At 44.6% G+C, this 139,791-nt stretch overlaps 2 protein-coding genes across 2 annotated transcripts in view; both read left to right on the forward strand.

The window, feature by feature from the left end:
• Positions 1 to 17,541, forward strand: part of LOC112114282 (protein farnesyltransferase/geranylgeranyltransferase type-1 subunit alpha) — a 17,870-nt gene extending 329 nt beyond the window's left edge. Inside the window, 8 exon segments of the mRNA XM_024210927.3 lie at positions 779 to 864; positions 1,900 to 2,014; positions 3,081 to 3,185; positions 6,258 to 6,384; positions 8,530 to 8,678; positions 13,365 to 13,427; positions 14,732 to 14,903; positions 17,181 to 17,541. Coding sequence (XP_024066695.2) covers positions 779 to 864; positions 1,900 to 2,014; positions 3,081 to 3,185; positions 6,258 to 6,384; positions 8,530 to 8,678; positions 13,365 to 13,427; positions 14,732 to 14,903; positions 17,181 to 17,309 — 946 coding nt within the window. The 3' untranslated portion in view covers positions 17,310 to 17,541.
• Positions 17,542 to 34,399: 16,858 nt separating this feature from the next.
• On the forward strand, positions 34,400 to 106,465 carry LOC113409455 (E3 ubiquitin-protein ligase KCMF1). The gene is made up of 7 exons (XM_026663380.1): positions 34,400 to 34,594; positions 63,901 to 64,068; positions 81,050 to 81,189; positions 93,564 to 93,665; positions 96,600 to 96,774; positions 98,332 to 98,614; positions 105,839 to 106,465. The coding sequence occupies exons 1-7, from the start codon at positions 34,579 to 34,581 to the stop codon at positions 106,098 to 106,100; spliced, it is 1,146 nt and encodes a 381-aa protein (XP_026519165.1). The 5' UTR covers positions 34,400 to 34,578; the 3' UTR covers positions 106,101 to 106,465.
• Positions 106,466 to 139,791: the final 33,326 nt, after the last annotated feature.

The following is a 139,791-nucleotide window of genomic DNA, read 5'->3' on the forward strand; positions in this document are numbered from 1 at the left end:
GTGAGGGGGCGGGGAGCGAGGAGGTGTAGGGGAGGGGGGCAGTGAGGGGGCGGGGAGCGAGGAGGTGTAGGGGAGGGGGGCAGTGAGGGGGTGGGGTGGGAGGAGGTGTGGGGGGGGGGGGGCGGGGCAAGGTGCTCACACCTCCTAGGCCACTGGGTTGGGCTGGTGTGCCCGTGTCTCATTGCTGGGTGTCAGTGGAGACATCGTTCAAAATGGGGGCGGCCCAGCGCGGGGGGAGACCCTATCGGAAAGGAAAGACACAGTAAGGGGGGGTGGGAGCAACAGAGCGCTTCCCAACTGGGACCTTATTACATGCCACCAGATACGTTTGCAAACGTACCTGCCAATGATTTGGGGTTCTGGGGTGGCTCGTAAAGTAACCCTCATTAGTCCAAACATTGAGCTGTGTTGAGAGTACAGCATTTGAGTTTGTGCAATTTGTGGTCGAAACTAATGACAGAGATGAGCAAGGTCAATGGACCCGAAGAAGAGCTCTGTATAAGCTCCAAGTTTCACTCTCTCACCAACAGAAGTTGGTCAATAAAATATATTCCCTCACCCACCTTGCTTCTCCAAGATCAAGGAACATAGTTGCTCTCTAGGCTACATGACCAGCTAATATGACTTTTACCGTATCGCTTATGTTTGTATCATGCAATTCTATGGCAAAGATAATGACCACCATGTAGAATGGTGCAACTGAAATACATGTGTTTTTTGGGGGTGGCTTCGGTAGTTTTTTCTAATAAAACATTGAAAAGAAAATGTAAATTTACAGGCACAGAAAAGAATGGGCTGACATCGAACCAGTACCTCAAAATGATGGGCCAAATCCTGTGGTTCAGATCATCTATAGTGAAAAATGTAAGGGTTTTTTTTTTTTTTTTTTTTTTTTTTAAGATGTTAAGTATAATTAAACCTTGGTAAGGTGAAAACATCTGTGTAATATGTCAGTGGCACCACTGAAGCTAGACTTTAGTTTTCAATAATATACGTTTTTGTGCTGGATGTCACTGCTAGTAACTATAAAAACATGAGTTGTCTTTACGGTTCCTGTAGTCATCTAGAAGTGAATTTTAAATGTTGGGAATTTAATATTAAAATGGTAAATACACCAGATAAAATTACCATACACATTTATTTTTTGAGAATTTATTTGTTGTAAACCAACTTGAGCCTAGAACAAAGCTTAGGTATTTCACTTTGTCATAATTACTGGGTATTGTTGAAACTAAAAAAACTGAAGTATGGAAATGGCCTTAATACTGTCCCTGTTTTTAAAGGAACATTTCCATAAACTTGCATTTTTCTAGAGACTGGAGAATCTTGAGTTTCTCAAAGCTCCAAAGATAATGTTTGCCTGCTTTACAACCTTCACATCCTGGAGTGCCCACACTTTTAAAAACAAAAACAAAACCCTCCTGTTTCTTTTCAAATTTTCAGAAATGATCTTTTAAAAATTACAGAATTAAGTTTAAAAAGAATAAAGCGAGTATTAAAACTACTTGGTAGGCAGCCACGTTCCAGGTAATGCAAGCAATTAGGATGGTGCGGCTAGGCCTAGAGGAAAATGCAATAATGGATCTCAGGAATGTAGAGAAATAGCATGACTCATAGTGCCCTCATGACTCATAGTGCCCTCATGACTATTTTGGACATTATCTAGATGATCTGTTGAAAGATGTTTTAGGAGGTTTCTAGTCTGAGCGCTGTAAAGCATCCCACCAGAATGGTTCTAGTGAATTGTGCTATTGTATCAGTATGCAGACTGTTAGGACCAAACACCTTTAGGGAATAGTATTTGACACACACAAAGTAGCATCAATGGGTTGCCAGTCTTAAATCCTCTATTCAGGATTTCTTCTAGTTGTTTTGGGTAATATGCTCTCCTCTATCCAGTCAGAGATGTCTATGATTACTTTCGGGCTGTTCTGCAGCGGGATGAAAGAAGTGAAAGAGCTTTTCAGCTAACCGGGGATGCCATTGAACTGAATGCTGCAAATTACACTGTGTGGTAAGTAATAGTCATGACAATTATCTGATTAGATTACCTGATTTCTCTTTCAACTATCCTGACCGTGTATTATTCAAAATATGACTGGCCTTGCTTGCTTTCTGGGAGGCTGAGGATTATTGGAAGCTGCAGCGAGCTCTTAAAGTAAGATTTTGATGCAGTATCGCTAATTTCTGGGAAATGCTATCTGATAGTCTAAACTTTCAAACAAGATTAGGACTAGCTATTAGAAACCACCACTGATTAAGGTGACATGACAAATCATATTGAAAGTGTCTCTCTGATGACACACATTCCTAGTGAAAAGATTGGAACCATTTCCTGCTTGTTTCAAAGGAAGTTCTTATAATATCTAAATATATTAGCTGCTAGTTTTTTTTTGTAGTAAATATTACTGAAGTAATTCTATAATCCCCTTTGTAATACCTGCCAGTTTAATTTTCAAGTAAATACTAAACTTGTAAGGCCTTCTGAATTCACAGAACTAGATTTCTCAACCAATAGGTACTGTCATAGAATCGTAGAATATCAGGGTTGGAAGGGACCTGAGGAGGTCATCTAGTCCAACCCCCTGCTCAAAGCAGGGCCAATTCCCAACTAAATCATCCCAGCCAGGGCTTTGTCAAGCCTGACCTTAAAAACCTGTAAGGAAGGAGATTCCACCACCTCCCTAGGTAACCCATTCCAGTGCTTCACCACCCTCCTAGTGAAAAAGTTTTTCCTAATATGTCAAATACTTCCCTGTGTATTTTTCCTACTAATATGATTGCATTGATTTATACCAGTTATTTTCATATCAGGTAGACGATGTTCAGTGACATTGGAACAGGTGTGGGGTAGACAAGTCTTCAGTAGAAACTTAAAGTTGACAAGATCTTGGATATCAATATGTTTGTAACCTTACCTATTTTGGTTACTACCAGCTACCCAATAATGAATACATCTTCAGAATTAGTTGTGTTCTTAAAAATTGCTTTAATTCTTAAAGTACTTTTAACTGAATTTACTCCAGCTTTTAAAAAAAAAAACACCTCCTAAATGGTGTGTGTGTTTTATTTTTCTTTAGGCATTTCCGGAGAGTCCTCCTGCATTCATTGAAAAAGGACCTTAATGAGGAAATTAACTATATTACAGCTATCATTGAAGATCAGCCAAAGAATTACCAAGTCTGGTAAAATCTTTTTGATTTCTAGAGACACTGTCTTACCTTTGACCATCTCAGAAATGGACATGGCTGCCAGTTCTAAAAGTGTGGAGGTGAGGGTTCTCCCTTCCTCCTTGGATGGAGCCCATTTCAGAGGGGTTAAACAGGACTGCCCCCAGGCAGAGGTCTCCATAACTCTCCACTCCAATGCTATGAGTACTAAGTAATGTAGGTAGGCATGTGAAAAGCTTTAAAACTACCAAACTTATTCTGACACAACAAAAATGAAGCAATTACAAATGAAAAATTTTAGCTTTCAGCAGCTCTTGGGTGTTGCTTTTTTGTTGTAAAAATCCTCCCAAATGAAATACATAAAAATGGCTACTTTAATAGAGGGTGCGGGGGGAAATGCAAGGAATCCACAGGCCTGAAGGGATCACTCTTTAGCTCACGAAAGACCAAACTGAGTTTTCTTGTTGGGTATTTCATACATTTGGGTGGACTGGCCAACTGCTCTGAGAAATATTGATATGAAGATGAGTGAGGCCTGTTGGGTTCAGGGAATTGAGGACATGTCTTATTGCTGTAGGATGAATGTCTAAGGGCTGAGCCAGACCTATAGCCTTGATTTTATTCATAGGGCGTATCTGTGATGTATTCCAGTTTTATGCAGGGTGACCAAATTTTCAGTGTAGCATTGTGCAGATCTTCCCCAGATCCTAGGACTTTGTGGCATGGTAGAGTGCATGGGTAGGCAACCTATGACACGAGTGCCGAAGGCGGCACGCGAGCTGATTTTCAGTGGCACTCACACTGCCTGGGTCCTGGCCACCAGTCCAGGGGGCTCTGCATTTTAATTTAATTTTAAATGAAGCTTCTTAAACATTTTGAAACCTTATTTACTTTACATACAACAATAGTTTAGCTAATATATTATAGACTTATAGAAAGAGACCTTCTAAAAAGGTTAAAATGTATTACTGGCACACGAAACCTTAAATTAGAGTGAATAGATGAAGACTCGGCACACCACTTCTGAAAGGTTGCCAACCCCTGGTAGAGTGCTTCCTGGACATCTGTATCCGGACCAGCTTAGGGCTATTTAGATTGAAGGCAAGTCTACGCTGCAGCGCTATATATTCACCCCCTTGAGCAATGTAAGTTATATCAACTTAGGCTGTAGTGTAGAGCTGTCCAAAGAGAGAGACTTTGTGGTGAGCCTTAGCCACAAAGGAAAGAAGAGGGAAAATACAGGTGAGGTGCCTGGGGCAGTGTTAGGACAAGGAACCCACTGCTCTTAGTTTTTTGTGCTTGAGTCTTGGAAAATCAACCATGAGTCTTTGCATTGAGCTTTGATGCAAATGAATCAAACTTTGGGACTCCCCATAGGACTACTAACATATGAGAACATGTTTGAGATCCTACACCACCTAGTAAGGTTGTCCAGGTTTAGTGATACTTTGATGTGAAAGTATCTCACTCCTTGAGTGAGTAAAAGAAGTTGCAGCTGAGCCTACTGAAAAGGAAACGTGTCATGTTTCTGGCGCCTCCCTTTTCACATGTGCTGTGGTCAAGGAGTTGTCTGGTATGAGTAGAAGATGTTTCTCTGACTGAGGAGTGGCCTCTGAGAAAGAGCAAAGGTAATTAGTGAATCCTGCTCCTCTGTCCAGGAAGACTTTGGGTGCAAGTGTCTGTGCTGAACGGAGAAAAAGCCAAGACTAGCTGGAGAGATGTATGAAGGAAGACAACTAACCAGTCCCTTGGAGACAGGAGTTGAAACCCTTGGTCATTTTATTTGCCCACTCTTTTCCTGAGATTTTCTGGTACTCTGTACCTTCTGCTTCCCTCCATTTGAGTAGTGTGGGAAGGAGAAGCTTGTATGCTGCTCGAATAGCATATTTGTTATGGAGGAAGTCCATCTGCCTATTCGTTTTAGCCTCTGAAACTGACAGCTGATGAGGATTGGATAAATTAGGGTCTCACTGGCACCTCTGTCCCCAGATACAGAGGAGGACATGTTGCAGGAGCAAGCAGAACATTTGCAAGCTTTTGTGCTCTCATCTTTAGCTGGAGACTGCCCACCAATATGAATGCCTGAGCAAGCAGCAAGAAACTAATTGGGTGTCACCTCTGCCAACCCTGACCCAAAGGGTAGTTAAATGTTGCCATGAAGAGGCCTCTGAAATCTAAATGCTGGCTCCCAAGAAAAGGAAAAACCATATTAGAGCAACGGAGTAATAGGCGTCTCTGAAATGTTGTTCACTGCTTGACAGAGGCCAAAGAATTGAATTGGATAATTCATGCTAGGGTGATCCTTGCTAATGTTAAGACTGGCTCTGCTTTCTGACATCATTTGAGAAACTTTGGTTTGAAACTAGTACTCGTGTCCTTGCTCTGGTTTCCCAGAAATGAAGTGGTGAGCCAAATAAGGCATTAGTAAAATGTTTACAACACTTCCTTTAGAGGTAGACTATGGGCAGGTTTTCATGTGTACTGGAACATGTTGAATCTGAAAGCTTAGGAAGGCATTCTAAATTCAGTGACAAATGACAATGTAAAACAGACGGGGAAAATATTTTTAAAAAAATAAGTGATCGAGAGAACTTTGCAGTGTTCATAGGGAAACAATGAATGGGTTGGGGGGGGGGGGCGGTTCTATTAGAACGATGGGTCTAGCCGTGAAGGTCACTTCTTGGCAATATGGCAAGTTTCTAAGTGTGATACTATCTCAAGTACGACCCATCTTGTGTACTCAAACTCAGTTCTATTTAAATTATTATACCCTCCTTCTGCATGGCTTTTCTCACCCACTTCTCAAGCATGTCAAACATAGCAATTATCCTTCTTTAAGAGGTTGTATACCAATATGTAGATACATTTCTGGCATTTTCTTGTTGCAAGTTTACACTATAGCAGTCTCTAGAAAAGCTAGGTGAAATGTTTCATGGTTCTTTTAAAAAGTACTACTCTGGTGATGGGGTGGTGTCTTGGTATTTTTTTGGTGGGTTTTTGTTTGTTCTGGTAAGTATTTTAATAAAGTCTAAAGTTCAAGCAAATATTGGAAGGGAAGCTTTTTAAATTCTTGTACTTTGTCTTTAGGCACCACAGACGGGTGTTGGTAGAGTGGCTGAAGGATCCATCTCAAGAGCTTGAGTTTATAGCTGAAATTCTTAACCAGGATGCCAAGAATTACCATGCTTGGCAGCACAGACAGTGGGTTATTCAGGTATTGTATCCAGGTCTGCTGCTTTCTCTGGAGGGAGAATCCTCCCAAAATTGTAGAGGTTTGTTTCTTAAATTGAACTTTACACGCTGACTTGTGTAGATGGAGTGAAAACAATTACGTGGGTGTCAACTCAGAATTCAGCTGTAAACTAACCTTTCAGCTAACCAGTTCAAAAATTTGCTGCTGGGTACTTGCCTTTGTGCCTTTTGTTACAGGAAGCACTAGTACAGGGGTCGGCCACCTACGGCACACGTGCCAAAGGTGGCACGCGAGCCAATTTTTTGATGGCACGCGGCGCCGGCTGAGCCGCTCAGCCCGCCACCACTCTGGGGTTCCCACTGCCGGCTCCTGCCAGCAGGGGTCCTGCCGCCGGTGCAACTCAGCACCTGCTGCTTGCCTGGGGGAAGGAACCCCAGGCTGGCAGCGGGCTGAGACCCCCAGCTGGCAGGAGCCGGCAGCCGAAACCCCGCTGGTCCCACTCAGCACCCACTGCTGGCCTGGGGGAAGGAACCCCAGGCTGGCAGCGAGCTGCGACCCCCGGCTGGCAGGAGCCGGCGGCCGAAACCGCTGAGCTGCTCGGCCCTCCGCCGCTCTGGGGTTCCCGCCAGTCCCACTCAGCACCCGTGGCTGGCAGCGGGCTCAGACCCTGGCTGGCAGGAGCAAGCGGCCGAAACCCCAGATCTGGGGGTCCAGCCACCGGTCCCACTCAACGCCCACTGCTGGCCTGGGTGAAGGAACCCCAGGCTGGTAGTGAGCTGAGACCCTCGGCTGGCAGGAGCTGGCGGCGGAAACCCCAGAGCAGCGGTGGGCTGAGCTGCTCGGTCGCTGCTCTGGGGTTCCGGCTGCTGGCCCCTTGCCAGCCGGGGTCCCCACCTCCGCAGCCCCACTCACCTTGCTTCCCGTTGGAGTTCCAGCGCGGGCCCCCTGCCAGACAGGGTCCAGGCCTCCGGCCCTGCTCGGCCCTACCAGCCACCCGCTCCACTCGCCTCAGCTGCTGATCTGGGGTTCCAGCCGCTGACCTCCTGCCAGCCGGGGTCTGGATCTCCAGCCTTGCTCAGCCTGCTTTCCGGCCTGACCCTAACCCTAACAGTAGTTTGGTTATATATTATAGACTTATAGAGAGACCTTCTAAAAAACGTTAAAATGTATTACCGGCACGCGAAGCCTTAAATTAGAGTGTATAGATGAAGACTCGGCACACCACTTCTGAAAGGTTGCCGACCCCTGCACTAGTAGCACCCTCTATATCCGCGTTTCTCAAATGCTGCCACTAGCTGCTTTTCTTGTGGCCACAGCCTCCTGGGCTGTGATTGGGGGGAGGAGGGGCAAAGCAGCGGCCCCTCCCACTACATGTTGCTCCTGGATGCATCGCCTTGGTGTTGTCTGCTGGGGCTGCAAGCAGGGATGGGGCCCTGCCCCTCCCTGGACAGAGTTAGGGCATAAAGCTGGAGGAGCAGGCAGCCAGTGAGTTTCCCAGCTTCCCTGGGGTGGTGGGGCAGCAGGCTGCCGTCACACAGCTTCAGACTCCATCCCCGTCTCCTGGCCACGAGGCTTTGGGCTCTGGCTACGGGGCTTTAGGCTCTGGCCCCCCATTGTCTCCCCCCGGACTGCCCCCAAATCTATTGCCCCTGGCCCCTACTGCCTATCCTGACCCCCTCATCCAGAGCTTAATTTGTCCCCAGGCTTGCCAGGGCTGATAGTCTTTTGTGAAAAGTGATACTTTTATGTCTAATATCACTTTTCACAAAAGACTTAGTATCTAGCAATAAATATATTACACTGATTTGGACGTGTATATGTGCATATTTATTTGTTTTTCCTAAAGCTAACTAAGTATTTTAGGAAAAAATGTGAGAGCAGCCACCAGCAAGAGTTCATGGCCGCCCTCCGAGGCCACAAAAAAATTTGTCCTGAGAACCCCTGCTCTATATAATGAGGGTTGCCTACCGCTTCCCATTATACCTCCTGTTTTTCCCCAAAATTTACTAATTTCACAATTTACTACATTGATTTCTTCAACTAGGTCTAATCACTATGTGAAAAGTTAGGTTGGAATTCTTCAAAGGAAGAAGGAAGTAACTAGAATTTGTTAAAACGTTTAAATGCGGGGGGTTTTATTTTGTTTTTCTCTTCTCACCATTGTAGGAGTTCAAGTTGTGGGATAATGAACTGGAGTATGTAGACCAGCTTCTGAAAGAGGATGTGAGAAACAACTCTGTCTGGAACCAAAGATACTTTGTAATTTCCAACACCACTGGCTACAACGATCCTGCTGTTCTAGAGAGAGAAGTCCAGTTAGTAATACTGTGCACAATTACATTTGGTGCCCTCCATTTCTCATAGGCAAAAGAAGTGAGGCATGTGCTTGAATGCTTCAGAGACTTCAGCTCCCCTTGACCTTTCCCTGTTAGGGTACAGAATAAAAGCTACAGTGCTGGCATTGGTAGAAGATTTAGAATAATAATCAGGAGCTCAAGCATCCATGCTCATGTTAGATCTATCAGATGCCTTTGATACCGTTGATAATGAGGTGATGACTTGTCTGCAAGCTACGTTTGGGTTGGAGAAGCGGATCTTGAGCGGCTCTCTTACTTGCTGAGCATTCTGAAAGGTTGATAGTGGGTAACTTCTTTTCCTCCCCCAGAGCACTCATGAAGGGTTCTATCTTGTGTTCCCGCTTGTTGAATGTATATCTAGGTCCATTGGGACGGTTAGTGTAGAGATATGGATTGCGGTATCCTAAGTATGTGGATGACACTCCGCTTTGCCTCCATTTCCTCTGACCAGAGTAAAGCGGTCAATGGACGCACCTAGTGCTTGGTTGAGATTGGGGCATGAATGAGAACTAGGTGGCCAAGACTCAGGCGAGGTGATGTTGGTCATGAGAAGAAAGCAGAAAAATGTATGGTGATATCTGTCCTTCTGTGTCTTGTTTGTTCAAGTTTGCAACCTAAGGGACTTGTTAGATTCTCAGATGCCACTGGCTGATCAGAGATCAGCAATAGCCAGGATGGCTTTTGTGGGGGTCCAATGGGTAGCACCTGTTTCTTGATGCAGACCTTACTACTGCTTTCCATGCCTTTGTCACCTCCAGGTTACATTACTGCTGTGCAGTTTATATGGAACTATGTATTGAACCCATCTGGAAACAGAAGTTGGTGCAATATTTGGCAGCCTGCTAGTTTAAGCTAAATATCCTGTGCTGTGAGCATATTATGGCAGTGCTCCATGATCTGTGCTGGCTGCTTATTGATTTCTGGGTAGAATTTAAGGTATTGGTACTAACCTATAAAGCGCATTATTACCTAGGGCCCCATCTCCTTGAGAAAGCGTATCTCTCCCCATGCAGTACTGCCATGAGTATGATCAGCACGGATGCTTGCCTGGAGCCCCCTGTATAAACCAGTGAGTTTCTGGATATGAGGGCCCCTCAACTTTGGAATCTCTTCAGAAATAGCACTGGTGTAACTGAGGTCCTGCTTTGGTTTTCAGAAGTGTCTATTACTGAAGATGGTGCAAGAAGGAAAGCACCAGCTTGACTTTCAGATCCCAAGGGAGAAGACGGGGCTAACAATTATAAAAAAAATGTTGTTTCTGCCTAAACTAAGCACATTGCAATAAGGAAATATTTGGGATAAAACCTGGATGTTTTAAAAAAACAAAAAACAGATTGGTTTATTTTTTAAAAGAAAAAAAATATTTGAAATTGACATCCTACATTAAGGGCTAGACTTAGTATAATCTCTTAAAATCAATTACATCAATTAAACAAAAAATTCAAGTAGAATATGTTTGCTGCTGAAGTTTTAAAGAAAGTCAGACCACTGAACTGAGAGAAGTTGCTGACTGAGCACCTGGAACCAGCGTTTGAGTCCTAAAGCAGCCTTTGGTAGAAATAGCTACTTCTGCAAGTGCACGGAGAATATTTTCTTTTCAGTTTGTTCAACTAGTTCAGCTCAATGACTAGCTCATTTGGAAAAGTGACTGGGCGTTGAAAAAGCAGGAAAGCTCTTCCAATCTATGAATAAAAACTAGGGGTGAGAGGAGGAGATGTACTAGTTCTTAAAATCTTGAAGGACACAGTGACTAGAAACAATCAGTTTGATTGACTAACTACAGATAATACTTCCTTTGGTTAATAAATCAGTTCATTTTTAAATGCAAAACAAGTTTTGATAAACTTACTGTTTTATTATGTGTCTAGCACATTTAAGGTAATTACCCTATATACTTAAGCCGACCCCTCCCCCCCCAAGACGGATAAGTAAAAATGGAAAATTTTTATAACCCGTTCATAAGCCAGCCCTATAATTCAGGAGTCAGCAAACTTTGGCTCCTGGGCCATCAGAATAAGCCACTGGAGGGCCGAGATGGTTTGTTTACCTCGAGCGTCCGCAAGCACGGAAGTAAACCCTAAGTAAACAAAGTGTCCCGGCGTGCCAGCTGCTTACCCTGACGGGCCGGGACAGCAACTGGTGGGGAAATTTTTGGGGAGGGGAGAAGCTGGGAGTCAGGGGAGTAACCCCTGTGACCACGCCTAGCCCGGGACCCCCACACTCTCCCCATCTATCCCTTCCCACCTTATCTGGGGAGGGCTAGGGGAGGATGTCACCGGCAGGCTGGGCAGCGCGGCCACAGCTTGCTCCGGCGGGCCAGACTGGGCGGCACCACCGCAGCAAGTTCCAGCGGGCTGGGCTGGGTGGCACGGCCACAGCGTGCTCCAGCGGGCCGGGCAGCTCGGCCACAGCCTGCTCTGGGGGGCGGGGCCAAGCGGCATGGCTGCCGCTGCTTCGGAGGCTGGGGGGAGAGCAGCGTGGCTAAAGCGGAGAGACTCTGGCCCCGCCTCTTCCCTTCTGCTCTGCTGGCTGTGCTGCCTCTCCTTGCTCCCTCTGTTGGGGGGAGGGGCTGCGTCCCACCTCTCCCTCTCTATACCCGTTCATAAGCCCACCCCCTTCTCTGGTGCTTCCCTTTTTTACTAAAAAAATTCAGCTTAAGAACGAGTATATACGGTATATTTAATTAGTGGGAAAACAATTTTAAAAGAATTCCTATTGCCGTCCAAATAGAGCTTGACACACATCATGAGTAAAAAAAATTAGTTTAGTAAATAAGAAGTTAGTCATTCACCATTTTCTAACATAAAAAAATAAAAATTTACCATATGGGTAAATGTATGTTAAGTTATATAATAGTGTAGTCTCCTGGTTAACAAAAATAAATACCAAATTTAGTGCAAAGACTATAGTTAGTTGCAAATCCAATATTTTGTAATGGTTACCAACCAATGAGAATCAACCCCTCTTTAGGAAAATAAGTAAAAAATACAAATGCAAAACAAGATTAAAATTAAGGTTTCCTTCTTTCTGATTTAATTCATAATTAACATTGGTGATAGAAATCATTTTGATTTCAATCCGTTCACTCTGTGTGGAACGACCCAATGCCTCTTCAGAGCACAGCATAAGCCCTTGAGGCAGTCCAATTGGGCGGTCATCAAGAGGGTTGAAAGACTTTAAATGAAAGCAATAAGAAAACCCCATTCATTTTTGTTTCCTCCTATAGTTCTTCCTTGAATGTTACGGAATCTGTACCACTTCTATGACTTGTGAGACTAGGCATTTCCAGATTAATTCTCCAGAGCTAGGGATTGGACACCTTCCTAGATCTATTTGTGAAGAATGACCCTGTGTTCAGAACTCAAATTGAGATAGGTTTAACCTGACTCCTACTCCAGAACCAGACTTGAAGGGTTAATCTTTCTAGATTTCAGCATAGACCTTAGCCTACCTGCTGTTGCCAAGATCTCTAATGGCAGCGGTAAGCTCTGTTCCTCTGCTAGTGACTGTAAAAAGGCTGCTCCAGAAGGGCAAGGCGGCTCAAATATTTTGAGATTGAAAACTGGCTGCAAACTGCTTGCTGCTATCACCCGTTTCTGGAAACGAGTCTCACTGCTTGGGGATGTAGTGGAGAGAGAGGAATGTGAAGGCTTTTTTTTTTTTTTTGGTAGAGACATAACATTTTCTTTAATACTCTGCTTGGTGGGTGACCCTCCTGACTGTGCGCTTGGAGAAGCTGCCTCTGTGCTCCTTCTCTTCACTTTAACTCTGCCACTAGTCTGAGCTAGGAAGGAACAGCCCATGTCCTCATTGGCACCAGTGCTATATGCCTCCAGTGAGTTTGCACAGGTGCAACTGATTGGCCTTGTAAGTGGAGTTTTGCAAACAGTGCTGTGGATGCACACAAAGAAATGGAATCCAGCATCTGTGGATTCTGCAGTCCTAGCATGTGCACATGCCAAAACTGAGTAACTCCATGCTCTTAGTGCTGGAACTTTTTCCTTCCTTCTGCCTTCAGAGCCGATCGTTATAGAGCACTTGGAGAGTAAATGTAACCTCTCTTCCACGTACCATCAAATTGTGTATTATGTTATAGGCTTCTTATGTCGTACTGTGTGGGAGTTAGCCTCTCCTGAAATAAACTCCTACAAAATACTTGTAGGAATTCATATATTGTAAATTGAAGACAAGTGCCTCCGGGCACATAACCGCTATCCTGCAGTGGCTTGCCCTGTCATAACAACTGCAGTTAAGTTGCCTGGCAGTTGTGTTTTATGCCACCACCTCAGATGAGCAGAAAAATGTCTGCTTTAGTCTGTACACCTCTACCCCGATATAACACGAATTCGAATATAACGCGGTAAAGCAGCACTCCGGGGGGGCGGGGCTGCGCACTCCGGCGGATCAAAAGCAAGTTCGATATAACACGGTTTCACCTATAACGCGGTAAGATTTTTTTGGCTCCCGAGGACAGCCTTATATCCGGGTAGAGGTGTATTTTAAAAAGCCTGTGCAGAGGAGGGTTGAGAACAGTGAGATAGGGAGGAGGCTGCAAAGGAGATCTGAGTCTGGGTAAAGAAAACATGTTTCTCTTTTTGGCTCCTTGACCTCTGACGGAAGTGTAACCCGTGTTTTCCCTCACAGGTACACTCTAGAAATGATCAAGACAGTGCCACATAATGAGAGTGCATGGAACTATCTAAAAGGGTGAGGCTTGTATTTCATATCTGTGGGGTGAGGGCTTCTGATCAGGGGGCTTGTTGCAGGTTGGTGTTACTTGCAGGCCATTTCACTTTGAATGTTTCATGCCTAGACGTGTGAACAGCTCTGGGGGAACAACTGGAAAGCAGTGATCTAGATGAGCCTGAGGTTATACCCACATAAAGGGCTAATATAGTAACCTAATCTCCTGGCCCACTTTCCGCATAATTACTGATTGGGTAGCTTTGGCAGGGGGATCGTCAATACTTTTCACATGTGAAAGTGTGCAGCAGGTTGTTTCTATTTACTAGCTCAAAAAATAAGTCTTAAAATACCATATAACTGACTTTATTCATGGAGTGCCAACAGTGTGCTAGCCCCTCTGCAGAAGATGGTGCTTTGTAAAGAAATGAAAAATCTTGGAAAGAGAAATGATAGCTCATAGCTAGTTGGTTGACTGGAGTCAAGCGTGTCTCTTTTTGGGCCTCATCTGAATGAGGTGGGTGGCATAGTCAGCTTTCTGATTCTTTTTATTAGAGCATACTGACGGTGTCTCCAGAATCCCTGTTAAAGATGCTGTAAAGAGAAGCTGACTTTCCCCTGACCTCGAAGGGTTAGAGTTCTGCATTACATAGTGCCACCCTGCTCCTATCATCACACACATGCTTTCCACCTCTCCTTCCTAGCTGTGCTGACACTGAATTCAGTTTCTCAGATGGGGCTGGCGATAGGAAGGAGATGGGACTTCAGAGTCCCAACAACTTAAAATATGTTCATAGTAGTAGAGGAAAGCAGTTTATAACCTTTTTGCTTTATCCTGCTCAACTCTCTGTGAGCCATACTTAATAATGGAAGGATATGTGGCATAAAACCACCAAAAGTTGACTTTAAAAAGGGGGAGGAAGGGGGCAAAATAATAGTATTAGGCTACACCAGCTATGCGCTAGGAGGTTGTTGATTAAAGGCACCCTGCCTCATGTCTCCCTGTGCACTTGAGATGTTCATCAATAGCTTACTGCAGCAGTGGTTTTCAACCTGTGGGCCCTGGGGGTCTGCAGACTGTCTAAGATTTCCAAAGGGGTCTGCACCTCCATTTGAAATATTTCAGGGGTCCGCAAATGAAAAAAGGTTGAAAACCACTGCTACAGCAATGCTGACTTGTTGCTATATTGAACTACATCTATTACCCTCTGCCTCTTTTATATTTATAGCTCCTATTAGATTAAAATCTTCAGATACATCTATCAAAGCCAAAACTTGCTTAATTCTTTGTCAAAGCTGCCAGCAGTACTTACTAATCTCTGTTTTAGGATTCTGCAGGATCATGGTCTTTCCAAATATCAAAATCTATTAGAGCAACTGCTGGATTTACAGCCAAGCCACAGTTCTCCCTATCTGATTGCCTTCCTTGTGGATATATATGAAGACATGCTAGAAAACCAATGTGACAACAAGGAAGAAACACTAAACAGAGCATTAGAGGTGAGTTGTGAGAGCTCACTTTTTCTACCTCAGGGAGTTTGCTTTGTGTGGCAATAGCTTCAGCTAGACAAAGACTGGGTTATTTTAATGGAAAAGCTCTCTTGTAAAATAGAGTTGTACATTAATTGCACAGTTATTAGGAGATGATGACAGCATTAAGTAGTTGTTTCCATTACTGTTACTGTGCACCGTGGTTAATAAATTGTTACTGTGCAGTATCCATCTACTACTTCTCACTATGCTGAAGAGAAATCCTCTTAGCCACTCAAAAGTTCAGGGATGTTGGTGAGTTTTTTCCCTGCACTCAGAAGGCATTTGACTTCCATTAGCAATGTCCTGTTCTTAATAATCATACAGTATATGAATCCTCGGCCTCTGACTGTCAACCAGTCTACATGCAAGAATTTTCATAGTAGCTTGCCAGCAACAGAGGCCACCTCTGCTTCACCGACAGAAGTGAAAAGCAGAAAGATCCCAAACATTACTTATTGGCATTTCCTCCTTTTCTTGCATGTAAAGAAAATAAATGAGCTTTCAAATTGCTGAAAGAGCAGTTTTTTTTTTTTTAAAACCTTTGTGTAAGTTCCTAACATGCTCTTACTTCCCTCTACCTAGTTTAGCGGAGGGCTCTTATCCTCAAAATAACTGATATATGTATAGGGAGAATCCCTTAGCTTCCTGGTCCACAAGACTGGCAGAGCAGAACTCAATATGGCTCTTAAAGAGCTTTTTTTAAACCTCTGAGGGTAACAGTAATGGAATTTAGCATGAGGTAGATTGATGGACCTGTCCTGCATGGTTCTTTTTTGAACCGTTATAGTCTCGGCCTTCACAACATCCTCTGGCAAAGAGTTCCACGGGTTGACTGTGCATTGTGTGAAGAAATACTTCCTTTTGTTTTTAAACTTGCTGCCTATTTTCATTTGGTGACCTCTTGTTCTTGTGTTATGAGAAGGAGTAAATAACACTTCCTTATTTACTTTCCCCACACCAGTCATGATTTTTATAGACCTCTATCATATCCCCCCTTAGTCGTCTCTTTCCCAAGCTGAAAAGTCCCAGTCTTATTAATCTCTTCTCATATGGAAGCCGTTCCATACCCCTAATAATTTTTGTTGCCTTTTTCTAACCCTTTTCCAATTCTAATGTATCTTTTTTGAGATGGGGCAACCAGATCTGCACGTAGTATTCAAGATGTGGCATACCATGGATTTATACCATTCATCCTTCACAGTCCACCAGCACCAAAATTTGCCTTGACGCCTTAAAATTTCATGCCCCTTAAGTGTCAGCACTGTTCTGCTCAGCATTGGCTCTTCAATATGTTGGGGGCCTAAAGTTGGTGGTACTAAGATGAGCTCTGGCTCATCAAACAAGGCGCAGTGTTCTGCTTAACAAAAAGAACTGAATGGAACATTTGAAGGGCAATATTTATACCCAGGGGATGGAGCAAAATATCCAAATGTCCTGTAAGGTGGTGAGGGGAAGATAGCAGGGTGCAAAGAAAGCTATTAGAGTTAGCCTAGAACTGGAGAGTCACAGGAGACAAACTTCTAGGCAAGCAGCATTCAGGGAATCTTTGTGCTGCCCCCAGCGCCAGCTCCGCAGCTCCCATTGGCTGGGAGCTGCAGGGGCGGCACCTGCAGGCATGTGCAATGTGCACTGCGCAGAGCGGCCTGGCCCCTCCACCTAGGGGCTGGACATGCCGGCCACCTCGGGGAGCAGAGCAGCACAGAGCCAGGGCAGGCAGGGATCCTGCCTTCGCTCCGCTGCGCTGCGGACCAGGAGCCTCCTGAGATAAGCGCCTCTGGGCTGGAGCCTGCACCCCCTGTCCCAGCCCAGAGCCCCCTCCTGCACCCAAACTCTGTCCCAGCCCGGAGCCCCCTCCTGCACCCAAATTCCCACCCAGAGCCTGCACCCCGAACCTCCTGCCGCACCCCAACCTCCTGTCCCCCCAGCTAGAGCTGCACCCCAATCCCCATACCCAGCCCTGAGCCCCCTCCCGTACTCCGAGCCCCCCAGGCGCCCCACAAAATCTAATAGCCCCAGGCCCACAGGAGAGTTAATCCGGCCCTGTTGGCATCAACTATAGAGATCATTGATTTCCTTTTAGGAAGATGCATTTATCAGATGTCTATGGATACTAGTGCAAAACTTGTGGCTGAAAAGCCATGCGTTGCTCGCTGAAGAGAAGGCCGTGCTTAATGTGTGTTTGTTTTTAAGGGTTGTTAAGCTTTTGATTGATTATATTACAACTTTGTAACTTTTCCTTCTTAGTTATGTGACATTCTGGCTAACGAAAAAGACACGATCAGAAAGGAATATTGGAAGTATATTGGAAGGTCCCTTCAGAACAAGCACAGCACAGGCACTGAACCAGACTTGCCGACAGATCAGCAGCAATAACTGCAAGTGGCAGAAGATGGTGTCAAGCTCTAAGATACTTATAAAGGAACTCCAAGTAGGGGGGGACAAGCCAGTATAAACTTAGATGTACTGTTCCCCTCTGCCTGAGTGTGATGTAACTATATGTGCACTGCACAGGTGTTGCTTTTAACAAGAACTGAGTGCGAAGAGTTCAGTATAACACAGTCCCCTTTGGTTACTACTGCTACTGACAATAGCTATCGGTAGATCAAGTAATTAAGTCTTAAATTCATTTTAGAAGTATGCCAAATAAAGGACTTATTTCTTAATAGGAAATACATAATGCTCGGTTTGCTATTTTTAAGGCACTGAATAAATTTCTCACACTCTAGCCTAATCCACTCCACGCCCTCCCCCCTTCCTAATGCAGAATTTATAAGATTCATTGCAGATAACTTGTATGTAATGGTTATAAAGCAACTTAATTTTAGTTGCTTTAAGCGGGAAATGCAATTGTTGCCATAGGCCAGAACAGCTCTGCAGCAGCAACACAATTGTGCTATTATTGTACCCAACTAATGCCAACAACCTGGTTTTGTAATAAAAGTGTAGATATATTTCAAGTACTCGTATGTGTTTTAGAACGTTTCTCTCTTCTATACACAATGTCTTGTAGCACCAAGACATTGCTTGCTGTCATTAACCATCTCTTACCATAAATTAAAAGACAGGCCTAGGAGGTGTACACACTCCAGCACACGCATGCTTTTTAGGTGTCAATCCCTGGGTTAGGCGTTTTAAACTCCCATGTTGCTTTAATGTATCTTGTGTCTTGGAATATTCTGATCAGGACAGAACCGGGGAGCTTTCATCATACTTGACGTAAAAAGCAGCCTTGAGTTATTTGTATGGGACGGCGACAGTGGTGAGTACCTTGAACTTCTCAGAGAGCCAACCAAACCCTCTCAGTAGAACATTCAGACCCGTCTTTATTTCAAAATCAAAGTGTCTGGGTTTTTTTTCCCCTCCAGCTTCACCCAACCTCAGCTTTGTGGCAAACGGAGGAGCAATTTTGCATCACATAGATCAAAACAAATGTAATCAACATAGTGTAGCTCTTATCTTAAATAAATCTGGATGGGCTGAAGAAATGTTCTTGTTGGTGGCCTTCCTGCAGAAAAATACCCAGACCTGTTCCTCCTTTACCCTTCCTCCACACTTACATTTCACTCCTTTAAAACAACCATTCCCCTACCAGCTGAAAAAATACAGTGCAATTAAAGTGCAGAACAGCTAAAGATTTGTGTATTTGTTAAGAGGGATCTAAAATCTCTTACTTTTCACTAATTGTTCTGTTTGCAATAATAAAACAATGAGTTAACACCAGATGTATATCAGATGGAGGCCTTGTGTGGCATGAAATCAGTGAAACACATATTGTACCTCACAGATAGGCACAAGTATCCAAATAACGATTGCTATTTCTCCTGTAACTTGAACATGTTACATGCTAAAAATTGTTTACTTTATCTATATTATAGGTGTGTTGGAGTTGCTGCCAGTGTTAGACTGCATTGAAATTTACATTTGTGAGACAAAATTTGTTCTACGATTTTATTAAATTTATAGTCTCCAAATTTGAGAGTTCTTTAGGGGGCAATAAACTTACTTTTAAATTTTATTTTAAGAAATGCTTTTTAATGTATTTTTCAACAGAGGGGAAAATAATTTTCATAGGAATCTGATAGGGTCCCTGAAATCAAATTATGAAAAATGACATCATCAGAGAGACTTTATATGCAAGTATTTCCATCAAGCTTGATGTTCCATCAGAGATTTAAAACTTTTACCTTCTCCTGGCAGTTAAACCATTTCCAACGATAACTAAACTACAGACTAAATGTGGAAAGTTACCTGGACATGAGTAAGTCCAGGGTTTTCAGGGCAAGTAGTAAATTTGTCTCTATCAATTTAGGAAAACAAATATTTGCGTACGCATACATGAGCTCTTGTCTAATGCAATCCTTGGCTGTATGAACAGCTGCATAGCGCGTGTGAGAACAAAAGTGATATTATTTCTCTATGGTACTGATGAGCACTCTCCTGGCCTATTGTGTCCAGTTTTGATCACACTTCAAAGAGTGTTTTGAACAATTGGAGGGAGCTCAGAAAAGAGGTACAAGAATGATTAAAGGTCTGGAAAACCTGCCTTAAAGTAAATAGACTGAAGTGCCTATCAAGGAGAAGGTAAGAGGTGACTGGATCAGCCAAGAACACTATCCATACAGAGTGCTCCCATTTGGCCTGTTGACACTGACACACACACATGCACACACCCCAGTGTTCATGAAGGCGCTCTCAGTGATGGCATCCTACCTGAGACAGCTGGGAGTCAGTCAGTCTTTCCCTTCCTGGATGACTGGCTCCTTTGAATTTCATAAGAGAGGCTTGTAGACCGCAATAAACAAAGCTCTACACTTGTTCAAGGGTCTGAGGCTAACGCATCTTGAACTCCAGTTACTTCTTTTAACGTGGGCAAAACAATGTATTTTTCCCTAATCTTGTTCTCATAAACAGCTTAACAATTTTAACTGAAACGTAAAAAATCAGCCTAAAACAGATACCTGCCCTAGGTACACCTCTACCCCGATATAACGCTGTCCTCGGGAGCAAAAAAATCGTACCGCGTTATATTGAACTTGCCTTGATCTGCCGGAGTGCGCAGCCCCGCCCCGCCGGAGCACTGCTTTACCGTGTTATATCCGAATTCGTGTTATATCAGGGTAGAGGTATAATTTCAACCCCAACAATTAGTTTGACAAAGTGATAAGCAACTAAAATAGGGTCTTACCATGTGTGGGGTAACCTTTGCTATATGTATTGCTACCCCCTCTGCCTATAATCAAATGAAACAGGAAACTGATCGGCCACTCAGGGCTTTTCTACAGCAAGAAGTTTACCAGGAGCCTAATTATACTGGTATAACTGCCCATATGGTCACTCTTAGGCCTTGTCTACACTTACAAGTTAGAGCGCATTAAGTCAGCCCCAGGCACTCTAACTCCTGAGGTGTCCACACTGGCACGGCATGTAGAGCACCCGGACTCCGTGGCTGGAGCGCCCCTGGTAATCCACCTCCACGAGAGGCATAACACTTGGTGCACCCTGGCTGGAGCACTGTGGTGCCAGTGTGGACGCCCTGGTCTATTAATGCGCTCTGATCGGCCTCCAGACGTGTCCCACAATGCCTGTTCTAGCCACTCTGGTCATCACTTTGAACTCTACTGCCCTGCCCTCAAGTGACCAACTGTCAGACCCGCCCTTTAAATTCTCTGGGAATTTTGAAATTCCCCTTCCTGTTTGCTCAGCCAGGCGTGGAGTGCTCTCAGCGCATCTTTCCAGGTGACCATGCCTCCACGCACCAGGCAATCCCCAGTGTGGAGCAATGGCAAGATGCTGGACCTCATCAGTGTTTGGGGGGAGGAAGCTGTCCAGTCTCAGCTGCGCTCCAGCCGTAGGAATTACGATACCTTCGGGCAGATATCAAGGGACATGATGGAAAGGGGCCATGACCGGGACGCACAGCAGTGCAGGGTTAAAGTGAAGGAGCTGCGGAATGCCTACCACAAAGCACGGGAGGCAAACCGCTGCTCCGGTGCTGCCCCCACGACCTGCCATTTCTACAAAGAGCTGGACACAATACTTGGGGGCGACCCCACCTCCACTCCGAAGAGCACCATGGACACTTCAGAGGCCGAGGCAGCCCAGAGTGCAACAAGGCAGGAGGAGGAAAGTGGGAGCGAGGGTGCTGAGGAGGAGGGGGGCCCAGAGCCAGAGGACAGCCCGGCATCCCTAGACGCATGCACCCAGGAGCTGTTTTCAAGCCAGGAGGAAGGTAGCCAGTCGCAGCGGACGGTGCTTTGGGAAGAACAAACAGCAGAGGAGGTGCCCAGTAAGCGGCTTTTATTTTGGGAAGGGAGTTGTTCTGTGCAGGCTGTTGGGGCAAGGAGGGTTGCAGAAAGAAAGGTTAGGGCTGCATTCATGCCTAGATGCGGAATAGGGCATTGATGTGCTCTCTCACATCGCAGTAATTGGCCTCAGTGATCTCATCGACGGTCTCATGCAGAAGCTGGGAAATCTGCTTGCGCAGGTTCCTTGGCAGAGCTACTGTGCTCCTTGTCCCAGTCAGGCTAACATGTCCGCACCACTGTGCCGTGACCATTGCTGCACACAGGCAAGCCGCATATGGGCCAGGGCGGAAGCTGCATTGTAGTAGAAGACCCTCCCTTGCTTCCCAGGTCACCCTCAGATGCAAGATATCTTCCAGGACGAACTCATCCTGTGGAAACTGTGGGGACAGTATTCAGAATAGGGGCCCCCTGCAGCTGTTGCTCTTCCCAAGGCACAGAATCCCAGAGGTTAGTACGGCCCTGAAACAATCAGTCCTCCTTGCCCCTGTGTTTACTCACCATTTTGGGGCTCCTGTGGGTTATGTGTGCTCGTTTTGGGACCGGCACCCTCTGCTATTGTGTAGACTGTGCTTGTCTTTAAGTACAGCCGAATCATTGCTCTGTCTAGTGTGAACAATGCTGCCTCTGTTAAGTGTTGCATTTTGGCTTTACAGATGCAACCTTGAAATCCCAGCCGTCCTTGTTATCAACGGCCGAAAGGCTGCAAAGAATCAGGAAGTGTCCGCGAAGAACCAAAGAGGACCTGCTGCATGAAGTCATACAGCAGTCCCTTACTGAAAATCAAAAAGTACAGGAGTGGCGGGAGACTGAAAGGAGGCTCTGCCAGCAGAATGCGGATCGCCGGCACCAAAGCACGGAGCGGCTCATAAGCATTATGGAGCGCCAAGCGGACTCGATACAGGCGCTCATAGCACTGCAGATGGAGCAGATGCCCATTCCACCCCCTGCAGCCCTTGTCCCAAAACTCTTTCCCTTGTGCCCCCTGTCACTGCCAACCCACTTCCCCCAACATCCAGTTTCATACTGCCACCAGCTGCCTCCAACACCTGTAGCTTCACCACCCAGCCCTGCAAACTACGACCCTTACCCACTGCACTCAACCCCCATCACCATGCATTTTAGCCAGCCTGAAGTGCAGCACTCATTGTGCAGCACTCCAGACAGGAAGGCTGAATATGATAACAGGACATACGCAAATCTGTGATTGTCACGTTCCACACCCCGCACCCAGCCTCCTCCCACACAGCACAGATATGTCATGCCCTTTCTGTTTCCCCAGCAGTTGATCTTTTCAATAAATGATTTTTTTGGCTTTGAAAAAATTCTTTATTGCATTAAGTAAAAGATACCGTAGCCCAGGAAAGCAACAGGCACAGCAAGTCAGTGCATCATACGTAGCAAACGCAGATTCCTAGTAGCACTGGAATGACTGCACTTCACTCCCGTGCAGGGCACCAAACGTTACTGGTGGCTTTCAGCGTCCAGTTGCTCCCTCAAGGCATCCCTAATCCTTACAGCCTTGCGCTGGGCCTCTCTAATAGCCCTGGTCTCTGGCTATTCAAATTCAGTCTCCAGGTTTTGAACCTCTGTGGTCCAGGCCTGAGTGAAGCTTTCACCCTTCCATTCACAAATGTTATGGAGGGTACAGCACGCAGCTATAACCGTGGGGATGTTGTCATCGGCCAGGTCCAGCTTCCCATACAGACAGCGCCAGCAGCCCTTTAAACGGCCAAAAGCACACTCAACTCATTCTGCACCAACTCAGCCTGTTGTTGAACCACTCCTTGCTGCTGTCAAGGCTCCCTGTGTAGTGTTTCATGAGCCACGGCATTAAAGGGTAAGCTGGGTCTCCAAGGATCACAATGGGCATTTCGACTTCCCCTACGGGATCTTCTGGTCTGGGAAGAAAGTCTAGCTTGCAGCTTCCTGAACAGGACAGTGTTCCAAAAGATGTGCGCGTCATGCACCTTTCCAGGCCAGCCTGTATTAATGTTAATGAAACGCCCACAGTGATCCACAAGCGCCTGGAGAACCATAGAGAAATACCCCTTCTGATTTATGTATTCGGAGGCTAGATGGTCTGGTGCCAGAATTGGAATATGCGTCCCATCTATCGCCCCTCCGCAGTTAGGGAAACCCATTTGTGCAAAGCCAGCCACAATGTCATGCACATTACCCAGAGTCAGAGTTCTTCTGAGCAGGATGCGATTAATGGCCCTGCAAACTTGCATCGACACGAGACCAACAGTTGACTTACCCACTCCGAACTGGTTAGTGACCGATCGGTAGCTGTCTGGAGTTGCCAGCTTCCAGATTGCAATAGCCACCCGATTCTCCACCGGCAGGGCAGCTCTCAATCTCGTGTCCTTGTGCCACAGGGTGGGGGCGAGCTCAGCATACAGTCCCATGAAAGTGGCTTTCCTCGTCCGAAAGTTCTGCAGCCACTGCTCGTCATCCCAGACTTGCATGACGATGTGATCCCACCACAGTGCTTGTTTCCTGAGCCCAAAAGCGGTGTTCCACGGTGGTGAGCATGTCCGTGAATGCCACAAGCAATCTCGCGTCGTCTGCGTTATGTGAGTTGACATCATCGTCGGACTCATCGCTGTCACTTTGTAGCATAAGGAGTAACTCGACTGCAATTCGTGACGTGCTGGTGAGACCCATCAGCATATTCCTCAGCACTTCGGGATCCATTCCCACAGACCGAAAGGGAAGACAGAGCGCGCAGTACAAAAAACGTTGAAAGATGGCAACAAATGTGGACGGAAGCACAGGGATTGCTGGGATGCGAAGCGATGCATCATGGTGCATTGGGACAGGACCCAGAATGCCTCGCACCTCCTCTCCCCTTCCCACAAGCCACAGCACCAGAATGGGAAGAGGTGCTCTGTGGGATAGCTGCCCATAATGCACCACTCCCAATGCCGCTGCAAATGTGGCCACGCCACTGCGCTTGCAGCTGACAGTGTGAACACATGGCAGCGCTTTCCGTGCTGCATTGTCCGAGAGCTGGTTTAACTCACAGCACTCTACATCTGCAAGTGTAGCCATGCCCTTATTCTAGAAAGAGTATCTTTTTCCAGTTTAGCTTATATTGGAATCAGTGTCTACACCGGGAGTTATACCAGTATAAACTATAGAGATATAATTATACTGGTAAAGTTCCCCTATAGACAAGCAATGAGTGTTTGAGTGGGAAAAATCAATATAACATCTTCCTTTACTAGACCTGTTTTTCCCAAGGCAGGGGAGGACGAACAGGCAGTGCAAAGGTGCAGTGGTGACTACATATAGATGAGGATGAGTGTCCAGCCAAGTTAGTTGCTTTGCAGCAATGTGCAGAAAAAATGGGGTTAAAGAGATGTAGAATTTATTCTTTCTCGTGACAGTGGTGATAAGGTGGATTAGCAAATCATTTGTCCATTGTTAATGAACTGGTCAGATTCAAAATAGACATGGGAGCAGCTGCAACTGTTATGTTAGTCTACATATAAAAGTCTATCAGCCTGAGGTAAACCCTCAAAATCCTGGATTGCTGGCGGGGCGGGGGACAGGGGAAGAAGGGGGAGGGAACGAACTGAAACATATGCCATGGAAATGCTGCTTTTCAGCATAGATTAATGGGAGTTCTGAGCACCCATCAATTTAAAGTCAACAGGGGCTGATGGCCACGTGTGAAAATCAGGTCACTTATTTAGGAACTTAACAAGATCTTAAGGTCTCTTGTCATATGTTTAGATGTAAGCTCTATGGGGCAGGGACTGTCCTCTTCTTGTCTCCCTGATTGGGGCCTCCAGCTGCTACCGTAATACAAATCAAAACAATGCTGTTAAACTCCCATTCTTTAATCTTTGCCTCAGTCCCAGATTTGTAAAGGTGATTAGGTGTTATTGCACTCAGCATTGCAACACCAGACTGATTTAGGAGCCATATTGCACTTTTAAAAGGGATTTAGGAGTTTAAATTTCATCATAAATTGTAGGATTTAGACTCCCGAGTGCTTAAATCCCTTCTGACAATGAGATTAGGCTCCAAAGTTTCAACTATGACTGCAGCAGATTTTAAAATGTGGTCCATAGTGTTTAATTGCAATTTTCCTTGCTGAAAAATCTTTGGTATCATCTCTGCATTAATTGAAACGTGTGTGTGTGTGTGTGTGTGTGCGCGCGCGCGCGGGGATTCATTGTTTAAAGTTCCCTGCCATATATTACAAAAACACTAGATAGCAGTGTGAAAAATCATCATTCCTTAATTCATGCCTGGGCAAATACAATATACGAAAGGCATTAGTTCATCTGGTCCCCATTCTAACCAACTGGTTTCACGCTTGCTAGCTAAATTGCAAAGAGCAGCTGCCTGTGAGTCAGTGCATACCTCAACGTAACCTATATGCAAACTCCCTGGCAGGGTCTTTATGTGTAGTAATCTTAGTTAGAAACTCACAATGTTAAGCAGAAGTGCAGTTTTTAATTAATTGATTAAAACTTTGATGCATATCCTGGCACTTCTGAAAATCCCAAAAGCCCCAGCACTTCCAAAAATTCCAAAACCACAAGTCCCTGACACTTCAGAAGATCCCCAAAGTCCTGGCACTTCTGAAAATTGCAAAAGCCCCAGCATCTCCAAAAATCTGATATGTCTGGCACCTCCAAAAACCAAAAAAAGACCTGGTTCCTCTGAAAAATTGTGAACCCCTCAGCACCTCTGAAAATCCAGAAGCATCGGCACTTCCAAAACTTCCAGTACCTCCAAAAATCCCAAAAGCCCCTGTACCTCTGAAAAAGCCAAAAGTCCCAGCACCTCCAAAAATCCTGAAACCTCAAAAGCCATGGCACCTCTGAAAATCCTCAAACCCCCCAAAACCCCAGCACCTCCAAAAATCCCCAAATCACAAAAGCACCAGCACCTCTGAAAATCAAAATAGCCCTCACTCCTCTGAAAATACCAAATTCCAAGGCGCCTCCCAAAATCCTGAAAATCCCCAAAGCCCCGGCAATTCTGAAAATCCCAAAAGCTCCGGCACCACCCAAAATCCCAAATCCTCAAAAGGCACGAAACCTCTGAAAACCCCCAAAGTCCCAGCACCACTAAAAATCCCAGGTACCTCTGGAAATCCCAAAACACAAAAATCTCTGACACCGGTGAAAATTCTGAAAATCCCCACAAAACCAGCACCTTCAAAAATCCTTACAAATCCCAAAATACCCAATGTCTCTGAAAACCCCAAAATCTCCAACACATCTGAAAATCCCCAAATCCCCAAAACTCCGGCACCTCCAAAAACACCCTAAACCCCAACACTTCAAAAAACCCCTAAAGCCCCAGCATATCCAAAAAAATGCAAAAGCCCCACACCTCCAAAAAACCCGAAAGCACCGGAATCTGAGCAAATCCTGAAAATCCCAAAAGGCCCGGCACCTCAGGAAATCCCAAAAGCCTCATGTGATGGGGTGTTCACCCCACACGAGAGTGGAGGGGACTAATGGAGGTCTTGTGGACCTGCTACACCCCATCACAGAAAGGAGCAGTGGAGTGGAGGTGAGTCCTCCAAGCAGCCTAGTGAGTCTGTGCAGGAAGCAGCCAATTGGGGGAGAGGCTGCACGGAGCAGCCAATCAGGCCCAGCAGGCTAATACAAAAGAAGCTGCAGGGTAGAGCAGGGTTAGTAGCTGTGTATTTGGTAACTTGGTGGGTAAACCTCTTAGAAAAAGACAGTCATCTCACAATAAGAAGAAGCTCAGAAATATTAGGAAAGGATAAAGGCCTTAAAATTCCAAATAAAGAATTTGTGGTGTATTATTTGGTGGTTCTTTCTAGAATTTCTGTATTTTAATAGTAGACCTATAATAGATGATACAGAATGGATAGAAAACCCTTGGATCCTGTTTCTCTGGTGCCTTGCTGAAGGAGCTCCCACCTGGTTCGCTCACAAACAGCCTTCCAGCATGCCAGCCACACCCTGAGTGTCTGTGTGTAACTGCAGCCTGCCAGCCACACACAGGTTACACTCTGGCTCTGACCAGCCTTGGTTATCATTACAGGGTGACCCAACACACCCCCAGTCTTAGATTTTTCCATCCAGAAATGTATGCCCTGTACTGCCCAGCCCTCTTCCAGACAATACAAATTATATTGTCTGTTATTCCTTTAAGAGAATAATATGCACACAACTTGTCACCCCAAATGGAGTTACCCAGACACTTCAGTTTAAAAACACTGGATTAGATGAAACAAGCTTACTAACTACAAAGAAAGATTTTAAGTGAGTAGAAGTAATGAGGCATAAAAGTCAGAATTGGTTACAAGAAAAATAAAGATAAAACATTTACTAATACCTAACTTAACAAACTATATCAGATTCAAGCAAAGTTTCTCCCCATATGTTCTCAGCAGTCTTACTGACCAAACCCTGTAGGCCAAGATCCCTTCCCCAGAATCCAACAAATGCTTCCTTTGTCCCATCAGATGAAATGAATGCGGTAGGCAGGAGATACAGAGGGGGGATCCTTGGGGTGTTTGCCCCTCCTTTTTATCGTTGCAATCCCCCTCTTGAAAACTTTTCCAGATGGGAACCTTCCTCCGTGGCAACGATTGAGCTGCCGCCGAAGACAGTGGCGGGACTTTGGCAGCAGCTCCTTCAGGACATTGCGGGGCCCTTTTAGGGGCGCGGGGCCCGATTCCGGGGAATCGGCTGAATCGCCCTAAAGCCGACCCTGCATTTGGAACATGTGTTACTAACCCCATACAGGGGAAGTTGCCACACTGACTAACAAATTATGAGTTTTCCAATGATGCCTTAAAATACATGCCTTGTACAAAAATTAATACAATCATCTGTAGGGTGTGAACACAGGGGTCATTCTGTTACACCCTCAAAGCCCAGACACCTCCAAAAATCCAGAAACCCCAAGCATCTTAGAAAATCATGAAACCTGAAATCGCCGGCACCTCTGAATTTTGAAACAACAAAAGCTTGTTGACATTTCAGCTTTGGCGTACCTCTGGGCAGAGATGGGGGGGCGAATGTAGGGTGGTGCCCCCAAACTCTATACCAGAGGTTTCAGGGGGGTCGGGGGGCAAGTGGCAACACCAGGCAGCTCGAGCCAGTCCTGCATGGAGGGGCTGCTTGGGCCGGCCAGCCCCATGCAGCAGGGCTTGGGGAGGAAGCACCACCTCCATCCCCTGACTCACTCATTGAGTGCACAGTAATTTAAGTACCACTAACCATCGGTAAATCCAGAAGTTAGACTTATACCTATGATTAACAATATTAAACTCCCCCCGCCCCCCAAATAGAGAAGTCAAACTATGCCTACGTTGGAGGGAGCCCTTTGGCACAGCACCGCTCTCCAGCCCCAACCATGGTGAGTATGGCCTGCCAGGGCCAAGGGGGGGATTTCAGTCCCTATGCCATGTGCATGTGTATAGGGCAATGCAGTACTGGCACTGTTTTCCACAGGTGGTGGTGATTTTAGCTGATATCTCACTCCTGAGGGTTACAAAGGCATAAAGAAGTCAGTTGCTACTGGCGTCCCAAAGCTGCCCCGGCCTCTAGCCTATTTACTGCAATGGTTCCTGCTGAACTCACGGCAGAGTGGTGTGGGAAAATGTCCTACCATGGAGGACAAAATAAGGCAGCCATCCCTAGAAACCTTTGGGAGAGAATTACAGAGCATCTCCATGAAAGTTTCATCGAGATCTCTCAGCCCTCTGGACATAAACTGCTTTGCATGCCCCACTTCCCACCTAACCCAACAGGGGAATGAAAAGCAGATGCCAACTCTGTGTTTGTACCTCTACCTCTTCTTGAACGAGTAAAACAATGAAAAGTTGATACCTTTGTCTTGTTAGCTTGGGGTTGGGCTGGGCGCCATCTTTACATGTAAACATTGTAAGGAAAAATGCATTTACACACTTACCAGAGTTCCTTTCCCGTTCATCAGGTTTATCCGTGCCCACCTGGCAGGACTGGCTAGACTGGCAGAGTCTCAAACAGATCCTGGTTCTCAGCATAACTGGAGTCCCCTGCCGTGTCTCCCTACTTCTCCTCCTCCACTTCTCATTATTCATGGTGGGGATCTCTGTCTTGGGCTCCTCCAAGGTATGCACAATGGTCTGCGAGGTGCTGCCAAGTATGGCACGCGGCTTGTTATAGAAGTGGCATGTCTGCAGGACAGCCCCAGATCTATTGTGCTCCCTGGCCTTGTGGTATCCCCGGCGAAGTTCCTTCGCTTTCATGTGTCACTACTGCTGATCCCTGTTGTACCACTTTGCCTATGGCCCCTGTGTAAACTGCTTATAGATGCCCTCCTTTCTACACTGTGTAACTGTGCTTACCAGTCTCTTCTCCCTCACAGGCCCAGGAGATCCAATACCTCCCGTCTACTCCAGGCAGGAGCGCATCTAGTATGAGTACCTCTGTGTCCGTGGAGCCAGCACGTTTTGTTGGGAAGTTGCACACAACAAGGGAGAGCTGCTAGGTTTGCTCGCTAATGAAAAAAAGACATTTCAAAAACACGCAGTGGGCTTAAGGGGGTGGACTTCTCTGGCCTGTGGGCAGTGTGAAATTTAAAATTGTGACCAGAGCAGTCACTGTTGCAGGGAATGCAGCATTGTAGGACAGCGTCTGGAGAACTGTTAGGGTTGACACAGGTCATGCATTGTCTACGCTCAGACTGCATTGACCTTGGTAGGTTGGCTGTAAATCTACACCGTTCGGGGAGGTGGAACCAGGCACTTACAGTGGCTGGAGACAAATTTGAATGCAGATACACACACAGGTTGACACAAGACTCTACCTAACTTTGTAGTATAGATCAGGCCTTGGTGACTTAGGAGCACTGCAAACCCAAATTGAATAGTGTAGCCCGGTCGAAGCATTTCGGCTTTCTTGACTTGTGGATGTTCAATATAGCCAACGGTGGTGTTGGTTGCAAATATAGCACAGGCTAATTGCTGATTAGTTTTGGTTTTGTGCCGTTCTCATAGCAAGGCTGTTAATGAACCCCTGAACCTGTCTTTGGGGATCTTATGCTCTAAATGTGAAACCTCTTAGTACAGAAAGTCTCTGTGTAAAAGCTGACGTTCTACTGACAGTTAGAGCTGGCTCCCCTTTGATTTAGGAGAGGAGGTTGTAGTAGAGCATTCTGTGTGGGGCCCTCAGCTCTGGAACAGTCTTCCCCTCCTGGTTCAAAATAGTTCAAGTCTATTGACGGTCAGAGCAAGATACTTTTCTATGTGATTTGCTGCTGGGGCCGCTTTGTGTGGTATCAGAGGTGCGGGTCAGAAAGAAATGTGGAGTTCTGTGAGCAACTTAATTTTGTTTTCATAATTTATGGCAGGGGCCTCTAGAGCCTTGTGCAGGCGCCTCTTTATTTGTTCTTCTTAATAGATTTATACAATTAGAAAACTAACGGGGCTGTTTTGTACTTCTTTCCTTTAGCAATTTAAGAAACTAATGAACTAGCAACATGCAAATAATCAATTTAAATAAAAATATTGTAATAGAAATGAAATTGTTTAAAATAATATTTAGCACTCTGCCTAAAATAGCCAAGATACTGCCATGAGGGCAGGAAAATGTTTTAACGGTATCTAACAACACTAAACCGAACTACTGGGATTAGAGAGTTTAAATTTCAGAATCTTCACCAGGGAGTGGGGTGGACATCACTGAGACCTAGTTTACACTAGAAAATTAATTTGGTTTAAATACATCTGTTAGGGGTGTGAAAAATCCACACCCTTGAGCAGAGTAGTTAAATTGACCTAAGTCCCTGCGTAGAAAGCGCTAGGTGTGGTTGCAGCATTTTAAGCATAGACAAGCCCTGAGTTCTGATGCAGGTGGTGAGAGGGAACTGAATGGTGGATGGGGCTTCACTTTCCTTATGCCCCTGGGTGGGGTGTGAGGACAGCTCCACTGGACACTGCTGGCCAAAAGGTTCTCTGGACCCACACACGAGGTGGGTGTGTATGTATGTATATATGTATGTGTGTGTATATATATATGTGTGTGTGTATGTATGTATGTATATATATATATATACACATCATGAGTGGGATCCACATGACTAGTACTCAAAGAGGCAGGAAGGATTATTAACCCCCATTTTACAGATGAGGAATTGAGGCATAGAGAGATTAAATGATTTGCCTAAGGTCACGTAGTGAACCCGTGGCAGAGTCAAGAACTGAACCCAAATCTCCTGAGACTCAATGCAATGTCTCGGCCACAAGACTATGTAAGAGATACATAGAGAGCAGCTCCTTCAGGTGGCCGATGGTTTACAAAATGTAGGACAAAACACCATTTGATGTAAAATTGACAGAAATGGGTCCTGGAATCCTGGTTTTGAAGGGACGTCCTCTTAGCCCTGAGCCATGAACTCTCATTAGTGTGTGTGTGTGTGTGTGTTAAGTTCTCACAATTTACTGCAGGGTTCTGGCAAATTTTTGCCTTTGACAGGGGCCATCGTCTCCCATCATTTCAAAGAGCACTGAAGCCTGAGGCTGCCCTCAGTCAAAATGGCCACCATTTCCCTTCAGCTTCTGCATGTGACAGTGAGGTTGCCCCTAATAAAGATGGCCACCATTCTGTCCCTCTCTTCCTCCCCCCACCCCCCTTGTTTTCAGTGAGACTGAAGCTAAGCTACCTTTAGGGAGGATGGCCAGTAGGGTGACTGAGAATACAGAAGGGAGCCCAGGAGAATGAATAGGAGGAAGGGGGGCGGGGGGGGCGGGGGGATAGGGCAGATTGATGGGCATTGCTGGATGATGTGGGGTGTAGGGGAAAAACTGAGGGGAGTTGTAGGGGTATTCAGGGCAGGAAGTAAACAGAAGGAACAGGAGAATGTGAGGAGGTTGACTGGGGTGCCAGGGAATGTAGGGTACAGGAGGGAGACTGACCAAAAGTACAGGGGGACAGGAGCAAAGAAGGAGACTTTGAGGGAACATTTTGGGGCAGATGGCTATAGGTGTAGTGGGGGAGAATGTAGAGGGTGGGAGATGATCAGGGAAGGGCCAGAACAGAGAGAGAGACAGGACAGTGCTAAAATGGGGAGGCTTGCATTTCTGGTTGTATTTTTAAAAGTTGAATTGTATGTCAAAGTTTGAACATGAAATGATCGTGCAAATTAAGGGTAAGTGCCTCCTTCTAAAGACAAAGTGATTATTATAGTTTAATTTTTGCAAGCCAATTATTTTTGGGGGGCTAAGTCGTGACTTTTTAATGTTTGGGGTTGGCAATATGTATTTAATTTAGAAACATTTGAGATATTCAGATTAATGCATAGTGATACATGACCATGGAGGACAAGAAACAGTTAAAAAACGGTTTTGTTTTTGGAGATGGCTGACAGAAAGATGTTGTGAGCAAAATGTTTCACAGTTCTGGCACCCCTTTCGCTCCCCCCCCCCACACACTATGGCTGGCCCTGTGTCCTTGACCAAGTGTAATTAAAAATTGGTTGGAATGAATAATAAAATTAATAACTGATTTAAAAAAATCAACGTTGAGCATGCTCAGTAGTATTGGCTTTTTTTTTTTTAAAGCTAAGATTAATGATTCCCCACCCTCTTTGTGACATCACTGCCTATTTCACTGCTCAAGAGTCAAGAAAGAAGACTGGCAGAGTAGGCACAAGGACACAGCTACTCTCAGGCTGTTGCTTTACTGAGGTGGATTGTTTTGTGTGTATCAATGAGATGTACAATTATCCAAAAATAATGCCTTACTAGCAGGGAAAGAAGGAAGTCAGATGTGAAAAAAATGTGGGTCTCACAATTTGGGGGTTCATTTTTAACTTCTCCAGCATTCTGCAAATTCTAACTTTTTTTTTATTAAAAAACAACAACAACAACAACAACAACGTTTCCGTTCCCGAGATTGGAAACCACCTCAGGGTAAAGGGATGTGTTGCTGCCCTGTTAGTTTTCTGCAAAGCTGAGTTGTCTCCAAGTCCAAATCTGAACCCACCCACCCTCCCCTTAACAAAAGGTCACTTTACTAAAAGTGTCAATGCCCAGTTTGAATTGTTGATGCTACTGTTAATCCCAGGCGTGTTCCTTTTCTCTGAAAAATGTAAAATGAAAAGCAAAAGCGCTGTTAAGGTAACAGGAAAGCTGCTCAGCGGCATTATTTTACAAAAACTATCATAACAGGCCACCGTTAAGGTTGCTGCGGCCACAGCCTATGTACTGGACGATGTCCAGCTAACAAACAGAAATGCTGTGAGCCCCATAGTTGAGAAAAACAAAGATACTGGGCTTGTCCTAGGGGCAGCATAGCCCAGGTAACAGGAGCCTCAACTTTCCCCCCTTCTGGCTTTTTAAAGGTTAACTTTACATTGCATCAGCCCAGGAGCGGGGCTGGAAGAAAGAGCCAAGTTTCAGGAAGGGAGCCATGTGGGTCGGGGGGCTCCACCTGCACTTCCGGGGGTGCACTAGGGCGGCTCAGACTTCCCGCGGGCTGGTGCTATCCCATGGCGGGGCCGAACAATAATGGAAAGTACAAGACCCCCGACCCTGTCCCGACCCCTCTCGCTCTTCTCCCCCCCCCAACGCCTGGCTGTCGCCCTGTCTCACGCTGGGCTTTATGGTTCTCTCTTCCCAGCCCCCGCAAGCCCGGACCGCCTGGCAGGGGCGGCTCTGCAGCGGGCGCCCCGGGTGGCTTCGGGCTGGGACCTTCTCCAGCCCGTGCCCCCGGGCTTGCGGCAGGAGCGGGCAGGGCGGCCCGGCTGGGCCCAGCCCCCTTGTTCCCTCTGTGCAAGGGGAATGTGCCCCGGCTGGGGAGCTGCAGGAGCCGGAGGGGGGGCTCGGACGAGGCTGCTCCACCCCGGCCGCCGCCCTGGGGCAGGGACGGAAGCTGGCCCCGGGCGGGGAGCTCGGGCTGTGCCCCCTCCCCGGCGGGGCGGTGCCGCGCTCCCGGCCCCCCTCGCTGCCGTGTATTTCCTCTTCCTCCCTGCATGCAGCAGCAGCGGCGGCCGCCGGGCGGGGGGAGGGAGGGGGCTGGGCGGAGGCGGCGGCGGCGGAGCTGTGGCCGGGAGCGGGAGGCGCCCAGACCCAGCCCGGGGACTTGAGCGGCCGCAGCGGAAGCGGGGGCCAGGGGAAGGAGGCGGGGGGCGGCGCTAGGAGCCGGCGGGGCCCGACGAAGTCACCGTGTCACGGCGCCCGGGAAGCTGCTGGATCCGCCCCCTGGAGAGGCCGGGGCCGCCGCAACCGACCCCCCGCGCCCGCCGCCTCCTGCCCGCGCCGGGCTTAGCGCGCGGGGCCCAGGCCGAGCGGCGCCGAGCAGCCAGGGGAGCCCGGGACGGGCCTGGGCCGCCGCCTCTGAACTAGGATGTCCCGACATGAAGGTGAGGGCCGGGCCGGGGCCTGCCGGCGGAGGGCACCCGCCGGCCAGCGGGATCGTCATGGCGGCGCCGCCGAGAGCGGGGGGGCCGGGGCCGGCGGCGGAGGAGGCCCCGGGGGGGCCGGGGCCAGGGCGGCGGCCGGGCAGCTTTGCAGTGTCATGGGGGAGGGGGCCGTGTCCGTTACGGGCAGGCCCCGGCCCCGCGGCCGCCGGCGGCTCCTGGCCCAGCCCAGGGCAGGCGGAGGGCCTGCCGCGGCCTAGCGCGGTCCGGCCGGGCCGCCAGGAACGGGGCTGGGGCTGGTTCCCCCCGCTCCTAAGCGGAGCGGCCTAGGGCCTGATGGGGCGAAAACTCCTTGGCTGGGGTTTGATCCCGCCTCGCTGTGCTGGGACGGGGCGGGGGCTGGCAGCCGCCTGGCGGTGGGGGGCACACGCTGGGCAGGGAGAGGGGACGTAGGTGCGGGGGCATTATTATGGGTGGGGGTGGCTGGATGGGGAACATGGGGGTGGGGGAGTGGGAGGGCGCAGATGGGGCTTGGGGGGTGTAGGTAGGGGGTGGAGATGTGGGGGTGCGTGTTGGGGTCGGTAGGGCCCTGTGGGGGTGGTGAGTGTGTGTGCAAGGTGTGTGGATGTCAGAGGAATTGTGGGACTGTGTATATGGTGTGGGGGGTTGTATGGAAAGGCAGGGGAAGGAGTCACACATGGCGTGAGGTGGGGAGACAGAACTATTCATGCCTATGTCATAGTGGGAAGGGTCCAGGAGGAGGAGAGGGGATGTGCCGCATGTGGCTCAGAGGAGGGGAGCAATGTGTCAGGGTGGCAGCTTCTGTGAGGAGGCTGAGGGGTGTTTTGGAGATGTTCGGAGAGTGTTTTCTTGTGAATGTGAGGGGTGGAAGATGAAGAACAGGTTCATGCATATGTTTGGTGCAGGGAGAGGTCTTCATGTATTGTTCTGCATTGGGACTAGTGTTTGGGGGGATTGTTAGTAGTTGTGGTCTTGCTTTGGGACGAGCGGACATTTTGGCAACTTTGGTAGGTTGTGAAATTTTAATATTTTAATCTTTAATGTAGAAAAGGAGATGAATGCAAATGTGTTAACAAATCACTGCTAACATTTTGAAAGGTTAAGAAAAGTTATGTGCGTAAGTAGAGAAAATGCTTTAGATACGTACTCTTGTTGCGCTGTATTTTTTATTGCTATAAGTGAAGTAAGAGGATAGTTAAGGATTAATCAAAAGCAGCAATGAGAAGGAAGGAGACAAGAACACAGAAGGCAAAGCAGGGAATGTATCTAGGAAGAAAAGAAAAATGTAATAGCGTTGATGTCTCTATGGAGAGGTTTTTTCTCACTTTGGCAAGTGAGATAGTTGAGTTAGAATGTAAGATCTTGTAATAAGAGATTTCATCCAGGTTATTGTTTCTTGAGGGGATAACCTCAGCACCTAACATGGCAAAAAGTTATCTCCTATCTCCCTTTGCTTAAAGAAGGATGATCTTTGTTTTCCCAGTGATATAGAAGTAATCTTTTCAAATTAGATGGATCTCTGAAGATATACTGGAATAGAGGTGTCTACATCTAGTCTTGACAGACACAGGCAACATGGTAGGAAAGTTCAGAATTTGGGAAGTAAGGTTATAGGCTTCCAGCCAGAGGGTAGGTAATTTTGATGCAGGACTAGATTATGTGGGATGGAGATTGGTGTCCACACTCCTCACTGTGCCTTAAGGTTTGCTAATTTAGCTGAGTAGTCTTACGGGAGTCCATTAGTACTGAGTTTTTTTATTTTATTTTAAGAGGATGGATTGTTAAGCACTGGAACAAATTGCCTAGGGAGGTTGTGGAATCTCTGTCTTTTGAGGTTTTTAAGAACAAGTCAAACACCTGTCAGGAATGGTCTAGTTATTATGTGGTCCTGCATTGGGTGCAGGCAGGACTAGATGACCTCTCGAGGTCCCTTCCAATCCTACACTTCTGTGATTCTATGATTGTTGCTGAACTTTTAGTCTGTCACACCAGACCCTAGCTCAGTCTCCTCGTGTGATAGAATAAATTCCTCTTATCTTTCTCTGGATTTGGGTGGGTTTGTATAGAAGTAATTAAGCAAACAGCAAAATGAGGGTTAATCTCAGAGTTGCTTTGTGTATTGTATTTGTTGGAGGATATCTGCTGTAAATTGGTTCTCAAACTGTGGTGCATGCAGGTTTAAAGTATAGTATCAGGATAAGAACTCATAATTGCACTGATTAAAATTGCAAAGGTGGTATGCCAACTGCTTTTGAATTTTATTTGTTACACACTAGGTCTTAAAGTGAGAAATATTGTAAATGTTTGTAATATTTGATAAAAAGGTATTTCACTCTTGGAGTTAGTATTTTACTGGAGGTCAGGAATTTTAGAAACAGAATTTTTATAAGCATGTCTCTTGTGGCGTATATTGTGAATTTCCTAAGCTGGAAAGAACATGTATGGAAGAACATGTTATTTTCAACGTGGGATTTTGGTGATGAGTATGGAGAATTATTTTAACTAAACAAGGTTAATATTTGGTTTGTACGGTTTTAAGAAAATCATAATGTTCCTTCTTTCAAGTTATACTGGGTTAGTTTTGAAAATGGAAACTCACCTTTTCCTATTAGGTTGCAGAGTAATGTGAGGTTTGGTAACTTCACATTGTGGATGTATTCTTTCCAAAGTAAAACCAACAAGGTAAAACAGGGGTTCTCAACCTTTTTCTTTCTGAGGTCCCCCCAACATGCTATAAAAACTTCACGGCCCACCAGCTTCACAACTGTTTTTCTGCATACAAAAGCCATGGCCAGCATTAGGGGGTAGCAAGCCCGGCAATTGCCCAGGGCCCCATGCCACAGGGGTCCCTATGCCACAGGGGTCCCCACAAAGCTAAGTTGCTCAGGCTTCGGCTTCAGCCCCAGGTGGCCGGGCTGGGAGCTCTGGGCTTCAGCCCTACACTGCAAGGCTTCAGCTTTCTTGCCCTGAGGCCCAGCAAGTCTAACACTGGCCCTGCTTTGCGGCCCCCCTGAAACCTGCTTGCGGCCCCCTAGAGGACCCTGGACCCCTGGTTGAGAACTGCTGAGATAGAAAATGCTGCTGCTGCTGCAACTTGGTATGATACATTTTATAGGAACCTGGTTAGTCTTTTAGTCTTTCTATTGGTTGTCCCTTTATCCAGGACTTCACACAATGTATTCAAATTGTTTTATTATATGTATTATATAATATATATTGATAGTCCAAATTAGAAATTAGTTGTAGGATTGAAAATAGTGGATTTCTTTTTACTATATTACAGATTGAGACTTGAGACTTGCCTTGTAAGCCTGATGTGACAGTACCACCCCCTCCAAAATCCTCAAAAAATGTCATTCCCATTTCAGATCTTGCATGTGTGGTCTGTGGTCAGCAAACATTTTTGGTCCAAATTTGCGTTGAGTGAAAGAAGCTGTTTTTGAGTTATAAGACTCAGGATAAAACAACAACCAAGGCTTTAATCATGTTTAGAAAATTATATCTTTGCTGTTTTCTTTTCAGAATCATTTTGTACTAGAAATTTCAAATGAGATTTATTTGAGAGATCTTGGTGAAATCTAGAACACTAATTCTGAAATGGGGAAGGGCATGTTAGGGAACTAGATGCAGTAGAACATAGAATGTCAGAATGGTTTGCAGTACATTCATAAACAATGTAAATACATAAATCCCAGACATACCAACTTTGTTAAGGTTAAGGACATACCAGTAATTTAAAGGTAAACAAATACATTTTAAAAAAACACACTGTGTAGCTATTTTTTTTTTTAAAAAACCACACTATTAGAAATTGAAGAAATGTTAAGATTAAACATATACAATACCCCAATATAACGTGACCCGATATAACACGAATTCGGATATAACGAGGTAAAGCAGCGCTCTGGGGGGGCGGGGCTGCGCACTCTGGCGGATCAAAGCAAGTTCAATATAATGCGGTTTCACCTATAACGCAGTAAGATTTTTTTGGCTCCCGAGGACAGTGTTATATCTGTTATATCTACAGCGTAGAGGTGTATTTGAAAATGTCCGAAGGCATAGGTGAATCATGACCAGAACAATCTTAACTGGTTTGGGACAACCAGAAACGTTGAGACAATTAGGTGCTCAGTTTGGTCAGTGTGGTATAAAAGCATAAATAGATCTCTTCTGTTGGAGATAACAAGAACTGGAATGGTTTCCCTTTATTTGTACAATGGCTATACCATACACAATCCACAAAAAGACTTTACAATTCCTGACTAGACAACTAGCACATTGGAGGCAAGAAATCTCAAGACAGAGCAGAGAATGACATGTGCCATCAATTATACAAATGTCATTAAACACAGAATTAATGTACCTTTGTATGCAAATCTCTGAGACCCAGATAAGGAATCTATAGCAATTTATATAAATAAGGCAAATCTAGTGTGTTGAAGCATCAGTTTGCTAACAGAGACATGTATGCATGAAACCAATTGTAAAATCGGTACTTTGTGGTGCACATTTTCAATTCTTCACTTACCTACCTCTTCCTCAAATATAAGATTGTTATTCCAGAAGTACATCTTCCCCAAATTAGCCATATAGCCTGCAAATTTCTTAAAACCTTTTTGTAGGGAAATTTTAAGAGATGAGGATAGAAGTTATAAAGCCACTGTATTAGTACAGTGACTTTTCCAAATTTAATGGTAATACTTAGCTCTTAATTAGTGTTTTGATTTATATATCTCAAAATACTTGATATTGGTGGGTTAATGTTACTCAGTGAGAACAGGTTTAGGCCTATAATCAAAGTTAAGTGCAGTATCTAAAAATGGGTCAGCATTGTAGTTCAGGTAATGAGAATTATGGTTGGGGCAGAGATAATGTAGTGCTAAACCTAAATAATTACAAAATAATTAAAAATACGGGAAACAGAATAAGTTGCTATATAATAAAAATGTTTGCGTTCAGTGGAAAACTGAATCAGCTTTGGAAATATACGTTTGACAAATGCATTTGCCAATAATATTTTCATTGGCAGGTGGGCCTTACCCTTACCCTTACAGAATTTAAGCTTTTTTTAAAAAAATCTACATTTCTGGCCCTTTTGGTGGCACAGAAAACTTCTCAATGTGAACCAGTGCAGTGTGGTCTTCCTGAATCTGCAGAAAGGGACTTAAAATAACAGAGGGCTGTGAGAAGACTTTCTTTCAGATCTGGGGTGAGAAACAAAGTATTGTCATGGATCAGAAGCTGGCGAGGAGACTTTTGTACTGGTGACCCCTTTCGCATAGCAAACCTCTGAGTGCGACCCCCCCCCCCCTTTAAAATTAAAGCCACTTTTTAATATATTTAACACCATTATAAATGCTGAAAGCAAAGCAGGGTTTGGGGTGGAGGCTGACAGCTTGTGACCCCCCATATAATAACCTCATGACCCCTGAGGGGTCCCAACCCCCAGTTTAAGAACCCCTGGATTAAATGGTCAATTTTCATGCTAGCAAAAGGTTAACAGCAGAGTGCCTCAATGTTCCCTACTAGGTCCAGTGTCGTTTAATGTACTTATGAATGATCAGGGAAGGGGAATGAGTAGTGAGGAAGCAAAATTTTCAGGGGAGACAACATTGTTTAGATGAGTTAAGAATGGAGCTGTCCCAGAAGAACTTGAGTGAGACCTAAAGAAGCTGATTGAATGCATAGCGTTATGGCAAATGAATTCAGTACCAATACATGAAAAGTAATGCACAATGAAGGGGGAAAGTTAAGCTACTAACGCACCTTCCAAGGTTCTAAATTAGTTGTATCAACTCCGGAAAGGGACCTGGGCTTCATTGTAGATAGCTCAGGGAAGATGTTTGCTGTGTGGCTGTGGTCAAAAAAGCAAACGATGCACAATGAATGGGATGAAGAATAATATGGAAAATATTACACACAAACACACACAAATCATTACGGTAGCAAAGTCAGCACTCGGAAGTTAGGAACTGCCAGATTTCAAGTTGACTGTGCAAGCTTGTCATCTTCTTTGTGTAAATTAATTAAGATAGTCTTTAATTACATGATGACATCCTACTTTTTCCCCAGGACCCCTGCCTCATTGAATGCACTGGATAGGTGGTACTCACTGAATGAACAGCTAGCTAGTATTTTATCCTCGTTCAGTGTGTGAAACCATACTTTATTTAGTGCACACCATCCAAACCCTGCCCTGAATGCAGATTCGTTTCCTCATTGGCTTTCTCTATGGCACTCATTACTAAAGTATCTGAGTTGTTCACGAACATTAATGAATTTATTTTCACAGCACCCATATGAGACGAGGTGGTGGTATTATCCCCATTTTACAGATAGTGTCTGAGGCACAGAGAAATTAAGGCCAAAAGTTATGATGTGAAGAGCAGTTGAAAAGATTGGGATTGTTTACCTTAGGAGTGAGATAAAGAAGAGGGAGCATGAAAAAGCATGTAAAATGAATGGAATAGAGAAGGTAGATCAGGAGCTTTTGTTTTTCCTCTCTCATAACATAAGAACAAGGGAAACATTCAATGAAATTAAAAAGTGGCCAATTCACAACTGATAAAAGGAAACACTTTATTCGCACAACATGTACTTAAACTATGGAACTCAGTGCCCCTGGAGGTCACTGATGCCAAGAATTTAGCAAGATTCATAAAGGGATTGGGCATTTTATATGGATAACAAAAGTATCCAGAATTATTATAATTATTTTTGAAGGGATATTAAGCCTCATGCTTCAGGGCTTAAGCCAATCTCCAACTATTAGAGACCAAGATGAGTCCTAATGTGGCAGCAGACTATCCCACCTCTGCCTACTGTGGAGTTCTTATGCCTTCCTCTGAAACATTGGGTGCTAGTCACTCTGGGACAGGATGCTGGATTGGGTGGACCTCTGGTCTGATGCAGCATAGCAATTTCTATGCTCTTGTGTAGATGTGGAGCTTGCTTATAGTTATCTGTGCCTTTGGCACCTGTGGATGGGATTACTACAGTGCCCTCCATTTGACGGTGCTATGGAAGACTGCTTAGAAATTTCAGTTGATGCAGAGCATGATGGCCTGCTCAATACTCTTATTGGCTTCAAACTTATTTTTAGGTGCAAATCAAGGTTTTGGTTTTGACCTGCTGTATAAAGCTGTAAATCACTTGGTTTCTAGCTACTTCCTCAGTTGACTTCAGCTAGTGGTGATGTTCAGGCTGACAGCCTCCTAGTTTAAATGGCAAGGCATTATCACTGAAGTGCCTTTGAGTCCAGTAATATTTTGTATCACTTATATAGTACATCTGTAGATCTCAAAATTGCTTTTTAAGGTGGCCAATTCACAACTGATAACAGGAAATACTTTATTCGCACAACATGTACTTAAACTATGGAACTCAGTGTACACATTATTGTCCTCATTGGATAGATGAGAAGCTGAGGCCCAGAGAATGTGTTCATTTTGTTTATGCTCAATAGTGAGCCAAAATTTCTTGGGCCTTTCAGGGCCCTCTGCAAAGCTCATCTAGTTTCTCAGGCTTTCTCTGAGGGACGTAGATAGAGTTGTTCTGGGGAAGAGTTCAGGTTGGGTGTATGGAGGGGTTTATGTTGATATATCTTCCAGTTAAATTCTTTAGTTTGTATATTTTAAAAATTAAATTGTGCCTAGACTGTATCTTGGCTAGGCATGTCGTAGAAACTCTCATTCGTCTCAATGTAGTAGTTTTTATGCCTTGTTCATCTCAATGTGGTGGTTTTTACTTCCTTATTCATCTTATTGGGATGGTTTTTATGTGTCTGAATTGTTTCCCTCAAAACTGCTTTGTTTAGAACTTCCAGGAGACTTTGGACCTTTTCCTCTTCTCCATAAAACTTGCTCCCACTTCTTGAGCGCTGGTGGACAGCAGGGTAAATCTTTTATTATTTGCATTGTGGTGGTGCCTAGAGGTTGTAACAGACATTTGGGCCCCCGTTACGGTAATCACTGTACATATGCATAGTAAGACACATTCCCTGTCCAAAAGAGCTTGCAGTGTAACCAGACAAGACAGACCAAGGATTGGAGAAAGGAAGTAGTATTATTCCCACACCGTTTTATTTTTGTTTTAACAAATGGAGAATTGAGGCACAGAGAAATTAAGTCACTTGCCTGAGGTCACACAAGGGAGTTGGTGACAGAGCTAGGAATTGAACCCAGATCTCTCAAGTCCCGGTGCAGTGCATTATAATCACTATTCCGTGCTTCCAATGTCCTTTTTCTAATTTCAGTTGTTACTTCATGCAAACCTACTTTACTATTAAGTATTTTAGATTTGGAATCTACTTTTAGTAATAACTTGGAGCTTCAGATTTTGGTCAAAATAGTGTTATGCGACTACGGTGATCAAAACTGAATGCACTCACCATCCAAAAAACCCCACCCCAATAAAGAAGAGGGCGGGGACATGTAATTTCAGTAATTTGTCAGAGTGAGTGCATCCTACCAGTAACAAAGTAGATGACAATACTCGGTCTGGATTGTCATTCCATTTTTTTTTTTCTTACCTCAGGTCAGATTTGGTCCTCCTCCATCACTTTCACCATTTCCTGATGCCTGAATTGTCTTTTGGGAAGGCAACATTCCTTGTCTTGAGTGACAAGAGGTGCTGTCTCTGATCCGATAAATTGTCATCTTTTTCTTTGATCTCTTCTCTTGCCTCTTGTTTTCCCCAAATTGCCTTTGCCACTATCCCTTTTTCCCTTCCTCTCCTTTGCTGTGCTCCCACTCCCTCTCTTTCATCCCCACAAGTTCTTCTAAGGTGGGGTTTTCAAAGGAGCCTAAGGGTTTTAGGCTCCTAAGTCCCATTGAAATTCAGTTGGGCCCCTTTGAATAGCTCTGCTAGAAGCACAAATAAACCTGGTGTACATTAGGAAATGTCACACAAAATGTTCCTAAGGTTCCCCTGTCCCCTGTTTATAAAATGGTTTAAGTACTAGTATGGCCTAGAGAAGATGGTGTTAGTGTTGAAAAATGTCTTCTAGTTTGTAGGAATTATTTTGATGAAAACCATTTTCAGCAATAGATACACTTCCTAGCATAGACAAGGCTCCTGGACCTCACCAATGTTAGCCTAATGAGAGTAACACAAATAACATTTTTGGCTAAACCTCTGTTGACCAACTATCTTAGACTTTGCGTTTGAAAATTGAACGGGTGAGATAGAAACTGTCTAGGCACAAAAAGTTCAGTATGTCTGATTAGTGTCCTGAACCATTTTAGTTTTGTCCCACATCTAGACTAGTGCTCTTTTAAAGAGTTTCAATTATAACCTTCTGTGGGTGCCTATCCCATATTTACCAGTACAGCTTCCAGAAGCAATGGGTTCTTGGAGATTTCAAAGTCCATAGATGTATTGAGAGATAATAGTGGGAGGACTGTTGAACTGTTTGTGCTATTATGCCAGTAACTTCTGTCTGCACTGGCAAAGAAATGGCTCTGATGGAAACAGAATTCAGATTTGCTGGCTATTTTTGGGAAACTTAAAAAAAAACCCAAAACCTCCCACTGGTTTTAACACCTGTTCATCTGAATTGGAATTAAAACTGCTGGGAGCCCTAGTGTAGACAAGGCATCAGTGGTTGGATCTGTTTCTGTCACCTTTTTAGTGAAATCTGCTGCAAAGCAATTCTAATTACTGCTATGGTTAAAAACAGGCCTGGCTGCTTGAGCCAGTCTACATTAGGGTTTCCAGCAGTTTTACCTCCAGCTCAACAAAGCTGGTGTTAGGATTGTTGAGACTCTTTAATAAACTTTCCCAGTGTAGACAAGCCAGGCTAATCCAAACCCTATTTGGCACATGTCTGCATCGTTTGAAGTACTTGTATGTGGATGCATATGGTGTTTTACCAGCATGTTGGAGTAACCATTGGTTTTTCAAGTGATAAATATCTCTAGTGTATGCAAGACTTTAATGAGAGGGGGGACAGACTTCTGCCTTATTGGAGGCTGGCAGAAATCAGGCCTATAATTCACCAGTAGAGTTCTTCCAGTGGTACCTGTGGTGGAATCTACTGTAAACAGGGCACAGGTGTGTTATCGTCATGATGTAAAACCCTCTCTCCCCCATCTTCCACATGCTTATAGACAGGGTCAGTGAGCATTTCAGTTGTTGTTTCCTATACCCCCAGTGCCATTCCCCTCCCATGGATTGATTAGGGTAGGTATGGGATTCAGTATGCAGAGAAATATGGAAAGAAATTTTAAAGGAATTGTTAGAGGGTATAATTCAAGACCAAAAATAAACTTTAAGATGTAAATGGGTATTGATGACTTAAGGACACTGAAGCTTTATAAAGAAAACTTGAGAGCAGTAGCTATCAACCTTTCCAGACTACTGTATCTTTTGCACGAGTCTAATTTGTCTTGTGTACCCCAAGTATCACCTCACTTAAAACTACTTGCTTACAAATTAGACATAAAAATACAAAAATGTCAGTCACACTATTACTGAAAAATAGCTTACTTTCTCATTTTACCATGTAATTATTAAAATAAATCAATTGGAATATAAATATTCTACTTATAGGCCTGGTCTACACTCTGGGGGGGGGAGGGAAACCGATCTAAGATACGCAACTTCAGCTACGAGAATAGCGTAGCTGAAGTCGACGTATCTTAGACTTAGAATCACTTACTTCGCGTCCTTGCGGTGCGGGATCGACGGCCGCCGCTTCCCCGTCGACTTTGCTTCCGCCTCTTGCTGAGCTGGAGTTCAGCAGTCAACGGGAGAGCAATCGGGGATTGATTTATCGCGTCTACACTACACACGATAAATTGATCCCCGCTAGATCGATCGCTACCCGCCGATCTGGCGGGTAGTGTAGACGTACCCTTAGTGTATAGTGTATATAGAGCAGTATAAACAAGTCACTGTATGAAATTTTAGTTTGTATTGACTTCGCTAGTGCTTTTTATGTAGCCTGTTGTAAAATTAGGCAAATATCTAGATGAGTTGATGTACCCCCTGGAAGACCTCTGCATATCCCCAGGGGTACATGTGCCCCTGGTTGAGAACCACTGCTTTAGAGAGCCATGAAATTCTCTGTTATATCTTAAAATTTTTGAAAAGTATGGAAATACAATTATGATACCTCAAACAATCCTAACTTGGTTCCTGTCCACTGCCATTGTGGGCATTGTCTGCAAGATGAAAATACCTATGCAAATTTGATATCTCAAGCACTATATATCTGGGTGATTTCAGTCACAAACTATCGCTTCTGCTATTGACTGTAACTATCTCTTCCTCTGTTTTAAGAAGTTTGTATTTGTAAACATCTTCAGTTAGTTCCATTGTGGATTTAAGTTGCATGATGTATGTAGTTGAATTGCAAGCTGACTGGTCCCTGGTATAGGTCACTCACCAGGGCTTTGAGTATATTTTCCTGCATCCTGCTCTCAGTTCTTTGGTATCTGCAGCTTTAGAACAATCTGAGTGAAAACGCTTCTTGGTCTGCACCAGTGGATAGAGAAAGCAGAAGAACGAGTGCTCTGGGCTGCAAAATATACTCTTCCAGGTCTCTTGAGATGCGGGTAGCAAATTACTAAATTATTATGGCACAGTATCAATATGCCCTGTAGGATGCTGTTTCCCCCATCCTAGATGCCTTGCATGAGGAGCAGGAAAAGGCCGCTCAGGACTTTGTTATATAGAGGATTGTTTGTAGCAAAGGATGCCCTTAGAGCATCTGATACTTCTGATTCATGGGCCAGGCCAATAAGGATAGGCATTGTTATAAAACACCATTCCTGCATTCTAGACTGTCATCTGAAACTCTGTCAGAAGTAGAGGATTTGCCTTTTGAGGGACGCCTCTCTTCTTGAAGACTGAGTGAAACTGAAAGTTACCAGTGCCACTCCTGGGGTTTGCTCCTGGGGACTTAGAGTCTGCTACAACACAAGAGAATTTGCCTGTCCTGCTTTTAGGTATTATAGGTAGTTACCAAATACATCAGAGGTTCTCTTTCTACTATAGACCTCAAAACCAGCCTTGTCGTCCGTATCCCTCCAATAAGCAGGGATAATCCAAGCAGGGCCACTGGAGTTTTAGCTCAGGAGCTCATCAGTTTCTAGAGCTCAGATCTGATGGGATTATTGAGAATCCTGGGCCATGAGTCTTGTTAATGTTGCACCTCTTCCACTGCTGTGTCCCTTCCCTTTTCAAGTTTCATTTCTCAGCATTAAGGTGCCTGGTATCCAATTACTTAAGATTAATGAGTGTTGAATATTGTTTGCAGTGGTTACATTCAATTTCACACCAAATCTCCTTCAAAACCCACTTCTTCATCCCTCTTCATGGATCCTTCTCACAAGATAGAGATTTTGGAGAAAGCTGAATCTCTCCTTAACAAAGGAGCTATATGGGATGGTGCCACAGGACCACCAGATCTTTCCTAAAAGATTTTGAAACCTGTTGGATGCCACCTGAGTTAACCTCATGTCACTTAACACTTAGAGACTATGGCTATAAGGGAGGTGTGGACCCTCACAGCTGCCTCAGTTTCTTCTAGCAAACCCAGGAGCCTTAGGAGAATTGCCAGGACTGTGAGGAAGTGGGGAAGGTGAGCGTGGATGTGCAGAAGCAGCACCCTAGCAGGGCCAAATATATATATATTCTGTGCCAAAGTAGAAGTTAAAATCATGGGAGGCTAGAAGAGCCAAGTATGAGAAATGGTGTTTGGAAACCTTTTGTTGTGCTGTATGTAGATAGTGCTAAAAGTGCTGCACCATGACCTATGCCACATTTGTACCCCATTTTTCTTGACCATTTAAGGCAGGATTACAACTGTTTGGGTAATCTATAGACATGGTATGAGCTGCTGGGCTGTTTACTGTTGCATTGCTCTGTGAAGAAATACTGGCAGCACAGTAAGGTGACAGGCCACCCTAGCACATGCATGGAGGATCCTGGGAAGAGAAGAATTTGGCTGTACCATTTCCTGCAGATACCAACTATTTGGAATGCCTGCTGGCATATGCAGGTTGGCGGTATGAGCTGATCAAATGTGGTCACATTGCCCACCAATTATTGTTGTTCTGTCAAAAAGGATATTTTGTCTGACAAAATCTGATCCCATACATCAGTACTGCTTATTCTATAAACGTAGCTAAATTTCTTGTCAAACCATCTGTGTGGATGTTGACTTTTTTCTTAGAAATGCAACTGTACCTGTTAATACGAGTATAATGATCCCATGCAGTGTTGGTGGAAGTACTTACTGATTGTTGCCCATTTTTTTTTTCTTTAAACAAACCAGTGTCTTGCTTGCTTTGCGCCAAGATTAGCCCCATTATCAAGTGTTACTTAATTAAACTAACCCAAAATTTTATTTTGGGCTCTCAGTCCATGTTGTCAATATATATTTCTTTGCTAATGTTATTAGGAGATCAGCATTGGCTCTTCTCTTTTGCACTGTTTGCTTGTGTGATGGGATGTACAAATCCCACACTGGACACTAAGGGGTTAAGGAATTGCTCTGGGCCCAGGCAGCCCCACCCCACCACACCTGTAGCAAATGCACCAACTGGAAGAGGAGTTAAAAGGCAGGGGAGCAGGTCATTTGGTGTCTGCTCAGGGAAGAGAGCAGACCTGCAACCTGCAGCGCCAGGAGCAAAGAGCTAAGGAAAGGCAGAATCCCTCCCTAAACAGCTGCCAGTGATCCCTCCCTGAGGTGAAGGGAGGACCTGGTGCAGAGAGAGCCTGAGAGGGAAGCATTCTCCTCTCCCTTTCATACGAACTCTGGACTTGGTTAATCCCCCTTTATTTTTGTTCAAACTACCTGAGCAGGGGAAAGCCCTTGGCCTAAGCTGGCCCAGGAGGCTGGGCCATACCGCCAGAGGAGGCAGTTCCTCCCCGAGAGAGAAAAGAGAGCGACGTCACTACATTCAGGTGCCAGAAGGTGCCTTTTGGTGAGCAGACATCCCTCACACTGCCTAAACCCAGACAGTGACTTTCAGACAATTGCAGGGAGGTGGTAGGAAATGGCCCAGAGAGAGTGGGCAGTCCTGGCTGTCAGAGCACTGACAGCTCTCAAAGGGCCCTGGGTGAGAGCCCGGTGGAGTGGCGGAGCCCGGGCTCCCCTACAACACCGCTTGCATGTCAGGGGCTAAGCCCCGACCACTAGGCGATGCTCCCCTAACAACCACCCTGAGTGAGGACTGTCACAGCTTGCTTGTAAGATGTATAGATATCTATGAGCTAAGATCAAGCGTAGTATCTGTTTCTATATACCAGTGGTGCGCAAACTTTTCCAGTCGCCATTACCCTCCTCCCCCAAAAGGAATCTGTCTGTCTGCCACCCCCCACCCCCCCCAATTACTGCACAGTCATGGCTTCCTCAGCAGTAGAGCTTGGGTTGAAGGCAGAGCTGGGAATGGAATTGAGGATGAGGAAGAGCTGGGGCTAGAGGTGGAGCTGGACTGTGGGGGAGGGGGAATGAGGGCAGAGCTGGGCTGGGGGCTGAATGGGGTTGGGGGAAGAGCAAGGCTGGGGGTGGAGCAGGGCTGGAAGCATCGTGCTCCCTTCCCGCCCCCTATGGGGGCTGGTACGGGCCCTATAGTGACCCCCTCCGACTGTGGGGCGCACCCCCTGAGGGGGTGTGGAGGAACAGTTTGGGGACCATAGCTATATATGTTCCAGAGAGCTTTGTGAGTAAATGGCTCTTTTCCCCTAATGTGAATTACAGTTAATATCTTTCTCAATAAATAAAAGAAAAAATTCAGCTTAAAGGATCCCATGAGTAGAAAAAGGGGAGTCCTGTTAGAAAATGTGTTTTGAGTGTCACGCTAATTTCCGCAGCTGTTCTGTCATCTTATTCTGATTAGTAGTTTGAATGATATTGCACAAGACTCCTTCAGGCGTGCTGCTAAAATCCTCAGCTCCTCCAAACTTGCTCATTGAACTTCCTGGATTTGCCAATGAGGGTGTGATATTTTGTCTGATAGCTTTTCTCTTCAAAATGGATGTAGTATTTTTACTTTTGTTTTTTTCAATAGAGTTGAATCTGGGATTCTCAATCTGATTTGTCAGGAAATGTAGTTATGTAGGATTATAGGCCATATAACGATCCTTGATCAAATGCAGAGGTTTATTTCAGTAAAGAGAGACTGTCAGTACTTTTTGGCTTATTAACTGTCTAGGATGTCTAGGAAGCATTTTAGAAGCTGGAAACTTCCTGACTGAGATAATTGAATAAGGCCAAAATTATCAGAAGTGTTCATTAATTTTGTGTGCCTTGTTTTTTGAGAGCCCAACTGGAGGATCCTCTGCCTGATTTTCAGCTACAGACACACAGTTACACTTAAGGAGCCGAACATTTCTGAAGATTTGGCTGTAAATCGATAATAAAGAATCATAGAATATCAGGGTTGGAAGGGACCTCAGAAGGTCACCTAGTCCAACCCCCTGCTCAGAGCAGGGCCAATCCCCAGACAGATTTTTGCCCCAGATCCCTAAATGGCCCCTTCAAGGATTGAACTCACAACCCTGGGTTTAGCAGGCCGATGCTCAAACCACTGAGCTATCCCTCCCCCCACAAGTGATTGTGCATCCCTTTCCTGGCACACCATAGGAAAATATAAATTAAATGTTGATAAATGCTAATCAGAATTAGACTCCTGTAGTGTGTGAATGTAGAACATTCATATGAATTCACTTGGGAGTAAACAGATAAAATATTAAATACTTCTATAGGTGACAGTTAAGTAATATGGTGACATGGGTAGGTTCTTATGATAATGAGCAGCACAACATCAGCAGTTTAGCATCTAGATCTTTGGATCAGGCTCAATTAAACTGAAACGAGCCTTGGTTTTTCTTCTTTTCTTTTAAATGTCACCTGCTTTGTCACATAAAATAAGAACTGTATTTCCTGTAAATTACAAGTGGACACTGTATATCATTCAGCTGGAGTTCCTGTTGCATAGTACCAATAAAATGCCATCTGCCTCAGCTGACAAACCATTCATAATTAGGGAGCTAGTGAAACAGTGTCGTGTTTTTAAGAACATTTAAAAAAAAAAAGTATTAAATCTTGGTGATTTTCATTAATGGTTGTGGAGAGGCCCAGAGTGTGCTTTAGCATGTTTAAGAGGTGGACTTTGTGCTTGTGACATCATGCCCGTTGCTGGCCAGTCTGGCAGGTGCTATATTATGCACAGGGTCTGCATGTTACACTGGCTAAATCCCTGAAACATGGCTGCTTTGAGATCCTTGGATGAAAACTGCTGTAGAAGTGCAGAGTTACTATGTTTTTATGATTGTTTTTGTTGGATTCTGAGTTGCTTGCTGCTCCAGAGAAGAATGGTCGGGCCAGGCTGTTCAACTCTTCTCACTTCTGCTGCCCCAGTAGAAAGTCTTGAGTTAGAAGAATATGTAAGATTCAAGTGAGCCTTTAAAGAGGGTCACTTGTTATGCTGCATTACTCTGTCAGGTGGTTCTAGGGAGAGCAGCTACCATTGCTTTTGCAGTGCTGAGGCCTGCTGCAGGAGTCAATTAGATGAGTATCTTCAGGCTGTGCTGTGGGGGGAAAGAGAGAAAAAAGAGGAAACAGACTGAAAACAACTCAAGAAAAGAGACCCCATGATCTGCATTAGGAAAGAAAATCAGAGTTAAGCTGGGAAGACACAAAAATGAGAGGCGTAATAAGTAGGATTGGTAAAAAGTACACAGTGAATGCATTATTAGGTTTTATTTGACAAATACTGTTTTTGTATTATTTAACCAACTCTGGAGCCAGTCATGGCTTTTGGCAAACACATTGTTGGATAAAATACATATGTAATTAATCTAATGTGTTTTAATATTTTTCTGCTGTTTGGCCAGCCCTAATAGGTACACTGTCAGACGGCTTCCATTTAATTACACACAAAAATTCTGTTAAAAACATTAAGGTTGCAGAGCCAAGCACTCCAAAGTTAGGAAATTCCAGAATTAAGGTTGCCTGTACAAGCTTAATTTGTTTTCCTTCAGTGTCTGCATTATGCTACTGTCTTTAATTACATGATCACAGATAATTTTTTCCAAAGGACCCAAGTTTTTTTTAGTGCACAGTATGGATAGTGCTCACTTAGTGAGCAGCTATTCAATATTTTTATTTTCTCATTGTTCAGTGTGTGGCCCCAGGCCACAGCGCACTATTCAAAACCTGCTCTGAAGACAGAATTATGAATTTCCTCATGGGCTTTTCTGTGGTGCTCATCACTACAGTATTTGATTGCTTCACAACAATAATGCATTTATTTTCACAACACCCCTGTGAGGTGAGGGGGATGATATCTTCATTTTACAGGTGGAGAACTGGGGCACAGAGATTATGGCCAAAAGTACCCACTAATTTTGGATGCTCAATTTGAGACAACCAGGAGCTGATTTTTCAGAGTATTTAACATCATATAGCACTTCATTATATGTTCAAAGCATGGCTCCCATTGACTCCATTTGCAGCTGAGAGTACTCAGCACTTCTGCAAGTCAGACCCCAAGGTTGCAAGTCAGGCACCCAGAAAATGAGGAACATGAGTGACCGTTATGAAAAGTTTGGTTTTAAGTGACCTAGCAACACTGGCACTGATAAAATCCAAGAGCCTCCTTTCTCTTCCTGCAGTCCCAGGCCTCATTCCAACTTCTGCAACAAATGAAGCATGCGTTCTCCAAACAACACTCTCCTGTTCTCTGAAAATATCTTCTCAGTGTGCAGTGGCAGTCAAAAAAAGCTAACGATGGTAGGAACCATTAGGAAAGGGATAGATAATAAGACAGTAAATGTAAAGCCACTGTGTAAATCATGGTATTGAATACTGCATGTAGTTCTTGTTGCCCCATCTCAAAAAAGATATATTAGAATTGGAAAAGATACAGAGAAGGGCTACAACAAGGATTAGGGGTCTAGAAGAGCTTCCATATGAGGAGAGATTAAAAAGACGGGGACTTTTCTGCTTGGAAAAGAGACAACTAAGGGGGGATATGATAGAAGTCTAAAATCCATGAATGATATGGAGAAAGTGAATGGGGAAATGTTATTTACCTCTTCACATCACACGAACTAGGAGTCACCCGATTTAAATTAATAGGTAGCAGGTTTGAAACAAACAAAAGGAAGTACTTCTTCACACAACGCAGTGTCAGCTCTGTGGAACTCGTTTCCAGGAGATGTTTTGAACACCAAAAATATAACTGGGTTCAAAAAAGAATTAATTAAGTTCTTGGAGGATAGATTCATTAATGGCTATTCGCCAAAATAGTCAAGGATGCAACCCCATGCTCTGGTTGTTCCTAAGCCTCTTTCTGTCAGCTGCTGGGACTGTATGACAGGAAATGGATCACTCGATAATTGCCGCCTGTTCTGTTTGTTCCCTCTAAACGGTCTAGCATTGGCCATTGTTGGAAGACCGTATACTGGGCTAGATGACAATACTGGGTCAGACCAATGGTCTGTCCTTATGTTCTCCTTTCCTACACAGCCCTGATTCATCCTCAGAGTGGGTCCATCCTGTGCTGCGGGGAGAGTCCTGTGTAAAAAATAGTCTTTAATTACATTGTCCTATTCTATCACATATGCATAAGGGGGCCGAATTAAGGTTGCACGGACAACCTTAATTCTGGCATTTTCTAACTTTGGAGTGCTTGATTTTGCTAGAGCTTTTCAAAGAAAAGGTTACCAGAATTTTTTTTTAACACTGTAAACCTATTTTTCTCTAGCCTAGTTCTCTGACATGGCTGAATTGTTTTGGCTACAATTAAAAAACAAACAAACAAACACCCTTCAGCCTGAGGCAGACATCCAGCATGGGAAATTTCAGCCCAGTGGTTAACATTTGGTGATGTTATAAGCAAATAAAAACAGGGTCTTTTAAAGGGAAGTATCAGGGTAAATAGGTGCTACCAGCCATGCCTACAATATTCTCCAGAATGTAACATTTAAATGCAATTCAGACTTGTGTTTTTTGCAGGGTTGTGGCTTTGAGGGGGCAAGCCCAGCACAGCTATTTTTTTTTTCTTTTTTTCAAATTCTGGTTTGTAGGCTTATGCTAGGATAGTCAAAGGGGCCTGAGGGAGTTTGGTGGCCAACTCCTATTGAATTTCAAAGGGATTTGGCCACCCAACTTGCCTTTTGAAGTGCTCAGTCTTAGTTCTTAGGTTAGTAGATGTCAAGTAAACTTGTCCAGCACCACATATAACTCATGAAGTAAAGCTGGTGTAAATGAGCATCTTCATTCTAAAGAAGGGAATGCTGAGAGAGAAAGATGGTTCTACTCGTATGTAAAGGGATACTAGGAGGACAAGGATTCAATTACCCTCATTAGTTGATACAGACAGAGGAAGAGGTTTAAGCGGTGCTTCAGTTTTGTCCAGAAGACTAGCTCTTATAGCATTGTCAGTTATCAAACGTTAAAATAGTGAGGGTACCCACAATCATCACTGCTGCAATGTGCTATTAAAATTAAGGGGCTTGCTCACCCTGGACTCTGCCAAGAAAGCAGTATGTTAGTTTTTCCATAACCAGATCTTGCCTTCATTACACTTGACAGGCAAGGAAAGCTTTCTAGCTAAGTACTTCAGCCACAGGAGTCATGTCCATTATAAATGGTTTACAGGGATCAGTAGAGGATCTTTTCTTTGGTGGGTTTTTTTTTAATAAATGGGCTCTTTGCATCCCCGAACATTGCTGAGTATCTACTATTTAATACCAGTTGAGACAGAGAGCAAGAAGCCCTACTGCAGTGGTCCCCAAACTGTGGGGCCTGCCCCCTAGGCAGGTGTGGAGGAATGTCCACGTGGGGGGAGGGCAGGGAAGGAGCGCCACCCAGCCCTGCTCTCCCCCCAGCTCCACTCTGGCCCTCACTCCCGGCTGCAGCTTGGGTGCCAGTCCCCACTCTTGGCCCCTGGCTGCGGCTCTGCCCAAGTCCCAGCCTGGGGGAGCACAGACACATTCCTTACTGGAAAGGGAGGACATGAGAGGAAAAGTTTGGATATCACTGCCCTACTGAATCCGTTCCATTTCCATTGTGAAGCTGTATGCTTTTTCCCCTTTATTTCATATTGTATATGATATGACAAGTAGCTCGTATGAGTTTTACAGTCCTGCCTTATTCTCATTCAGTATGATGTTTACACCATCACACTGAGAGGGATCTTTCAGAGTAGCAGCTGTGTTAATCTGTATCCGCAAAAAGAACAGGAGTACTTGTGGCACCTTAGAGACTAACACATTTATTTGAGCATAAAGCTTATGCTCAAATAAATTTGTTAGTCTCTAAGGTGCCAGAAGTACTCCTATTCCTTTTTAGCTGTGACCCCAAACTTTGTTACTTCACCCAGATACAGAATTGCTGCATCTGGCTACTTGGAATCCTACCTAGGTTTTTAACTTTAGATAACGTAATTTGCCTCATGTAAGTCTAGAAGGTGCTGTTGGAGTCCTGGTAGCTTCTTTTTGGTTTTGGTTTTTTGGGAGTCATGTCCATTGAAACAGGCATGTCTTTTAATTTGGTTTTGTCGGGATGGATTACTTTGAGTATGCTATCTACCTTCTCTTTTGAAACTGTTACTTTCCCTAATAAAATCGGTTAACTATCCCTAGTATTTATAGTGTACTTGGGGCTAATTGTGGTTTACCACTCTTGTGTGATTGAAAAATCTGTCTTTACTCATTTACTGAAGAAGCATTTACTTAAATGGATTTTGTATGTATCCCTCAGATTAGACATCTCACTGCTTCATGGGATTTGAAAGTGACTTTTCTGGTTACTCCTATTTTGGCCAGACAAGTAGGTGAAATTCAGACTCCCTTTGTCCTGCTTTGCAGTATTTCACAAAAATAAGACACTCCTGTTTAATCTAAGAGCTTGTTACCCAAATTGGTCTACAAATTTCATCTCGCATAGACTGTTGCCCTTCCGATCTTACACTTTGAGATCTCATAATTTGTTTGATGAGGCTTGGCTACATACGTTGAATGTGAAATAGGTCACATTTATCTGGGCAAGACTAAGCTTTTTCATAGATCATCCTGGTGGTTCATTGCATTTGGAGAGAACTCAAAGGGGGAGTCTGTTCCTTCAGAGACAGGCCAAGTGGCTATTTCTGTGTATCCAGAGTAGTTCTTCTTTATTCTCAGACACAACTTCAGGTCATTCTACAACATGTGTGGCAGCCTCAGCAGCTTGTCTCTGTTTAAAAAAAAAAAAAAAAATTCAAAACCCAAATTTGGTTGGTAGTCAGGTGGCATTTGAGCCATACTTTTATCCTGCATTTTCTTCCTCTGTTGAAATTAGATCAGATGCTCACTTCAGTCTCATCAATTAAATACTGCTTAGCTCTCCTGTTATGAGTGTTGCTTGTGTAGGTTAATTCCTAGTAGAAAAAATTCCATAAAAGAGGAAGGAATTTTACTTATGACTCACTTGATTTGGAGGAGAGTAACCTACAGTCACAAATGTGAAAGCGGCATTTTAAAAATACTTTAAGCCTCAGCATAGTTTTTCATCTAAAATATCTATGCTAAAATATTTGTGTAGTAATTTCTTGTGTAAAGTGTTTTCATGCATCAATAAGCAAAAACTTAATGTGAAAATACCGCGTTCTTTATACTGAAGGAGAGAACAGTTTTTTTTGTCCATAGATTCTAGTATGTATGTTCTGATTTGTCTCATTAAAAAAATCTGTTTTACGTTAGTATTATTAATAGAGATCAAGAAACCTTAACCTCTGAACTGAGAGGATTGCTAGTGTGGTAAAATATTACCAAAAAAAAAAAGGTTTAGGACTGCTGTTTAATCAATTAAAAGTACTATCTTAGCTTTTAGCACACTGCTGCCCTCTAGTGGAGCTATATTGTATTAAAAAAAGACAGTCCTATTTCCATTGGATTGTCAAAAGGGCAGGGGTGGGAAATAAAGCAGAAAGGAGAGATGAGAGATAAGAATAGATTAGAGCAAATTCGGATACTGAAAACAGTAACAAGAAGTTGAGACTGGGGTCTCAGAAGTTAAAAGAATTCAATTCAGAGATCCCAGCCATAAGACTAAGAGGGTAATTGAGTTGAATTGTTTTCCTTTGCCTTTAAGCAGTGAGAATTGACTAGGAGGGTAGAGGTATGTGCTCATGAAGTGTCAGTATCGTTCCAAACTGGAATGTAACTCTCTTTGGACCTGCTCTCATTGCACGTTCATATTTTAGTAATAATTTAGTAGGACATAGTGATTTTAAAAAAAACTTTATTCATTTTGCTCACCCACCCCGTTGAAAGTGAAAAACATCTACAAATGCTCTCCTGTTAATATAAACTTATAATATGCATTGAAAATACAGTTTTAAAATAGCTGTTTCAGCACTTCTCAGTTGTCTCACTGAAAGAGGCATACTGTAACGCTATCAGGGGAATACAATGGAGGAGTCTGGAGGACAATTTTCAGTTCAGGTGAAGATTCCTAAATGTATATTTAAAAAACACTGACATTAATGTTAGAGGGCCTGCTTTGCATTTACATCAAGTGCCCTTTGACACTGAGGCACCTGCCAAAAGCAGCGTAATCAGAATTGCTTTCAGTGTCTAGATTCTTGCCATACATGGTCTAGTGGTTCTCAACCTTTCCAGAGTACTGTACTCCTTTCAGGAGTCTGATTTGTCTTGTGTACCCGCAAGTTTCACCTCACTTAAAAACTACTTGCTTACAAAATCAGAAATAAAAATACAGAAGTGTCACAGCACACTATCACTGAAAAATAGCCGACTTTCTCATTTTTACCATATAATTATAAATCAACTGAATATAAATATTGTACTTACATTTCAGTGCATAGTATATAGAGCAGTATAAACAAGTCACTCTATGAAATTTTAGTTTGTACTGACTTCACTAGTGCTTATTATGTAGCCTCTTGCAAAACTAGGCAAATATCTAAATGAGTTGACGAACCCCCGGAAAGACCTCTGCGTGTACCCTGGTTGAGAACCACTGGTCTACAGAATTGTCCCTCTTATTATCCTCTTTTATATTGGGGCCCTTCCCCATGCTCATTTTCTCTGTAAATGTCAAACTTGTATTCTGAGAATTTGTTTGCAATGTTTAAAGTAAATGAAGAAAAGGATTGGACACAGGAGATAAGCTGACAGACCTGCTGTGCTCACTCTCCTGTCACGTTATCATTAAGATTTTTTAGATAGAGTGGTCTGGATGTAGTGTTGATTTCAGTATGCAGTGTAAAAATCTGTTACTAGATTGTGGGGATTAAAAATTGAAAAAATCCAAGAAATTAAGCTGCTAGCACAACCAGGTTTTTGATCTCCAAAGGTTGACAAACTTTTCTTAAGACTTTCACAAGAAAGGGAATGTGATTGCTGTGAGGGGGATAATAGTTTGCGGGAGGATCTGAGCAATATCGGTGGGTTGGGGGGGTGAGATTTTGGTAGGCTTTGACCAAGAATGGGAATAATCATAGAAGAGCCAAATCCAGGTCAAAGAGTTTAAAAAATGGGAGCATAAAATGAGTCTCTAAGTCAATATTTTGGAGCCTAAATAACCTGATTATCAAAAGTGCTGAGCACCTAGCAGGTTCTGCTGGTTTTAATGGGAGCTCTGGGTATTCAGCACCTATTTAGGTGATTAAATACTGGCTTAGGCTTCCAACTTTAGGTTCTCATTTGAAAAATATTGGCTCAGGGTTCTTGTATTGAACTAAGAGATATAAAAATAGGGGGCTGGAGCACATGAGTTATGAGGAGAGGTTGAAGGAACTGGGATTGTTTAGTCTGCAGAAGAGAAGAATGAGGGGGGATTTGATAGCTGCTTTCAACTACCTGAAAGAGGGTTCCAAAGAGGATGGATCTAGACTGTTCTCAGTGGTGGCAGATGACAGAACAAGGAGCAATGGTCTCAAGTTGCAGTGGGGGAGGTTTAGGTTGGATATTAGGAAAAACTTTTTCACTAGGAGGGTGGTGAAGCACTGGAATGGGTTACCTAGGGAGGTGGTGGAATCTCCTTCTTTAGAGGTTTTTAAGGTCAGGCTTGACAAAGCCCTGGCTGGGATGATTTAGTTGGGATTAGGTCCTGTTTTGAGCGGGGGGTTGGACTAGATACCTCCTGAGGTCCCTTCCAACCCTGATATTCTATGATTCTATGATAATGTTATACCATCGGTTGCAATGTGTTAGAACAGGGATTGGCAACCTTTGGCACGCGGCCCACCAGGGTAAACACCCTGGTGGGCCGGGCTGGTTTGTTTATCTGCCGTGTCCGCAGGTTCGGCCGATCATGGCGCACATTGGCTGCGGTTCGCTGCTCCAGGCCAATGGGGGCGGCGGGAAGTGGTGGCCAGCACATCCCTCAGTCCGCGCTGCTTCCCACAGCCCCCATTGGCCTGGAGCGGCGAACCGCAGCCAGTGGGAGCCATGATCAACTGAACCTGCGGACACGGCAGGTAAACAAACCGGCTCGGCCCGCCAGGGTGCTTACCCTGGCGGGCCGCGGGCCAAAGGTTTCCGATCCCTGTGTTAGAAAAATGAGGTGATACTGACCTGGAGTGAAGTGAAGAAATGCTGGCATGCAGAGTTGTGGACGACCTGTGTTTTGGATGATGTAATATTTACATAAGAACGGCCATATTGGGTCAGACCAAAGCTCCATCTAGCCCAGTATCCAGTCTCCCAACAGTGACCAGTGCCAGGTGCTTCAGAGGGAATGAACAGAACAGGTGATCCATCCCCTGTTGTCTATGTTGCAATTCTAGGTCCAGAACACAAGTAGTAGTGATGTGATAAAAGTCTTTAGAATTATTATTATTATTATTATTATTTATTTTTTGCAGCTTTAGTGTATACATTTTGTAGTTGTTGAAATTTATGAATGGATTATAAAAAGCTTTCGGACATGCTATTTGAAAATGTTGTGGCATATAAACATTTTTGAGTGCATACATGTGTATTTATTTAATATTTTAACAAAGATTTAAAAAAAACAGAAGCTGTGTTTTCATTTATATTCTCAATTAAGGGTTGTGCCATTATTTTCCCAGAAAGAATACCCAGTGGGTTTTCTCTCTCTTTTTTTTTTTTATTTGAACTTCTGTGTCATTCTGAAATGTTTGTGAAGAAAACAGTTTTTGACACTAGAAAGTTTATTTTCACACTTAAATCTGTGAATGAGGACTCTAAAGAGTTAAAAAGGCTGTGATAACTTAAAGGTTCTTATTATGACATAAGAAAGTGACAGAACTGTCTAAAAGCCTACAAGGGAAGGATAATGGGTGGAATCATTTGGTGATTGGAGAGAGGTGCATGTCTGGTGGGTGTAATAAACTGTCATTGAATGTTGAAGAAAGAGGAGCGAATGAAATTGTGAACTGTTGGAGGGACTGGGCTTAAAATTTAGAGGCATGGGCAGAGCAATTGATGATGTGGTTCTCTCTAAAGTTGGCTATCTTCTATATTTTTCACTCTTCACTGTATTGAACTCGGAAGGTGGTGGCTTATCTTTCTAACTGTACTAAGGGCTGGTCTACACTAGGGAGGGGGGGATCGATCTCAGATACGCAACTTCAGCTACGAGAATAGCGTAGTTGAAGTCGACGTATCTTAGATCGACTTACCTCCTGTCCTCATGGCGTGTGATCGATGGCTGCGGCTCTCCCGTCGACTCCACTTCCACCTCTCGTGCTGGTAGAGTTCTGGAGTTGACGGGGAGCGTGTTCAGGGATTGATTTATCATGTCTAGACGAGACGCAATAAATCGATCCCCGATAGATTGATTGCTACCCGCCGATTCGTGCTACCCACCTTATTGTTAAAGGTACTGATAGTAATGCCAGAGGTTGGTTAGTGTTCAGTGATCATCAAACATCAGGATGTGAATTTATCTGACTGCATGTACCTGAAGTTGAAGGAAGTGGTAGGAAGCAAGCAATTGAGTGAACTGAAGTGATGAAAACAGATGATTCTTCACAATCGTGTAAACATTATCAAAAGTTAAATAGCAATATTGAAAGGATTCTTGCTTGTCTCAAAAAGTGCAGGAAATAAGTTTCTTTAGCTCCTTCAAGATCAAATGTACTACTGAATGGGATTTCCCTCTATTGAAGGGGAAAATCAAAATATTCATGAGTTTGATACTGTAAGTGAGACATTGATACCATCATCTTCATTGAAATATAGATATGATGAAACACTTAAACACTGTTCCAGGCCATGAGCAATTTAAAGAAATGATTGAAGCACTTTCCCATGGATATACTCTTCCAGGCAGATTTAAATTCACAAGTCCACTAGTAGAATGTGGCAAGTGAAGAAATGAAGGAAAGATTAAAGGAAGAACTAAAAGAATCAATATTCATGCTATTGCACAGTGTCAAACAAATGGCCAGATAATGGCTACAAGTATCCATACAGGGGGAAATCCATTCCTATTCAGTCCTATTGATTCTGAGTCTAAAAAGAAAACCACAGAATGCTGTTTAAGTTGTTGAAGACATCACTTGAGAGAAAAGTCTGACAACGAGATCTTTGCCATTTGCTTAGACAATGAAAATAAAATAAGAGCTTTTGAAGTGCCGTTGCACTAAAATTCCGATGTATGGATGTTGAGTATGCTATTGAAACCTGATTGAGCATGGAGTAACACCTAACAGAGCTCTAAAACAGACTGGAAATTCAAACATTCTTCAGCAGGCACCATCATTGTTATGGATAATATGAATGGTTGTCCCAGCTTTCCCAGTGTCTCCTGGTAGAACTCCCAGGAAGTTGGCGTCTGCACTTGCAGCCGACTATGAAAAGCATGTACAAATTTGCACTGAGCATGAAAAGGACTTTGAGCAACATATGGCACACATTTACACTAGTTCCTTTCTATAGAATCCTGTAATTTACAAAAGCAATTGAAGGAAATTTAGAGATTTGACAGATTATAAGCAGATGACACTCCTTTTGCAGTCTGTGACTTTATCTAATTAACAACAAAGAATTGAAACCACATGGATAACATCACAAAATGCTTGGGAGAAGCTATGAAACCTTTCCATGACATAGCCAGCATGACTAATCCTAAATACAAAGTTAGAGCTCAGAATAAGGAAGAAACTGAAAAGTGGCTGATGGAACATAATCCTGGTTTTTTTCCTTCTTTCCTAGTGTTTTGAAATAGGAGATCTAGATGGCTACTGCAGATATGTTTTGTGAGGATGATTTTGTCAAACTGTTGCATCAGAAAAATGGAAAATTGTGGAAGTAAAATCACAAAAGACAGAGTGATTTAATTCAGGATTTTGTCAATTTTTAAAAGACCTACATTCTGGACTAGCTACATCATCACTTGACTGTAATTTTTAGCATCTTCAGATTGTTTTAGTCAAAGCTTCATTACAGGCAGTGTTCTGAAAAAAACAACAAATTACTAAAATTGTGTCTGTATTTAAAAGCACATACAAAAGATTGTACAGTATAACCTCAGTTACAAACACCTCAGGAATGGAGGTTGTTCGTAACTCTGAAATGTTCATAACTGAACAAAACATTATGGTGGTTCTCGCAAGTTAACAACTGAACATTGACTTAATACAGCTTTGAAACTTTACTATGCAGAAGAAAAATGCTGCTTTCCCTTTATTTTTTAATAGTCTACGTTTAACACAGTACTGTACTATACAGTAACTCCTCACTTAACGTTGTAGTTATGTTCCTGAAAAATGCAACTTTAAGCGAAATGATGTTAAGCGAATCCAATTTCCCCATAAGAATTAACGTAAATGAGGGGGTTAGGTTCACCAGACAATTTAATACTGGTACACGATGATGACTGTGAAGCTTAGTTGAGGTGGAGGAGTCAGAGGGTGGGTATTTCCCAGGGAATGCCTTACTGCTAAATGATGAACTAGCAATTGGCTGAGCCCTCAAGGGTTAACTCTGACACTCTACAAGGCAGCAGGAATGGAGGGAGGGGAGACAGCATCGCAGACAGAGACACACACCCTGTGTGAGAGAGAGAGATGTGCATTTCCCCTTAAGTACGCTGACCCTACTCTTAAGTACACTGCCTTGTTGATTAGATCAGCTTGCTGAGACCGCAGCTGCTTCCAGCAAGCTCCCTCCATCCTGAGCCCTGTCTTGTGTCCCCACTGCTCTATGGAAGATGGGTAAGCGGGATGCAGGAGCAAGGGGGAGGGGGACACCCTGATAGCCCCCCTCTTCCTGCCCTCCCCCCCCGCACAGCAAGCAGGAGTCTCGGGGAGCAGCTCCAAGCCAGAGGGGCAGGAGCAGCACATGGCAGTGGGGGGAGGGACAGCCGAACCGCTGGCAATTGATAGCCTGCTGGGCAGCTGCTGCACAGGGAACTTAGGGGAGCGGGGAGCTGATAGGGGGTTGCCGGTCCACCCTGGTTCCAAGCCCCCACCAGCTAGCTGCAACAGGCTGCTCTTCCTGCAAGCAGTGGACAAAGCAGGCAGCTGCCAAATGACGTTAGAAGGGAGCTTTGCTCAACTTTGAACGAGCATGTTCCCTAATTGATCAGCAACGTAACAACGTTAACCAGGACGACTTTAAGTGAGGAGTTACTGTATTTGCTTTTTTTATCTCTCTGCTACTGCCTGGTTGTGTACTAGCGGTTCCAGATGAGGGGTGTGGTTGACTGGTCAGTTTGTAACTCTGAGGTTCTACTGCAGGGGTCGGCAACCTCTGGCACGCGGCTCGCCAGGGTAAGCACCCTGGCGGGCCGGGCCAGTTTGTTTACCTGCCATGTCAGCAGGTTCGGCCAATCGCGGCTCCCACTGGCCGCAGTTCGCCGTCCCAGGCCAATGGGGGCTGCGGGAAGCGGCGCGGGCTGAGGGATGTGCTGGCCGCAGCTTCCCGCCACCCCCATTGGCCTGGGACAGCAAACTGTGGCCAGTGGGAGCTGTGATCAGCCGAACCTGCCGACGCGGCAGGTAAACAAACTGGCCCGGCCCACTAGGGTGCTTACGCTGGCGAACCGCGTGCCAGAGGTTGCCGACCCCTGTTCTACTATAATCTTAACTAGTTAGTAAACTAGTGATTTGATTGTGTTCTTGTGCTTCACTTGCAGAATTCAGGCTTTTCATTTTGGACAGAATGTGCCTTTTTATGTTTGAGGAGTAAATATGCTTAGTCTTATAATTCGTTTTATTTGCATAAAACCTTCCTGGTTTGGTTTTGTTTTCTTGTGTGCCTTCTTCAGGTGGAGGAAAAATAGCGACAAGCCTGCTTTCCTTCAAAACAAAGTGCAATTACCACTGTTTATGAGCAATTTTTTTTGTTTACAGGTGTCAGCTGCGATGCATGTTTAAAAGGAAATTTTCGAGGTCGCAGATACAAGTGTTTAATTTGCTACGATTACGATCTGTGCGCATCTTGTTATGAAAGTGGTGCAACGACAACAAGGCATACAACTGACCATCCAATGCAGTGCATACTAACAAGGGTAGATTTTGGTAAGTGATATCTCATTGAAATCGTGGTTCTTATTTAGAAGTATATCTAAGCACAGTATGTATTGTCATTTTCTGATTTATCAACATGGTGTTTTGAGTAGCATCATTGAAAAACGAGTCTACAGAATTTAGCTTTTTCTTTTAAAAACGTTCTATCGAGGCTTGTTTTTGGTGGCAGCATGTGAAACTTATTTCTTTAGAAAGTCTTTATTTCTGCTTTCTCTTCATTTGACTCTTAGGTTATCTGATCAGATATTTGAATACATCTGTTAAGGACATCTATCAGTATAAAACAAACTTAATTTTATGACAAGTTATACTAAATGGAAAAGTTAATACTCTGCTGTAAAGTGTCACTGGCTAGAAGTAATGTAGCGACAAAGGTGAGATGGGGAGGGCTGTCATATTTGGTTGTTGCTCTGAGGTTGTTAACACATCAGTGGCAATGCTAGGTTGCTGCCGAATACTGGAAAATTAGCATCAAGTCCTTTTGCTTGGAATACAGTTGAGTACAACCATTCTAATTAAGAACAAAATCATTAAATATAAAGATTGGCTTCTGTTCCTTTGTTTCATAATCGTGATTCCATAGCACCGTATTTGTAATGCTACAGGTATGGCTAAGGAGGTACTTTCATGTTCTTCGGATTAACTTCTTCAGGCTTGTTCTAAACCTTTAGAGTAAATTTTGTATAATTTGATGAAATTCCACTTGGCTGTTATCCATTATCTAAACATGAAAAGTGCTTTTGAAGCTTTACATGAATTTTCAGCTGCTTTTCTTGAGCCTGGAAAACTCAAATGAATTGGAATTAAAACTCCCGAGTAGTGTGATGTTTGAAAAATTACAATTAGATAATAAAGTTATGCATGAGTCGAGTTGTATTGCACGTGTGCAGTACGCTACTTTCCTTATAGATGCAGTGCTCACAGAGAACAGATAGCTATGCTGTGTATACAAATATAAATTTGCTTCTTCAGGACTTGGCCAGAAGTAATGTGGTGAGGCTAGAAGTAATTCCACTCCCATCACAACATCAGTTCTCTTTGTAGCTTGAAGATTCCATTACAGTGGTCCAAGAAAGTGACATCCCTTAGCATCCGAAGTTTGAAATTAAAGTGTTTAACAATGAACGTGCTCTCAAATCCAGTGGCATCTTATAACTTCCATATTTTTCTTTTTTCCCTAATTGTGTTATTATTTAGTTTCCATTTTCTAATGGAAGGGAAAATTAAATACACAACAATACATTAATTCAGTAGTATGGTTGACCTTTTTATAAACATAATTTATATATAACTAAATATTTATATATTACATATATTACATATACTATATAATATATAACATATATGTATATTACACTATATATTATGTGTATATGTGTGTGTGTGTGTATATATATAACAGAATTTCAGCAGCAGCCAGTACTCTGGTACGCTGCACATATAGATTAAAATATTAATGTGAGCCTGATGTAAATTTTGGTCTGACTGTATTTATGCAACAAGGCTGAGTTACGGTTAGCGTGGGTCCCCCAAGTTTAAATTTCCTGATCGTTATATCTGAGGTTTTAGCAATTTATGCAAACTATTTTTTTGTATAAACTTTATTTTAAATAAATAAATAGATCTGGACTTTTTTTTTTATGTAAGCCTTTAAAGTACATTTTGCCCCCCTAAAATTGGAATGGCTTCTTTGGAAGTCCCTCTGATAAGCAACCACATTTCTAGGTTAGTGTACTCTGTTAGTTTCTTTAACTCTGTACCAGGAATCCAGGTAGGAGGAGGGCTGGAATTTGTTGTAGGCAGAAACTCTATGGTGAAGCAGAGAAAGGCACAGATCAGAGTAGCTTTAGGGATATCTCCGTTTTCTTTTTTCTTAGTTTCTTGTTCACAATTAGCAAAAAGCAAGTTTCTGTGATTATTTACCATTGTCATATGATTTGATGTCAGAAGATGACTCTTTTAGAACCAATATGAATAAGAAAAGAACATGCTAAAGTTCAGCCCGTGACAAGACTTTTGATTTGATTAAACCCACGGAACAGCCTGAATGGAAGAAGCACATCACTGGATTTTGAATCACAACAAAGCTTATTGTCAGACAATACAAGTACAGGTCATCTTGTTAATTTGTGCATTAGAGAGTGAAACAAAGTATTTAAAAGTCCTTTGCTTTCACTTAGGAGGGAATGAGGAAGAACTATGATGACATGCTTAAAATGTTTAAGCCTGACATTCCAAAAAGCAACGTTGTGTGAAAACATGATTTTTACCGAAGTGCAGACGCTTAGAGTGTGGAAACCTTTATAAGGCTTCCTATATAACCAAGGAGAGCATATGACTTTGGTATCAGGAAAGACCCTAGGAGATCGTCTAGTTTTGGGGATTTTAAACAAGGAACTTTGAGAAGAATTACAGTTCATGGAACTGGAACATGATGAACATAACTCTGGAACAGGTGATGCAGCTGGCACAACAATCTGAACTAACTAATCACCCAGCAAGAACGTAGTGGAAGCATGGTGAAAGTAGGAAAGAAAACACTCCCATGGGGAGACAGTTCAGCAACATTTAAAAAAAAAAAAGCCCCTTAGGGGCACTGAGTTCTGCCACATTTCTGTCTGCAAATGCAGCGACGTCGAAAACATGAGAAGTGAATGTCTTTGTAGCCCGTGGAAGAATGTGCAGGAAATAGAAGAATAAAAGATGCTGGGGAAAATGTCTGTTGAAGTAAAGGTTACAGGGTGGTAGCCCAGCAATAGGCTGATGCCTATTTCCTGGGATCTGTGTGCAGGGATATTTGAACACAGTTGTTTTAAAAAATAAAAAAATCGTCACTTATTGTGACCGGGGTCCTAGTGGGGCCCAGCTATTGTCACTCAATTAGGGTGAACTGCAAAGAATGGGGCAGACAATCCCCAAAAAGGTGGTGGATATTCCAATACTTCGATTTACCAAGCCAACACAAAACAGCTTCTTTATTGCCTTACTGGTTTCTCAGAAGTCCAGACAACTGAATCAAGGAAAATCTTACTTCATCATCATATAAAAGAAAAGGTTCTACCAATCCCAAAGGATAGGACACATTACCTACTAGCATAACTGGGACCTCAGTCTTGTGACTCAAACTTCCCCTGATGAAGCCTAAGCAGATCTGAGATGACAGAATCAGGGCCCAAGGATCTTTTATACAATTCATGTCTTTTGACAAGGTGGAGTTCAAAAGGTTATTAGGATGACTTTGAAGGAGGTCCATCACCGGTACTTAGCTATAGAATTAACATAAGGGAATTTGCTTGTTCCTCCAGCATTCACAGATTATTTGCTATACATTTCAAAGAGAGATCAATAAATAATAATAAATAAATAAATAATGGAAATATCCCATCTCCTAGAACTGGAAGGGACCTTGAAAGGTCATTGAGTTCAGCCCCCTGCCTTCACTAGCAGGACCAAGTACTGATTTTGCCCAGATCCCCAAGTGGCTCCCTCAAGGATTGAACTCACAACCCTGGGTTTAGCAGGCCAATGCTTAAACCACTGAGCTATCCCTCCCCCCCAATACAGCGATATCCCGTGTTTACAATTCATTTAAATGCTAGGATGTTCTTTTGACCTCTGAATTATCAGAATACAGCATAGACAGAGACTGGTGATTACATTGTCGACCCTACTCATACATATGTAAATAAACAAAAACACAAACATTATCTCCCCATGTGTCATTTCAGGGTTATTTATTTTGCAGGGTGTTTAACCCTTTCTAGCCATGCGTCACACCCCCATTGTGAGACTGGTGTGGAAGGGAGAAATTAAAGCTCCTGGATTAAAGCTGCTTAAGGACCTTCCAAGACTGATATGAGCTGTGTTTACATTGAATTCTTTGTAAGGCCAAATTATTAAGGCATGCTTTGGCCCCAGCCAAAAACTTAGGGTATTCACCCATGAAAGCTCATGTTCCAATATGTCTATAAGGTGCCACAGGACACTTTGCTGCTTTTACATACTTTGTGAAACACTTGAGTGATTCCAGGGTTTGGTCTGTGTGTTAACTTAACATAGCCATTAATTTTTTTTCAAAGAGCACTTACTCTGGCATTCAGCCATGAAGGCTGTGAGGTGTTGTACCTCAGTTTCCCTTTTTTCCACAGCAGTCAAGCTTGTAGTGGTTTTTCTGCTGTGTACAGTTTCAAAGTTAGATACAGGCACTAACTGTGAAATATCAGTATCGCCAGGCCTTTTAACATAAAGTGTGTTGTCATGTAATGAAACAGTATAACCATGAAGGTTTTTATAACATAATAAGTTCTTATGTCTGACTCCCAACTTGTTCAAGGTTTTTTCCAAAAAAACATGTACATTGTTCATTTTTACAGTTCTTGGTATCAGCACCATAGTCACAAAAGTTAACATTAGCATTAATATTAACATCACATTTATTACAAGTGTACATTCACAATCATTTTTGTTATGCCATGCCTTTGGCTCAATACCATTGGGGGTTTTGGCATTTTAGGGTTAACCTGTGGCTTTCATTAGCATGATGAACTTTTTCCCTTTCTCCCTGTTCCGGAGGGTCAAAATCTGAGCTCTTTTTTGCTTAACAGAATTCATTGGCTGGCTGGGTATTTCCTTTTTCAAACAGCTACAGGCAAGTCTTCCCCGCCCCCAGTCAGGCAGGTAATTTGCATCAACGCAGACACTAACTTGTTTACTAGTTTTCAGATCCTCCAGCTTTACCAATTCCAAGGCTGGACTCTGTCTTAAAGAGATACCATCCATTTTCACTAGCATGTTAGACACAAGGTTATTTTGTCCTTCCCTTACCAACCTCTGCTTCCACATGGAATCCAATGTCAAGTCCACTAAGAGACTACAAGACATATCCAAAATATCTAGAGATGAGAGTTTGCCTGCTCTCTCCTGCATCCTTGTGGGTTCAGTCATAAGACTGTTCTGCTCTGTGAAACCAGTAACCCGATCTTTCCTCAGTACCTGAGTCACAGACTGCTTATTTAAAGAATCAACATGGAGACATTCATGTTCCAACAACATTGTCTCCCCAATAAGCTGGTTAAGCTTATAGGGCTGTTTAAGCTCCCTAACAAGTTTTATTTCATCTGAAATCTTTTCAAAGCTATCCACACTGGGTCTTTCTGAAGCAAGGCCAGTGGATTCATACACATTTGAAAGACTTTGGCCATTAGGCACCAATACACTTCTCTTAGATGAGAGACTGTTTACTATCAACAATGGCCCATTAAGAGTCAGTGTAAACAATTCCTTTTCACAGACTTTAAAGACTTCAAGAAATTCCTTTTCTTTTGCAATATTATGCACTGCAGCAGATTTTTTTTCTGAGCTTTATTCATGTCCAGAACTGGCTTTGGCACAACAGGCAAATCACCAAACTCCTTCAGAGTTTCACTTACATCCAGAATCACCTCTGGCCCATCAGGAGGATTTTTACACAACCCCCTTTCAGGTAAACTGCTAGACTTCATAGTCTATAGATTAGAAGCATTTTCTTCCTTGTCACAAGTTTCCACAGTCAGCGGGTAACATAGTCAAATCACCTTCATGCTTTCCTTGTGGCCTGGCTATATCACCCTGATCAGACAAGGTTGTCATATCTTTACCCATCAACACACTAGCAACAGGCAAAATAGAACCACCAGAATCGCTTGGTCTCTGGGAGCTATTTATGACATCAACTGGATGCAACCTGGTTACATCATTATTCCTAGTAGATACAAATTTAGGACCACTTCCTTCCTGAGCTTCAGTTGTATCCAGAACCAATTCTGGGTCAATAGATGCATTTTCAACCATCATAGGCTGACAGGCTTCTTCTCTCTGCTCTACAGACAGAAAAGAGCTGGAGAAACATTCCCCGTTAACAGACCAGCAGCTTGGGATATCATTTCCCTTGTCCCAGCACACATGGCTGTTCATGGACTATTGCTTGGAAAGTGGTACGGCTTCCTTAACAGGCAAGTTGCCACTCCCAACAGATAAGCTGCTATTCTGCACAGATCGTTTCATTACACTGAGCTGCTTTAAACAAATAATTTCTGCCTTTTTTAGGCTTACTTTCACAAACTTTACTTGCCATCAGTTCATCCCACCAAGGCTATACCCCTTCCTTCCTCAGGGCTTTAACCTGATCACCAACTTTAATTTGCTCTAGAGAAACATCTTCCTGAGCCTTATCTAATGCCAGATTCACTTCTGAGATACCAGATAGACTCTCCAAAATTTCTTCCACATATGCACTGCTTCTTTGCACGGATAAACAACTATCTTCCTCACACAAACATTTGGAGAAACCCTCCATAGGCAAATCCTTGCCCCTAATAGACACAGGTTCAGGATTACTACTTTCCTGTGACTGGTTAACCTGACAGAACAAAGCTTTAATATCATCCCCAATCAAAAGATCCTTAGGCAATAACTTTCTTACACCAGCTATAACTTCATGTTTAACACCATTCCATTCAAGGTGGATTCTGGCTAAAGGCACGCTTACAGTACACTCACAGAGGATTACAATATTCACACTCTTATTTGGTAAGTAATCCTCCTCTTTGACAAGATCTGCTTTAACAAGAGTGATGTTAGAAGCTGTAATTTGCTCTAAACAGCTTTTACCATTGATTTTTACATTCTCTGCACAAGTTATGGGGTTACCTTCACCTGAACTCACAGTAAAAGCATTTACGTAAAAGGTGGCAGTGTTGGGGTATATTTGGTTACACACAGACAACTGCTTACAGTCAAACAACATACCAACATTGTTACAAACTGGATAGATTCTATCCCCATCTTTGCAGTTGAGAGGAGCTGGCTTTTTAGGATGATACAGTTCCTGTTGTTCCTTTATTCTTTTGAGTTGAAGCTTAAGTCTGTCCACTTTTGCCTTCGCTTCTAGTTCCTGCAATCAAATATATGCCATTCTTTGTTCATGTTCAAAACACAGGCGTTCTCTTTCCATATCAGTTATTTTTGGCTTTTCCTGCAATCAAAGATATGCCATTCTTTGTTCATGTTCAAACTGCTGCTGGTTTCTCACTGCAAGCATTTTCGCTGGGTCTGTTTCCTTATCACTGGCCATTAAAAGATTTTTTTTCAGTTCCTGCTCTGGGACCTTTTGCTTAAAAAACAACCCCCTCTGTGAGCACAATTCTTCTGGGCTTTTTCTGTCAGGATCCACTCACTGTAACTGATTTTTAACCCTTAAACTCTCCAATATCAAAATTTATTTTTTTGACAAGCCTGTGGTTCTGATACAAAAACCCAATTGACCTGTGGTAATGTGTATCCAAGCACGACTACGCCACTGTGACCGGGGTCCTAGTGGAGGCCAGCTGTGGTCACTTAATTAGGGTGAACTGCAAAGAATGGGGCAGACAATCCCAAAAAAGGTGGTGGATATTCCAATATTAAGATTTATCAAGCCAACACAAAACAGCTTCTTTATTACCTTACTGGTTACTCAGAAGTCCAAACAACACAGTTCCCTTAAAGTGATCCAGCCTCAGGCCTCCATCCAGGTACCTAAGTCAAATATGATTTCTGAAAATCTTATTTCATCATATAAAAGAAAAGATTCTACCAGTCCCAAAGGATAGGACACATTACCTAGCAGGTTAATGAATGTTTTAGATCTTACCCAAATACACACTACAGCCAATTCTTATTAACTAAACTAAAATTTATTAAAAAACAAAACGGAGTATGGTTAAAAGATCAATATACATACAGACATTAATCAATTCAATTCATTGAGTTGCATATTCATAGCAGAGATGGTGAGCTTTGTAGTTGCAAAGAGTTCTTTCAGAAATAGTTAATGGGTTATAGTCCAATGTCCAAATATCCTATGTCTTTTGACAAGGTGGAGTTCAAAAGGTAATTGGGATGATTTTGAAGGAGTTCCATCACCGGTACTTAGCTATAGAATTAACATAAGGGAATTTGCTTGTTCCTCCACCATTCACAGATTATTTGCTATATATTTCAAAGAGAGATAAATACAGTGATATCCCGTGTTTATAATTCATTTAAATGCTAAGATGTTCTTTTAACCTCTGAATTATCAGCATACAGCATAGACAGACTGTTGATTACATTGTCGACCCTACTCATACATACGTAAATAAATAAAAACACAAACATTATCTCCCCAGTTGTCATTTGAGGGATATTTATTTTGCAGGATGTATGCATCACACTTATGTCTTAGAATCAATTTTGAATTTAAAGGCAGGAATTCCAGCCCCTAGTTGGAAGGCCCAAGCTGATTCTCATAAGCCCATGGAGGCAGATAAGGTGTCTGGGTCAGCACAAAGCTCTGTACTACCTACAGGGCAAGTAGTATTTGACAGCTTTTGTCTTGAATGGAGCCAACCCAGGTAACTTCGTAGACTCAGTCACAGCCATCGAGATAGGATTCAAAACACCGAGACAAAATTGGGATGGTGTTGGCCAGAAATGGCCAGCTTTAAAGTAGAACCACTGCAGATTCTGTAGGAAAAAGATAGTTCTGCATTATATGCTCATCATTAGAGCCGTGCAAATCCACTGGTACCCGCTTTATATCCATAGATCATTTCTGCGGTTACCAGTGCGGATACAAAAAATTTCTGTGAGGAACCACGGTGTGGATCCTCCATCTGCCCTGGGTGGAGGACTTGGGGGACAGGGACTGGGGGTTGCTCGGGCCCCCCACCCAGGGCAGATAGAGGGTCTGCCACGGCTCCCCACAGCTGCCAGCACGGTTCTCCCCAACCAGGCTCCAGAGGGGGCGGGGTACCTCGGAGCCTCAGTCCAGCCACTTGTGTAGAGCCCTCCAAATCCGCGGATATCCACAGATAATTTTTGCAGATCGCGGATCGGCTGCGGATACACATTTGTATATCTACACAGGGCTCTGCTCATCGTAGCCTGGAGGATGCCCAACCCAGTGCTTCTCAAAGTGAAGGAAGAAATGGGTGGGATGGAGAAAAGTAGCAGAATGGTGTATTGTGCTTGTTCGGAAAAACTGGCTACGTCCATATCTGATAAGCCTAAAGTTGCTCAATGAAGTAGTTATGAGAGAGTTTTATTCTTTCCTTCATGGAGGGTAGTCTCCAAATGAACTAGTTCAGCAATGTTATTTCTTTAGATGAAGTTAATGGTTCGGGCAAGTCTCACGACACCCCGACAGTGTCAAGTTGACAACCCATTCAGCATCACAAATGAACCTTAAATTCTTTAAAGGAAAAAGAATACGGTTCTGCCATTCTTTGAGGGGCACCATTTTAGTTTAACTAGGTTAAGCCAAGATTTTAAGGTAGTTGAGGCTGCTGGGCTAAATAAAGTGCATATCACAACAAACCAAACTCTAATTCTTGGGATATGAGATTAATAAAGAGGGGTAAAGGCAGATCCTGAAAAAGTCAGAGCCAGAGTTAAAGTGCTACTACATATAAATCTTGATGTGATTCTTCAGTCTGATAACATTTTGGAGCAAATTCATGCCTAACCTGACCTCAAAAGACCAACTTAAAACACACACTGTGGATTTGGAAAAAAAAGCATAGGAACCCATTTTTATGGATTAAAGAATCTACTGCCCACATTCCCTGGAGTGGCATTTCATTATGTTTCAAATCTATAGCCATTTTAGCAGATGCCAGCAGCAGTGGTCTGAGTAGGGTAATACCTGGATTACATGGTTATGACTTGTATATTGTTCAGATGACTTTCAGACAGACAAGTTACACCCCAACAGAGCTTATATAGTAGTAATACCTCATTTGGTGAGCATATAGTAGTAATACCTCGCTCTTAGAGAGCACTTTTCATCCATAGATCTGAAAGCGCTTTACAAAGGAGAAAAGTACTATACCTATTTTACAGATGGGGAAATCGAAGCTCAGAAATAAAGTGATTTGACCAAGATCTCCCAACCACCAGTGTCAGAGCTGGAAAATAAAACTCAAGTCTACTGAGTTCCCGTCCAGTGCTCTAGTCTTAGGCCACACTGCCAAGTGAGACATTCACAAGGTCTTGCACAACTTCAAATTTTTGCCAGACAAGCCATACATATCATTAATGAAAAATAAAGACATGGATACAGTGCTCTTGGATGTCAGGGATTGCTCATACATAAGAGATTAATGTATTGCAGAATATGCACCTGATAACTTTATGGAGGAGCCCTATTGATCATCCAGATTCTCCAGAGACTCAGGATGATATAGAAGCCCACATGAGAGGCATCAGAACTGAATAAGATATGCACTAGTGCTGATTCACTATGTTCAAGTTGATACGGTCTGGTTGTCCCTTCTACTGTTCAGAGGTCCCACAGGCAACCTGGAACTTCTTTTCAGTGAGAGGGGAACTCTCTGAAGCAGAAGATCTGATCACTTATGGCAATTGTATTGTATTGTAGTTCTTCAGTTCTTACAGGATGACATTGGTAAGGAAGCTTGATGGATGCCAGAGCCTTAAAATGCCGAGAGTGAGTCCAGCCATCTGTGTGCTGGCCCAGCATAGGGCAAGGACTTGAAACAGAAGGTGGAATCACATAGATCTTGAAAAAAGACCAGAAAGATACAGCTGAAAGAATCTCTTTTTATTTCCTGAGAGGTCTCAGAAGAGAATAACACTAGACCTGGGTAAAGGAGGAGGATGTGTATGTCTGGTAGTCATTAGCTATTTTTTAGATTGTAGAAATTCTGCTTACTAGATCTTACAGGTCATAGAGTAAGTTACAAGTCATATTTCCTCATTTTGGCATTCCAGAAGGGAGAATCGCTGACCATCAAGGGCTTGTCTACGCTTGAAATGCTTCAACAGCACAGCTGTAGTGTTTCAGTGTAGACACTGTCTTGTGCCAAGGGAGGGGTATTCCATCGACCTAGCTGCCAGCTCTTGAGGAGATGGAAGAATTCTTCTGTCAACTTAGCTCTGTCTACACTGGGGTTTAGGTCAACTTAACTATGTTGCTCAGGAGTGTGAATTTTTCACACCCCTGAGTGACGTAGCTGGGTTGACCTAACTTTTTAGCCACCATTTACTAGCTCTGAATTCCAGGCTTTCAGGATGCATTGTGATTTCAAGCATGTTAATTCCACCCAGCTCCCACTCCATCTAAATCCAAGGGAATGGACTTGCGGAGAGAGAGGTATAAATTCTTAATAGAATTCTACAACAAGAAGCTCCCTCATTAACTGTGCTGAGCTGTAGGGTAACTGTCACATCAATCACCAGAGTAAGCTCAGGTCGGATGCTTATGGGGCAGCAGATCCGAACAATCCTGCCAACCTTCGAGACAAACATTTATGCTAAGTGTGTCTGCTTAAAGAATGTGATGCTTAGGCCATGTCTATATGTGCAGCGCTGCAGCTATACCGATACAGCTATGCCCATGCAGCGCGTCTAGTGAAGACGCTCTATGCTGTTGGCATAATAAAACCACCTCTGGGAGCAGCAGAAGCTGTGTCAGCGGGAGAAGGTCTCCTGCCAACATAGCACTGTGCACATTTGTTTTTTCACACCCTTGAGTGACATAAATTATGCCAACATAGGCTGTAGTGTAGACAAAGCCTTAGAGATACAAAACTCTAAGATGTCTCAGGTTTCAGTGACTGGATTTCCGCCTAAAGCTTACCCAAACTAAAACCAGAAGGACAGAAACTGATAAAACTGGATGAACAAAAATACTGAACAATATTGGCTGTTGCTAGTGGACATAACTGTACCCAGAGATCCTCCTACATGAATGAAATTGATAGGTGATCAGTATAGAAGAAAGTGGCAACATTTTCAACTGGTTCCTAATCTAGTTGTTGGCATATGACTCTAGTAGCAGTGGTACTTGTACTAGAGCTTTAGTAACAGGATTATCTCCTTTCAAGAACAGTCCTAAACAAGTTGAATAAGAGTCTGTTCCTTTTGAGATTTGATTATTCATATTAATCAACTGGACAAGTCCTTCTCAAGCCACAAGATTAGATTTGGGTGTGTGGTGAATCTTTATTGCTAAATATTTTTTTTTTACAGATGGTTCTCTCACACACAAATATAGTGAGGAGTAAAGATATAAGGGCATGTATGTTTCTTCTTTAGGTCTGTAAGAGGAAGCCAGGCAGAAGGGCTGGGAAGGTTTTAGCCAAAAACTCTGCAGTGAAGTAGGAAGTGTGTCTTTAGGGATAACACTGCCTTATTCTAATAAAGCTCCTTAATATAAGTGTTAGAAGAAAGTTACTTTTTGATCTTTTGGGTCAAATGTCAATGTAATAATCTGACAACCAACCTCATACTGTTATCTGTTCAGTGGCAGAATTTTAATTTACATGCGCGTTTCTTTGCAACACTCAGAAAAATAACTAAGTAAAAAGAAAATAAAATGTAAATTTCCCCTATGTCCTTTGGGTCAGTCCAGACAAAGTATTATGTTGTCTTACCGGTAGATGAAGACAAGAAAATGTCACACTGTTTGTTGTTTTTTTTTACATTCGTCCATTATAGCAAGACTGGTTTTGTCTGAGCAATCCTAGGGTGTGTCTATATAGCAACTAGACACGGTTGGTCTATGTTGGCCCATGCCAGCCAGCTCAGATTCAGGGCTTGGGCTGCGGGGCTGTTTCACTGCAGTGTGGACTTCTGGCCTTGGGCTGGAGCCTGGGCTCTGGGACCCTCCCACCTCCCCGGGGAGGGCTGAGATTCATGTAGGGGCTGCATTAGGCAGTCTTGAAGATGAGGATCGGAAGCTTGGATTTGATGGCATTTGTGCTGAATCTCCTCTTTTATCTCAATACTGTCCCCCCGTTTATGTCAGAACATGGGGTACTATTGCTGGAGTTTTCACTCTGTGGACACAGCTGTGGCATGTAGGGGAGATTTTGATTTTTTCCTAACCTCAGATAGGTCCAGATACCCAGGTCTGAGTTAGTTCAACTGAAAAGCTGGGAATTGTCACTCAGTTCCCTCCCTCTTGTTTTTAAATACTTTGACTTTGAAATTTGTTTTATAGATGGCAGCTGTAACAAGCAAGAATTTCTTATATACTTATTTTTTCACTTACATCTTGCTACTTGTGGGAGGAGTTTTGTGTGGACTTCCTTTTTTCTACTACTTTGTCCTGATTAATTTACTGTTCATGTTTTTGTTTAATTATTTGTAGCAAGATCAGTGTACGCAGTGTTGCTATTTGGGAAGTTTCTGGAACTGGATTGATAAACTGTAAACAGCCCTTATAGATGGGTCTGACATAAAATTTATTTGTGTGGGAGGGAGGAAAGGGATTCAGTTGTTAGATGGATATTTATCCACTGTCTGGGAAGACCTACCAAAAATTAGAAGTAATCAAACTAGCATGTAAGGAAACAATTGTTATGCCGTTGATTTGAGCTTGTTTGATGGCATTTCACAGTTCCTGTAGGACTCCACAATATTTTGCATGTGTCCGTGCTGAAGTGCTGAACTTTAAATGACATCAGAGTACTCTGTGAACCCATGAACTCAGTACAGTGAAAGCAATAGGACTAGTTAAGGAGGAAGAAGATAACATTTGGATTTTTCTGAATTTTTTTGAAAATTTGGAATCTGTCCCTTTGTTTACCTCTTATGTCTAAAATCTTTATGTAGTTTCCTAGATGTGCAAAATTATTAGGACCAAAAAAGAGAACTCTGGTTTACTCTTTTATATCACTGTTCTGCAGAATCCTGTTGTTGGAGGAGTTTCATGTCTAACCATAAAGCCACTAACCATTTATAAGCAGTAGTCCAGATCCCTTGAGCTCCACATTCTGAACACGAAGGGTATAATTACCCCCTCTGCAGCCTGAATTCCTCTTTAGCCACCTAGTTGAGTAGTCATAGAGCCAAGCTAACCATACATAGTTAGCAAAAATAATTGTAAATAATCTACACATAATAGAGGTAGCTTTAGTATTAACTTAAAACATTTAGTTTAATTTTTGTAGTTTTTCCACTATTTATGTCAACTTTTTGCTATTTATGGAGTCACCTTGAACTTTACTCAAAATGGTGGCGATATTTCTCTAGTCCTGCAAAGTTCCACAATGCAGATGAGCATGCAGAGTCCTGCCCTTAGGATGGAAGAATCCCATGCACTGCAACACACTAGGGACCAAGTGGCTAGGCAGCAGTTCTGCAGAAAAGGACCTAGGGGTTACTGTGGACGAAAAGCTGGATATGAGTCAACAGTGTGCCCTTGTTGCCAAGGAGGCTAACAGCATTTTGGGCTGTATAAGTAGAAGCATTGCCAGCAGATCGAGGGACATGATCATTCCCCTCTATTTGGCATTGGTGAGGCCTCATCTGGAGTACTGTGTCCAGTTTTGGGTTCCACACTACAAGAAGGATGTGGAAAAATTGGAAAGAGTCCAGCGGAGGGCATCAAAAATTATTAGGGGGCTGGAGCACATGATTTATGAGGGAACTGGGATTATTTAGTCTGCAGAAGAGAAGAATGAGGGGGGATTTGATAGCTGCTTTCAACTACTTGAAAGGGGGTTCCAAAGAGGATGGATCTAGACTGTTCTCAGTGGTACCAGATGACAGAACAAGGAGTAATGGTCTCAAATTGCAGTGGAGGAGGTTTAGGTTGGATATTAGGAAAAACTTTTTCACTAGGAGGGTGGTGAAGCACTGGAATGGGTTACCTAGGGAGGTGGTGGAATCTCCTTCCTTAAAGGTTTTTAAGGTCAGGCTTGACAAAGCCCTGGCTGGGATGATTTAGTTGGGGTTGGTCCTGCTTTGAGCAGGGGGTTGGACTAGATGACCTCCTGACGTCCCTTCCAACCCTGATATTCTATGATTCTCTAAAAACTTCCAAGTGTTTTCAGAGTGCCCAGAGCCTTAAGAAAGGCTCAGGGCTTTCATTCCTAGTGTTTTCTTATTCCAAAAGGAAACTTTGTGGCCTGTTCTGCATCTCTGAATATTGAACAGATTACTTCTGTTTCTGGGCACCATAATCCCTGCTTTCATCTCTCACAATGGATATGGTGAACTTAACCTTCAAAACGCCTACTTCCACATCTCAGAAAGGTTAAAGCACACATACCTCAGGCTTGTGGAAGGCAGCAGCCGCTACTAGACAGAGGTACTAACTTTTGGGTTAGAAGCAGCCATGTACTTCGCTGTGGTTGTCTCATCAGCATTATCAGGGCCTGCAGGTGGAGAGAGATCCTATGATAGTTCCCCTTGTTCCCCATTCTAACCTTCATAGGCGTCACCTTAGATTTCACCAGGCTCTAGCTTGGTTGCTATGAGACAGGTTCCAAGATCTCTTCTAGTCGATGGGTTTAGCCAGATGCAGGGTAGAAGTGAAATTTTATTTGACACCTAGGCCTGATGGCAGTCTGCGTCTTTGTGACTCTTTCAGAGATGGTTGAATCTGGTGGACCAACCAAATAGTCAGTTTGGATGTGACAGCATTTCCTCTCCAGCAAGGATAAGTCCCTGTAGTGTATGCTAGCAGTGAATGTTCTGAAAAGGATCTTTTTCTCTTAGCCTCCTACTTAGAGCCCTATGGAACAGTGTCATGAATTAGAAAAAGACTTTTTGGCAAACAATCCGACTCTTGTTCTGCAATATGTTGCTTCCACAGAGCAACACTGACCCTCCGTCTTTACCTCTCCTTAGTAACTATCTGCAAATAAGGCTTCATGAAGCAGTCTTGAAATATTGGGCTCTAGGGTATGCAAACACCCTATAGCTGCTAATTATTGTTCAAAAATGGTTCAGTGGCTGTGGGGTTAGGTGTGTGATTCCTGCAGTGAGGCTCTGTGCATGTGCTAATTTGGAAAACAAGAGTTCCTATTGATAACATCTTTTGAATTATTCTAAACCAGCGCTCTGTCTAGCCCCATATCCTGTCTGACAGAGGCCAATACAGGAAGTTTCAGAAGATGCAAGAAACTCTGTATGTGCCCACAGGGACGTTCCTTCCTAACCCCCATCATTTTGAGGTTGGCTTATGTCCTGGAGCATGAAGATTTATATTTTTTCCAAAACTTGTTCAGTTTTTCAATCCTTTATTATTTAGAACTGTATATTCTTTATCCATATAAATGTCCAATCATTTTTTGACTATCAACAAGCCCAAGGAGGAAGAATGGTGGAAAAGAGTTGAATCTACGTGCTCAGAAAAAATACCTCTTTTTAAGCCTGCAAGTAAATAACAAGTTTTATTTGTTTTGTAGTCATCGTAGTGAAGAAGGGGCAAGTTGATTTTTTTTTTTTTTTTTTTTTTTAGTAGAGGTGGTTAAATTTTCATGGCAGGTTCGCAAGGGTGCATTTTAACGTAGCTGTTTGTTCAGGAGTCGAACTATATAAATTCTACAGGTGTAGGTGCTTGAAAAGGAAACTAGAACATAGCAGCTTTGAAGTGTTATTTGCTTTGGTAAATAGACCAAGTGTGAGCTTTGTCTGGACTAGGCTTTTTCTCTCTACAATTTCCCATTGTTGCTAATGTTGGTTCATTCCCAACAGTGGTAGAAGGAGTGCCATTGTAGACAACACACATTTAAATACTGTTTTGTGTAGATTTGCAGTGACCAAGGTAACCTCCTGGAGATCTGCCTACCCCAACATTTCTACTATAATGAACTTATATCAGGGGAAATGATTTGGGTGTGAAGTTGGGGGGGGACAAATTAGGGTAGAAAGTCCATATGAGGCACTTGCAGTTAGTGGATGCTAATGTTTTGTTGTATTTGATAGCATGAAATTAGCATAATCCATTTATTTCTTTGAGTGTTTAATTCGTTGAACATCTTTATAAATATCAATGTCTCCTTATGTTTTCAGACATATAACCAAGTGCCTGAGTTAAAATGTCATTTGACCAAAGGACTAGTTTAAGGGAGTTGACTGTACCATACATATTTTAACTCTAGTGTATCTAGTAATGCTTCTCCATGAGTGAACTCTACCCACTGCTTTTCTTTTCCAGATTTGTACTATGGTGGAGAAGCTTTCTCTGTAGAGCAGCCACAGTCTTTTACTTGTCCTTATTGTGGAAAAATGGGTTATACGGAAACATCTCTTCAAGAACATGTTACTTCCGAGCATGCAGAAACATCAACAGAAGTGGTAAGCAGAATCACTATTGCTTTTGAATTATGGTGAAAACATGAGAAATTAAAGCTCTACTATGTCCTTCATTTTAGTTTGTGTATCTGTTCTAAAAATGGTGGATGGTGGGTGCACAAACACTTGAGAGATTAGAATGTTTGTCATATTTTAAAAACAATTGGAGTGAAGTGTTCTTGTAAGTGATTTTACTAAGGGTAGGTCTACACTTACCCGGTAGTTCGGCGGCAAGCAAATCGAACTTCTGGGTTCGACTTATCGCGTCTTGTCTGGACGCGATAAGTCGAACCCGGAAGTGCTCGCCGTTGATTGCGGTACTCCAGCTCGGTGAGAGGAGTACGCGAAGTCGACGGGGGAGCCTGCCTGCCGCGTGTGGACCGAGGTAAATTCGAACTAAGGTACTTCGAACTTCAGCTACGTTATTCACATAGCTGAAGTTGCGTACCTTAGTTCGAATTGGGGGGTTAGTGTAGACCTGCCCTAAGTCACATATATGCAACATGATCAAGTCACCATTGCTGTTGGAGCCTTAACTGTTGCATTACCTGACTTTTTTATTTTATTTTAACCAGCCAGCTTTAATGTTGCATTAACATAGTTTTGAGTGTTTAATTTCTACATTGCTTATTTCTTTCTAAATATGAAAGGGGCAGAGAAAAAGTCCTTTAAAAATAATGTTAATATTTGTATTATTTTAGTTAAAATTCTAAAGTTGTGGAGAATTGGGTAATTGAGCAGCGAGCAACCTTTGCTGATGTTGTATTGGTTGGATACAGTTTTCTATCAAATTTACATTATGCCACCTGTATCTTCGCAATAGAAAAGATGAACTTAACTCTTTTAAAATGAAAGCTTAGAAATTGCTGAATATTGTACAATGCAGAAAAACTCAGGAGAGAGCCTAATATAATGGAATTCACTTTTTGTGCCCACAATTCTCATTCCTAATGTTGACTGTTTTGGGGCGGGAAGCAAGGGGGAGTTCTTGATGCATATTATGGGACATTTAGAACCTGCTGCATGCTAATTGTCCCAACAGCACTTCTCTCAGCCCAGCCACCAGATCAGCACACTGTCCATATTCTGTAGACTGGAGTAACTGTATGGGTTTTATTCTGTGGAAGTGGGCAAGGGTTTGCCCACTTGTAACAGCCTATTTTAAACTACTTTTTCTCTTTTCAATGAATCTGGCATTGTTTGTAGAAATACTTCAAAAAGTTGTTCAGTTAATACTTATTAAAAGTTATCCGACACGTTCTTCTGGTTGTTAAATGGATAGCACAATTCCATGGAAGGGACCTCAGTAGGTCATCTAGTGCAATCCCTGTACTCAAGACCATTCCTGACAGGTATTTGTCTAACCTGTTCTTTTCCAGTGTCAAGTCAGTATGGCACATTTTGGATTTCTAATTCCAGAATCATCTAGGGCATTATCACAACATCCTTTCTTTTCTGAAAGTCCAGGCATTACCAGAAAAAGGTTATACCACCTAATGATTGCTATATATATGCACAGAGTCTTAAAGTGCTTCATTCGTACAAAGATAGGGCTAATGGGTAACCCACTACACTGTTTTAAAAAAACAAACCTGCAGCAGTGAGTCTCAAAGCCCAGGTCACCTGACTCAGACTCGTGCTATGGGACTGAAAATAGCAGTGTAGATGTTTCTATGCAAGCTGGAGCCCAGACTCTGAGACCCACCCTCCTTGTTGGTTTTCAGAGCCAAGACTTCAGCCCAAGCGGGAACATCTACACTGCTAATTTTAGCCCTGTAGTGTGAGCCATGTGAGCCTAAGTCAGATGACCTGGGCTCTGAGACTTGCTGCTGAGGTTGTGTGGGGCTGTTTTTGTTTTGTTTTTTTCCTTCCCAGTGTAGATGTAGCCAGTGTGGCCTTCCCATCAAGGAAGGGTAGCTGGATCCTGCTGAGGAACTTTGGATTTGACTATCACTTGTTCAGTGGTCCATAAAATTAAAATGCTATGGTATCTTGGTCCTGTAAGGTGGGTTTTGCTTTTTCTCTATTATTGATCACTTGATTTCCTTATGATTTCAATAGTAGTAATCAGTTCACAGCAGCTAGGGGCTGGTCTGTACTACAGAGTTAGGTCAGCTTAACTACATCGCTCAGGACTGTGAAGCCCTGGTGTATACACTGCTAGGTCAAGGGAAGAATTCTATGATCAACCTAGCTACCTCTCAGAGAGGTGGATTTACTACTAACCGCTGCAACTGTGCCAGTCTAGCATTTCTAGTGTAGGCCTACCCTGTGGTATTCAACTGCGCATTATACAATGGAGTTGTAGATATTTCTGTCTCTGAAACTTTTTCTGAACATGGGAAATAGCCCTCTTTACTATGTCTAGGAAGGCTTGGATCTGTTCAAGAACAGTTTGCAATCTGTCTTTGATGCCTTATAAATGGTTTGTTCTTGACCTTTTATTGTGATGGTCTGAAACTAATGACTATACACCTCAGCTATTTAGGAACTGATGAGCTCTAGATTACTTTTGTCTTAGAAAAGTCCACAGCTCTTCACTACCTGATTTAAACAAAAATACCTACTAGACAATTTCTGCAACACAGTTCTTAAGCTATTCTAGATTAAGTTCTCCCAGGAATCAAACAGTTCATGTATGGATGATTTTTATGCTTCAGGAATATTTGGGACATTGAGTGAATATATTTGTTGCTCAGTTTTATCTTTGTATGCTATTGGTTGATATAAAAATATGAAAGCTTGAAACGGATTGCATCAGACCTAATGTATGATAGGGAAATGACTCATCATTTCAGATTTCTTCCTCTCTTCTGACTCCTTTATTTTATTTTTTCACATTTCAAAGAAGAATGTAACACATGGATTTGAGAGTTAGAATGAGGGTGGTGATTCTGTTTAGACCTAGGCCTGGTCTACACTATGAGTTTAGGTTGAATTTATTAACCCGCACCCGTCCACACAATGAAGCCATTTACTTCGACATAAAGGGCTCTTAAAATCGATTTCTGTACTCCTCCCCGACGAGGGGAGTAGTGCCGAAATCGACATTGGCATTTCGAATTAGGCTTAGTGTGGCCGCAATTCGACGGTATTGGCCTCCGGGAGCTATCCCACAGTGCACCATTGTGACCGCTCTGGACAGCAATCTGAACTCGGATGCACTGGCCAGGTAGACAGGAAAAGCCCCGTGAACTTTTGAATTTCATTTCCTGTTTGCCCAGCGTGGAGCGCTGATCAGCACAGGTGACCATGCAGAGCTCATCAGCACAGCCAGAATCAAAAAAGAGCTCCAGCATGGACCGTACGGGAGATACTGAATCTGATCCCTGTATGGGGAGATGAATCTGTTCTATCAGAACTCCGTTCCAAAAGACGAAATGCCAAAACATTTGAAAAAATCTCCAAGGCCATGATGGACAGAGGCCACAACAGGGACTCAACACAGTGCTGCGTGAAACTTAAGGAGCTGAGACAAGTGTACCAGAAAGCCAAAGAATCAAATGGATGCTCACGGAAGGAGGGGCGACTGACGACTATAGCTATCCCACAGTTCCCGCACTCTCCGAAAACAATTTGAATTCTGGGTTGAGCTCCCAATGCCTGAAGGGTAAAAAACATTGTCGTGGGTGGTTCAGGGTATATGTCGTCAGCCTCTCCCCCCCCTCCACCGTGAAACCTCGGTGAGGTCGGTCAGGGGTTCCTGGGCAGACATGGGTGCTCCTGGCTGGCCTTGGTGAGGTCGGTCGGGGGCACCTGGACAAAAATGGGAATGACTCCAGGTCATTCTCTTCTTTAAGTTTTGTATAATGGAGATTCAGTCCTGCCTGGAATATCATGCCAGCTGGAGGCTTCTGCCTCAGGCTGCTCTCCCAGTCGGCAGCACCGCGCGGTCGCACCTACCCCTTGCTCCCAGGGCTCACAATCAGATACTTAGACCTCTACATTTTGCTGCAAATAAAAAAATAAAGCTGCCGTTTAGAACTGTCCCCCAACATACATATCCTGGGACATTTTGTATTTTACCACTGTCAACCAAAGGCCCACACACAAATGGAGATTCAGTCCTGCCTTTGCTTCTATCCTAGTGCTTATCACAGATCCCCATTTTCATCTATAGGCTGAGCAAGTGCAGAATGGTGGTTCACTCGACTTCGCTGTAAGCCAAGCGCCCTCCCCTCCCCCCTTTGTTCTCTGCTTGCAGAGGCAATAAAGTCAGTGTTGTTTCAAATTCATGCTTTCTTTATTACTTCATCACACAAATAGGGGGATAACTGCCAAGGTAGCCCAGGAGGGGTGGGGGAGGAGGGAAGCAACGATTGGGGTTGTTGTAGGGGCACCCCCTAGAATGGCATGCAGCTCATCATTTCTGCGGGATGTCTGGTGCTCTGACCCGGAGCCTCCGTTTGCCTCTCTGGTTCTTTAGTAGGCTTGCCTGATATTCTAGGCAGGACTGACTCTCCATTAGACAAAACTTAAAGAAGAGAATGATCTGGGGAGTCCTTCCCATTTTTGTCCATGTGCCCTCGACCGACCTCACCGAGGCCGGCCAGGAGCACCCATGACAGCAGCAGACGGTACAGTATGACTGGTAACAGTCTTTGCCAACTTGCAAAGGCAAGGGGATGCTGCTGTGTAGCGCTGTAGTACTGCGTCTGTCAGCAGCATCCAATAGACATACGGTGAGAGTGAAAAAAGGCTGAACGGGCTCCATGGTTGCCGTGCTATGGCGTCTGCCCGGGCAATCCAGGGAAAAGGGCGCGAAATGATTGTCTGCCGTTGCTTTCACGGAGGGAGGATTGACTGACGACATTTACCCATAACCAGCTGTGACAAATTTTTGGCCCCATCAGGCATTGGGAGCTCAACCCATAATTCCAATGGGCGGGGGAGACTGCGGGAACTATGGGATAGCTCTGGGATAGCTACCCACAGTGCAACACTCCGGAAGTCGACGGTAGCCTCGGTACATGGACGCACACCGCTGAATGAATGTGCTTAGTGTGGCCTCATGCACTCGACTTTATACAATCTGCCAAAAATCAAATTCTGTAAAATCGGAGTAATCCCATAGTGTAGACATACCCCTAGACACTGGTATCAAGTGCGGGTGCACATCACTTTCTTCTTCCTGCTCCCCCCTTCCCCCCCCCCCCCCCCCCCCCCCCCGGGGCAGGTCTCTTTTAGATAATTTCAGGTTTACTTTAATTGCTACATTTAAATAAAGTGATTGCAATAAAACCCCTAAATTTAGATGTGTTTTTGTCATTGGTGTGGTGATGTAATTCTGATTCATGCCACTTGATGTCAGTGAAACTTTGCAGATACAGACTATTGTGTGAGTCTGAGTTTCTCCAATTAGCACATTTTGGTCTGCAGCTATGTTTAAAAATGTCTTTTTTCATTTGCACTTGAGGCCAAAGTTCGTAGTATTGAGCACCTGCCTCTCTGTGGAAGTTGTGGTGCTCCACCTGTCTGAAAAGGGAACCCTTGTTCTTTATTTGCGGATCAGTCTCCAGTATTTTTATATCCATATCTTTGTTCCTAGCTTGTGGTGTTGAAGGATATTTTCATCCACAGTACTTTATTCATAGCACCCATGCATATTTGCATGATGTGTTAGTAAAGAGCTGAATTTAGCATTGGTTATAAAGTCTCTTAATTGTAGGTACATATAAAACTGTTTGTTTCAATATTGTAGTGTTGCTGAAGTTGAGCAAAGAATATAAGCACGTGACTGAGGAGAAAGTCATTCAGGTTTATAACGGCTTTGAGCCCATGTTTTGAAACAATTATCCTTGCTTAGATACTGACATTAAGCAAGTACTTACAGTAGCAGTGGTAATCAAAATATGCTTGTATATATAAAAGCTTTCTGACTTTCAGCCAGATTTGCAGGGCTAATTGGATTGTTTTTACCTGTATCTGGTAATTCTTCTTTTAGGCAGCAGGTTAAAGAACTCAGTTCAACAGAATAAATCTGATCCTATTCAAACGTTGCCATGTTAATGTGTATGACTGGCTAGAATTGAAGTTTTTGCCTTTCCTTATATGTAGTGATTACATAGTTGGAAGATTCCAGTTCAGAAGGGCAACACCCCCCCCCCCCCAATTTCTTTGGACATTTGTAGTATTGTAATAATTGGTGGTATTACCCCTTGATATTTAAACTTAGTAGCGAGGCTGGCTGGAAAACAAGAATTCTGTTTCATGAAAAATGTTTAGAGTTTCAGAATTTGTTTTCATTCCAATGTGGAACAAAACCAACATCTTTCAAGTTGTTTCCTTTCTTTTCCCTCCCTGCCCTCCCCCCAAAAACAAAAATGACCCACCTGCCCCAACTGGAATAGCCAATGGTCAGAGTGCTCACCAGGGATGTGAGAGACCTAGGTTCAAGTCCCCTTCTCAACCTGATTCAGAGCAAGGACATGAACCTGGATCTCCCACATCCCAGGTGAGTGCCCAAAGCACCAGGCTATTAGCTATTCCGGGCTCTCTCTCTCACCAAAAATTCCATCCTGGATCTTCCCAACAAGACCTTTGGCAAAGCTGATGCATTTTGATGAATCAACATTTTCTGACCCCCACCCCCAAAAAAAAAAATTATTGAAAAATTCTTGACCTGTTATGTTTATTATGTGCTCAGTGTACTTGAAAAATATATGGTAGTTTCAAAATTTAGACTGCACAGCTTCCCAAAAATAAGGAACAGGTTTCATACCTGTGGTACAAAGTTTTGGTGAGAAGTTAAATCTATTAGTGGTTGCCAATTTTAATTTCTTCAATAGATAAAGACAATCGAAGTGCAGTGGTCAGGAATTGAATGGCTAGTGCATATACTAAAGGGCAGGCTTGTTTGGTCCCTCTTGCAAGTTCAAAGGACTCTGACTGGTACGTTAACCATTATTGTTGCTGTTGGATTTTCATAAAATAGACTGGTCCATGTGTAAAGACAAGTTCTGACTGGAGCTCAAGGGTTGCACATAACCTGCTTTATTAGGTTGCTCATGGTGTGAAACCTATGCCTTGGTAGATAAGCTCTCACTTGACTGAATCTAGGGTAGTCCTATGAAATCTGTTGACTGCATCAGAGAGAGGACAGACTTTTCCAAGTTCGCTCTTATTCCTAGGGAAGAAAGTAGTTGAAGCATTGATGAGGTCAGCTTGTAGGCTTGCAGGTGTGTCGTGGCAACAAGAAGCCGGTCATCAAGGTAGGGGAAAACAGTGAAGCCATTCCATCTGAAATGAGCTCCTGCTATCAGAAAGACTTTGGTAAAGGCTCTGGGTACAGTAGCAAGGCTAAATGGGTGCGCCCTGCATTGAAAGTGGATGGGGCCCATCACAGAGCTGAGAAAATGCCTCTGGGTGGAGTAAATATAAAGTAAGCGTCCTTCATCTAAAAATCAAAAAAGAGTCCTACAAAAAGTGGAAACTAGGTCAAATTACAATGGATGAATATAAACAGATAACACAAGTATGTAGGGACAAAATTAGAAAGGCCAAGGGTATGTCTACACTACGGGATTAATCCGAATTTTTTGCCTCTTAATATTGAGTGCCTGTGGCTTTGCTGCTAGAGATCACAGACGCAGGTCCGGGCAACAGAATTCGGCTTGCATGTGGCCATGGTAAGCCATTGTCTTTCGGCTTCTGCGCCCTCCTTTCCCACATACCAAGCAAAGCCTGTTGAGTGCTGCGGTTTTCCCGTTAACCTTCAGCAGCAGAAAACAAACTACCCCCCCCCCATCCAATTCTCTGGATGATCACTTTATCCCTTCCCCCACCACGTGGCTGGTATCAGGGAAGATCCCTGCTAGCCAAATGGGAAAAGCCCAGGGCCAATTCTCCCCCCCCCCCCCCCCCCCCCCCCCCCCCGCGCTAGGCTAACTGCAGGGAAGGATTTCTTTTCAGCCACAGGCAAACAGCCCAGTAGGAACAGCCATCTCTGTCCCCTTAATTAAATTCCCGTATTTCAACCAGGTTACCATGAGCGATATCACTCTCCTGAGGATTACACAGCGAGATAAAGAACGGATGTTGCTTGAATGCCAGCAAACACCGGGACCATACGCTGCCAGGCTTTGTCATGCAATGATACCAAATTACTTGCTACTAGCATGGCGTGGTCAAGTGTCCCACCATGGAGGACGGAATAAGGCTGCACTGCCCAGAAACCTTGTGGAAAGGCTTTTGGTGTACCTCCAGGAGAGCTTCATGGAGATGTCCCTGGAGGATTTCCGCTCCATCCCCAGACACGTTAACAGACTTTTCCAGTAGCTGTACTGGCCGCGAATGCATCCCAAGTCCTCAGGGCAAAGTAATCATTAAAAAACGCTTGCTTTTAAAACAAGTTTTATATTTTAAAAGGTAAACTCACCTGAGGTCCCTTCCATGGGATCATGGTCTTGGATACTGGCTTGGGAGGGTACTTCAGTCAGGCTGAGAAAAAGATCCTGGCTGTTGGGGAGAACGGAGTGCTGTGTGCTCTCCGCAAGCTCGTCGTCGTCCTCCTCTTCCTCCTCTTCCCCATCCACAGAATCCTCAGGTGTGGCTGATGAGATTACCCCCACCTTGGAATCCACGGTCAGAGGTGGGGTAGTGGTGGCGGCCCCCTCTAGAATTGCATGCAGCTCAGCGTAGAAGTGGCATGTCCGCGGCTCCGACCCGGAGCGACCGTTTGCCTCCTTTGTTTTTTGATAGGCTTGTCTGAGCTCCTTGACTTTCACACGGCACTGATCTGAGTCCCTATTGTGGCCTCTCTCCATCATGCCCTTGGAGATTTTTTCAAAAGTTTTGGCATTTCGTCTTTTCGAACGAAGTTCTGCTAGCAATGAATCCTCTCCCCATATAGCGATCAGATCCAGTACCTCCCGTACGGTCCATGCTGGTGCTCTTTTTTGATTATCAGCCTGCATGGTTACCTGTGCTGATGAGCTCTCTGTGGTCACCTGTGCTCTCCACGCTGGGCAAACAGGAAATAAAATTCAAATGTTCGTGGGGCTTTTCCTGTCTACCTGGCCAGTGCATCCGAGTTCAGATTGCTGTCCAGAGTGGTCACAATGGTGCACTGTGGGATAGCTCCCGGAGGTCAATACCATCGAATTGCGGCTGCACTAACCCTAATTCGAAATGGCAATATCAATTTCTGCGCTACTCCGCTCGTCGGGGAGGAGTACAGAAATTGATTTTAAGAGCCCTTTATTTCGAAATAAATGGCTTTGTTGTGTGGACGGGTGCAGGGTTAATTCAATTTAATGCTGCTAACTTCGAATTAAACTCATAGTGTAGACCAGGCCCAAGGCACAAAAGGAGATCAAACTAGCTAGAGACATAAAGGGTAACAAGAAAACATTCTATGAATACATTAGAAGCAAGAGGAAGACCAAGGACAGGGTAGGCCCATTACTCAATGAGGTGGGGGAAGACAATAACAGAAAATGTGGAAATGGCAGAGGTGCTTAATGACTTCTTTGTTTCGGTTTTCACCAAGAAGGTTGGCGCTGATTGGACATCTAACATAGTGAATGCCAGTGAAAATGAGGTAGGATCAGAGGCTAAAATAGGGAAAGAACAAGTTAAAAATTACTTGAACAAGTTAGATGTCTTCAAGTCACCAGTGCCAGATGAAATGCATCCTAGAATACTCAAGGAGCTGACTGAGGAGATATCTGAGCCATATCTTTGAAAAGTCATGGAAGACTGGAGAGATTCCAGAAGACTGGAAAAGGGCAAATATAGTGCCCATCTATAAAAAGAGAAATAAGGACAACCCAGGGAATTACAGACCAGTCAGCTTAACTTCTGTACCCGGAAAGATAATGGAGTAAATAATTAAGCAATCAATTTGCAAACATCTAGAAGATAATGAGGTGATAAGTAACAGTCAGCATGGATTTGTCAAGAATAAATTGTGTCAAATCAACCTGATAGCTCTCTTTGACAGGGTAACAAGCCTTGTGGATGGGGGGGAAGCGGTAGACGTGGTATATCTTGACTTTAGTAAGGCTTTTGATACTGTCTCACATGACCTTCTCATAAACAAACTAGGGAAATGCAACCTAAATGGAGCTACTATAAGGTGGGTGCAAAACTGGTTGGAAAAACGTTCCCAGAGAGTAGTTATCAGTGGTTCACAGTCATGTTGGAAGGGCATAACAAGTGGGGTCCCGTAGGGATCAGTTCTGGGTCCGGTTCTGTTCAATATCTTCATCAATGATTTCGGGGTTGCAAGTGCTTTGGAGGATAGGATTAAAGTCAAAATATCTGGACAAACGGGAGAAATGGTCTGAAGTAAATAGGATGAAATTCAATAAGGACAAATGCAAAGTACTCCTCCACTTAGGAAGGAAGAATCAGTTGCACACGTACAAAATGGGAAATGACTGGCTAAGAAGGAGTACTGTGGAAAGGGATCTCGGGGTCATAGTGGATCACAAGTTAAGTATGAGTCAACAGTGTAACATGTTACCAAACGTGTGCCTCTGGCTTTCAAGAGCAAACGTACATTCTGGGATGTATTAGCAGGAGTGTTGTAAGCAAGACATGAGAAAAAAATAGTTGGGGATTGGTCCTGCTTTGAGCAGGGGGTTGGACTAGATGACCTCCTGAGGCCCCTTCCAACCCTGATATTCTATGATTCTAAGTAATTCTTCCGCTCTACTCCACACTGATTAGGTCTCAACTGGAGTATTGTGTCCAGTTCTGGGCGCCACATTTCAGGAAAGAGGTGGACAAATTGGAGAAAGTCCAGAGAAGAGCAACAAAAATTATTAAAGTTCTAGAAAACATGATCTATGAGGGAAGATTGAAAAAATTGGGTTTGTTTAGTCTGGAGAAGAGAAGACTGAGAGGGGACATAACAGTTTTCAAATACATAAAAGGTTGTTACAAGGAGGAGGGAGAAAAATTATTATTCTTAACTTCTGAGGATAGGACAAGAAGCAATGGGCTTAAATTGCAGCAAGGGAGGTTTAGGTTGGACATTAAGAAAAACTTCCTAATTGTCAGGGTGGTTAAGCACTGGAATAAATTGCCTAGGGAGGTTGTGGATCTCCATCATTGGAGATTTTTAAGAGCAGGTTAGACAAACACCTGTCAGGGATGGTTTAGTTATTACTTAGTCCTGCCATGAGTGCAGGGGACTGGACTAGATGACCTCTCGAGGTCCCTTCCAGTCCTATGATTCATATTGAGAGCTATAAACCATGTGTCTTTCTCCAGGGATGGGATTATTGAAGTGTGACCATGCAAAATCTCATCTTGCAAATAAAGTGGTTGAGATTGTGGAGATCAAGGATAGGTCTCTAACTTCCCATCTTCTTGAGGACTAGGACGTATGTAGAGTAAAAACCTTTCCCTTGGGGTTGAAGATGTACGTGCTCCATTGCGCATTGCTGGAAGAGTTCCAGGGGATTCCTGCTCTTTAGCTATCCTGTTATCCTGCCCTCCACCCCACCTTCATTACTTCACTGCAACGGTGGAAAAAAATTTGGGACGGGGGAAGTCTAGAGTAGATAGTTTGAAGATAGTAGATAAATGTTGTTATGGGAGGCAGCCTGTTCAGATGCTATCCAACAGTGATATGTTACAAATATTCCCTTTTGGAGTAGTTTTATTCTCACTCTTCCTATGGAATGAATGGGAGAGAGTGCCTCTGGCTTTCAAGAGCAAAGAATGAACAAGGTGATGTCGCCATGTTTGGTGCATGTGAGCTGTTAGCAACATGTGTAAACAAACCCTCTCTATCTGCATAGAAATTAGCATATGAAAACAAATTGTAAAACCAGAGAGTTACAAATCTGATTTGAAAATAAATTTCGCATTGGGTTTCTAGGGTGTTACTAAAAACATAACTTAGGGCTAGTCTACGCTGGCAACGCTAAAGTGCTGCCGCAGCAGCGCTTTAACATGGCTTGTTAGTCGCGGCAGAGCTCTGGGAGAGAACTCTCCCAGCGCTCTAAAAAACCCACCTCCACGAGGGACGTAGCTCCCAGCGCTGGGGCACTGTTTACACTGGCGCTTTACAGCACTGAAACTTGCTGCGCTCAGGGGGGTGTTTTTTCACACCCCTGAGTGAGAAAGTTGCAGCGCTGTAAAGTGCCAGTGTAGACAAGCCCTAAGAGGGGAACACAATGTTGTTGGGTTTTTTATTTATTTATTTAATTTATTTTTAAACTAGTTAAGCTAATAGTGCTTCTTGAACACTCTTTTTTTTTTTTTTAAACTACTTTTTACCTGTGGCTACATATATGCAGCATTAGAATTTGTTTATTAAAGCATAATAGTTTCTTATTGTTAAGAGATCAGCCAAGAATGATGAATGCATGTTGCTGTTTTGTGAAGTTGTTAAACTCGTTTTTCTGACTTTGTCATTTCAGATTTGTCCAATATGTGCAGCGTTACCTGGAGGGGATCCTAATCATGTCACAGATGACTTTGCAGCACATCTTACACTGGAACACAGAGCTCCTAGAGATTTAATATCCTTTCTCAAGTCAAGTAAAAAGGCGGGATTGTATTGCATATAATATTAACTACTTGTTTTGATTTTACAAGCAAGTTGTGGCATTTTAATTCCACTAGCCTCTCAGAACTGCCACTTAGTTTAGTTGTTGGAAAACCAGGATATGAAAGAGCTACAGTAGAATTAAATGTACTACCAATAAAAAAACGAAGTTGCTAGTGTTTTTGAAAACCAACAAATAGATGTAAATAAAATTGCCTGCTGACAGTATCTGTCTAAAGCAGCGGTTTTCAACCTTTTTTCATTTGCGGAGCCCTAAAAAATTTCAAATGGAGGTGCAGACCCCTTTGGAAATCTTAGATATAGTTTGCAGACCCCATGTTGAAAACCACTGGTCCAAAGCAGTAATATAAATGCACCAGTACATTGCAAATAATTACACACCAAACATGATGAATCAGTTTATACCATAAACAATTTTTTGAGGGGTTGAGAGGTGGCTGTGGGTTGATTTTGATGAGCGACTTTTAAAAATTTTACTTCAGCTATATATTGCCATTTTTAATGGGATACTTTCATGCTTTTTGATGGCATTTTTATGATAATTAGAGAAGTTAACAGGAGATTCCTTGTAACTTTGGGCTGATTTTTCATTAGCTTGTGTATAGATTGTAGGGATTTATCCTGTTTTTCTGCTGACTGAAGAGCTGAAACAGCTCTCATAGAACCATAGAATATCAGGGTTGGAAGGGACCTCAGGAGGTCATCTAGTCCAACCCCCTGCTCAAAGCAGGACCAATCCCCAGACAGATTTTTACCCCAGTTCCCTAAATGGCCCCCTCAAGGATTGAACTCACAACCCTGGGTTTAGCAGGCCAATGCTCAAACCACTGAGCTATCCCTCCCCGCCCTCTCAATACGTACTGCTCTGTAGAAACATATTTCCATTTATTTTCTTTTGCGTCAATTAATGTGATAACTTTGTTCTAATTTAATTTTTTTGCTGGGCAACTTCCTACAGCATATTGAGAGTTCATTATAATTACTCTATACAGTGAAATACACATAGAATAGTTGCTGATAATAGGATTAAAGCATTTATAATTATCATAAAATGTTTCTATATCTCTAAAAGAAATTTTAATAATCATGTTTTAATTGAAAGAGTGAATTTACGTCACTTATCCATTTTTTCAGGTTAGGTATTCTTTCAAAAAACCATCAAAAGTTTCTCATTCTGGAGGAGAGTAGATAGTGTTTGAGGTAATAGTTGCAATTCTATTGTGATTTTATTTGATTGCCTATAGTGTTAGCATTTAAATGGTCCCAATTACACATTGAAGTTAACTTCTTATTGTGGTGAATGAGGTGTTGAATTAGAATGTACACCTTTGGTATTCTTCTTGCCCTCCCCTCAGGTGTCTCCCCCCCAAGCTGTTCTAAAGAGTATTTGAGGCTGCCTCACATATTGATGAAACTGTTCGCTAATTTTCAATTAAAGAGTATTTATTACCAGCAGTGAAGAAAAGCCAGAAAAATCAGAGCTTGCTTTTAAGATAGTAAGTTAAGGTTGCAGTGCTAACCTTCACAAAATGAATATTTTGGTTTCTAAACTAGGCATAGTCCATATCTGATCTGGAAGGTGTTAGACATTAAGAAAATTAAAGATGGAAGCTCACACTGCCTTATGATGCACTTACAAACACAACAGCTTGGGGAGCATTGTGCAGGCGTACTGGAGCCATTGGGTTCCCTTTCCTTATTGCTCAGTAACTAAGGGCTTGGGGGAGAGGGTCATTGAGGAGAAACATCTATTTCTTCAAGCAGTCAGCAGTGGAAAAGAGGGAGGAGAGCTATCAAAGTCAAGGAGCTATTAAAACACTGCTGTGTGATGTCCTGATATTACTTTGCTGCACTTGTATCGAAGCATGAGCTCTTAACACCTGTGGACTCTGGGAGAGTTAAGATCCAGATCTGAGCTTTAGAGTATTATCAGTTTACATCTAAGACTAATTCCCAAAATATTGTGCCTTTTGTCACCAAAAGGCAAGCGTGTGAAATCCATGGCTCCTGTTTGCACTCGGAATCCCTTAGTGGACACCTGCATCATTTGGAAGATCTTTAGTATAGGGCTGTGATTAAAATAGACTAGGAAGTCTTTGTATGTACTGGTGTTGTAGCTGTGTTGGTCCCAGGATATTAGAGAGACAAGGTGGGTGAGGTAATATCTTTTATTGGACTAACTTCTGTTGGTGAGGGAGACAAACTTTCAAGCTTACACTGAGTGTCTACACTAGAAACTTAAGTCGTCCTAATATAGGTAATTACTGCCGTGGTTCATGTCCACACTACCCTCCTTCTGTTAGTGGTGTGCATCCTCACCAGGAGCACTTCCACCTACTTAAGAGGGGTAATGTGGGGGGCTCAGTGCATGGGCTCTCCACTCCAAACGCAGCTCTGTGCCAGGAGCCCGATTGCCTCCACCCCACAGGCTCTTGGCTCACCACTCCCTGCCGCAGCCAGGAAGTTTCTTGGATCAATGTTCGGTACTTAGTATTCAGAACTTGGGGATTGTAACTACCCACGCATCTGTTGAGTTTGAATACAGCCAAACAAGCAACAGAGGTTCTTAAATTATCTAGAAAACACCTTTATGATATAGCAAACAAGAAGTCTCAGGGAGGATTCTCTGCAGACAAGGAGGAACCGAGAGTGAATATGAGAATAATAGTGACGCTTGGTGCAAATAACTCTAGAAGTCTTGAGTTCCATGTACTATGGCACTACAGGCTCTGGTTGCATAATTAAGATTGAGTTGTTTTATACTTGGCAAAGAAGTTGAATACCTGTATGAAGAATAGTGTGTCATCCCCAAGCCCATTCTGCTGGTAAAGCTCTCGCATTTAACACTCTATCAAACAATTTGGTATTTTCTTAACTGTTTGGTTACGATGAGTCCAGCGGTGTTCGGCATGTGCGTAGAATGTTTCACCCAGGCCGGGGTTTGGGAGGCCCTCGCGCACGTAGATCAAACATGCACTTTACTAGCAGTTCCACTGGTGGGCTTTCATCTTCGCAGAGTTCATATTCTCCAAGCAATAGGGAAGCTATGGATCCTATAGCTGGTAAGAGTCATAATTCCTTATTTTCCCTTTAGAGTTTCTCTCCACATGAAGTGACAAAATCCAAGAGAATGGTTGCTCTGCTTGTCCATATTTAGTGTGTGTGTGCACGCACGCGCACACTAGGACCTTCTCTCCCTTCCCCCAAATGAGAAGATTTTATTGATAGCAATGTGCCTTCTTCCAAGGTAAAGTTGAAAGTTAAAAACAGATTGTCATATGAGGTGATGCTTCCAAATCTATGAGTCTTAAAAAGTAGTTTACTAAAAGTTCAGTAACAAGCCCCTGGTTGAGTTGTATAGAAGGATTGAACCCAGGATCTCTGAATCTAAAAACTCTGGTCCTTTAAATTCCAAAGGTCTCTGGTCTAGTCCCCTCAGACAGCCTACCTGCATGCATTGTTATATATTTTAAAAGTGAACAGTGTTTTCAAAATCCATTATCTACCTCAATTCTTCTAATTTGTATTTGTCATGTGTATAGAATTACTCATGGGGAAGATTAGGTACTGTATCTGAATCCTTACTCCACACAAAAATGCTATACTTCAGCGTTAATCAAGATTAAATGAGCTACATTTTGATATTATTGATAAACATTACGAAACGTCGTCTGTTTGCATTCAGACTGAATGGCAGACTAACGCTTCCCACAAGCTTTTTGAATGCACATAGGTTCTGTCATAACATATGGGCAGTATTTTTTTTACACTGTTTATTTTTGAAAATACCTTTTTGTACAGACAAAACTCACCAGAGTTCCCACTCGGATCCCCCTAAAACTGAACAATTCCATATTAGCCCTGTCCAAAGCCAGACATGTCTTTATCTAGGCAGGTCTTTACTACCCTTGTAGCAGTAGGCATCTTTATTAGGCCAGTATGAGGGAAGTCATACTAACACCTGCCAGGCAAATGTAAGTATATTATTTATCTGAATTCAGGGAAAACGAGTTTACTGTCTATCTTGTGACCCCAACAGAACTTACACAATGTACGGTATGGTAGAAATCTATGTTCTGAATTGAATATTCCCCAAAACTAACTGACAGAAGTGTCAGAAGTGTCATTTTTCTTTTCTACGGTACAGCTTCCCTCGTGTATAGCATGGAGATAGTGTGCGAGTGGGAGAGGGGGAGTGAGGGGGAGAGCACCTATGAACTTAAGCCAAAATTGAAATGGTTGCTGAGGCAACAGCCATTTTGCCTAGAAGATAACATTTTAGGGAACTGGCAACTGAAGATACCACCTTGTAGTCAGTCCATAATCTCTAGGAAATGCCCTTTCTTTTTATTGTTCAAACGATTTCAGACTGAGAATTTCTTCATCTTAGTAAAGAAATGAATAGTCTAAATGATGCTTTGAGCTTGGGGAATGGAATGTGTCTTAAGTGTTTTGTAAAGCACTGTGCGCCCATATGGCAATCTGTGAGATAAGTAATGAAAAAGTATTTGAGAAAGAAATAAGAGATGGGGATATTGATGCACAGGAAATACTTGTGCTCTCATTTGTTAGTATTAATTTAAGCAAATTTCACAGTAGTACTTTTCTCCTCTTTGCAGAGCTTTTATCTCAGTTATCAGGCGTGAGGCGTTCTGCAGGAGGACAGCTCAATTCCTCTGGCCCTTCCGCTTCTCAGTTACAGCAGTTGCAGATGCAACTGCAGTTAGAACGACAACACGCACAGGCAGCACGACAACAACTGGAGACAGCACGCAATGCAACCAGACGCACCAATACAAGCAGTGTCACCACCACTATTACACAATCTACAGCAACAACCAACACATCTAACACAGAAAATAGTCAGCAGGCTATCCAGAACTCCCAGTTTCTTCTTACAAGGTAACTCATTCTAAAAACGTAATCCGATTACTTTTATTACATGCACTATCCCTATTCTTGACCCTGATTTGACAAGGTGCTTAAGCATGTAGCTAACTTTAAGCCCATAAATTGTCGCGTTAAGTTCAGTGGGACTACTCATATGCTTAAAGTTAAACAGATGCTTAAGTGCCATGCCTAGTTGGCGTACTTAATTGCAGCTTAATATCCCATATCCCCTCAATCTCCAATGCCCAAAATAATTTGTTTAGCCAATAGGTGATCATGCAAAATGCATACGGTAGTGTTCAGCAGTTCTGCAGGTGCCACGGAGTTCTGAATTGTAGACACTCGAAATCTTGGCAAAATGATTTTGCACTTTGACTTAGTGCTAGTAATGGATGATCATCAGTAGGGCACTAGTTATATTTATTCTATTAAACATGCAAGTGCTTGGTCTGAAAACAGTGTTTTTCATATAGCCTGTAAAACTGCACTGCATTATACACTATCTGTTCCACCCAAAAAGTTAGAATGAGGTTAAATATAATTTATATATATACACACTATAAGAGTAATTAATTTAGTTCAGTTTGTTTGTAATTGATATCAGCTGTTTTCCATGGTAGTTAATCACTTAGTACAAAATGAAAACACTGGTTGCAGAAACGCAAGCCATAATGAATGGCTTTTAACTGCTGTTGCTGCATCCATGTTGTCAGGAGTAAAGATGAGACTCAAATGAAAAGCCAACCTAGGAACTAAAGTCAAACAGATGTTGTTTGCAATCAGCTTCCAGCTTTTGCAGACTGCCATGGAGAGAGCCCTCCTGGAAGCTACTGTCCCAAGAAGTTGCCAGCAAGAGTATCCAGTTAGCTTCCGTGCTGGGTGTAGGGGAGAGGCATTCTCTCACATAACCTTGTTGCTTTTTCCCCACACAATTGTGGGGTAGTTAAAGGTTTGTGTAGTCATAAGGTTTACAACCATTTTTACCACTTACAAATTCATTTTCTGCTGACTTTGTAGAGGAATTGATTCTTACAGTTGTCCTAGACGCCGCAGTGCTCGAAGTATAGCTGTGGAATTTTTGACTGGATCCCCACAGTATAAATGCAAACAGAAAATTTTTGTTTCATCTCATTTTAAACACCAATGTTTGTCCACTTGCTGTATCCATGTTAACACTGTTCACTGCTTCTCGAGTTCTCTAGCATCAGTTTGAGAGGCATAAAGGGAAGTTACTTCTAGATAATTTCCTGTTGATTGTGCTTGTTTACATTACTCCTTCCAGGAAAATAAGAGCATTTCCAATTATATCAGCCTATTTGTTTGAACTCTAATGTAGAGAAAGAGAACCTGGAAGTTAACATTAAATGGTATTTAACAGGAAATGAATGTTTCATCCTAAACTGGAGGTTGAATAGAGTTTCTTCTTCGAATGCTTGCTCATGTCAATTCCATTCTAGATGTGTGCGTGCCCACATGCGCGGCCGTTGGAGATTTTTGCCGTAGCGGTATCCGTAGGGTCAGCTGTGATGCCCTCTTGAGTGCTGCGTCCATGCATCAGTATATTAGGCACCTACGCCCTCTCAGTTCCTTCTGACCACCCGTGGTGGTTAATTAGAACACCTCTTTCCCTTGCCTCGCGAGGGCTTGCAGTTCTTCTACTTCAGTCTTCGAGCCGTAAGGGTTTTAAGCCCTGCTCTGACTGTAACAGATCTATGCCTGTTAGTGACCTCCATAGCAGCTGCCTCAAATGCTTGGGGGAATGACCTGTGAAGAAGTGTCGCATCTGTAAGAACTTTTGTCCCAGAACTCGGAAAGAGCGAGACATCCGTTTGAGGGCCCTTCTCATGGAGGCTGCTCTCTGCCTGGTGTCCGAGCCTTCCCAGCCAGACTCTGCCCCGAGCACCTCAGCCTCAGTGTGCAGCGCACCCCCGGCACCAGGCTCTGCCTGTCACTGCTCCCTGGTACCGCCTAAGAAGAGGTTGAAGAAGAGTGACTCCCCTGCACCAAGAAAGAAGGGAAAAGGACCCAGTTCGTGCCAACAGCCCACACTGGAGCCACATAGGACCTCTCCACCCTCCCCCCCCTCCCCCCCCCGATGGGGCCTCCTAGCCCCCTGAAGGATCGTCCACTGACTCCAGGGAGCAGTAAGGGACCCAGTGCCAAAGCCTTCCCAGGCTCTGCCGGCGTGCAGAGAGCAGAGGCCTCTACCAGCACTGCCGGCATCGTGTGTGCCGCAGGTCATGGCAAAGGCTCCTGGTGAGGGCACGCCAGTCGTAAAGACCCCTCCCAGAGGGTGGGTGAATGATGCCGGTCTCTGGAGATGAGACAGTGATCCCCGTCTCCACTCCTAAGGTCTCTGTCTTCTGCGGGACATCCTACATCACCAGCACCACACTCACGGTCTCCGCCCTCTCCATGCAGGTTGTCTAGAGGAAGGCACCGATCATGCTCTTGCTGGCTGTCTCTTCGGCACAGATCCCCGCTGTGGGAGCGGTCTCTGTCGTGGTACTGATCCCTCCGGCCCTGGAACTGATCCTACTACTCGAGGCGCTGGTCTCCCATGGCGACTGTTAACCATGAGACACAAGTTCGACAGCCCCTCCGTGGTCACCGGAAGGTGTTTCCTCTGGTTCGGAAAGGAATTCAGCCCTTCACCGTGACAGCACCAACGCGAATGGGCACCTGAGGCTGCAAGGCCAGTGGCTGGTGCAGTGGCCCTACTGGAGCCTGTGATGCTGATGCCTCAGTCAGTCCATTCCTCGGCCGCCGCCTCAGAACAGCAACCAGCGGCACTGAGCTTGGTAAGTGTGGCACACTTGGAGGCCGGGGTAGAGGAGCATGTGCCCACCCCGAAAACCCTCTTCCCACGTGGAGGATGATCCATCGGGGCCTCCCCCGGTGACTCAGTTGTCATCTTCATCCCCAAATAAGGTGGTGGCTGGCCCCTCCCGCACGAGCCCGCCAGACGATTTCAAAGAACATCAGGCCCTGCTTCATAAGGTGGCTACGAATTTGGGATTGGAAGTGGAGGAGATGGCCCAGCAGGCAGACACCTTTCAGTTCCAGCTCTCTTGGGGAGGTACAACTTCTATTTATGGGACTCCCTCCGTAAGTTCAAGGACTCACTGCCCCAGGAATTGGCCCAGGAATTTGGGGCCCAGGTGGAGAAGGATACGACGGTTGCACGGTGCTCCTTCCAGAGGGCGTGGGACGTGGCTGATTTGGTAGCTAGGGTGGTCGCGTCGGCGGTGGTCATGAGGCGTAGTTCCTCAACTGTATTCGTCCCTACCGTTCGGCCTGGTTGCGAGTCACCTCGGACCGTTGAGTGCTAGAGATTGTATCTAAGGGCTACACCCTGCAATTCTCGCCCCTCCTTCCCCCCCCCCCCCACACACACACAGAGTCCCTCTTCAGGGACCCTTCTGACAATCAGCTCCTTATTCAGGAGGTCGAGAACCTCATGCAGCTGGGGGCAGTGAAGGAGGTACCCTGGGACATGAGGGGAAAAGGGTTCCACTCCCGTTATTTCCTAATCCTGAAAGTGAAAGGGGGTCTAAGACCCATTCTGGACCTGAAGCGCCTCAACAAGTCTCTCAAAAAGTTGAAGTTCCACATGGTCTCCCTGGCCTCCATCATCCCCTCCCTGGATCCGGGAGACTGGTACGCCACCCTCGATCTGAGGAATGCTTATTTCCATATCTCCATCTTCCAAGGTAGCAGACGATTCCTCCGTTTTGTGGTAGGCGGGCGCCATTTCCAGTCATGGCGTTGTCCTTTGGTCTCTCGTCTGCCCCAAGGGTGTTTACAAAAGGTATGGCACCAGTGGTCGCTTACCTCAGGCGTGGAGAACTTCAGGTCTATCCATATCTCGACGATTGGCGCATCAAAGGCAGATCTTGGGATCAGGTGCAAAGAAGCCTTGATCTTGTTTATTCCACCTGTCGCGACCTGGGCCTGTTGATAAACAAAAAGAAATCGACCTTCAGGCCGGTGCAACGAATAGAACCAATGAACTCATTGGAATGGTTCTCAACTCCACACGAGCCAGAGTCTTCTTTCCGGTGGCGTGTTTCCAGGCCATATCAGACCTGATCTCCCATGTGAAAAACTGCCTGCTCACCACTGCTCACACCTGCCTGCGGTTGTTAGGCCACATGGCCGCATATACGTACGTGGACCAGCATGCCCGGCTCTATCTCCAGCCACTGCAGGCGTGGTTGGCGTTGGTCTACATGCCCAACAGACACAATCTAGACTGGGTGATCAGGGTACCGGCTCACATCCAATCATCTCTAGATTGGTGGCTGAGCCCCAAATCGGTGTTGGAGGGAGTTCCCTTCGCAGCCCCGTCCACATCGCTGACCCTGGTTTCTGATGCGTCGGACCTGGGCTGGGGAGTCCACCTGGGCGAACTCAGCATGTAAGGCCGCTGGTCGTGGGATGATCTGTCCCTCCACATAAACGTCAGGGAGCTCAAAGCGCTTCGCCTGGTCTGCCAGGCTTTCCTGCCCCACATGAAGGGCAAGGTGATGCAGGTCCCGACAGACAATACCACAGCGATGTATTACATCAACAGGCAGGGCCAGGGCCAGGTCATCAGCCCTTTGCCATGATGCTCTCTGCCTTTGGGACTTCTGTGAGCGACATACTGTCCATCTGGTGGCTGCACATCTGCCTGGGGCCAAGAACATGGTAGCAGATCACCTCAGTAGGACCTTCTCATCTTGCCACGAGTGGTCGCTCCACCCGGAGTGGTCCGTGTGATCTTCCGGAGGTGGGGGACTCCCCAGGTGGACCTGTTCATGCCTTTCTGCTCCCGAGGTTGGGGGCTGGGGGGTCCTGATGTACGCCTTCCCACCGGTGCTGCTAATTCACAAGGTCCTTATGAAGATCAAATAGGACAAGGCGAAGGTGATCCTGATAGCTCCTGCGTTGCCTCAGCAGCACTAGTTCGGCACGCTGATGGACCTTTTGCTAGCCACCCCGCTGCAGCTGCCTCTCTGGCCACATCTGCTGTCCCAGAACCACGGCCATCTTCTGCATCCGAACCTGATGGCGCTGCACTTGACAGGGTGGCTTCTGCATGGCTAAATGTGGAAGAACTGGAATACTTGGTCCAGGTCCAACAGGTCCTGTGGGTAGCAGAAAGCCATCCACCAGAGCGACCTACCTGGCCAAGTGGAAGAGGTTCACGGGCTGGACGTTGGACTGGGGTATCCAGGCTGAGCAGGACTCGCTGCAGGCTATCCTGGATTATCTTCTGCACTTCAAGCTCCAGGGGTTGTTCCTATCATCGATCAAAGTCCACTTGGCCGCTATTTTGGCCTTCCACCCTCCGCTCCAGCGCAGGTCGGTCTTCGCTCACGACATGACAGTCCATTTGTTGAAAGGTCTGGAGCATCTCTACCCGCATGTCAGGGATCCCATCCCACCCTGGGACCTGAATCATCTGCTGTTGCAGCTCATGGGTCCTCCCTTTGAGCCTCTAGCTTCCTGCTCCCTTCTCCTCCTCTTCTGAAAAGTTTCTTTCCTGGTCACAATAATGTCCGCCCGTAGGGTCTCTGAGATCAGGGCGCTTACTTCAGAGCCATCCTATATGGTGTTCTAAAAGGACAAAGTCCAGCAGTGGCCTCATCCAGTGTTCCTGCCCAAGGTAGTTTCACAGTTTCATACTGGCCAAGACACATACTTACCTGTCTTCTTTCCAAAGCCTCATAAATCGGAAGAGGAGCGCAAATCGCACGCCCTGGACGTCAGGAGAGCGCTTGCCTTCTACATCGACAGGACCAAGACGTTTCGTAAGTCAACGCAGTTGTTCATTGCAGTGGCAGACAGGATGAAAGGTCACCCAGTGTCTGCGCAGAAGTTTTCGTCCTGGATCACAGCCTGCATCTGTTACTGCTATGACCTGGCAAAGGTGCCTCCATCAGCGACTGTGACTGCCGACTTGACTAGGGTGCAGGCTTCGTTGGCAGCCTTCCTGGCCCAGGTGCCGATTCAGGATATCTGCAGGGCTGCTACCTAGTCGTCTCTCCACATGTTTACGTCTCATTATGCACTCACCCAGCAAGCCTGAGACAATGCTCGCTTTGTGAACTCTGAGCCTGCGAGCAGGGATACTGCTTGTGAGTCTCCTAGAATGGAATCGACATGAGCAAGCACTCAAAGAAAAAACGGTTACCTACCTTTCGTAACTGTTGTTCTTCGAGATGTGTTGCTCCATTACCCGCCCTCCTGCCCCTCTGTTGACGTTGTCGGTAAGAAGGAACTGAGAGGGCATAGGGTCGGCGGCGCTGGATATACCGCAGCATGAGTGCGGCACTTCGACAACGACGCACGTGGGCGCGTGTGCACCTAGAATGGAATGGATATGAGCAACACATCTCGAGGAACAACAGTTATGAAAGTAGGTAACCGGGTTGTTTTCATGTACATTAGATATTTTATTATATTTTAGGTGAGAATAGAAGAAAAATGCAGTAAACAAAGATGTCATTAATAAATACTACTGCTTTAGAAAACATTAAACTCCGGGGTGGTTCTGTAAAAAAGGCCCATCATCTTTGTGTGATTCCAGCTCTCTTGGGATGCTCAAGGCATTGTAATATACAGGCCTTCTGGATTTTCAAGTTCCTGTTACTTTTTTCATCTTTTGGCTTCCAAATTGATACATTCTCCTCTGCAGCATTTTCTCAGCTTCTGTCTGCTGGAAAACTATGGCAGAAACTTGAAGTTTATATCAAATAATTTATTGCTGTCATGCTGAGTTTTACCTGTTACCAAAAAATCTGACCTCTAGAGATCAAATGTATGTGACATAAATTAAAATATTTTAGAAATAATCAAAGGGCTGGTATGTACAGACTTTGCAGTTAGACTTTCAGAGAGTATGTAAAATAGAATTTTTTACATTTAGTAGTGCAAGTTGCCATGTTGTTTGCATTCAGAATTTAATTTCTCCACTTTATCAATCCAATCTGTGCAGACTGTTGTGACTTGAAACAGAAGGTTTTTGAAATGTCTATTTTGGTTGGATCAGGTATGTCAGTCATTGTCAGATCTGTCCGCCTCCAAAGCAGGATAGCAATACATATGCCGGTTCCCAAGGTATGGTCACAAACACCTTCCAGTGTGTGTCAGTCCAGCAGATGAGAGCATTCTTGCTGTGTAATAATGTCTTCAGCCCAGTGGTTTTTATCAACTGCCTGTCTTGTCTCTCCCTTCACTGTTGTGCAGGTTGAATGATCCTAAGATGTCAGAAGCAGAGCGTCAGTCAATGGAAAGCGAACGGGCAGACCGTAGCCTATTTGTTCAAGAGCTTCTACTGTCCACTTTGATGCGGGAAGAAAGTTCCTCCTCAGATGAGGATGAGAGGGGGGAAATTGCCGATTTTGGTGCTATGGGCTGTGTAGATATTATGCCTTTAGATGTTGCTTTAGAAAACCTAAATTTAAAAGAGAGTAATAAAGGAAACGAGCCTCCTCCACCTCCTCTTTGATGACATCCCACTTCGCAGACAATGTCCTCTGTGCTGTATTTGCCAATGAAAGTGGACAACTACTATCTTGGGTTTGTTTTGGTGATTGTAATTTCAGGTCTGTCACTCTTGTTACATTGTGTACATTCAAAAGGAAGAGAGAAAAGATATATATGATAATCATTTCCACTTAACTAATTTTTACTTCTAGCAGGTAAATGTAGGTTGCAGTGCAGAGGAGAATCCTCTGTGTTCTGTACCTTGACATGCAAAAGGCTCTCCTAATACTCCACGTTCAAACTGAAGAGGAAAAAATGAAAAATCTCTAATGAAGCTGCTGTGTGTATTTATGAATATTAATGAATAAAAACTGCTTGGATGGTTTACCTTAACTACTGCATGAGGTTTTTTGCAGCGTGCATGAGTTTTAGTGACCTTGTCATTTAAAAAAATTAAATACAAGGAGTGAAACTATAAAAACCCAAAGCTTTTCCCATTATTCAAAGGTTACATGACAAAAAGGTTGTGTTCACTAGCAGTTTGTAGCCATGAAGTAGCTTTTGAATAATATGTGACTGAATCACCTATTTCTATGTGTTTCAGCACATAAAGCAAGCTCTGCAGTGGGATAGATTGTTGTTTCCAGGGTTTGGCATTTTGCTATATGTGACTATTATGTTGTCATATTAGTCATCACGTCCATGTGGAGTTCAGCTTCTCTTTTATGCATCTGTAGGAGACACAACAGTAATGCCACTGCTGGAATCTACTGCAAAGGGCTTTTGTGTGCCCTCAAATCAAATCTTGTTCATCTTTGTTTAAAGATTTTCCTTTTTGTGGTTGTTAAAATTTTTCAACTGTTAAACATGTTTTATTCAGGTGTAGATGATTCATTTATTCACTGTCTTTAAAAAAAAAAAAAAAAAAAATTAACCTGGATTATGTTGTCTTAGTTTTAAAAGCCTTCACAGTCTCAATCATATTTTTGAGTTATTTATGTATTTGCTTCATAGTTTGCAGAGACTTGTCAGTATCAGGAGAGCTTGAGGATTTGACTTCCCAGACTTTGTCAATATATTACAACTGAATTCTTAATGCTAACTTTAGCACCTTTTATTTATTATTTCTCTTTGATTATTTTTTTCTGGCATAAAAAAAAAGTAAAGAGCCTTTTAATTGAATCATGCCACCTACATGCCTATACTATTAATCCTATATGTAAAAAAATGTACAGTGTTTTTTGTGCATAGACTTTCATAATAGCCCCAATGCAAAGACAGCAGGGGTTTGGTTTTTTTGGAATGTAAAGTTAGACTATAAAGACAAAAGTGCACACAGCTTCTGATAAATTTAAAATAGGCTTATACTATAATCATGTCTCTCTCCAGTTCTCTAACCTCGCCCGCTTTCTCTTTCTCTTCCATTCCTGCAGCATTACAAGCATTTTAGAATAAAATTACAGACTTGAACACCAGCTGGTGTTCTCAACAGAACTGTGACGTGTATACTAATCTAAAATAACAAAAAAACCACCCCACAGTTTGAAGTTTGTTTCATTCTCATTTTCTTAATCCTCAGATTCCAAGTATTTCCAGCCAGTACAGTACAACTTTGTTTTCGTTCAGTCTCTGCAACAGAAAATGTTTTAAGGGAAATTTTACACCAGTCCTCTGGTTCTATTAGGAGTTACCCCCGGGAGGGATTTTTTTATTGATTGTTGAGGATTTTCAGAACCAATTTTCAAGCTGTAGTCTTTTCAAACACATCTTCTGCACATTACAATAAGACACACCGTTCAATAAAGCATTTTCAAGACTGTTGTTCAGTTGATTTTCTTTGGTGTTGGTGCATTATCCTGACAGTTTGACTATGATTTCATAGAATCATAGAATATCAGGGTTGGACGGGACCTCAGGAGGTCATCTAGTCCAACCCCCTGCTCAAAGCAGGATCAACCCCAACTAAATCATCCCAGCCAGGGCTTTGTCAAGCCGGTCCTTAAAAACCTCTAAGGAAGGAGATTCCACCACCTCCCTAGGTAACCCATTTCAGTTCTTCACCACCCTCCTAATGAAATAGTGTTTCCTAATAGCCAACCTAGATCTCCCCCACTGCAACTTGAGACCATTGCTTCTTGTTCTGTCATCTGCCACCACTGAAAACAACCTAGCTCCATCCTCTTCGGACTGGACCAAAAAATAGCTGCAAACTGTCTACAAGGTCAGTTCAACTATCCAACACGGCTTATATAAGACAAAAAAAACCACTTTAAAACTGTGCAATTGTTTCCACAGTGCGTGTACAAGTGAAATTCTTAAGGATGTAATTTTGTTTCACTTACCAGAAAAGCCAGTGTATAAAACCAAATAGGCATTTCTTCATGAATACTGAACATTATTTAAAATCTGTATAAGGCTGGTTTGTTGAGGACACTTATGTTACATGATTTGCAAACTTAACTCCACTTCTCCTGCAAGGGCTGGTGCCACAAGTGTCTGTTTCATATGAAAGTCTGATACCTGCTTGTTTATATTTAACATTAAACTTTGTAGACGTTGTATATTTAAACTCTTCAATGTCCCAGCTATTTCAGATTTTTTAGCTATATGTAACATAAGCAAACACACTGTTTCCTAATGAAGCTTAAAAGAAATCCTGCCTAAAGAGTACTTGTAAGATGGATGAAGAGTATCCTATAAATACTAGTTAAAATATTTTTTTCCCTATAAATGGTGATTGTGCAGGAGTGGCAGCTTTTAGGGGGGGGGAAAGGTCAGTGTCCGGGTTTAAAACAGTTATAAAAGTTGTATTCATAAGAAAATGTTCTCATTAAAACTAAAAGCTTTCCAGAGTTTTGTATTCTGGGATATTTCAAAAATATGATTAAATCAGTGCTTTATGTTAAAGATGCCCCGGCGTGGAATGAAAACAGCCCTTGACGATATTCTGAGGGAAAGGGGCGTGGTCAGAGGAGAAGACAGACATCTCAGCAATCACACCTTAGGGAATCTCTTCAGGTAGTGGGAAGGGCTGGGTCACCTAAAGTTGAACATTCAATTTGTATATGAGGAGTCCCATGGAAGTCAGTGGGCAGCTTGTATGTGTGAAGTAAACTCCCACTTCCTGGCAAAAAACCCCTAATAGTTGGGTGGCTTGTGGGCATCTGGAAGAGGGGGAGTATAAAGGGGATTATCTTATGGCCAGAATGGTGAGCTGGCAGAATGACTGGCCGGCCCCCTGGCAGTAGCCTCGTCCTGTTTTCCCTGTTAAGGTCAAAGCAGAATATTAGTGCTGTGCGTATGGGGTGTGGAGGTCTGGCTCCATTGCCCTTTTGTGGAAGTGAACAGGCACAGGTCCTTGCATGCGTCCTCTCTTCTGGGAAGAGTCTCACTTTAAGGCCAGAATCCTCGGTGTGTGGAGTTAAAAGTGAGGCTGACTGAAGCATGTAAAACACTTGGTGATCAGTAAGATACACAAGTGATCACATCGGGGGGCGGGGGCAGTAGGGCTTACCTCTAGGCCTATTTTATATTATATACAGGAGACAAAGGGATATGCAAACTCTTGTTCACTGGGGACAGGGGACAAGTCCCACAGTGTGTTCTAGGTGGATGCTTTTCCCTTAATACAAATGTGACTCCAACTACGTTTGAAACTAACAACTAGATTCAATCAAGCTTTTTCATCTGTTTTTCTCAGAAATACACCATAATGAAAACATTTAAATTTAATCTCTTGGCCATCACTAAATTGACTTTCTGGTCCTATCACTTTTTTCACCAAGCCCTTGGGACGTTTCAGTTGTATTAACCTTTAAAACAGTGACATTTTACCAAGAGCTGAGGGCGAATCTCCTTGCATAAAATGATGAGTGTATTTCCTGGGGTTTATACAGCCATGGCTTTAGTATATTGAGGACAGCAGGGATGACCTTTTAGCCCCCTTCCTGAATTTAGCAGTGGTTTCTCTTTATGACATCTTGTCACCATTCCCTCAATTAATGTTGCAAATATTACAGCCTAAGAGCTAAAGCTGGCTGAAAGGATGGAGGTTTGTATCAACCTTCACACGGACCAAGCTCCAGGCTGCCACACAAGTGTGATCTTGCATAACTTCAGATCAGAGGGTGGCCGAGATTGGCCCGTATGGCTACTCTCAAGTTCTGTTTATCCTCCCGGCAGGGCTTTCATCACTTCCCTGCTCTAAGCGGCCCATTAAAACAAAAGATAGGCCATGAAACGGTAGACTAAGTTCCTACCCACAAATGACCAGCTCAGAAAAACACCAATAATCCTAACATAACCTAAAACGTTAACTCATTTCCCTGAGGACTTTTTCTGAAAGGAGGTTTTGCTCATAGCCATCCTACAGGAGTTTCTGACTTGGTTCCCAGCTATTGTAATGCATATTACTATACATCTGATCCACCCCCGGGAAGTTTCTTCACTACTTTTCTCTGGACCCTCATTGGCAAGTCAGAGCATTGCCTTTTGGTCTGGCCATGGTTCCTGTTGTTTTTGCCAAGGCAAGGTGTCTCAGGCCCTACAGAGGAAGGACCAGTTTATCTATACATATCTCAGCAACTGGGTAAATGGAGGAAACTGCTGACTTTGGATGAGGTTTGGTCCTTCTTGGAATCACATGGCTGGGTCGTAAACCAATCCAAAGTTCATTCTCCTGCTCTTGGGAACTCATCAACTCAGTGATTTCTGCATCAAGACCATAATTTCTATCTCAGTCCCACCCCTTTCTGAGTTGTGCCTGAGCAGTAACTTTTCTATCACAGTAAGGATTTCTAAGGGTTTATTGAGCAGGCCAAATACGTATGTGTCCTGTCACACTATGGTTGTAGCATGGGAGATACGGGTTGTAGACTCAGAAACAGTGAAGGGAGGAAGCCCGGAAAGAAGACAGGAGGGACTTGTAAATTTCAAAAGGACTTTAAATTTACAAGATACTGGAATAGTCACACATAGAATTACAGAGATTTGTTTAGTGGGACACTGCAACTATCTACTCCAGTACACACAGGTAGGACTGAAGGTTCTGCTAACCCCCAACAATATCCAAAACAACACTGAGAGAAGGATATAGCACCATCTATTGGTGGAGGTGCTCGCTACCTGAATCATTACAACTTTTCTCCCCTCTAATTAAATTAGCATTTAAAACAGTAACTTCTAGGAACCCAGGCAGTCTGCCACCCACTTAGGTTTGTGTGTGCATCTGCCTGCCCAAGTCTATAGTCAGTCTGAACCCCATGCTCGTAGTTGGATCCAGATTATCAGAGCACAGAAATCGTGTCCTTAAGGTCAAGCCTCTGTGTTGCAGACAGACTGTCTGATGAAGACAGCAGTGTGTTGAGGTCCCGAGAACACCCTGGCAATTCCTCCTCTACAACTGGTCTCCCATGATGAAACACAAGTCCCTGGTGAGGTACCTCCCAATCGTCTTCTGCTGCATCCCTCTGGAATAGCTGTTGAGCATCCTCAGTGGCTGCCCTCCCCTTTCTTTCCATGAGTCTGTCCACCAATTCTTGATGCACTGCAATGGGGCGAGCGCTTACCATTTGTAGCAACAAGGATACGTTGTTTAGTTTCATAATCACTGAATGAGATCCCGCCAAAAAGAAGTAAGTTTGGGATTTCCCCCCGGCTTTTTCTCATCGCAGAGCCACACCAGTTCTCCTTTCTGGATTTCCTTTCTTCTTCCTGTGATTGCCCAGGTGCGTTCCACTCTCGGGGTCCGTGTGCCCCATTGCACAGCCATCAAAAATGTCTTGCCTCAGCAGCACCCATCCAGGTGGCTCACGCACCCTCCCCTGTTGCATTACACTGCAGGTAAAAAGGACAAAGCTGCCCTTGTGCCCCCCCCCCCCTGTATTCCTTCTTACCACCCAGGCTGGCCATTGGCACTACTTTGGCAGTATGTCTCAGCCTTTGGGTAGATAGTTTTGTGTCTCATTGTAATTAGGAAGTTTCTAGTTTTAAAAAAAAAAAATCTGTTTTTCTGTTCCCCATTTGGGGAGCTTGTGCCAAGGTCTGCCCCAGTCTCTGGGCTTCAAGTCCTCTGCATCTGGCACAAAGCACAGGCCTGTCAGCAACCTGCATGACTCTTGTCTTAAGTGCCTGGGGGAGACACACTTAAAGGACTGGTGCCAAGGTTGTTAGGACTTTAAGCCTAGAACAAAGGACAGGGGAGATAGGCCGAAGTTCCTGCTCAGGGAAGTGGCACAGAGCCTACCCTAGGCAACAGCCCAGTCTGAGTCAATACTGCATGCTGCAGCTTCAGTCAGAAGCTCACCTCCGAGACTGTCTGAGTCCCAGCACTCGTCTCCTTCATCTGTGCCCAGGAAGTGGCATGAGGCTTCCAAAGGGGCACCAAGCCCAGGAAGATCACCACCCCCCAAGCTGGCTAAGCAGGGAGGAAAGGAGCCGGGTAGAGGGCGTTCCGGTTTGAAGCATGGCGCCTTCTCCAAATTTGTGGCACTAGCGGCAGTGTTGACTCCGGTGCTGCTACAGTCTCTGTCAAATCCAGAGCCAGAAACAGCATCCTCAACTGCAGCAGCACTGCGGCAACCGGAGATGATCTCAGTGCCAACTACACCAGAGGTGTTTGCTGTGGTGAGAGACCTTCTAAGCCTGTTGGTACCAGTGTCTCCAGCGATACAGGAAATAGCTCTTCCGGTGCCATCAGATTGCCCAGCACTGACTCTTTTGGTGCAGCCTCCTGTCCTGCACCACTCTTACAAGTCAGCCTACTCATCAGTACCCTTGGGGGCTAGCGGGAAGCTAGCAACAATAGCATTTCTTCAGACGTCAGGATCTCGGCACCAGTCTCTGGCACCAACAGGATCGGCCCCTCCGTGGTCGGTGGAAGGAGAGGCCTCTTCGGTTTCTGAGGTGGGATCATACATCTCCCAGCCTCAGAGCAAAACTCGTCCCACCCTAGACCCTACCACCCTGGGTACCCTCAGGCCTCTGCCTCAGGGCTTGCGGTGGGAATGGGGCCAGGAGGCCCTTGGGGCCTGGTCCTTTATCGGTGGCCTTTTTGGAACCCCTGTGGATTCCCCTAACTGCCAGGTCATCCCCACATCCTTCTTACTCAGTCTCCTCATCCAGATGAGGTGAAAGGTAGCACTGAGTCAAACCTGCTCCTGGGGTGGGTACTGGGCCCAGTCCCGAGCCACTGGCAATAATTCCCGAAGAGCCTGCGTAGCAGCCTGAGGAAGAGACATCCTGAGTTTTCATCCTCATCCTCTCCAGGTAAGGCAGTGTCTTCTGGGATAACATCATCCCCAGCTGACGGCTATAAGGCATAGCAGGAGCTACTAAAGAGTGTGGCTTTGGACCTGGGCATTCAGGTTTGAGGAGGTGAGGGAGCCCTCTCACCTCATTAATATTTTACCTACAGCAGATTCATCTAGACAGGCTCTGCCAATCAATGAGGCGATTTTGGAGCCTATAACATCCCTTTGGCAGACCCCATCATTGTGGCCTCCCACATCAAAGCTTGCAGAGTGCAAATATTATGCGCCCTCACAGGGGTTTGGCTACCTGTACTCCCATCCTCATCCAGAGTCACTAGTGCTTGCGGCGGCTAATGAGAGCTAGGGGGCCTCAAGCTACCACCCCGCGAATCCAAAGGTGAAAAGAAGCGGGATTTATTTGGTAGAAACCTTTAGTTGACTGGAAGGTTGCAACTTAGAATTGCCAACCAACAGGCCTTGTTGGGGTGCTGTGGTTTTAACTGGTGGGTTTCTATGGGGAAAGTTGAGGACCTGATGCCTGAGAATGCTAGGCAGAAGTTCTCACTAGTGTGATTGAGGGCAGGCTAGCGGTGAGGACTTCAGGTGCAGGCGGGGCTAGCCGCTGCAGATGCACATTTAGTCTCTCTGGGAAGGTGCTCTTGGCTAAAGTCTTCTGGTTTACCCCATGAAGTCCAGCAAACTACTCTGGATTTGCCCTTTGAAGGTGCTTCGCTGTTCGCAGAGGAAACAGATACCAAACTCAATGGCCTCAAGGACTCAGGGGCAAACTTTGAAGTCTTTGGGCTTGTATCCCAGTATAAGGCTACAGCTCCTCATCAGGACCTGTCCGGAAAGAAGAGCAGGGGGTTTTAGGAATCCGTCTGCTCCTCCTTCAACTTCTGCATCAGCTCCTGGCCCTTCTAGACACTCAGTGGCAGGCAGCGCTAAGCAGACATTTTGACGGCTCAGTCGAGGATGTCATGACGGTTTTCACGCTTCCAGATCCCGTTTCACCTATTTTTGCAAACTCTCTCCCCTACTTCCCCAGTGGGGAATTCCACTGGAATTACTTCAGACCAACGGGTCTTCAGCACTGTGGAAGCAGGCTACAGCCTCTGCTCCTACTTCCCACCCTCCCCATCCCTCTTCAGCGACCGTCTCATGAGAAGGTCCTCCGCGAGGAGGTTCAATCTCTCCTTCTGATGGGTGCCACTCAGGAGGTTCCACAAGGTCTCAGAGGGATGGGGGTTTTATTCCCAGTCCTGAAAGTGAAGGGTGGGGGCAGGTCTCAGCCCACTCTTGGGATTGCATCTTCTCAAGAAGCATTTAAAAAAGACAGTTTTGCATGGTCACCCTAGCTTCTATTATCCCCTCCCTTTATCCTGGTCTGCCAGTTTATAGGGGCAGTACTGGACTGGTCTCAAGCGAGAGCTTTCCTTCCAGACTTGAGGTTTCAGACAGTTTGTGCCATTATTACAGATCTCAAGTCTCACCCCATCACAAAACTGTTTGAGGCTGCTGGGGCATACGGTCTTGTGCACATAACATGGTCCAAATATGCCAAACTGTGCTTCAAAAGTCTTCAGAGTTGGCTAGCCGCAGTTTACTCACTGAGCCGTCATCTCAACTTGGTAATGAGGATGCCCTCTCAGGTCCTTGCCTCCCTCCAGACAGTGTGTGCAGGGGTGTCCCCGTTGACTGTCCTCAACTGACCCTCACGTTAGTGATGGATGCATCTGCTGTCAGCTGGGGGGGGCCAACTCGGTGCTCTTCAGACTCAGGGACGATGTTCTTCAGGAGACCTGTCTTTACGTATCAATGTCAGAGAACTGAAAGCTATCAGGCTAGCATGTCAGGTGTTTCTTCTGCAGGTGCAGGGGAAGAGTCTGTTCTCACAATACAGTGGCAATGTTTTACCTCAACAGGCAGGGAGGAGCCCAATCTTCCCTGCTCTGCCAAATGGCAACTCAACTTTGGGAGTTCTGCAGTGCCAGCTTGGTAGCCCTCAAGCATCTCGCCTCCTGGGGATGCAGAATGATCTTGCAGATCACCTCAGCAGGTAATTTATGAATCACCACAAGTGGTCTCTTTGCTCAGATGTGGCCAGACTCATCATCCAATGGTGGGGGTCTCCCCAAATTGACCTATTTGGCATAAGAACCAACAAAAAATGTCAGCAATTCTGTTCCCTGCAAGGTTGCAGCCCAGACTCCCTGACAGACGCAGTCTTGCTTCCCTGGTCGAACAGGCTCCTCTATGCTTTCCCAGCAATTCGACTTAGGCACAGAGTATTGCTGAAGATCAGGTGGAAACAGGATAGAGTCACACTCGTAGCCCAGCATGGGCCCGCCAACACTGGTTCTCCAGTCTCCTAGCTTGGTTAATGAAGCCTCCAATTTTGCTTCCATTGGACTCGGACCTAATTGCCCAAGACCATGGTCACCTGCATCACCTACAAGCTCTTCATTTAACTATACTTCATGGCTAGACAATAGAGAAGAGTCTTGTTTGAAAGAGGTGCAGAATGTCCTGCTAAATGGTAGCAAGTCATGTACTAGAGCTTCATACCTTGCTCAGTGAAGAGATTTTTCTATCTGGTTGTTCCATTCTAGGGTTTTGCCATCCTGTTCCTTGATCCAACACGTTCTAGAATAACTCTTCGACCTGAAATGCCAAGGGTTGACCAGGAGTCCAATCAAGATGCACGGAGTGGCTATTTCTGCGTTTCACCCTAAGGTGGATGATTGGTCTGTTTTGCTAAGGTTTCTCAAAGGCCTGAACAAATTGTATCCTCACGTGCATGATCCTTTTCCCTTGTGGGACCTGACCTCAGTGCTATCAAGCCCAGCCCACGCAGCTGTGACTGCCTTGTCATCCCGTAACCTGGGCTGGGCTAGGCCCTGGCTTGGATTAGGACAGAGATTCTGCCCCCCGTTCTGCCTCCCACGCCCTGGTTTAGGGCTTCCTCAGGCAGGTGCTGGGGAGCTGCCAAGCAGGCACTGCTCACTAGCTGACACACTGAGCCCCATTCCTGCCTCCCCACAGTCCTTTGCCCCCATCTCCCTCCAGCTTGCACCCGGCTGCTCTCTGCTTTTGTGCAGAGGGTGAAGGAGCACCGAGTGCTGGCCTGGCCCCCTCCCCCCAGCACTCCCACCCCTGCCAGCTGGGGGGGGGAATGAAGCCGCCCTGCCCCCCCCCCCCCCCCAAGCGTGTCTCCTCACTGGGAGAAGGGAGTGAAGGATCCTCCCCCCGCCCCCCCACGAAGAGGTGAATGTGCCCCAGCTCCCTATAGCTCCCTGCCCCATTATCTGGAACAGGGCAGGGCAGACTTTGCTCCCATCCCTGTCCAGCTTGACCTCCCCCCTCCCCCCTCCGTTTCCTAGGGGGAAAGGCAGCCTCAGCACCTCACCTCAGTACCTGTGGTGGGGAGCGACCATCCCTCCATGGGCCCTCCTGACTCCATTCCCAACTCTCTGGGGACAATCACTCCCCTGCCTGGGCCAAGGACGGGATGTTTCCCCTGCCCCACTTTATTTGTCTCCTAAGGTGAAGGCTAAAGACGAGGTCTCTCTCTGTTCCTTACAGCCCCAAAGGCACCTCTTTGTCTTACACGTCAGGCTCAGGGGGGCAGTGCCATGTTAATTTTCTGTCGCTGCATCAGGACAGCCGCCCCCCTGCCCAGTTTAGCTCAATGGCTTTGCTTACTGCTGAGGTAAACTGAGGTAACCCCACTTTCCTTTGTCTAGGACACACTGGTTTATTACCTTTGCCTGGGCCTACAGAGGGAATTCAGACCTTTGCATATAATGCTAACGTGTATTTTACACTGATATTAATAACCAGCGTGTTATTTAGCTTTCATATGGTACCTGATGGAGGTATCTTTTGAATAGACATTTTTGCAGTAGTGTATGAGGTGTGAATACAAGGGTGGCTAGGGTCACACCTCCTCCCATACAAAACTGCAGGATTAGCCACTGGCTAGTCAGAACCTTCCTTACTGCACAGGGCATTGGCCACAACATTTTCTTTCCCTTTAATATGTACAGTCGCCATGTCCTGTTCTTGGAGTATGATGCTCAAGTGAAGCGGTTTAGAATTAGTACCCTTGGTTTTGTGTAAGCGGACTTTAATAGAGAACATTGTTTGCAGTGGTGGTGTTGCCGTGTGGGTCCTAGGATATTAGAGAGACAAGGTGGGTGAGGGGATTCTCTTATTGGACCCACTTCGGTTGGGGAAAGAGCTCGAAATCTTGTCTCTTTCCCCAACAGAAGTTGGGCCAATGAAGGATATTACCTCACCCACCTTGTCTCTCTAATGGAGAGGGGTCAGTCAGTACCTGGAATTTTCTATTAAAAAGATGGGGCCTCCGTTGCTATAGTCCAAGTTATAGCATAAAACTTACTATGGCCGAGTTACTCTGTGCAGTGGGTGTCAGGTTCTCGCTCAGGAACAGAACGGGGTGCTGCTTCTTGCATTCCCCTGCTTGCATCAATCCTTGCTCCTAAGCCAGTGTCTGATGCATCAGAACAAAGTTAAAGGTGGAGTAGGTAACTCACCACATCAGTGTGATACGTAACTTGGTTGTATCTAGGGTGACCATCTGTCCTGTTTTTAAAGCCCTTTTGCTTCTGTATCTTCTGCCTCCTCCCCCCGATCAGTACTGGTGGGTCCCCATGGAGGCTGGCTGGATCCCTGCTCACCAGCTGCCTACCCACCAGCAGTGACCGGGGGGTCTGTGGCCAACAATGGGGGTAGGTGTGCAAGGCTCGTGGTGAGAAGGAAGCTGCAGCGTGTGGGGCCGTGTCGCTCCCCGGTCAGTGCAGCCCCAATCGCATGCTGGCTCTCGGCTAGCAGGGCCCAGCCCCCTGTCCTGTTTGCGGCCGGCACTGGCTGCACGTGGCAAGATGTAGCAGCTGGTGAGTGTGGGCAGGTGGCGGCCGGTCAGTGAAAGCATGTGGTGGCCTCAGGCCAGATGGGAGGCTGGGGAGACATGACACCAAGTACCAGGAGAGGTAGGCCCGTGTTTGAGAGAGGGGTAGGGGTGTGTGTCGCCCCTCCCCAACAGTTCTCAAATGGGCTCCACGAGCCTTTTCAGGGGGGGCCGCAGGGCCCAGTAGGTGAAACCCAGAGCCTGAGCCCCCAGCGCCGCCCGCAGGGCTGAATCTCGAAGCACCAAACCCCAGTGCTTCCCATGAGGCAGAAACCCGGAGCCCATGGCCAAAGTTGGGGGTAAGGGGGAGCATTGCCCCGAAACTGCAGTGCGAGGCAGGGGAGTCCTGGGGGCAGCTCTACCCCCCCACACCTTCTCTCCCCGCCCCCGGCCGGGTCGGAGGCGGGAAGCCGGAGCCGGGCACTGCAGCGCTGGCTGGTGCCATGGAGCAGGCAACCAGTGTTCCCTCCTCTCCTGCTGCTGCTGGGGCTGGGGAGAGAAGCTGCTCCCCAGCCCCCTTCGCTCCCACAGAGGCAGCTGGTAAGAGCCACCCGGCTGTGGGGACCTGGCTCTGGGGCTGGCAGAGTCTTTGGGGAACAGGGACAGCCGGGGAGCCCTCCCAGCATACAGACCTTAGTGATGCCTCTCCCCACACCCTGAGCTTCCCCCTGCCCACACAGCCCTTCGCTACCCCCTCCCTGCACCCCAAGCTACCCCCTGGCTGCCCACAGCCCCTAGCTACCCCCTGCCCACACAGCCCTTCGCTAACCCCTCCCCACACCCTGAGCTACCCCCTGCCCACACAGCCCTTCGCTACCCCCTCCCTGCACCCTGAGCTACCCACTGCCTGCACATAGCCCCTAGCTACCTCCTGCCTGCACCCCGAGCTACCCCCTGCCCAAACACAGCCCTTCGCTAACCCCTCCCCACACCCTGAGTGTCCCCCTGCCCACACACAGCCCCTAGCTATCCCCTCCCTGCCCACAGCCCCTAGCTATCCCCTGCCCGCACCCTGAGCTACACCCCTGGCTGCACACAGCCCCTCCCTGCCCCCTGAGCTACCCCCTGCCAGTACTTGGAGCACTGGAAACCTGCCTGGAAAAGCTTGAGTGGGCCCTGTTGAGAAGCCTGCCAGTGGGGAATAATATACAAAGCAGCCTTCCCACACGAGAATTCCCACCCAAAATTTGATAGACAAAAATCATCTTTTTGATGAATGGGCAAATGCAAAACCAATAATATCCCATCACATGTCTGACTGGAACACTCAGAAAGCCCCTGTTTCGGAAAGGTGGCGGAACGTTTTTCAAGAGATGGCCAATAAGGTGGGAGCGTACTCAGATCTGGCAAAGGCAGTTGAGTTCGTTTTGTGTTTGCCAGGCACCACAGCCCCTGTTGAACGGGTCTTTTCAGTAACGAACACAGTTTGGTCACCTGAAAAATCATGTGTGTTTCTACCATGAAGGCTAGTTTGTTTATGCGAGTGAATTTTGACCTGGACTGAAGTGCGTTCTGTGACAAGCTGCTGAAAAACAAGCGGCCCCTTCGAAAAATTGCTTCAAGCGACAAATAGTCCACAAGAAGCATTGCGCTGGGGAGGACAAGAAGATGAGGACAGGGCAGGCACTTCTAAAGAGCAGTAACCACTTAATTGTAAGCACGTACATATAATTTTTACTTATTATTAATGCTACAATAACCCAGTATTTCTTTTTAACGGGGGCTCAGTCAACTTGATGTTAATTTGAACGTTTGTACTACATAGTTCTGAGCAATTGCCATTGAACGTGCTTGAATAGGAGTAATTCCGCTTAGGGAAATATGGTCGCCCTATTTGTTTCGTTGTATAAAAGAGAAATCCGAGGCGGGGCACCTTTGTCCAGCCAAGGAGGCAGCAGAAAGTCCTGCTGCTAATTGAGCGGGGCCTTGCCACTGGGCATGAATGTGTTAGTAGACCCGTAGCTCCTGTGGGATGCTGCTGTTGTCAGTTGGCTTGTGTGTGGATGCTTCAGTCTCGTTCACTCCACTACAGCTGGTACTGTGTCTTGAGGGCAATAAACTTGGCCGAGTGCCTTTGCCACTGAACCGAGTCTCTGGTCTTTCTGGGTAGTGCTATCGAGGGCCGCTGCACCAGCCATCGGCGCAGGGCTGAGACAGCACACAGAGAGAACACACGTGCATGCTGACTGACCACGGCATTTTGTAAATGGTAGGAATGGAGAACTCAAAAGGGGCGATGTAATGGTATGCTAAACTATTATATTGTTCAGCCACTACATGGTGCTGTATGTGACATACCGTACTCACGCTCACCAGAGCCGTGCCTGGCAGTGCATTCAGAGTCCCTGATGAAATCCAGGGCTCTCCTCACCTTTCTCCCATTCCCATACAGGAGATCAAATGGGGCAAATTTGTGGATTCTTAGGGAAGCTTCCTATAAGCAAATAATAGATAGGGTAACATTTCACGCCGGTGACATGCCCTCTAGTTTGTATAAATTCCCAGCAGAGATTTCAGTGCCCCATTGAACTTATCAACCAAAGTGGTTGTCTCTGAGTGATATGGGGCAGTCGTCAGCTGTTTTACACCCCACGTCCTCTACAGTACCTTGAGTAACTGGGACAGGAAATGTGACCATGATCTGACAAAAGCTTCTTAGGAAAACCTACTCAGCTGAAAATAGTGAAAAGGGCTTTTGACACTGTATCAGTTTCTCTGTTAGAGCAACTGCTTCTGGATAGCTAGTGGCATAATCCACCACCACTAAAATATAGGTCTTTCGCCTCTGGGTTGGCTGGGTCATAGTGCCCACACTAGTCATTGCCACCCTAATAAACACCTCCTTGATTACAGGTAAGGGGCATAGGGAAGCTTTGTGACACCCTACTGGCCTCCTCTGCGTCTGAGGAAGTTGCAATAGCTGCATTCTGACTATCTGGCCAATGAAGAGTCCTTTTTTAATCTTTCATAAGTCCTCTGCTTCCCCAGGTCCCCTGCAAAAGGACAATCATGGGCTGACATCATTACAATGCTTACCAGGCACAACCAGCAGCTTGTAAGGCTGTCTAGGACTTTTATTTTTCCCCATAGGAGCTTCTCTTTACATCCTTCCCCCCTCTTCAAAAACAAAAAACCTTCCCCCGTTTCCTCTCTCTGGTGTCCACCGAAGCTATGGCCCCTTATGCTTCCTAGGGTAGGGGTGTGCTCTCTGTTCTTCTGCAAATTCCTGCCTGCTCTCAGCTCGGATAGTTGCCTCCTCCACTGAGTGTTGCCCCCTCCTCTTTCATGCCTGGAGAGGCACTGTCTCCCTCTGCTAAGCCACAGCCGGGGATGTCCCCTCTCCTCTCCCCTCGGTCCTCACGATTCCCTCCTGGGACCACAGAGTACTATTTCTTTTGACTACGTCACATTCCGGGCTGCAATCCAGACCAGCGAGGGACTCTGTCACCATCTTCCCTGCAACCTTGGGAGCCTCACAATGACTTGCTGCTGTAGCTCCCAACCTGCCTGCCAGTGTGCAGGTTACACCCGGAGTGTCTGTATGCTGGGCAGCAGCTCTGACTCCACCAGCCTGACTACAGCCCCACTCTGGCTTCCGCCAGCCTTGGTTACTATGTGCAGGGTGACGCCAGCACACTCCCAGTCCCTAAAACCATCTGCCCTCCAATGTCCAGCTCTCTCCGGGATAGTTCAGAGAAATAATATGTTTTGTTTGTTCCTTTAAAGACACAAAAACACATCAAAGCCTAACTTAACTGGGGGCAAATACACCCTGCCCTATAAACACAGCACAGAGTTGGTTTGTGGTAAAAATGAAAAAATTATTAACAAAATAGATGTAGGATTAAAGGTGAGTTCAAGTACAAGGAATGAAGGAAATAGCTACAAGTAAAACAAAATATGCTTCTAAAAGTAAATCTAGCAAGATACGGGCTTTGTTCAAGATGGGTTTTCTCACCAGTTCTTCTTCTTCCCAGCCTGGCTGACTTTCCCTCAGTCAGCACCTTCCACAGAAGTACAAGGTGCTGGCTTCCCTTGTCGTCTTAGGTGGAAGATCTTTGCCGAAGAAGGTTTCTTACCCATAATTAGACTTCAGTCTCTGGTCTCAGGTGCATGGAGCGCATGTGCACCCCTCAGTGAAATTCTCATATAGCCCCGGGCTCAAAGAACTCTCAGTTTTGTACTGTCCAGGAAAGGGCTGGGCAGTGGATTTAGCATTGAGGTGACATTCTCAGGTGCAGATAATGTCAGGAGGAACAGAATAGGCTGCAGTACTTACTGTCGTCGATCCCTCAAGGCCGAGGGAGGAGTAGTTTCACAGGTTTTATTTTTCATGGGTCCTTTGGTGACTGAAGAATCTGATCCTTGAGCCACAGGCTTGTTGGCAGACATTGCAGGTGGTGTTGGAAGACAGGGTTGGGCCGCGATTGCTGCATGACCGTCGTCTTTCCTTTCTTTTCTGGTGTTTTTCTGCGACCAGGGCAGAGCAATTTTCCTCAGAAGTGGAGGTTCCCTCTGACAAGTCTTCACCAGTTATCCCTATCCTGGGCTGCTGTCTCCCAGTGTGCGGTGTCATAGGATCATAGAATCATAGAAGATTAGGGTTGGAAGAGACCTCAGGAGGTCATCTAGTCCAATCCCGATGCCACATCTCTTGATGTTTATCTTGAGGGTGTCTTTAAAGCGTTTCTTTTGGCCTCCTTGTTTCCTTTCTCCTTTGGTGAGTTGGGCAGACAGCAGTTGTTTTGGTAAGCGCACATCAGGTGTGCGCACACAATGCCCGCTCCACCTCAGTTGGGGGTGATAATCAGGGCCTCAGCACTGAAGATGTTGAGGACACTAACATTAGTGCGATGATCCTCCCACTTTATGTTGATGATCTTCTGAAGAAAGTGCTGGTGTTCCAGGTTTTTCAGGTGTTTTCTGTAGATCACCCAAGTCTCACAGCCATAGAGGAGAGTGGGATTACCACCGCTTTGTAAACTAAAAGTTTAGTAGGTATTCTCATGTTGTGATTGTTGAACACCTGGCGAGACAGTCAGCCAAAGGCAAAACTAGCACAGCGAATTCTGTGCTGAATCTTGACGTCTATGTCTGCCCCCTGTAAGACATGGCTGCCAAGATAGGCAAAGAATTCTACATTTTCCAGTTCTTCTTTGTAGATATAGATCGTCCTTGCTGAGTCTGATGATTGACCAGGGACTGGCTGGTGGAGAACTTGTGTTTTGCCGATGTTCAGAGTTAGCCCTAGGCTTTTGTCAGCTTTAGAGAAACAATTAAGGGTTGTTTGAAGAGCCTCCTTTGAATCATAGAATCATAGACTATCAGGGTTGGAAGAGACCTCAGGAGGTCATCTAGTCCAACCCCCTGCTCAAAGCAGGACCAATCCCCAACTAAATCAACCCAGCCAGGGCTTTGTCAAGCCTGACCTTAAAAACCTCTAAGGAAGGAGATTCCACCACCTCCCTAGGTAACCCATTCCAGTGCTTCACCACCCTTCCAGTGAAAATTTTTTCCTAATATCCAATCTAGACCTCCCACACTGCAACTTGAGACCATTACTCCTTATGCTGTCATCTGGTACCGCTGAGAACAGTCTAGCTCCATTCTCTTTGGAACCTCCTTTCAGGTAGTTGAAAGCAGCTATCAAATCCCCCCTCATTCGTCTCTTCTGCAGACTAAACAATCCCAGTTCCCTCAGCCTCTCCTCGTAAGTCATGTGCTCCAGCCCCCTAATCATTTTATTGCCCTCCGCTGGACTCTTTCCAATTTTTCCACATCCTTCTTGTAGTGCGGGGCCCAAAACTGGACACAGTACTCCAGATGAGGCCTCACCAATGCCGAATAGAGAGGAATGATCACGTCCCTTGATCTGCTGGCAATGCTCCTACTTATACAGCCCAAAATGCTGTTAGCCTTCTTGGCAACAAGGGCACACTGTTGACTCATATCCAGCTTCTCGTCCACTGTAACCCCTAGGTCCTTTTCTGCAGAACTGCTGCCTAGCCACTCGGTCCCTAGTCTGTAGCAGTGCATGGGATTCTTCCGTCCTAAGTGCAGAACTCTGCACTTGTCCTTGTTGAACCTCATCAGATTTCTTTTGACCCAATCCTCTTATTTGTCTTGGTCCCTCTGTATCCTATCCCTACCCTCCAGCATATCTACCACTCCTCCCAGTTTAGTGTCATCTGTAAACTTGCTGAGGGTGCAATCCACGCCATCCTCCAGATCATTAATGAAAATATTGAACAGAACCAGCCCCAGGACCAACCCTTGGGGCACTCCGCTTGATACTGGCTGCCAACTAGACATGGAGCCATTGATCACTACCCATTGAGCCCGACGAGCTAGCCAGCTTTCTATCCACCTTATTGTGTTGTAGTTGGCCATTATCTTTGAAAACTCATGGTGATTCATCCAGCCCATACTTCTTTAACTTGCTGGCAAGAATACTGTGGGAGACCGTATCAAAAGCTTTGCTAAAGTCAAGAAATAACATGTCCACTGCTTTCCCTTTATCACAGAGCCAGTTATCTCGTCATAGAAGGCAATTAGGTTAGTCAGGCATGACTTGCCCTTGGTGAATCCATGCTGACTGTTCCTGATCACTTTCCTCTCCTCTAAGTGCTTCAAAATTGATTCCTTGAGGACCTGCTCCATGATTTTTCCAGGGACTGAGGTGAGGCTGACTGGCCTGTAGTTCCCCAGATCCTCCTTCTTCCCTTTTTTTAAAGATGAGCACTACATTAGCCTTTTTCCAGTCATCCGGGACCTCCCCCGATCGCCATGAGTTTTCAAAGATAATGGCCAACTACAACACAATCATCTGCATACTGTCGTTTGGTTATTGTGCCGATATTACGTTAGTTCTGGCATGGAGTGCATGAGTGGGGTACTTACAGAATTCCATTCACGAACCTCAAGTGCCATTCGTGTGACTTCCGGAACGCATGTGTATTGGAGCTAGGCCCTGCAAGTCCCAAGCAACTTTATCGCCATTTAGACCCCATTGTGAAACCCTGTTGCCAGTATAATTATGAATCAAGCAATGAATACCTCCCAAATGAATTCCAGGTGAGCTGCATTTATGCCTCTGGGCTAACGGGTGAGTCAGATGAACAGGCAAAGGTCTGGAAGAGTGACAGACAATAGAAGGACTTAAGGGCACATTTCTACCTTCGCGTAAGTGCTAATTTGCACCTGAAACATGTTTGATTGCAGCCAGCCCATTGACTAGTGGGAGCGGTGCTGCGCTGCATTGTATTGTGAGACACCCAGGTTCAAGTCTCCTTTGCGGTCCGTAGTTCTCTGAGCTGGAAGGAGCGGAGAGGGCCATGGAAGCAATGCAATCAGCTTCAGCTACTGTTGGGTAGTTCTTAGTCTTAGGCTACGAGTGGGGGAAATGAATACCTCCCCCACTACTGGCAGCCACTCTGCGTCCCTCTGGTCCGTGGGATTTAGCTCCTCACGCAACTCTTCCTGGTTACAAAATGGAAGTGTAGTGTTGTGTCTAACCTGGGCCAATAGCTACACAACAGCAATGCAACAGTACTAATACAGAGCACAGTATTCTTACCTCAGCCATGGGTGGCCCCAGCCAGAGGGAGGCTCGGATTGTCAGCACGGCGTACCCTTCTGGTGCCTTCAGCCTCACAGAGCCTCTCATCCCAGCCTTGCTCCTTCAAAACTCAACTGCAGCAGATGCAGCTGTTTCCGAGCTGCGATTCTGATGTTACTCAAGGCCAGTTCTGAGGTCATCACATGACACAGCCTGTTGCTATAACAACCTCGCACACACACTTGCTAATGCTCACAGCACACAACTACTTACAGAAGTGCTTTCAGCTTGAAACTAACTTTCAATGGAGTATTTTCAAACTGTCACGCGTGTGCAATACATTTTTTGGGGGGAGAGGGGGGATATTTTTAGAAACTATTTTGGTGGAAAATATTAGCCTGAGCTTGTCAACAAACACGTTTCAAAAAATGAAATGTACGAAAACACAAGGAAAATACTTTTAACTGGGAGAAATTTAGCTCCTTTAAAAAGAATCTTCTTGCTGGAGCATAATTCATATTTAGTATAAACGCATTTACTAAAGCCTCGTTGTAGCAAGCTTTTAAATGCTGTGAGCAGCTTTAGAGCTTTTTGGGGGCAGAGACTTGCTGCCATTCCTCTATTACACACGTCCTGTGCTGTATAAATAATACTGTTTCTCGTGTGTGAGAGTCTTGTGGGACCCACCTGTTTCCAGGGATTCCTTTCACTGCAGCTTTCTTCCGCTTGGGGCGAGGCACGCCTGAGCTAGGCTTGTTTTGTGGTAGTGACTTGTACTTGATGGAGCTGGGGTGGGGCGGAAAGGGGTTTGAGGCTGGAGCACAAGGCATTGTGGGAAATGTAGCATTTTGCTGAAACAAGGCTTAGAGGGGGCCAGATTCAGGACTCAGTTACCCCACTGTAAAACTGCAGTAAGTCCATAGACAGCAGTAGTGTTACTCTACTATTACAGCAGCACCAGTGCAGAACTTGGAACTCGAGCTTCAGAGAGGACATTCCCCAGAACTAGAGATGTGCTTTTCCCCTCGTGTTTGCTGATGGACAATGCACTGCGACAGCCAGGAGTGATCATGCTGTCACTTACCGTCTGATTTCACTGGTTTGTGAGTCTTTCTGTTCCTGAAAACTAGAGATTGGCTTAAGAGCCCTGAAGCATGAGGCTTAATATCCCTTCCACAACTTTATCATTAATAATAATAGATATGCTTGTTATCCATATAAAGGTCCAATTGCTTTTTTGTAACTTGCTAAGTTCTTGGGTTCAATGCACTCCTGTGGCAATGAGTTCCACAGTCTAATTACACACTACGTAAAACAATCCTTTTATTGGTTTTGAATTTCCCCATCTTGGAATTTCAGTGTTCTTGTGTTATGAGACAGGGAGTAAAGACATTCCCGATGTATATTCTCTAGAGAGCACCCAGCACTACAGCATCTGAGCACCTCCCAGTCATTGATGGGGGTTAGCCTCACAACAACCTGGGACTATCCCCATGGTACAGACAGGGAATTTCAGCACCGAGTAGATTAAGCGACTTGCCCGAGGTCACACAGGATGTCTGTGGCAGAACCGAGTCTCAGTCCTGTGCCCTACCATCTTTCCTCCCCTTAATGAAAAGGACCTAGGGGTTACAGTGGACGAGAAGCTGGATATGAGTCAGCAGTGTGCCCTTGTTGCCAAGAAGGCTAATGGCATATTAGGCTGCATTAGTAGGAGCATTGCCAGCAGATCGAGGGAAGTGATTATTCCCCTCTATTGGGCACTGGTGAGGCCACACCTGGAGTATTGAGTTCAGTTTTGGGTCCCCCACTACAGAAAGGATGTGGACAAATTGGAGAGAGTCCAGCGGAGGGCAACAAAAATGATTAGGGGGCTGGGGCACATGATTTACAAGGAGAGGCTGAGGGAACTGGGCTTATTTAGTCTGCAGAAGAGAAGAATGAGGGGGGATTTGATAGCAGCCTTCAACTACCTGAAGAGGGGTTCCAAAGAGGATGGAGCTCGGCTGTTCTCAGTGGTAGCAGATGACAGAACAAGGAGTAATGGTCTCAAGTTGCAGTGTGGGAGGTCTAGGTTGGATATTAGGAAACACTATTTCACTAGAAGGGTGGTGAAGCACTGGAATGGGTTACCTAGGGAGATGGTGGATTCTCCATCCTTAGAGGTTTTTAAGGCTCAGCTGGGATGATTTAGTTGGGGTTGGACTAGATGACCTCCTGAGGTCTCTTCCAACCCTAATCTTCTATGATTCTATGAATTCAGAGGACTTTGATTGCTTGACTGGGCAGCTACCTAAAGCATTTGCAGATTTCAAGTGCATGCTTGCTGATGTGGTTAAAAAAAGATGTGGCTGCCCTTTATACCTGAAGCTCAACAGCAGGGTGAAAGTCCACCAGCTTGTGCGTACGTGTTAGAATAGAGATATTCAGGCCTGCCTGTAAAGGCCTATGCTTTAAGAACTTAGGTGTATTTTTACCACTTGGCTAGTTACAGGGGTATAAGAACAAAATCAAAATCACAGTCCACCTGTGGCTGGGCCTTCTCTCACTAGGATAGTCTGAGGCCTTGTTCTTAGGCTAAGGCCTTTGGCTAAGCAGCAGAGGCAGCCATAAGCTGGGAAGCGAACGGTCACGTCCTCACATCCCAAACCAGTCACACTGGAATAAGGTGGTATTGGGCTGTTAGGAAGCCAATCCTGTCCTGATAGTGCCCATCACCAGCAGATAAAGAAACAGATCTTAAGATGGTTGAAGAAAACGTAGTTTGATAGCATCTGTCTGGCAAGAAATCACTTATTAATGGTTGTGGTTGTGAAACCCTCATTTCTGTATTGTTTTATCTTTATGGCCCCCACTTTTCTATTGTTAATCTGTCTGGTCCTCTAATTGTTTCTGTCTGTTGTATAATTAATTTTGCTAGGTGTAAGTTAATTAGGGTAGTGGGATATAATTGGTTAGATAATCGTGTTACAATATGTTAGGATTGGTTAGTTAAATTTCTGTAAAATGATTGATTGGTTAAGGTATAGCTGAGACTATTACTATATAAACAGGGGTCAAACAGGAAGTGGGAGGGAGGGAAATTGGAATCATGCTTACTAAGGGGGGGTGAACGGGGACCAGGAACACGGGGTAAATGCTCTGCGGCATCAGAGCCGGGAAGGGGGATGCGGGGTAAACGCTCTGTGGTGTCGGAGCTGGGAAGGGGGATGCGGGGTAAACGCTCGGCGGCGTCAGAGCTTGGAAGGGGGACGCAGGGTAAATGCTCTGTGGTGTCGGAGCTGGGAAGGGAACAGACTCTATTGGCGCATAGAGATAAGCCCGACTGGTGTGAAGGGCTTCGGAATATGCTTGCTTGGAAACTAACCCCAATAAATATTGCATTGTTTGCGCTTCAGACTTTTGGTGCCTGTGTGACAAGAACCAGGGAAAGCCCTCTAACATCTTGGTGCCGTGACTCGGATGCATCACGCTGGACAGGTAAGTAGCAGCCAGGTAGGGTGACCAGACAGCAAATGTGAAAACTCAGGATGCGTGTAGGGGGTAATAGGAGCCTATATAAGAAAAAGACCCAAAAATCGGGACTGTCCCTACAACATCGGGACATCTGGTCACCCTACAGCCAGGTAAGTCCCCCTCCCCAACTGTCCACGCAGCTGCTTGGAGGGAGTATGGTAGGCTCTCATGATGGTAGTTGCGGGCCCTTGCAAGCTGGGGTAATGGGCTTTTTGGATAAGTGCATACGGAAGAACCAGGGCCCTTTCCAGGTACGGGGGTGCAGTGTTAGGGGACCCAGAGGGATGGGGGCTGGCTGAGGAGCCCACCCTCCTTGGTAAATGGGTAGCGGAAGGAGATCTGTGCCCATAGGGACAGGATGCCTTCCAGGGCAGGAGGAACTTAAGTCCACTGGTTAGAGGTTTGAAGTAAAGGCAGCATTATGGGAAGCTGCCAGTAATCTTTCAAGATTGGTAGGCTACTCCAGCGAAGGCTACCGGAGGATTGTAAATTAAAGTTAGGGGTGGTTAAAAATGATTTGGCACAACAGGGTTTGGAATCAAAAGCAGAGTTAACAGACCAGCTTAAGAGAGAGGAGCTGGGACTTGGTCCTAGGGGAGTGGAGGAAAAAAAGTTTCAAAGTGTAAAACAGCAGGTTTGTGGGAGTGGGTACCAACCCCCACTTCTCCCAGAGCCTGAATACCAACCTGGGGGGAAGGGTTCCCAACTGTTTACACTTAGGGAGCCCTACCCTTTGCTCAGAGCTAACTAGATCCTTTTTTCCTCCTCCTAACAGACGAACACGGCTACCCCTCGGAAAAGGGTCACTTCAGGGGATTTTTCAATGTACATTTGGGGATTGTTTTGAATATTTTTTTAACTTTACTGGGACATTTTCCCCCCGCCCCTCCCCGCCCATGTTCTGGTTCTCAGATTTTTCCAAGCTACCTTCATCCTTTTGTTGGTGACACTTTCAAAAACAGATGCTAATCGGTGATAGTGTTAATGTTTTAATAGAAGGGATGTGGTTGAAAGATTAAAGTGACGGACTTGGTGGTCTTTGGATAGTTTGCATTTACAAATTAAGCTTCCGTAATGTAAATGGGTGTGACACATCTCATCGGATAATGGAGGTGTATGCTAGGAGGAGAATGCACCATAGAGCGCTGCAGGCCCTGAGTCTCCAGGAACAGGCTGATTTATGAAGATGTTTGTGCTGCAATTATTAATAGGAGACAAGAAACAGAAGCCTTGCAGTTCCACTTGTCTTGGTTTGATTGTTGTCACCCGAACTCCGAGGCGAATTGTTGGATCTTCACGCAAACCAGTAGGATGAACTTTCTAGGCTAGTTTGGTGATGGTGCTGGAATATTTTTCACCTTTAAGGGAAACTTTTAAGGAATATTTCTAGTTTTCTTTTTAATTTAAAAAAAATTGTTGGGCTACTGTAGACCACTGACAGTCCTTTCTCAATCTTGGGAACTTTCTTGGGATGGTCACTTTTCAGATACATTTTGGACATTTCTGGTAGAATTTTACGACTGTTTCTAGATAACGGAATATTTTTGGCGGTGCTTCAGGGGACATTTTTTAGTTTTCTAAAATGCTTTGAAAAGGATCCCAAAAACAATCACCAAAGGAATGGCCAGAGAAGGTTTCAGTCCTGTTGGAACATTTCAGAATGTTCTTCCATTTTGCAGGGGCAATTTCAGTCATAAATCAGGAAATACACAGGACCCATACCAGGACACATTTATGCACCCAAGTAACAAGCCGTTCAATTAAATTAAATGATAACGTTACCACAAGTGTTCGGAGGGGAGACTTAATATTTTTGGGACAAGGACCAGGTCGTCTTACATTCTCTGGGAAGGGTTTAGCACATTTTCAGGTAATAATATTCAGATCTTTTCAAACACTTTGGGGGCATGTCAAGACTTTTTTTTGGACACTCCTGGGACTTCTCTCAGGGTTTGTTTGAGGCCGACATCCAGACCTTTTGGAACAACTCTGAGCTCGGGTTTCGTCTTGTGTCAGAGTCCAGTTCTAATGTAAGTTTGGATATTTGTGATTTTTGAGGACCTTTTTGGCCTTGTCTTGAGCACACAGGGAACATTCAGACATTTTTCGTACATCGCTGCACAAATTTGGAACTATTTCCTGGCCTTTCTAGGACATCTTAACAGCCAAATTGACATTTCTGGAGTACACCAAGGACATTTTTAGAACTTTATTTTATGGGCCTTTGCTTGGACATTTGTCACTTTGGAACTTTTTGTGCCTTCCCTGGAAACATTGGCTATTAGCCAATCTTCTTTGATTCTTCAGAGACATCAAAATACACTATTTCTTCCATTATATTATTGCCCAGAATTTGTTTGTTACTCCAATCCCTGGTGCAGTCTAAATTTTGGTAATTTCTTCACTACCTCAACTTTCTCTTCTGGCTTCTTCCTCAACCATCCCAACCCCTCATCTCTCTCTCTCGAGCATCTGCACTGACATCTACTTTCCACATTACATTCAAGCTTGTGTTCACTTGCAATTCATTCCATGATTCTGTACATACTTAGACTTTTGACCTCATCTCCAGGCCTCTCCCTGCCTCCTTTAGCTCGCTCCTGACTTTGTGCTTTCTTCCATAAGCCCCATTTGGTTAAGCCATATTAATGTACACTAAGCCCCCCTTTCTTTTCCTCCTAGCCAATATTTCTGAAAATCTACCTGTTGAGTGAAGCATTCGAGCTATGACTAATGACCCTGACCTCACTGTTCTGTAATTTTACTGTGCAGTCTTTAGGGCGTGGACTTGTTACCCAAAGTTCACCTTTTGTACAGAACTCAGACACACTGTGCAAATATGGTATGTGCTTCTGGAGGGTGGCAAGTACTGGAGGGGGGCAAGGAAGGTCCCTGTGTGGTGGGATGTAGGGCCAGCTCTGAGATCCTGTAATGAGTAGGCCTTAAAGTTTTAATTGAATTGTATTTAATAATCTCAATCAAAAATATATGGCACCACTAGCTTCTTGTTGTAAAGGACAGTTGCAGATTTAACAAACCCACAATTTTAAGAGAAACCTCACTTTGTGCACTTTCTCTAATACAGTAACAGACGAGAAAAACAAGATATTCCATTTTATATAAGCCTTTATTTACAACTTGTTTAACAACTGTACACTTTTTTGTAGCCTTGGAAGCATTATTGTATTTGACTGGGAAAAACATTATTAAAATGTTTGAATTCTTCTGACCATTATCTTGTATTTTTGTCTATATACAGATATGTATATTAATGCCACTACCATGACAATCTGGTAGTTACAGGATAAGAATTCATAGGTGAACTGAAAAGGAAAATTAATGCTTTGACACTCTAGAAATCCATTCTCTGACAGAAAATATATTATTGGCAATTTCACAAACAGTTATTTTGATAACTTGTCAACACAAATTAGGACAGTCAAACAAGCTGCCACTGAGAAAATAAAACAGTCTCTTATGCAGCACACATCAAGTTAGTACATTAGAAACATGCTTGGGATCACCCTCTGGGAGAGAGATGCTAGGATAACTTAGTTAAAAGAAAGACAGCACATTTACTTGAGGTTACTAGCTAGCTGACATTTCTCTACTGCACTGAGTAGACTCAAACAGTTATGTCAAGCTAAAAACTTTTCAGGAAGATACAAATGCCTTGGCTTCAGAACAGCTTGAATAGTAAACTACTAATTACACAGCCAGGCTGGGGGTGTGGAGAACAAATCCAATACACCCAGAGCCACCACTCCAGAAGTCTCCATGTCTAATCCCTCAACAGTCAAATGGCATTGCCAGCCCCAAACTACCGACTCTGGAGACATCGATATCCAGCATGGGTTGGGGAAGACCTCACCAGCTGCACTACAGAGCTGGAAAACGCAGCTCAAAGCCACTCATCCAGTTCCCAACAAGGAGAGAAGGCATGTTTATACAGTACCTCCTAGCAAGGGATCGACGGTTATTAAGGCTGAAATGTCACATACCAGGCCCAAGGGGCTCTTCGTTGTGCATTGTTCAAGAATTGCCTGGCCCACCCCGATCAGATCCTAAGGCCTGAACATTCCTCTGTGTGGGACAGCTGAGACACACTTCTGATGCCACCCACATCCTGAGCTCCCCTGGGTGGTGAAATCTGTAACTGCGCTGCCCCAGCAGGCTGGGGGGCTGTTAGCGATGAACCCCCACCTCTCAGATGGCAGTGCTGAGGGCCCTTCCTGGTAGAGGACTGGGATCCCATAAGGCTGAAGAACCTCCCGCACGGCCCTCAAGAGAGGGAACGTGGAGGGATGAGTCACCCTGCTCTGCCCTCCCGCAGAGAGAGAGAATAAGGAACACAGTTTGGGATTCCATCCCAGTCCTTATTTTCTCCCCTACCTCCTGCAGAGACCCCAGTCCTCATCTCCCTTTGACTACCGCAGAAGAGTCAGTGATTCAGAAAGAGGGACAGTGGCAGTGAGCTACATGTTCCCCTCCAGATCAGGTGCAGATTCCCTCCAGGCTGATCAAACCCGGTGTGTATCTGACTGGGCGGGCTGCCTGGGACTTACACATGACAATTAGGGGCAATGTGAGAGCCCAGGCCCTAGCTAGTTGGACCTGGGGCTGAACAGAATGCTCCTTCCAGGTGCTGAGGAGGCTAGTGGGCCCCAATACTCCTCCAGCCCTGCCCCACCTGTCCCTGTATACTGATGTGAAAGGAGGGTGCACAGAGCAGGCCTCTTTACCAGGCAAGGGATGTGCCGCCCCTACCCAGCCTCCCAAGTCCTTTGCAGGCACAAAGACAGGGTCAATTTGCCCCTAAGGCCCTGTTGCTTAAGTTTGCTCATGAGTAAAGTTAAGGATACGTCTAAGTTTCTGCAGGATTGAGATCTAGGTGAGGAAGCATGGGGTTGCTCAAGAAGTGGACTTCTAATCAAACCGAACGATGTACAGTACTAATGATTTCAGATGCTCTTGAGGCTTTTTAGCGAATACTATGGCTTACAAGGTCTCACCTTTGCCCCACATGTTAAAACGACAGTATCTATACAATAAACACATGAACTTAGAATACTATAAAACAGCATTTCCTCACGTCTTGTATCTTGCCAGTGCTGTCTGTCCGAGTACAAAATGAAAATACAGTAATACAAATGTGTGGATATTTAAGAATTTAAAATTTTAAATAAGCAGCTTTTTAAATTAGTCAATATAGGCAGCACCAAAGCATTTTGAGTTATACCGTCTACATACTGCAAATCTTATAGCAATACTTCATAATACAAAGTAACAGGCATGCTAGTGCAATTGGAAATGAAATAACTAAAACGGGGATAAGAAAAAGACAACTAAAATAGTACAAGTAAAATATAAACAACCCAAATAAGCTGGCAAGGACATTTTGCATAATACTGTAAGTCAGCAAGTGTAGACTGCTTTTATACTAGTTATCTCCATTCATGTTCCTTTCTAGAATTGTTTAACATTTGTACACAGCTAGGGAAAAAAAATGTTACTGAAAGAAACTGACGACACAGCTAAATGTAACAGTCACAAACTACTGTGTATATACATATTAAAGTATGCAATGTTTGTAAATAAAATATTCCATGTTAGTTTGTCCAGGCTTGGAGCTTAGCAGATATACCTTGCTTATTTTTTAAGGAACATGGGTGGGTCAAACAACCATTCATAATCGGTTTTTCCTGCAAGAAAACTTTCCTGGCTTTACTTTAAATATTAAAAACCCGATTAAAGCAGAGCCTTTAAAGGGTGCAGGAGCTTTAACATATGAATGATCAGAAAGATACATTTATGACCTCATTAAGACTAGCTGTTCTCTAGCTTAGCAAATGGAAATGTAGCAGAAGGTTGTGTGTTAATAATCAGAATGAAGTAGTCAAAGTGGATAGACAAAGTAAAACGGAGTGCGGAAAGGGAACTGCGTCAATTTACCAAATACCCTCTCAGGAATTCTGAATACTGGCTTTTCCCCTGCCCCAGTCTCCTGGGGAGGGAAAAGGTGCAAGAGGGAGATGGTAAAGCCACTCCCCAAGATGGCAAGCTTCTTTGCGAGTGGATCTCTCTCTTTGCAATCAGATGCCATGAGTCTTAAGTGGCAGAACTGGTTAAGTTTTGGGTTATGCAGTCTGGACAGAAAAGTCATGCACTGAACAGTCCCTGTTTGATAAATAATGCTGCAGGTCATGCACTCACATCACTGCAAATAAAACAAAAATAAAGAAGAAAGTTAAAAAGAAGCCAACATTTCATTACTGTTAAAAATGAAAACAGAACATGTATTTTCTCAGCAGTTTAGTAAAGCTGGGACAAGTTATAGTTCAGCGAGGTCAAGGGGCTGCAACTGTTATTAAGGTGACTAAAAGCATTCACAATATGTTTAATGTGCTCACAGCTGAATGGAGGAACAAAAGCTAGTCTTGGTTTAGACCAGCGCTGTCCCCTGGGGTGGGGGGACTAGGAGGGAGGGGAGGGGTTGTCCCCAGCCTCCCCCAAGCTTTTTGCATTTGGTCAAAAATCCACAGGCCATGGAGCTAGGGATGGCTGTGGCCTGGCCACTTTTCAGCAGCGGTCCTACGCTAGAACAGTCCGACTGCTGCCGGAGAGGTCCAGAGCATCACTCCAACTTTGTGGTGACAGCGCCACTGAAATCTGAGCAGGCGGCGACTGGGCCAAATGGTGCTATGTCTGGCACATGGGGTGGGAGTTCCTTTACGGCGGAGCTCAGGGGAGTCTGTTGAGAAAGCCAGTCCTGGCAGCATAGGCTTATGCACGGTGTGGGTAAGAAAGAGGGGATACTCCGCAGCTGAGGAAGACTTGGGGTGGGGTGAAGAGACAAGCAGTGACAGGAACAGGGTCACTGCTGGGGGGGGGGGCGGGAATTGCCCCCTCCCCCCCCCCCAAAAATATCGGAATTAGGCACCATTGGTTTAAAAGGGAGTCTTGTACAACTCCTAGTAACAGAGCAAGGCCCAGATCCTCAAAGGCATTTAGGCACCTAATTCAAATCAACAGAAGTGGAGCACCTAAATACCTTTGGGGATCTGCACCCAAGTGGCTCTACCCAACACCTTAGTGCAGAATGCCTCGGCAGACACACGCCAAGCTCAAGGAATAGTTATGAAATTGGCCTCCACAAGTTTCACTCATTCTTGCTGCCTGTCAGCACAATCAGTAAAAAAAAACATTTCCAGAAGTAAAAAGGTGCCTCTCTCACATCATATGTTTTAACCATTGAAAAAGGCAATGGAGTTATAATTTCCATTTTCATCTGTGAGAAATTCCACATAGTGTTACAAGATAAAAACACTGATGATTAAGCATTAGTTTTTGATTAGCTGCACCAAAGCAAGCCTGTGTTTGATGCCTAACAAGCACATCCCGTGTCACGTTCGTTTTACATTAACAAGCTTTAGCCATTTGATGTAAAATAAGTTTTTGATCAAAAGCAAATTTTAGACATTACTGCAGATATATGCAGAATAGGAGAGAGACTTGTTTCTAGTGTCCGCTCATTCTGATTTTCAATAATTCCAGCACAATGTAAACAGCAAATGCTCTCATCTGATAGAAGACATGCTCTGTGAATTTGTTTTTTTCCCCTCTAAGAATTGCCCTGATCAGTAGCTGATTCTAATAATGCTTTTTGTGGCAGGAAAATCTGGACTGAATTTATTGGAGAAAATATTTTTATGACTAAACGTTAAGACATTTCTTTCAAAAGTTATAACTACAGCACAAGTCCTGTAGCTGATGATTTAATTCTGCGGAAGCCAAAAGAATAGAGTAACTCAAGTTTGCTGCACATAATACAAGTGTCCTTGTTCAAATTTCTGTAACAACAAAATGACCTTACTGTGCGCCTCCCTTCTCACCTGTTTCCTCCTAACCAGAATACTTTTTATTTAGGAAAGTGAACACAACAGAGAGAACAGACTGTAACAAATCAAGTGAAATAAAATCAAGAATGCATTAAATGAACACATTCCAAGCAGAATCCTGATAAAGTGTGTTTTGAATAACACATCCCTTGGATGAGGTGCATTATTATCCACTCAAGCACTGCACACTGGGGTGTGGATGATTGGAAATAATAAAATGAACAATTAATTTTAGTAATGCCATAAAAAGTTAAAGCTGAGATCAGAGTTTGCTTCTTTAAATGGAAAATCCTGTTTTTTACTCTCATCAGAATGTGAGAATGCCAATCTGCTTGTACAACAGGACTAAGTGAAATATAAAGGTACACAGCTAATGCACATTAACAGAATGGAGACAACAATGTACTCTTCAAGGCGTTAGTGGGAGTCCTTCGGGAAAAAAGGGGTAAAGTCTGGCCAAGGACGCTACAGAATACACTATGGTCCTAGTGCCCTTCCGGCTAGAACAGTGCAGGTTTTATTACTAGAAAAGGATCTGCTAACAACTTCTCCGAGGAAACATTTCAACAGCAGGGAATTTTTCAATCATTTTAACAGCAGCTTGGTTTTGCAGAACTGTTTTATAAGACCGGAGAAATCCAAGATATAAAGGCAGATAATTAGCTGCTGGAACGTGTCCTTGTTTCAGCTAGGAAGGAGCTATGCTGATTTCCAGCAGTTGAGGACGAAGAGGTTACATACCTGTAACTGGAGGTTACGTCCAATGGGGTTGGGAAAGTTCTCATCAGGCCTTTCCAGAATCAAATGGTTAGCGAGTGTGCAAAAATAGAGTTGCCCTCCATAAGGGGATGTGACACACTAACAGCCGCCAAGTGGACTTGCATGGAACTGAGGGACAGGCCCGATGTCTTTAAAGATAGGATATAGTCTAGGATGAGTGGAATACCCATAGTTTTTGGTAGAATGCTGTGTCCAGGATGAGAAGCATTTCCAGTAGATTGGTAACATTTCCTAGTCGAGTTTTCTTCTATAAGAGAGAATGTCTCGCATGGCCGAGGAGCACACCCATTCTAGGGCTAATGACCATCCAAATACCATGCCCTGAGGTGAATTGTTAGTGAATTGGAGTGTCTGATCCTGACATTGCACTGGCCCAGGAGCACAGGGAATATTGGGAGAGTAATGGGGGAGGGGGTGAGCAACAGGTGCAGGAGGTTGGGGAACCAAACTGCCTGGGCCAGAAAGGGGCGATCAGGATAACTGTTGACCTGTCCTGTCGGTTCTTGAGTAACACTCGTGGCAGAAGTGGTAGCAGGAGGAAGGCATAGTTGAACTGGTATGACTAGGAAAGGAGAGCGTCACCCTAGGAGTGGTAACTGAGGGTTCCTCTGGAACAATATGTGGCACGCTTGTTGTTGGCCTGGGAAGTGAACAGATTCCTGGTTGGGGTCCCCCATTGCGTGAAAATGTTGTGATGCACAGTGTCAAGAAGTTCCCACTCATGGTCGATTGTGAAGTGTCTGCTGAGGGAGTCTGTGAGCACATTTTGCATCCCCGAAAGGTAGGCTGCAGATAGGGTGATCTGATTCTTGATGCACCAGTTCCAGAGATTGATTGCTTCTGTACACAGGGAGGCAGATCTCACTCCCCCTTGTTGCTGATGTAGAAGACCACTGTAGTTTTGTCTGACATTATGAAGACATGGTGAAAGGGGATGAAAGGAAAAAGGGACTCGCACACCTTCTGTGCTGCCCGTAGTTCCAGGACATTGATGTGCATTCTGGACTCTCGAGATGTCCACATTCCGTGCTGTGTGGTTGCCCATATGTAGAGATGCATCCATAATGATCGTCTTGTCTGGTGGTGAGGGGAGAAAGGGGACCCCTACACATATGTGATGAGGATTTGTCCATCACAGGAGGGAAGACAGCACCTTGGTGGGAACGGTCAGCGTGAGGTTTATGGAATGGTGGCTTGGGGATCAAACCTACTGTAGCCATTCCTGAAGGCAATGAAGGCGCAGTCTTGCAAATGGAGTGACATAGGCAGGGCCGGTGCTACCATTTAGGCAAACTAGGCAGTTGCCTAGGGCGCCAAGATTTGGGGGCACCAAAAAGCAGTGCCCCCAATTTTTTTTTACAGGGTTCCTACGCCCCCTCCCCGAGCGCGTGGTAGCCGCTCCACTTCTCCCGCCTCCCAGGCTTGCAGCGCCAATCAGCTGTTTGGCGCCGCAAGCCTGGGAGGGAAGGAGAATTAGAGTGGGGGCGGCACGCTCGGGGAGGAGGCGGAACAGAGGTGAGTTGGGGTGGGGAGCTGCTGCACAGCTTCCCGGGCTGGGGAGCTGCTGCGGGGGTGCCTCAGGGCGGGGCTGCCGCAGGGCTCCCCACCCCAGCTCACCTCTGCTACGCCCCCTCCCCGAGCACGCCATCACTGCTCCACTTCTCCCGCCTCCCAGGCTTGCGGGGCCAATCAGCTGTTTGGCGCCGCAAGCCTGGGAGGGGAGGAGAATTAGAGCGGGGGCGGCATGCTCGGGGAGGAGGTGGAGCAGAGGTGAGCTG

Source organism: Terrapene carolina, unplaced genomic scaffold, assembly GCF_002925995.2.
Source record: "Terrapene carolina triunguis isolate 2854851 unplaced genomic scaffold, T_m_triunguis-2.0 Scaffold33392, whole genome shotgun sequence".
NCBI classification, from domain to species: domain Eukaryota; kingdom Metazoa; phylum Chordata; order Testudines; family Emydidae; genus Terrapene; species Terrapene triunguis.

Excerpts from the sequence above, each read along its gene's own strand:
- LOC113409455 (XM_026663380.1), top strand. Across the intron at positions 81,190-93,563 it reads CAGAAACATCAACAGAAGTG|ATTTGTCCAATATGTGCAGC; the intron begins GTAAGCAGAATC and ends TTGTCATTTCAG. Across the intron at positions 98,615-105,838 it reads TCCCAGTTTCTTCTTACAAG|GTTGAATGATCCTAAGATGT; the intron begins GTAACTCATTCT and ends ACTGTTGTGCAG.